The following is a 132,024-nucleotide window of genomic DNA, read 5'->3' as shown; positions in this document are numbered from 1 at the left end:
GAGTCTGGGCGGCCAAGCAACCGCTGGAGGAGCCCTGCACTGGCCCTTCCCTTCCCTCGCACAGAGCTCTTCCTGCTGGAGTCCTTGGCAGTGTGCAAGCCACCGGCCCCTAAGCCCTCCCCAAGGACGCCTGGGGCCTAAGTGCAAAGGCAAGGCAGGAGCGGAGCTGAGGCCAGGAAGGCGCCAGTGGCGTCTCCCAGCCTCGCGCAGCCTGCTCCTTCCTGGGCAGGAAGCCTAGCAGCGAGGCAAGTCTGGGCAAGGCTCGCCCAGGGCAGAGCAGCCTCGCGCCAGCAACTCTGCCAGAACGGGCCTCTGAGCAGAGCTGGAGCTCTGCCGTCCTGGAGGCGCACTCGGCTCCAGCCAAGTAGGGCTTGAGCCAAACGAGGCTGGGCTGCCTCTTCTTCCCTCGAGGAGGCTCGCTTCCCCGCCAGCTGTTCACTCGGCTTCCAGGTGGGGGCGCTCTGCGCCTCCTGCAGGTCTTGGCTCAGGGGCTGCTTGCCCTGAGCTGGGGCTGTGGGCGGGAGCCCAGGCACGCAGGGGCAGGCCCCAACCAGCTGCGCATGTCTCTGCTGGGGAGGAGAGCGCTAGGGAAGCTACGTGTGTGAGGCAGCTGCTGGGCGCCCAGGGAGTCAGCCTCCGGGTGTGCGGGGCTGCAGACCCCAGCCAGGGGCCCTGGGAGCCTGGTGCACTCCGTGCGGCGCTGAGCCTGGGCGGCCAAGCAACCGCTGGAGGAGCCCTGCACTGGCCCTTCCCTTTCCTCGCACAGAGCTCTTCCTGCTGGAGCCCTTGGCAGTGTGCAAGCCACCGGCCCCTAAGCCCTCCCCAAGGACGCCTGGGGCCTAGGTGCAAAGGCAAGGCAGGAGCGGAGCTGAGGCCAGGAAGGCGCCAGTGGCATCTCCCAGCATCGCGCAGCCTGCTCCTTCCTGGGCAGGAAGCCTAGCAGCGAGGCAAGTCTGGGCAAGGCTCGCCCAGGGCAGAGCAGCCTCGCGCCAGCAACTCTGCCAGATCGGGCCTCTGAGCAGAGCTGGAGTTCTGCCGTCCTGGAGGCGCACTCGGCTCCAGCCAAATAGGGCTTGAGCCAAACGAGGCTGGGCTGCCTCTTCTTCCCTCGAGGAGGCTCGCCTCCCCGCCAGCTGTTCACTCGGCTTCCAGGTGGGGGCGCTCTGCGCCTCCTGCTGGTCTTGGCTCAGGGGCTGCTTGCCCTACCTGGGGCTGTGGGTGGGAGCCCAGGCACGCAGGGGCAGGCCCCAACCAGCTGCACACGTCTCTGCTGGGGACGAGAGCGCTAGGGAAGCTACGTGTGTGAGGCAGCTGCTGGGCGCCCAGGGAGTCAGCCTCCGGGTGTGCGGGGCTGCAGACCCCAGCCAGGGGCCCTGGGAGCCTGGTGCACTCCGTGCGGCGCTGAGTCTGGGCGGCCAAGCAACCGCTGGAGGAGCCCTGCACTGGCCCTTCCCTTCCCTCGCACAGAGCTCTTCCTGCTGGAGCCCTTGGCAGTGTGCAAGCCACCGGCCCCTAAGCCCTCCCCAAGGACGCCTGGGGCCTAGGTGCAAAGGCAAGGCAGGAGCGGAGCTGATGCCAGGAAGGCGCCAGTGGCGTCTCCCAGCCTCGCGCAGCCTGCTCCTTCCTGGGCAGGAAGCCTAGCAGCGAGGCAAGTCTGGGCAAGGCTCGCCCAGGGCAGAGCAGCCTCGCGCCAGCAACTCTGCCAGAACGGGCCTCTGAGCAGAGCTGGAGCTCTGCCGTCCTGGAGGCGCACTCGGCTCCAGCCAAGTAGGGCTTGAGCCAAACGAGGCTGGGCTGCCTCTTCTTCCCTCGAGGAGGCTCGCCTCCCCGCCAGCTGTTCACTCGGCTTCCAGGTGGGGGCGCTCTGCGCCTCCTGCAGGTCTTGGCTCAGGGGCTGCTTGCCCTGAGCTGGGGCTGTGGGCGGGAGCCCAGGCACGCAGGGGCAGGCCCCAACCAGCTGCACACATCTCTGCTGGAGACGAGAGCGCTAGGGAAGCTACGTGTGTGAGGCAGCTGCTGGGCGCCCAGGGAGTCAGCCTCCGGGTGTGCGGGGCTGCAGACCCCAGCCAGGGGCCCTGGGAGCCTGGTGCACTCCGTGCGGTGCTGAGTCTGGGCGGCCAAGCAACCGCTGGAGGAGCCCTGCACTGGCCCTTCCCTTCCCTCGCACAGAGCTCTTCCTGCTGGAGCCCTTGGCAGTGTGCAAGCCACCGGCCCCTAAGCCCTCCCCAAGGACGCCTGGGGCCTAGGTGCAAAGGCAAGGCAGGAGCGGAGCTGAGGCCAGGAAGGCGCCAGTGGCGTCTCACAGCCTCGCGCAGCCTGCTCCTTCCTGGGCAGGAAGCCTAGCAGCGAGGCATTCTGGCCAAGGCTCGCCCAGGGCAGAGCAGCCTCGCGCCAGCAACTCTGCCAGATCGGGCCTCTGAGCAGAGCTGGAGCTCTGCCGTCCTGGAGGCGCACTCGGCTCCAGCCAAGTAGGGCTTGAGCCAAACGAGGCTGGGCTGCCTCTTCTTCCCTCGAGGAGGCTCGCCTCCCCGCCAGCTGTTCACTCGGCTTCCAGGTGGGGGCGCTCTGCGCCTCCTGCAGGTCTTGGCTCAGGGGCTGCTTGCCCTGAGCTGGGGCTGTGGGCGGGAGCCCAGGCACACAGGGGCAGGCCCCAACCAGCTGCACACGTCTCTGCTGGGGAGGAGAGCGCTAGGGAAGCTACGTGTGTGAGACAGCAGCTGGGCGCCCAGGGAGTCAGCCTCCGTGTGTGCGGGGCTGCAGACCCCAGCCAGGGGCCCTGGGAGCCTGGTGCACTCCGTGCGGCGCTGAGCCTGGGCTGCCAAGCAACCGCTGGAGGAGCCCTGCACTGGCCCTTCCCTTCCCTCGCACAGAGCTCTTCCTGCTGGAGCCCTTGGCAGTGTGCAAGCCCCTGGCCCCTAAGTCCTCCCCAAGGAGGCCTGGGGCCTAGGTGCAAAGGCAAGGCAGGAGCGGAGCTGAGGCCAGGAAGGCGCCAGTGGCGTCTCCCAGCCTCGCGCAGCCTGCTCCTTCCTGGGCAGGAAGCCTAGCAGCGAGGCAAGTCTGGGCAAGGCTCGCCCAGGGCAGAGCAGCCTCGCGCCAGCAACTCTGCCAGAACGGGCCTCTCAGCAGAGCTGGAGCTCTGCCGTCCTGGAGGCGCACTTGGCTCCAGCCAAGTAGGGCTTGAGCCAAACGAGGCTGGGCTGCCTCTTCTTCCCTCGAGGAGGCTCGCCTCCCCGCCAGCTGTTCACTCGGCTTCCAGGTGGGGGCGCTCTGCGCCTTCTTCAGGTCTTGGCTCAGGGGCTGCTTGCCCTGAGCTGGGGCTGTGCGCGGGAGCCCAGGCACGCAGGGTCAGGCCCCAACCAGCTGCACACGTCTCTGCTGGGGAGGAGAGCGCTAGGGAAGCTACGTGTGTGAGGCAGCTGCTGGGCGCCCAGGGAGTCAGCCTCCGGGTGTGCGGGGCTGCAGACCCCAGCCAGGGGCCCTGGGAGCCTGGTGCACTCCGTGCGGCGCTGAGCCTGGGCGGCCAAGCAACCGCTGGAGGAGCCCTGCACTGGCCCTTCCCTTCCCTCGCACAGAGCTCTTCCTGCTGGAGCCCTTGGCAGTGTGCAAGCCACCGGCCCCTAAGCCCTCCCCAAGGACTCCTGGGGCCTAGGTGCAAAGGCAAGGCAGGAGCGGAGCTGAGGCCAGGAAGGCGCCAGTGGCGTCTCCCAGCCTCGCGCAGCCTGCTTCTTCCTGGGCAGGAAGCCTAGCAGCGAGGCAAGTCTGGGCAAGGCTCGCCCAGGGCAGAGCAGCCTCGCGCCAGCAACTCTGCCAGAAAGGGCCTCTCAGCAGAGCTGGAGCTCTGCCGTCCTGGAGGCGCACTCGGCTCCAGCCAAGTAGGGCTTGAGCCAAACGAGGCTGGGCTGCCTCTTCTTCCCTCGAGGAGGCTCGCCTCCCCGCCAGCTGTTCACTCGGCTTCCAGGTGGGGGCGCTCTGCGCCTCCTGCAGGTCTTGGCTCAGGGGCTGCTTGCCCTGAGCTGGGGCTGTGGGCGGGAGCCCAGGCACGCAGGGGCAGGCCCCAACCAGCTGCACACGTCTCTGCTGGGGAGGAGAGCGCTAGGGAAGCTACGTGTGTGAGGCAGCTGCTGGGCGCCCAGGGAGTCAGCCTCCGGATGTGCGGGGCTGCAGACCCCAGCCAGGGGCCCTGGGAGCCTGGTGCACTCCGTGCGGCGCTGAGCCTGGGCGGCCAAGCAACCGCTGGTGGCCCCCTGCACTGAACCTTCCCTTCCCTCGCCCAGAGCTCTTCCTGCTGGAGCCCTTGGCAGTGTGCAAGCCACCGGCCCCTAAGCCCTCCCCAAGGACGCCTGGGGCCTAGGTGCAAAGGCAAGGCAGGAGCGGAGCTGAGGCCAGGAAGGCGCCAGTGGCGTCTCCCAGCCTCGCGCAGCCTGCTCCTTCCTGGGCAGGAAGCCTAGCAGCGAGGCAAGTCTGGGCAAGGCTCGCCCAGGGCAGAGCAGCCTCGCGCCAGCAACTCTGCCAGAACGGGCCTCTGAGCAGAGCTGGAGCTCTGCCGTCCTGGAGGCGCACTCGGCTCCAGCCAAGTAGGGCTTGAGCCAAACGAGGCTGGGCTGCCTCTTCTTCCCTCGAGGAGGCTCGCCTCCCCGCCAGCTGTTCACTCGGCTTCCAGGTGGGGGCGCTCTGAGCCTCCTGCAGGTCTTGGCTCAGGGGCTGCTTGCCCTGAGCTGGGGCTGTGGGTGGGAGCCCAGGCACGCAGGGGCAGGCCCCAACCAGCTGCACACGTCTCTGCTGGGGACGAGAGCGCTAGGGAAGCTACGTGTGTGAGGCAGCTGCTGGGCGCCCAGGGAGTCAGCCTCCGGATGTGCGGGGCTGCAGACCCCAGCCAGGGGCCCTGGGAGCCTGGTGCACTCCGTGCGGCGCTGAGTCTGGGCGGCCAAGCAACCGCTGGAGGAGCCCTGCACTGGCCCTTCCCTTCCCTCGCACAGAGCTCTTCCTGCTGGAGCCCTTGGCAGTGTGCAAGCCACCGGCCCCTAAGCCCTCCCCAAGGACGCCTGGGGCCTAGGTGCAAAGGCAAGGCAGGAGCGGAGCTGAGGCCAGGAAGGCGCCAGTGGCGTCTCCCAGCCTCGCGCAGCCTGCTCCTTCCTGGGCAGGAAGCCTAGCAGCGAGGCAAGTCTGGGCAAGGCTCGCCCAGGGCAGAGCAGCCTCGCGCCAGCAACTCTGCCAGAACGGGCCTCTGAGCAGAGCTGGAGCTCTGCCGTCCTGGAGGCGCACTCGGCTCCAGCCAAGTAGGGCTTGAGCCAAACGAGGCTGGGCTGCCTCTTCTTCCCTCGAGGAGGCTCGCCTCCCCGCCAATTGTTCACTCGGCTTCCAGGTGGGGGCGCTCTGCGCCTCCTGCAGGTCTTGGCTCAGGGGCTGCTTGCCCTGAGCTGGGGATGTGGGTGGGAGCCCAGGCACGCAGGGGCAGGCCCCAACCAGCTGCACACGTCTCTGCTGGGGACAAGAGCGCTAGGGAAGCTACGTGTGTGAGGCAGCTGCTGGGCGCCCAGGGAGTCAGCCTCCGGGTGTGCGGGGCTGCAGACCCCAGCCAGGGGCCCTGGGAGCCTGGTGCACTCCGTGCGGCGCTGAGTCTGGGCGGCCAAGCAACCGCTGGAGGAGCCCTGCACTGGCCCTTCCCTTCCCTCGCACAGAGCTCTTCCTGCTGGAGCCCTTGGCAGTGTGCAAGCCACCGGCCCCTAAGCCCTCCCCAAGGACGCCTGGGGCCTAGGTGCAAAGGCAAGGCAGGAGCGGAGCTGAGGCCAGGAAGGCGCCAGTGGCGTCTCCCAGCCTCGCGCAGCCTGCTCCTTCCTGGGCAGGAAGCCTAGCAGCGAGGCAAGTCTGGGCAAGGCTCGCCCAGGGCAGAGCAGCCTCGCGTCAGCAACTCTGCCAGAACGGGCCTCTGAGCAGAGCTGGAGCTCTGCCGTCCTGGAGGCGCACTCGGCTCCAGCCAAGTAGGGCTTGAGCCAAACGAGGCTGGGCTGCCTCTTCTTCCCTCGAGGAGGCTCGCCTCCCCGCCAGCTGTTCACTCGGCTTCCAGGTGGGGGCGCTCTGCGCCTCCTGCAGGTCTTGGCTCAGGGGCTGCTTGCCCTGAGCTGGGGCTGTGGGCGGGAGCCCAGGCACGCAGGGGCAGGCCCCAACCAGCTGCACACGTCTCTGCTGGAGACGAGAGCGCTAGGGAAGCTACGTGTGTGAGGCAGCTGCTGGGCGCCCAGGGAGTCAGCCTCCGGGTGTGCGGGGCTGCAGACCCCAGCCAGGGGCCCTGGGAGCCTGGTGCACTCCGTGCGGCGCTGAGTCTGGGCGTCCAAGCAACCGATGGAGGAGCCCTGCACTGGCCCTTCCCTTCCCTCGCACAGAGCTCTTCCTGCTGGAGCCCTTGGCAGTGTGCAAGCCACCGGCCCCTAAACCCTCCCCAAGGACGCCTGGGGCCTAGGTGCAAAGGCAAGGCAGGAGCGGAGCTGAGGCCAGGAAGGCGCCAGTGGCGACTCACAGCCTCGCGCAGCGTGCTCCTTCCTGGGCAGGAAGTCTAGCAGCGAGGCAAGTCTGGGCAAGGCTCGCCCAAGGCAGAGCAGCCTCGCGCCAGCAACTCTGCCAGATCGGGCCTCTGAGCAGAGCTGGAGCTGTGCCGTCCTGGAGGCGCACTCGGCTCCAGCCAAGTAGGGCTTGAGCCAAACGAGGCTGGGCTGCCTCTTCTTCCCTCGAGGAGGCTCGCCTCCCCTCCAGCTGTTCACTCGGCTTCCAGGTGGGGGCGCTCTGCGCCTCCTGCAGGTCTTGGCTCAGGGGCTGCTTGCCCTGAGCTGGGGCTGTGGGCGGGAGCCCAGGCACGCAGGGGCAGGCCCCAACCAGCTGCACACGTCTCTGCTGGGGAGGAGAGCGCTAGGGAAGCTACGTGTGTGAGGCAGCAGCTGGGCGCCCAGGGAGTCAGCCTCCGGGTGTGCGGGGCTGCAGACCCCAGCCAGGGGCCCTGGGAGACTGGTGCACTCCGTGCGGCGCTGAGCCTGGGCTGCCAAGCAACCGCTGGAGGAGCCCTGCACTGGCCCTTCCCTTCCCTCGCACAGAGCTCTTCCTGCTGGAGCCCTTGGCAGTGTGCAAGCCACCGGCCCCTAAGCCCTCCCCAAGGACGCCTGGGGCCTAGGTGCAAAGGCAAGGAAGGAGCGGAGCTGAGGCCAGGAAGGCGCCAGTGGCGTCTCCCAGCCTCGCGAAGCCTGCTCCTTCCTGGGCAGGAAGCCTAGCAGCGAGGAAAGTCTGGGCAAGGCTCGCCCAGGGCAGAGCAGCCTCGCGCCAGCAACTCTGCCAGAACGGGCCTCTCAGCAGAGCTGGAGCTCTGCCGTCCTGGAGGCGCACTCGGCTCCAGCCAAGTAGGGCTTGAGCCAAACGAGGCTGGGCTGCCTCTTCTTCCCTCGAGGAGGCTCGCCTCCCCGCCAGCTGTTCACTCGGCTTCCAGGTGGGGGCGCTCTGCGCCTCCTGCAGGTCTTGGCTCAGGGGCTGCTTGCCCTGAACTGGGGCTGTGGGCGGGAGCCCAGGCACGCAGGGGCAGGCCCCAACCAGCTGCAAACGTCTCTGCTGGGGAGGAGAGCGCTAGGGAAGCTACGTGTGTGAGGCAGCAGCTGGGCGCCCAGGGAGTCAGCCTCCGGGTGTGCGGTTCTGCGGACCCCAGCCAGGGGCCCTGGGAGACTGGTGCACTCCGTGCGGCGCTGAGCCTGGGCTGCCAAGCAACCGCTGGAGGAGCCCTGCACTGGCCCTTCCCTTCCCTCGCACAGAGCTCTTCCTGCTGGTGCCCTTGGCAGTGTGCAAGCCACCGGCCCCTAAGCCCTCCCCAAGGACGCCTGGGGCCTAGGTGCAAAGGCAAGGAAGGAGCGGAGCTGAGGCCAGGAAGGCGCCAGTGGCGTCTCCCAGCCTCGCGCAGCCTGCTCCTTCCTGGGCAGGAAGCCTAGCAGCGAGGCAAGTCTGGGCAAGGCTCGCCCAGGGCAGAGCAGCCTCGCGCCAGCAACTCTGCCAGAACGGGCCTCTGAGCAGAGCTGGAGCTCTGCCGTCCTGGAGGCGCACTCGGCTCCAGCCAAGTAGGGCTTGAGCCAAACGAGGCTGGGCTGCCTCTTCTTCCCTCGAGGAGGCTCGCCTCCCCGCCAGCTGTTCACTCGGCTTCCAGGTGGGGGCGCTCTGAGCCTCCTGCAGGTCTTGGCTCAGGGGCTGCTTGCCCTGAGCTGGGGCTGTGGGTGGGAGCCCAGGCACGCAGGGGCAGGCCCCAACCAGCTGCACACGTCTCTGCTGGGGACGAGAGCGCTAGGGAAGCTACGTGTGTGAGGCAGCTGCTGGGCGCCCAGGGAGTCAGCCTCCGGATGTGCGGGGCTGCAGACCCCAGCCAGGGGCCCTGGGAGCCTGGTGCACTCCGTGCGGCGCTGAGTCTGGGCGGCCAAGCAACCGCTGGAGGAGCCCTGCACTGGCCCTTCCCTTCCCTCGCACAGAGCTCTTCCTGCTGGAGCCCTTGGCAGTGTGCAAGCCACCGGCCCCTAAGCCCTCCCCAAGGACGCCTGGGGCCTAGGTGCAAAGGCAAGGCAGGAGCGGAGCTGAGGCCAGGAAGGCGCCAGTGGCGTCTCCCAGCCTCGCGCAGCCTGCTCCTTCCTGGGCAGGAAGCCTAGCAGCGAGGGAAGTCTGGGCAAGGCTCGCCCAGGGCAGAGCAGCCTCGCGCCAGCAACTCTGCCAGAACGGGCCTCTGAGCAGAGCTGGAGCTCTGCCGTCCTGGAGGCGCACACGGCTCCAGCCAAGTAGGGCTTGAGCCAAACGAGGCTGGGCTGCCTCTTCTTCCCTCGAGGAGGCTCGCCTCCCCCCCAGCTGTTCACTCGGCTTCCAGGTGGGGGCGCTCTGCGCCTCCTGCAGGTCTTGGCTCAGGGGCTGCTTACCCTGAGCTGGGGCTGTGGGCGGGAGCCCAGGAACGCAGGGGCAGGCCCCAACCAGCTGCACACATCTCTGATGGAGACGAGAGCGCTAGGGAAGCTACGTGTGTGAGGCAGCTGCTGGGCGCCCAGGGAGTCAGCCTCCGGGTGTGCGGGGCTGCAGACCCCAGCCAGGGGCCCTGGGAGCCTGGTGCACTCCGTCCGGCGCTGAGCCTGGGCGGCAAAGCAACCGCTGGAGGAGCCCTGCACTGGCCCTTCCCTTCCCTCGCACAGAGCTCTTCCTGCTGGAGCCCTTGGCAGTGTGCAAGCCACCGGCCCCTAAGCCCTCCCCAAGGACGCCTGGGGCCTAGGTGCAAAGGCAAGGCAGGAGCGGAGCTGAGGCCAGGAAGGCGCCAGTGGCGTCTCCCAGCCTCGCACAGCCTGCTCCTTCCTGGGCAGGAAGCCTAGCAGCGAGGCAAGTCTGGGCAAGGCTCGCCCAGGGCAGAGCAGCCTCGCGCCAGCAACTCTGCCAGATCGGGCCTCTGAGCAGAGCTGGAGCTCTGCCGTCCTGGAGGCGCACTCGGCTCCAGCCAAGTAGGGCTTGAGCCAAACGAGGCTGGGCTGCCTCTTCTTCCCTCGAGGAGGCTCGCCTCCCCGCCAGCTGTTCACTCGGCTTCCAGGTGGGGGCGCTCTGCGCCTCCTGCAGGTCTTGGCTCAGGGGCTGCTTGCCCTGAGCTGGGGCTGTGGGCGGGAGCCCAGGCACGCAGGGGCAGGCCCCAACCAGCTGCACACGTCTCTGCTGGGGAGGAGAGCGCTAGGGAAGCTACGTGTGTGAGGCAGCTGCTGGGCGCCCAGGGAGTCAGCCTCCGGGTGTGCGGGGCTGCAGACCCCAGCCAGGGGCCCTGGGAGCCTGGTGCACTCCGTGCGGCGCTGAGCCTGGGCGGCCAAGCAACCGCTGGAGGAGCCCTGCACTGGCCCTTCCCTTCCCTCGCACAGAGCTCTTCCTGCTGGAGCCCTTGGCAGTGTGCAAGCCACCAGCCCCTAAGCCCTCTCCAAGGAGGCCTGGGGCCTAGGTGCAAAGGCAAGGCAGGAGCGGAGCTGAGGCCAGGAAGGCCCCAGTGGCGTCTCCCAGCCTCGCGCAGCCTGCTCCTTCCTGGGCAGGAAGCCTAGCAGCGAGGCAAGTCTGGGCAAGGCTCGCCCAGGGCAGAGCAGCCTCGCGCCAGCAACTCTGCCAGAACGGGCCTCTGAGGAGAGCTGGAGCTCTGCCGTCCTGGAGGCGCACTCGGCTCCAGCCAAGTAGGGCTTGAGCCAAACGAGGCTGGGCTGCCTCTTCTTCCCTCGAGGAGGCTCGCCTCCCCGCCAGCTGTTCACTCGGCTTCCAGGTGGGGGCGCTCTGCGCCTCCTGCAGGTCTTGGCTCAGGGGCTGCTTGCCCTGAGCTGGGGCTGTGGGTGGGAGCCCAGGCACGCAGGGGCAGGCCCCAACCAGCTGCACACGTCTCTGCTGGGGACGAGAGCGCTAGGGAAGCTACGTGTGTGAGGCAGCTGCTGGGCGCCCAGGGAGTCAGCCTCCGGGTGTGCGGGGCTGCAGACCCCAGCCAGGGGCCCTGGGAGCCTGGTGCACTCCGTGCGGGGCTGAGTCTGGGCGGCCAAGCAACCGCTGGAGGAGCCCTGCACTGGCCCTTCCCTTCCCTCGCACAGAGCTCTTCCTGCTGGAGCCCTTGGCAGTGTGCAAGCCACCGGCCCCTAAGCCCTCCCCAAGGACGCCTGGGGCCTAGGTGCAAAGGCAAGGCAGGAGCGGAGCTGAGGCCAGGAAGGCGCCAGTGGCGTCTCCCAGCCTCGCGCAGCCTGCTCCTTCCTGGGCAGGAAGCCTAGCAGCGAGGCAAGTCTGGGCAAGGCTCGCCCAGGGCAGAGCAGCCTCGCGCCAGCAACTCTGCCAGAACGGGCCTCTGAGCAGAGCTGGAGCTCTGCCGTCCTGGAGGCGCACTCGGCTCCAGCCAAGTAGGGCTTGAGCCAAACGAGGCTGGGCTGCCTCTTCTTCCCTCGAGGAGGCTCGCCTCCCCGCCAGCTGTTCACTCGGCTTCCAGGTGGGGGCGCTCTGCGCCTCCTGCAGGTCTTGGCTCAGGGGCTGCTTGCCCTGAGCTGGGGCTGTGGGCGGGAGCCCAGGCACGCAGGGGCAGGCCCCAACCAGCTGCACACATCTCTGATGGAGACGAGAGCGCTAGGGAAGCTACGTGTGTGAGGCAGCTGCTGGGCGCCCAGGGAGTCAGCCTCCGGGTGTGCGGGGCTGCAGACCCCAGCCAGGGGCCCTGGGAGCCTGGTGCACTTCGTGCGGTGCTGAGCCTGGGCGGCCAAGCAACCGCTGGAGGAGCCCTGCACTGGCCCTTCCCTTCCCTCGCACAGAGCTCTTCCTGCTGGAGTCCTTGGCAGTGTGCAAGCCACCGGCCCCTAAGCCCTCCCCAAGGACGCCTGGGGCCTAAGTGCAAAGGCAAGGCAGGAGCGGAGCTGAGGCCAGGAAGGCGCCAGTGGCGTCTCCCAGCCTCGCGCAGCCTGCTCCTTCCTGGGCAGGAAGCCTAGCAGCGAGGCAAGTCTGGGCAAGGCTCGCCCAGGGCAGAGCAGCCTCGCGCCAGCAACTCTGCCAGAACGGGCCTCTGAGCAGAGCTGGAGCTCTGCCGTCCTGGAGGCGCACTCGGCTCCAGCCAAGTAGGGCTTGAGCCAAACGAGGCTGGGCTGCCTCTTCTTCCCTCGAGGAGGCTCGCCTCCCCGCCAGCTGTTCACTCGGCTTCCAGGTGGGGGCGCTCTGCGCCTCCTGCAGGTCTTGGCTCAGGGGCTGCTTGCCCTGAGCTGGGGCTGTGGGTGGGAGCCCAGGCACGCAGGGGCAGGCCCCAACCAGCTGCGCACGTCTGTGCTGGGGAGGAGAGTGCTAGGGAAGCTACGTGTGTGAGGCAGCTGCTGGGCGCCCAGGGAGTCAACCTCCGGGTGTGCGGGGCTGCAGACCCCAGCCAGGGGCCCTGGGAGCCTGGTGCACTCCGTCCGGCGCTGAGCCTGGGCGGCAAAGCAACCGCTGGAGGAGCCCTGCACTGGCCCTTCCCTTCCCTCGCACAGAGCTCTTCCTGCTGGAGCCCTTGGCAGTGTGCAAGCCACCGGCCCCTAAGCCCTCCCCAAGGACGCCTGGGGCCTAGGTGCAAAGGCAAGGCAAGAGCGGAGCTGAGGCCAGGAAGGCGCCAGTGGCATCTCCCAGCCTCGCGCAGCCTGCTCCTTCCTGGGCAGGAAGCCTAGCAGCGAGGCAAGTCTGGGCAAGGCTCGCCCAGGGCAGAGCAGCCTCGCGCCAGCAACTCTGCCAGATCGGGCCTCTGAGCAGAGCTGGAGTTCTGCCGTCCTGGAGGCGCACTCGGCTCCAGCCAAGTAGGGCTTGAGCCAAACGAGGCTGGGCTGCCTCTTCTTCCCTCGAGGAGGCTCGCCTCCCCGCCAGCTGTTCACTCGGCTTCCAGGTGGGGGCGCTCTGCGCCTCCTGCAGGTCTTGGCTCAGGGGCTGCTTGCCCTGACCTGGGGCTGTGGGTGGGAGCCCAGGCACGCAGGGGCAGGCCCCAACCAGCTGCACACGTCTCTGCTGGGGACGAGAGCGCTAGGGAAGCTACGTGTGTGAGGCAGCTGCTGGGCGCCCAGGGAGTCAGCCTCCGGGTGTGCGGGGCTGCAGACCCCAGCCAGGGGCCCTGGGAGCCTGGTGCACTCCGTGAGGCGCTGAGTCTGGGCGGCCAAGCAACCGCTGGAGGAGCCCTGCACTGGCCCTTCCCTTCCCTCGCACAGAGCTCTTCCTGCTGGAGCCCTTGGCAGTGTGCAAGCCACCGGCCCCTAAGCCCTCCCCAAGGACGCCTGGGGCCTAGGTGCAAAGGCAAGGCAGGAGCGGAGCTGAGGCCAGGAAGGCGCCAGTGGCGTCTCCCAGCCTCGCGCAGCCTGCTCCTTCCTGGGCAGGAAGCCTAGCAGCGAGGCAAGTCTGGGCAAGGCTCGCCCAGGGCAGAGCAGCCTCGCGCCAGCAACTCTGCCAGAACGGGCCTCTGAGCAGAGCTGGAGCTCTGCCGTCCTGGAGGCGCACTCGGCTCCAGCCAAGTAGGGCTTGAGCCAAACGAGGCTGGGCTGCCTCTTCTTCCCTCGAGGAGGCTCGCTTCCCCGCCAGCTGTTCACTCGGCTTCCAGGTGGGGGCGCTCTGCGCCTCCTGCAGGTCTTGGCTCAGGGGCTGCTTGCCCTGACCTGGGGCTGTGGGTGGGAGCCCAGGCACGCAGGGGCAGGCCCCAACCAGCTGCACACGTCTCTGCTGGGGACGAGAGCGCTAGGGAAGCTACGTGTGTGAGGCAGCTGCTGGGCGCCCAGGGAGTCAGCCTCCGGGTGTGCGGGGCTGCAGACCCCAGCCAGGGGCCCTGGGAGCCTGGTGCACTCCGTGCGGCGCTGAGTCTGGGCGGCCAAGCAACCGCTGGAGGAGCCCTGCACTGGCCCTTCCCTTCCCTCGCACAGAGCTCTTCCTGCTGGAGCCCTTGGCAGTGTGCAAGCCACCGGCCCCTAAGCCCTCCCCAACGACGCCTGGGGCCTAGGTGCAAAGGCAAGGCAGGAGCGGAGCTGAGGCCAGGAAGGCGCCAGTGGCGTCTCCCAGCCTCGCGCAGCCTGCTCCTTCCTGGGCAGGAAGCCTAGCAGCGAGGCAAGTCTGGGCAAGGCTCGCCCAGGGCAGAGCAGCCTCGCGCCAGCAACTCTGCCAGAACGGGCCTCTGAGCAGAGCTGGAGCTCTGCCGTCCTGGAGGCGCACTCGGCTCCAGCCAAGTAGGGCTTGAGCCAAACGAGGCTGGGACGCCTCTTCTTCCCTCGAGGAGGCTCGCCTCCCCGCCAGCTGTTCACTCGGCTTCCAGGTGGGGGCGCTCTGCGCCTCCTGCAGGTCTTGGCTCAGGGGCTGCTTGCCCTGAGCTGGGGCTGTGGGCGGGAGCCCAGGCACGCAGGGGCAGGCCCCAACCAGCTGCACACGTCTCTGCTGAGGAGGAGAGCGCTAGGGAAGCTACGTGTGTGAGGCAGCTGCTGGGCGCCCAGGGAGTCAGCCTCCGGGTGTGCGAGGCTGCAGACCCCAGCCAGGGGCCCTGGGAGCCTGGTGCACTTCGTGCGGTGCTGAGCCTGGGCGGCCAAGCAACCGCTGGAGGAGCCCTGCACTGGCCCTTCCCTTCCCTCGCACAGAGCTCTTCCTGCTGGAGTCCTTGGCAGTGTGCAAGCCACCGGCCCCTAAGCCCTCCCCAAGGACGCCTGGGGCCTAAGTGCAAAGGCAAGGCAGGAGCGGAGCTGAGGCCAGGAAGGCGCCAGTGGCGTCTCCCAGCCTCGCGCAGCCTGCTCCTTCCTGGGCAGGAAGCCTAGCAGCGAGGCAAGTCTGGGCAAGGCTCGCCCAGGGCAGAGCAGCCTCGCGCCAGCAACTCTGCCAGAACGGGCCTCTGAGCAGAGCTGGAGCTCTGCCGTCCTGGAGGCGCACTCGGCTCCAGCCAAGTAGGGCTTGAGCCAAACGAGGCTGGGCTGCCTCTTCTTCCCTCGAGGAGGCTCGCTTCCCCGCCAGCTGTTCACTCGGCTTCCAGGTGGGGGCGCTCTGCGCCTCCTGCAGGTCTTGGCTCAGGGGCTGCTTGCCCTGAGCTGGGGCTGTGGGCGGGAGCCCAGGCACGCAGGGGCAGGCCCCAACCAGCTGCGCATGTCTCTGCTGGGGAGGAGAGCGCTAGGGAAGCTACGTGTTTGAGGCAGCTGCTGGGCGCCCAGGGAGTCAGCCTCCGGGTGTGCGGGGCTGCAGACCCCAGCCAGGGGCCCTGGGAGCCTGGTGCACTCCGTGCGGCGCTGAGCCTGGGCGGCCAAGCAACCGCTGGAGGAGCCCTGCACTGGCCCTTCCCTTTCCTCGCACAGAGCTCTTCCTGCTGGAGCCCTTGGCAGTGTGCAAGCCACCGGCCCCTAAGCCCTCCCCAAGGACGCCTGGGGCCTAGGTGCAAAGGCAAGGCAGGAGCGGAGCTGAGGCCAGGAAGGCGCCAGTGGCATCTCCCAGCATCGCGCAGCCTGCTCCTTCCTGGGCAGGAAGCCTAGCAGCGAGGCAAGTCTGGGCAAGGCTCGCCCAGGGCAGAGCAGCCTCGCGCCAGCAACTCTGCCAGATCGGGCCTCTGAGCAGAGCTGGAGTTCTGCCGTCCTGGAGGCGCACTCGGCTCCAGCCAAATAGGGCTTGAGCCAAACGAGGCTGGGCTGCCTCTTCTTCCCTCGAGGAGGCTCGCCTCCCCGCCAGCTGTTCACTCGGCTTCCAGGTGGGGGCGCTCTGCGCCTCCTGCTGGTCTTGGCTCAGGGGCTGCTTGCCCTACCTGGGGCTGTGGGTGGGAGCCCAGGCACGCAGGGGCAGGCCCCAACCAGCTGCACACGTCTCTGCTGGGGACGAGAGCGCTAGGGAAGCTACGTGTGTGAGGCAGCTGCTGGGCGCCCAGGGAGTCAGCCTCCGTGTGTGCGGGGCTGCAGACCCCAGCCAGGGGCCCTGGGAGCCTGGTGCACTCCGTGCGGCGCTGAGTCTGGGCGGCCAAGCAACCGCTGGAGGAGCCCTGCACTGGCCCTTCCCTTCCCTCGCACAGAGCTCTTCCTGCTGGAGCCCTTGGCAGTGTGCAAGCCACCGGCCCCTAAGCCCTCCCCAAGGACGCCTGGGGCCTAGGTGCAAAGGCAAGGCAGGAGCGGAGCTGATGCCAGGAAGGCGCCAGTGGCGTCTCCCAGCCTCGCGCAGCCTGCTCCTTCCTGGGCAGGAAGCCTAGCAGCGAGGCAAGTCTGGGCAAGGCTCGCCCAGGGCAGAGCAGCCTCGCGCCAGCAACTCTGCCAGAACGGGCCTCTGAGCAGAGCTGGAGCTCTGCCGTCCTGGAGGCGCACTCGGCTCCAGCCAAGTAGGGCTTGAGGCAAACGAGGCTGGGCTGCCTCTTCTTCCCTCGAGGAGGCTCGCCTCCCCGCCAGCTGTTCACTCGGCTTCCAGGTGGGGGCGCTCTGCGCCTCCTGCAGGTCTTGGCTCAGGGGCTGCTTGCCCTGAGCTGGGGCTGTGGGCGGGAGCCCAGGCACGCAGGGACAGGCCCCAACCAGCTGCACACATCTCTGCTGGAGACGAGAGCGCTAGGGAAGCTACGTGTGTGAGGCAGCTGCTGGGCGCCCAGGGAGTCAGCCTCCGGGTGTGCGGGGCTGCAGACCCCAGCCAGGGGCCCTGGGAGCCTGGTGCACTCCGTGCGGTGCTGAGTCTGGGCGGCCAAGCAACCGCTGGAGGAGCCCTGCACTGGCCCTTCCCTTCCCTCGCACAGAGCTCTTCCTGCTGGAGCCCTTGGCAGTGTGCAAGCCACCGGCCCCTAAGCCCTCCCCAAGGACGCCTGGGGCCTAGGTGCAAAGGCAAGGCAGGAGCGGAGCTGAGGCCAGGAAGGCGCCAGTGGCGTCTCACAGCCTCGCGCAGCCTGCTCCTTCCTGGGCAGGAAGCCTAGCAGCGAGGCATTCTGGCCAAGGCTCGCCCAGGGCAGAGCAGCCTCGCGCCAGCAACTCTGCCAGATCGGGCCTCTGAGCAGAGCTGGAGCTCTGCCGTCCTGGAGGCGCACTCGGCTCCAGCCAAGTAGGGCTTGAGCCAAACGAGGCTGGGCTGCCTCTTCTTCCCTCGAGGAGGCTCGCCTCCCCGCCAGCTGTTCACTCGGCTTCCAGGTGGGGGCGCTCTGCGCCTCCTGCAGGTCTTGGCTCAGGGGCTGCTTGCCCTGAGCTGGGGCTGTGGGCGGGAGCCCAGGCACACAGGGGCAGGCCCCAACCAGCTGCACACGTCTCTGCTGGGGAGGAGAGCGCTAGGGAAGCTACGTGTGTGAGGCAGCAGCTGGGCGCCCAGGGAGTCAGCCTCCGTGTGTGCGGGGCTGCAGACCCCAGCCAGGGGCCCTGGGAGCCTGGTGCACTCCGTGCGGCGCTGAGCCTGGGCTGCCAAGCAACCGCTGGAGGAGCCCTGCACTAGCCCTTCCCTTCCCTCGCACAGAGCTCTTCCTGCTGGAGCCCTTGGCAGTGTGCAAGCCCCTGGCCCCTAAGTCCTCCCCAAGGAGGCCTGGGGCCTAGGTGCAAAGGCAAGGCAGGAGCGGAGCTGAGGCCAGGAAGGCGCCAGTGGCGTCTCCCAGCCTCGCGCAGCCTGCTCCTTCCTGGGCAGGAAGCCTAGCAGCGAGGCAAGTCTGGGCAAGGCTCGCCCAGGGCAGAGCAGCCTCGCGCCAGCAACTCTGCCAGAACGGGCCTCTCAGCAGAGCTGGAGCTCTGCCGTCCTGGAGGCGCACTTGGCTCCAGCCAAGTAGGGCTTGAGCCAAACGAGGCTGGGCTGCCTCTTCTTCCCTCGAGGAGGCTCGCCTCCCCGCCAGCTGTTCACTCGGCTTCCAGGTGGGGGCGCTCTGCGCCTTCTTCAGGTCTTGGCTCAGGGGCTGCTTGCCCTGAGCTGGGGCTGTGCGCGGGAGCCCAGGCACGCAGGTTCAGGCCCCAACCAGCTGCACACGTCTCTGCTGGGGAGGAGAGCGCTAGGGAAGCTACGTGTGTGAGGCAGCTGCTGGGCGCCCAGGGAGTCAGCCTCCGGGTGTGCGGGGCTGCAGACCCCAGCCAGGGGCCCTGGGAGCCTGGTGCACTCCGTGCGGCGCTGAGCCTGGGCGGCCAAGCAACCGCTGGAGGAGCCCTGCACTGGCCCTTCCCTTCCCTCGCACAGAGCTCTTCCTGCTGGAGCCCTTGGCAGTGTGCAAGCCACCGGCCCCTAAGCCCTCCCCAAGGACTCCTGGGGCCTAGGTGCAAAGGCAAGGCAGGAGCGGAGCTGAGGCCAGGAAGGCGCCAGTGGCGTCTCCCAGCCTCGCGCAGCCTGCTCCTTCCTGGGCAGGAAGCCTAGCAGCGAGGCAAGTCTGGGCAAGGCTCGCCCAGGGCAGAGCAGCCTCGCGCCAGCAACTCTGCCAGAACGGGCCTCTCAGCAGAGCTGGAGCTCTGCCGTCCTGGAGGCGCACTCGGCTCCAGCCAAGTAGGGCTTGAGCCAAACGAGGCTGGGCTGCCTCTTCTTCCCTCGAGGAGGCTCGCCTCCCCGCCAGCTGTTCACTCGGCTTCCAGGTGGGGGCGCTCTGCGCCTCCTGCAGGTCTTGGCTCAGGGGCTGCTTGCCCTGAGCTGGGGCTGTGGGCGGGAGCCCAGGCACGCAGGGGCAGGCCCCAACCAGCTGCACACGTCTCTGCTGGGGAGGAGAGCGCTAGGGAAGCTACGTGTGTGAGGCAGCTGCTGGGCGCCCAGGGAGTCAGCCTCCGGATGTGCGGGGCTGCAGACCCCAGCCAGGGGCCCTGGGAGCCTGGTGCACTCCGTGCGGCGCTGAGCCTGGGCGGCCAAGCAACCGCTGGTGGCCCCCTGCACTGAACCTTCCCTTCCCTCGCCCAGAGCTCTTCCTGCTGGAGCCCTTGGCAGTGTGCAAGCCACCGGCCCCTAAGCCCTCCCCAAGGACGCCTGGGGCCTAGGTGCAAAGGCAAGGCAGGAGCGGAGCTGAGGCCAGGAAGGCGCCAGTGGCGTCTCCCAGCCTCGCGCAGCCTGCTCCTTCCTGGGCAGGAAGCCTAGCAGCGAGGCAAGTCTGGGCAAGGCTCGCCCAGGGCAGAGCAGCCTCGCGCCAGCAACTCTGCCAGAACGGGCCTCTGAGCAGAGCTGGAGCTCTGCCGTCCTGGAGGCGCACTCGGCTCCAGCCAAGTAGGGCTTGAGCCAAACGAGGCTGGGCTGCCTCTTCTTCCCTCGAGGAGGCTCGCCTCCCCGCCAGCTGTTCACTCGGCTTCCAGGTGGGGGCGCTCTGAGCCTCCTGCAGGTCTTGGCTCAGGGGCTGCTTGCCCTGAGCTGGGGCTGTGGGTGGGAGCCCAGGCACGCAGGGGCAGGCCCCAACCAGCTGCACACGTCTCTGCTGGGGACGAGAGCGCTAGGGAAGCTACGTGTGTGAGGCAGCTGCTGGGCGCCCAGGGAGTCAGCCTCCGGATGTGCGGGGCTGCAGACCCCAGCCAGGGGCCCTGGGAGCCTGGTGCACTCCGTGCGGCGCTGAGTCTGGGCGGCCAAGCAACCGCTGGAGGAGCCCTGCACTGGCCCTTCCCTTCCCTCGCACAGAGCTCTTCCTGCTGGAGCCCTTGGCAGTGTGCAAGCCACCGGCCCCTAAGCCCTCCCCAAGGACGCCTGGGGCCTAGGTGCAAAGGCAAGGCAGGAGCGGAGCTGAGGCCAGGAAGGCGCCAGTGGCGTCTCCCAGCCTCGCGCAGCCTGCTCCTTCCTGGGCAGGAAGCCTAGCAGCGAGGCAAGTCTGGGCAAGGCTCGCCCAGGGCAGAGCAGCCTCGCGCCAGCAACTCTGCCAGAACGGGCCTCTGAGCAGAGCTGGAGCTCTGCCGTCCTGGAGGCGCACACGGCTCCAGCCAAGTAGGGCTTGAGCCAAACGAGGCTGGGCTGCCTCTTCTTCCCTCGAGGAGGCTCGCCTCCCCGCCAGCTGTTCACTCGGCTTCCAGGTGGGGGCGCTCTGCGCCTCCTGCAGGTCTTGGCCCAGGGGCTGCTTACCCTGAGCTGGGGCTGTGGGCGGGAGCCCAGGAACGCAGGGGCAGGCCCCAACCAGCTGCACACATCTCTGATGGAGACGAGAGCGCTAGGGAAGCTACGTGTGTGAGGCCGCTGCTGGGCGCCCAGGGAGTCAGCCTCCGGGTGTGCGGGGCTGCAGACCCCAGCCAGGGGCCCTGGGAGCCTGGTGCACTCCGTCCGGCGCTGAGCCTGGGCGGCAAAGCAACCGCTGGAGGAGCCCTGCACTGGCCCTTCCCTTCCCTCGCACAGAGCTCTTCCTGCTGGAGCCCTTGGCAGTGTGCAAGCCACCGGCCCCTAAGCCCTCCCCAAGGACGCCTGGGGCCTAGGTGCAAAGGCAAGGCAGGAGCGGAGCTGAGGCCAGGAAGGCGCCAGTGGCGTCTCCCAGCCTCGCACAGCCTGCTCCTTCCTGGGCAGGAAGCCTAGCAGCGAGGCAAGTCTGGGCAAGGCTCGCCCAGGGCAGAGCAGCCTCGCGCCAGCAACTCTGCCAGATCGGGCCTCTGAGCAGAGCTGGAGCTCTGCCGTCCTGGAGGCGCACTCGGCTCCAGCCAAGTAGGGCTTGAGCCAAACGAGGCTGGGCTGCCTCTTCTTCCCTCGAGGAGGCTCGCCTCCCCGCCAGCTGTTCACTCGGCTTCCAGGTGGGGGCGCTCTGCGCCTCCTGCAGGTCTTGGCTCAGGGGCTGCTTGCCCTGAGCTGGGGCTGTGGGCGGGAGCCCAGGCACGCAGGGGCAGGCCCCAACCAGCTGCACACGTCTCTGCTGGGGAGGAGAGCGCTAGGGAAGCTACGTGTGTGAGGCAGCTGCTGGGCGCCCAGGGAGTCAGCCTCCGGGTGTGCGGGGCTGCAGACCCCAGCCAGGGGCCCTGGGAGCCTGGTGCACTCCGTGCGGCGCTGAGCCTGGGCGGCCAAGCAACCGCTGGAGGAGCCCTGCACTGGCCCTTCCCTTCCCTCGCACAGAGCTCTTCCTGCTGGAGCCCTTGGCAGTGTGCAAGCCACCGGCCCCTAAGCCCTCTCCAAGGAGGCCTGGGGCCTAGGTGCAAAGGCAAGGCAGGAGCGGAGCTGAGGCCAGGAAGGCCCCAGTGGCGTCTCCCAGCCTCGCGCAGCCTGCTCCTTCCTGGGCAGGAAGCCTAGCAGCGAGGCAAGTCTGGGCAAGGCTCGCCCAGGGCAGAGCAGCCTCGCGCCAGCAACTCTGCCAGAACGGGCCTCTGAGGAGAGCTGGAGCTCTGCCGTCCTGGAGGCGCACTCGGCTCCAGCCAAGTAGGGCTTGAGCCAAACGAGGCTGGGCTGCCTCTTCTTCCCTCGAGGAGGCTCGCCTCCCCGCCAATTGTTCACTCGGCTTCCAGGTGGGGGCGCTCTGCGCCTCCTGCAGGTCTTGGCTCAGGGGCTGCTTGCCCTGAGCTGGGGCTGTGGGTGGGAGCCCAGGCACGCAGGGGCAGGCCCCAACCAGCTGCACACGTCTCTGCTGGGGACGAGAGCGCTAGGGAAGCTACGTGTGTGAGGCAGCTGCTGGGCGCCCAGGGAGTCAGCCTCCGGGTGTGCGGGGCTGCAGACCCCAGCCAGGGGCCCTGGGAGCCTGGTGCACTCCGTGCGGCGCTGAGTCTGGGCGGCCAAGCAACCGCTGGAGGAGCCCTGCACTGGCCCTTCCCTTCCCTCGCACAGAGCTCTTCCTGCTGGAGCCCTTGGCAGTGTGCAAGCCACCGGCCCCTAAGCCCTCCCCAAGGACGCCTGGGGCCTAGGTGCAAAGGCAAGGCAGGAGCGGAGCTGAGGCCAGGAAGGCGCCAGTGGCGTCTCCCAGCCTCGCGCAGCCTGCTCCTTCCTGGGCAGGAAGCCTAGCAGCGAGGCAAGTCTGGGCAAGGCTCGCCCAGGGCAGAGCAGCCTCGCGCCAGCAACTCTGCCAGAACGGGCCTCTGAGCAGAGCTGGAGCTCTGCCGTCCTGGAGGCGCACTCGGCTCCAGCCAAGTAGGGCTTGAGCCAAACGAGGCTGGGCTGCCTCTTCTTCCCTCGAGGAGGCTCGCCTCCCCGCCAGCTGTTCACTCGGCTTCCAGGTGGGGGCGCTCTGCGCCTCCTGCCGGTCTTGGCTCAGGGGCTGCTTGCCCTGAGCTGGGGCTGTGGGCGGGAGCCCAGGCACGCAGGGGCAGGCCCCAACCAGCTGCACACATCTCTGCTGGAGACGAGAGCGCTAGGGAAGCTACGTGTGTGAGGCAGCTGCTGGGCGCCCAGGGAGTCAGCCTCCGGGTGTGCGGGGCTGCAGACCCCAGCCAGGGGCCCTGGGAGCCTGGTGCACTTCGTGCGGTGCTGAGCCTGGGCGGCCAAGCAACCGCTGGAGGAGCCCTGCACTGGCCCTTCCCTTCCCTCGCACAGAGCTCTTCCTGCTGGAGTCCTTGGCAGTGTGCAAGCCACCGGCCCCTAAGCCCTCCCCAAGGACGCCTGGGGCCTAAGTGCAAAGGCAAGGCAGGAGCGGAGCTGAGGCCAGGAAGGCGCCAGTGGCGTCTCCCAGCCTCACGCAGCCTGCTCCTTCCTGGGCAGGAAGCCTAGCAGCGAGGCAAGTCTGGGCAAGGCTCGCCCAGGGCAGAGCAGCCTCGCGCCAGCAACTCTGCCAGAACGGGCCTCTGAGCAGAGCTGGAGCTCTGCCGTCCTGGAGGCGCACTCGGCTCCAGCCAAGTAGGGCTTGAGCCAAACGAGGCTGGGCTGCCTCTTCTTCCCTCGAGGAGGCTCGCCTCCCCGCCAGCTGTTCACTCGGCTTCCAGGTGGGGGCGCTCTGCGCCTCCTGCAGGTCTTGGCTCAGGGGCTGCTTGCCCTGAGCTGGGGCTGTGGGTGGGAGCCCAGGCACGCAGGGGCAGGCCCCAACCAGCTGCGCACGTCTGTGCTGGGGAGGAGAGTGCTAGGGAAGCTACGTGTGTGAGGCAGCTGCTGGGCGCCCAGGGAGTCAACCTCCGGGTGTGCGGGGCTGCAGACCCCAGCCAGGGGCCCTGGGAGCCTGGTGCACTCCGTCCGGCGCTGAGCCTGGGCGGCAAAGCAACCGCTGGAGGAGCCCTGCACTGGCCCTTCCCTTCCCTCGCACAGAGCTCTTCCTGCTGGAGCCCTTGGCAGTGTGCAAGCCACCGGCCCCTAAGCCCTCCCCAAGGACGCCTGGGGCCTAGGTGCAAAGGCAAGGCAAGAGCGGAGCTGAGTCCAGGAAGGCGCCAGTGGCATCTCCCAGCCTCGCGCAGCCTGCTCCTTCCTGGGCAGGAAGCCTAGCAGCGAGGCAAGTCTGGGCAAGGCTCGCCCAGGGCAGAGCAGCCTCGCGCCAGCAACTCTGCCAGATCGGGCCTCTGAGCAGAGCTGGAGTTCTGCCGTCCTGGAGGCGCACTCGGCTCCAGCCAAGTAGGGCTTGAGCCAAACGAGGCTGGGCTGCCTCTTCTTCCCTCGAGGAGGCTCGCCTCCCCGCCAGCTGTTCACTCGGCTTCCAGGTGGGGGCGCTCTGCGCCTCCTGCAGGTCTTGGCTCAGGGGCTGCTTGCCCTGACCTGGGGCTGTGGGTGGGAGCCCAGGCACGCAGGGGCAGGCCCCAACCAGCTGCACACGTCTCTGCTGGGGACGAGAGCGCTAGGGAAGCTACGTGTGTGAGGCAGCTGCTGGGCGCCCAGGGAGTCAGCCTCCGGGTGTGCGGGGCTGCAGACCCCAGCCAGGGGCCCTGGGAGCCTGGTGCACTCCGTGCGGCGCTGAGTCTGGGCGGCCAAGCAACCGCTGGAGGAGCCCTGCACTGGCCCTTCCCTTCCCTCGCACAGAGCTCTTCCTGCTGGAGCCCTTGGCAGTGTGCAAGCCACCGGCCCCTAAGCCCTCCCCAAGGACGCCTGGGGCCTAGGTGCAAAGGCAAGGCAGGAGCGGAGCTGAGGCCAGGAAGGCGCCAGTGGCGTCTCCCAGCCTCGCGCAGCCTGCTCCTTCCTGGGCAGGAAGCCTAGCAGCGAGGCAAGTCTGGGCAAGGCTCGCCCAGGGCAGAGCAGCCTCGCGCCAGCAACTCTGCCAGAACGGGCCTCTGAGCAGAGCTGGAGCTCTGCCGTCCTGGAGGCGCACTCGGCTCCAGCCAAGTAGGGCTTGAGCCAAACGAGGCTGGGCTGCCTCTTCTTCCCTCGAGGAGGCTCGCTTCCCCGCCAGCTGTTCACTCGGCTTCCAGGTGGGGGCGCTCTGCGCCTCCTGCAGGTCTTGGCTCAGGGGCTGCTTGCCCTGACCTGGGGCTGTGGGTGGGAGCCCAGGCACGCAGGGGCAGGCCCCAACCAGCTGCACACGTCTCTGCTGGGGACGAGAGCGCTAGGGAAGCTACGTGTGTGAGGCAGCTGCTGGGCGCCCAGGGAGTCAGCCTCCGGGTGTGCGGGGCTGCAGACCCCAGCCAGGGGCCCTGGGAGCCTGGTGCACTCCGTGCGGCGCTGAGTCTGGGCGGCCAAGCAACCGCTGGAGGAGCCCTGCACTGGCCCTTCCCTTCCCTCGCACAGAGCTCTTCCTGCTGGAGCCCTTGGCAGTGTGCAAGCCACCGGACCCTAAGCCCTCCCCAAGGACGCCTGGGGCCTAGGTGCAAAGGCAAGGCAGGAGCGGAGCTGAGGCCAGGAAGGCGCCAGTGGCGTCTCACAGCCTCGCGCAGCCTGCTCCTTCCTGGGCAGGAAGCCTAGCAGCGAGGCAAGTCTGGGCAAGGCTCGCCCAGGGCAGAGCAGCCTCGCGCCAGCAACTCTGCCAGAACGGGCCTCTGAGCAGAGCTGGAGCTCTGCCGTCCTGGAGGCGCACTCGGCTCCAGCCAAGTAGGGCTTGAGCCAAACGAGGCTGGGACGCCTCTTCTTCCCTCGAGGAGGCTCGCCTCCCCGCCAGCTGTTCACTCGGCTTCCAGGTGGGGGCGCTCTGCGCCTCCTGCAGGTCTTGGCTCAGGGGCTGCTTGCCCTGAGCTGGGGCTGTGGGCGGGAGCCCAGGCACGCAGGGGCAGGCCCCAACCAGCTGCACACGTCTCTGCTGGGGAGGAGAGCGCTAGGGAAGCTACGTGTGTGAGGCAGCTGCTGGGCGCCCAGGGAGTCAGCCTCCGGGTGTGCGGGGCTGCAGACCCCAGCCAGGGGCCCTGGGAGCCTGGTGCACTTCGTGCGGTGCTGAGCCTGGGCGGCCAAGCAACCGCTGGAGGAGCCCTGCACTGGCCCTTCCCTTCCCTCCCACAGAGCTCTTCCTGCTGGAGTCCTTGGCAGTGTGCAAGCCACCGGCCCCTAAGCCCTCCCCAAGGACGCCTGGGGCCTAAGTGCAAAGGCAAGGCAGGAGCGGAGCTGAGGCCAGGAAGGCGCCAGTGGCGTCTCCCAGCCTCGCGCAGCCTGCTCCTTCCTGGGCAGGAAGCCTAGCAGCGAGGCAAGTCTGGGCAAGGCTCGCCCAGGGCAGAGCAGCCTCGCGCCAGCAACTCTGCCAGAACGGGCCTCTGAGCAGAGCTGGAGCTCTGCCGTCCTGGAGGCGCACTCGGCTCCAGCCAAGTAGGGCTTGAGCCAAACGAGGCTGGGCTGCCTCTTCTTCCCTCGAGGAGGCTCGCTTCCCCGCCAGCTGTTCACTCGGCTTCCAGGTGGGGGCGCTCTGCGCCTCCTGCAGGTCTTGGCTCAGGGGCTGCTTGCCCTGAGCTGGGGCTGTGGGCGGGAGCCCAGGCACGCAGGGGCAGGCCCCAACCAGCTGCGCATGTCTCTGCTGGGGAGGAGAGCGCTAGGGAAGCTACGTGTGTGAGGCAGCTGCTGGGCGCCCAGGGAGTCAGCCTCCGGGTGTGCGGGGCTGCAGACCCCAGCCAGGGGCCCTGGGAGCCTGGTGCACTCCGTGCGGCGCTGAGCCTGGGCGGCCAAGCAACCGCTGGAGGAGCCCTGCACTGGCCCTTCCCTTTCCTCGCACAGAGCTCTTCCTGCTGGAGCCCTTGGCAGTGTGCAAGCCACCGGCCCCTAAGCCCTCCCCAAGGACGCCTGGGGCCTAGGTGCAAAGGCAAGGCAGGAGCGGAGCTGAGGCCAGGAAGGCGCCAGTGGCATCTCCCAGCATCGCGCAGCCTGCTCCTTCCTGGGCAGGAAGCCTAGCAGCGAGGCAAGTCTGGGCAAGGCTCTCCCAGGGCAGAGCAGCCTCGCGCCAGCAACTCTGCCAGATCGGGCCTCTGAGCAGAGCTGGAGTTCTGCCGTCCTGGAGGCGCACTCGGCTCCAGCCAAATAGGGCTTGAGCCAAACGAGGCTGGGCTGCCTCTTCTTCCCTCGAGGAGGCTCGCCTCCCCGCCAGCTGTTCACTCGGCTTCCAGGTGGGGGCGCTCTGCGCCTCCTGCTGGTCTTGGCTCAGGGGCTGCTTGCCCTACCTGGGGCTGTGGGTGGGAGCCCAGGCACGCAGGGGCAGGCCCCAACCAGCTGCACACGTCTCTGCTGGGGACGAGAGCGCTAGGGAAGCTACGTGTGTGAGGCAGCTGCTGGGCGCCCAGGGAGTCAGCCTCCGGGTGTGCGGGGCTGCAGACCCCAGCCAGGGGCCCTGGGAGCCTGGTGCACTCCGTGCGGCGCTGAGTCTGGGCGGCCAAGCAACCGCTGGAGGAGCCCTGCACTGGCCCTTCCCTTCCCTCGCACAGAGCTCTTCCTGCTGGAGCCCTTGGCAGTGTGCAAGCCACCGGCCCCTAAGCCCTCCCCAAGGACGCCTGGGGCCCTGGTGCAAAGGCAAGGCAGGAGCGGAGCTGATGCCAGGAAGGCGCCAGTGGCGTCTCCCAGCCTCGCGCAGCCTGCTCCTTCCTGGGCAGGAAGCCTAGCAGCGAGGCAAGTCTGGGCAAGGCTCGCCCAGGGCAGAGCAGCCTCGCGCCAGCAACTCTGCCAGAACGGGCCTCTGAGCAGAGCTGGAGCTCTGCCGTCCTGGAGGCGCACTCGGCTCCAGCCAAGTAGGGCTTGAGCCAAACGAGGCTGGGCTGCCTCTTCTTCCCTCGAGGAGGCTCGCCTCCCCGCCAGCTGTTCACTCGGCTTCCAGGTGGGGGCGCTCTGCGCCTCCTGCAGGTCTTGGCTCAGGGGCTGCTTGCCCTGAGCTGGGGCTGTGGGCGGGAGCCCAGGCACGCAGGGGCAGGCCCCAACCAGCTGCACACATCTCTGCTGGAGACGAGAGCGCTAGGGAAGCTACGTGTGTGAGGCAGCTGCTGGGCGCCCAGGGAGTCAGCCTCCGGGTGTGCGGGGCTGCAGACCCCAGCCAGGGGCCCTGGGAGCCTGGTGCACTCCGTGCGGTGCTGAGTCTGGGCGGCCAAGCAACCGCTGGAGGAGCCCTGCACTGGCCCTTCCCTTCCCTCGCACAGAGCTCTTCCTGCTGGAGCCCTTGGCAGTGTGCAAGCCACCGGCCCCTAAGCCCTCCCCAAGGACGCCTGGGGCCTAGGTGCAAAGGCAAGGCAGGAGCGGAGCTGAGGCCAGGAAGGCGCCAGTGGCGTCTCACAGCCTCGCGCAGCCTGCTCCTTCCTGGGCAGGAAGCCTAGCAGCGAGGCATTCTGGCCAAGGCTCGCCCAGGGCAGAGCAGCCTCGCGCCAGCAACTCTGCCAGATCGGGCCTCTGAGCAGAGCTGGAGCTCTGCCGTCCTGGAGGCGCACTCGGCTCCAGCCAAGTAGGGCTTGAGCCAAACGAGGCTGGGCTGCCTCTTCTTCCCTCGAGGAGGCTCGCCTCCCCGCCAGCTGTTCACTCGGCTTCCAGGTGGGGGCGCTCTGCGCCTCCTGCAGGTCTTGGCTCAGGGGCTGCTTGCCCTGAGCTGGGGCTGTGGGCGGGAGCCCAGGCACACAGGGGCAGGCCCCAACCAGCTGCACACGTCTCTGCTGGGGAGGAGAGCGCTAGGGAAGCTACGTGTGTGAGGCAGCAGCTGGGCGCCCAGGGAGTCAGCCTCCGTGTGTGCGGGGCTGCAGACCCCAGCCAGGGGCCCTGGGAGCCTGGTGCACTCCGTGCGGCGCTGAGCCTGGGCTGCCAAGCAACCGCTGGAGGAGCCCTGCACTGGCCCTTCCCTTCCCTCGCACAGAGCTCTTCCTGCTGGAGCCCTTGGCAGTGTGCAAGCCCCTGGCCCCTAAGTCCTCCCCAAGGAGGCCTGGGGCCTAGGTGCAAAGGCAAGGCAGGAGCGGAGCTGAGGCCAGGAAGGCGCCAGTGGCGTCTCCCAGCCTCGCGCAGCCTGCTCCTTCCTGGGCAGGAAGCCTAGCAGCGAGGCAAGTCTGGGCAAGGCTCGCCCAGGGCAGAGCAGCCTCGCGCCAGCAACTCTGCCAGAACGGGCCTCTCAGCAGAGCTGGAGCTCTGCCGTCCTGGAGGCGCACTTGGCTCCAGCCAAGTAGGGCTTGAGCCAAACGAGGCTGGGCTGCCTCTTCTTCCCTCGAGGAGGCTCGCCTCCCCGCCAGCTGTTCACTCGGCTTCCAGGTGGGGGCGCTCTGCGCCTCCTGCAGGTCTTGGCTCAGGGGCTGCTTGCCCTGAGCTGGGGCTGTGGGCGGGAGCCCAGGCACGCAGGGGCAGGCCCCAACCAGCTGCACACGTCTCTGCTGGGGAGGAGAGCGCTAGGGAAGCTACGTGTGTGCGGCAGCTGCTGGGCGCCCAGGGAGTCAGCCTCCGGATGTGCGGGGCTGCAGACCCCAGCCAGGGGCCCTGGGAGCCTGGTGCACTCCGTGCGGCGCTGAGCCTGGGCGGCCAAGCAACCGCTGGTGGCCCCCTGCACTGAACCTTCCCTTCCCTCGCCCAGAGCTCTTCCTGCTGGAGCCCTTGGCAGTGTGCAAGCCACCGGCCCCTAAGCCCTCCCCAAGGACGCCTGGGGCCTAGGTGCAAAGGCAAGGCAGGAGCGGAGCTGAGGCCAGGAAGGCGCCAGTGGCGTCTCCCAGCCTCGTGCAGCCTGCTCCTTCCTGGGCAGGAAGCCTAGCAGCGAGGCAAGTCTGGCCAAGGCTCGCCCAGGGCAGAGCAGCCTCGCGCCAGCAACTCTGCCAGAACGGGCCTCTGAGCAGAGCTGGAGCTCTGCCGTCCTGGAGGCGCACTCGGCTCCAGCCAAGTAGGGCTTGAGCCAAACGAGGCTGGGCTGCCTCTTCTTCCCTCGAGGAGGCTCGCCTCCCCGCCAGCTGTTCACTTGGCTTCCAGGTGGGGGCGCTCTGCGCCTTCTGCAGGTCTTGGCTCAGGGGCTGCTTGCCCTGAGCTGGGGCTGTGGGTGGGAGCCCAGGCACGCAGGGCCAGGCCCCAACCAGCTGCACACGTCTCTGCTGGGGAGGAGAGCGCTAGGGAAGCTACGTGTGTGAGGCAGCTGCTGGGCGCCCAGGGAGTCAGCCTCCGGGTGTGCGGGGCTGCAGACCCCAGCCAGGGGCCATGGAAGCCTGGTGCACTCCGTGCGGCGCTGAGCCTGGGCGGCCAAGCAACCGCTGGAGGAGCCCTGCACTGGCCCTTCCCTTCCCTCGCACAGAGCTCTTCCTGCTGGAGCCCTTGGCAGTGTGCAAGCCACCGGCCCCTAAGCCCTCCCCAAGGACGCCTGGGGCCTAGGTGCAAAGGCAAGGCAGGAGCGGAGCTGAGGCCAGGAAGGCGCCAGTGGCGTCTCCCAGCCTCGCGCAGCCTGCTCCTTCCTGGGCAGGAAGCCTAGCAGCGAGGGAAGTCTGGGCAAGGCTCGCCCAGGGCAGAGCAGCCTCGCGCCAGCAACTCTGCCAGAACGGGCCTCTGAGCAGAGCTGGAGCTCTGCCGTCCTGGAGGCGCACTCGGCTCCAGCCAAGTAGGGCTTGAGCCAAACGAGGCTGGGCTGCCTCTTCTTCCCTCGAGGAGGCTCGCCTCCCCGCCAGCTGTTCACTCGGCTTCCAGGTGGGGGCGCTCTGCGCCTCCTGCAGGTCTTGGCTCAGGGGCTGCTTGCCCTGAGCTGGGGCTGTGGGCGGGAGCCCAGGCACGCAGGGGCAGGCCCCAACCAGCTGCACACATCTCTGCTGGAGACGAGAGCGCTAGGGAAGCTACATGTGTGAGGCAGCTGCTGGGCGCCCAGGGAGTCAGCCTCCGGGTGTGCGGGGCTGCAGACCCCAGCCCGGGGCCCTGGGAGCCTGGTGCACTCCGTGCGGTGCTGAGTCTGGGCGGCCAAGCAACCGCTGGAGGAGCCCTGCACTGGCCCTTCCCTTCCCTCGCACAGAGCTCTTCCTGCTGGAGCCCTTGGCAGTGTGCAAGCCACCGGCCCCTAAGCCCTCCCCAAGGACGCCTGGGGCCTAAGTGCAAAGGCAAGGCAGGAGCAGAGCTGAGGCCAGGAAGGCGCCAGTGGCATCTCCCAGCCTCGCGCAGCCTGCTCCTTCCTGGGCAGGAAGCCTAGCAGCGAGGCAAGTCTGGGCAAGGCTCGCCCAGGGCAGAGCAGCCTCGCGCCAGCAACTCTGCCAGATCGGGCCTCTGAGCAGAGCTGGAGTTCTGCCGTCCTGGAGGCGCACTCGGCTCCAGCCAAATAGGGCTTGAGCCAAACGAGGCTGGGCTGCCTCTTCTTCCCTCGAGGAGGCTCGCCTCCCCGCCAGCTGTTCACTCGGCTTCCAGGTGGGGGCGCTCTGCGCCTCCTGCAGGTCTTGGCTCAGGGGCTGCTTGCCCTGACCTGGGGCTGTGGGTGGGAGCCCAGGCACGCAGGGGCAGGCCCCAACCAGCTGCACACGTCTCTGCTGGGGACGAGAGCGCTAGGGAAGCTACGTGTGTGAGGCAGCTGCTGGGCGCCCAGGGAGTCAGCCTCCGGGTGTGCGGGGCTGCAGACCCCAGCCAGGGGCCCTGGGAGCCTGGTGCACTCCGTGCGGCGCTGAGTCTGGGCGGCCAAGCAACCGCTGGAGGAGCCCTGCACTGGCCCTTCCCTTCCCTCGCACAGAGCTCTTCCTGCTGGAGCCCTTGGCACTCTGCAAGCCACCGGCCCCTAAGCCCTCCCCAAGGACGCCTGGGGCCTAGGTGCAAAGGCAAGGCAGGAGCGGAGCTGAGGCCAGGAAGGCGCCAGTGGCGTCTCCCAGCCTCGCGCAGCCTGCTCCTTCCTGGGCAGGAAGCCTAGCAGCGAGGCAAGTCTGGGCAAGGCTCGCCCAGGGCAGAGCAGCCTCGCGCCAGCAACTCTGCCAGAACGGGCCTCTGAGCAGAGCTGGAGCTCTGCCGTCCTGGAGGCGCACTCGGCTCCAGCCAAGTAGGGCTTGAGCCAAACGAGGCTGGGCTGCCTCTTCTTCCCTCGAGGAGGCTCGCCTCCCCGCCAGCTGTTCACTCGGCTTCCAGGTGGGGGCGCTCTGCGCCTCCTGCAGGTCTTGGCTCAGGGGCTGCTTGCCCTGAGCTGGGGCTGTGGGCGGGAGCCCAGGCACGCAGGGGCAGGCCCCAACCAGCTGCACACATCTCTGCTGGCGACGAGAGCGCTAGGGAAGCTACGTGTGTGAGGCAGCTGCTGGGCGCCCAGGGAGTCAGCCTCCGGGTGTGCGGGACTGCAGACCCCAGCCAGGGGCCCTGGGAGCCTGGTGCACTCCGTGCGGTGCTGAGTCTGGGCGGCCAAGCAACCGCTGGAGGAGCCCTGCACTGGCCCTTCCCTTCCCTCGCACAGAGCTCTTCCTGCTGGAGCCCTTGGCAGTGTGCAAGCCACCGGCCCCTAAGCCCTCCCCAAGGACGCCTGGGGCCTAGGTGCAAAGGCAAGGCAGGAGCGGAGCTGAGGCCAGGAAGGCGCCAGTGGCGTCTCCCAGCCTCGCGCAGCCTGCTCCTTCCTGGGCAGGAAGCCTAGCAGCGAGGCAAGTCTGGGCAAGGCTCGCCCAGGGCAGAGCAGCCTCGCGCCAGCAACTCTGCCAGAACGGGCCTCTCAGCAGAGCTGGAGCTCTGCCGTCCTGGAGGCGCACTCGGCTCCAGCCAAGTAGGGCTTGAGCCAAACGAGGCTGGGCTGCCTCTTCTTCTCTCGAGGAGGCTCGCCTCCCCGCCAGCTGTTCACTCGGCTTCCAGGTGGGGGCGCTCTGCGCCTCCTGCAGGTCTTGGCTCAGGGGCTGCTTGCCCTGAGCTGGGGCTGTGGGCGGGAGCCCAGGCACGCAGGGGCAGGCCCCAACCAGCTGCACACATCTCTGCTGGAGACGAGAGCGCTAGGGAAGCTACGTGTGTGAGGCAGCTGCTGGGCGCCCAGGGAGTCAGCCTCCGGGTGTGCGGGGCTGCAGACCCCAGCCAGGGGCCCTGGGAGCCTGGTGCACTTCGTGCGGTGCTGAGCCTGGGCGGCCAAGCAACCGCTGGAGGAGCCCTGCACTGGCCCTTCCCTTCCCTCGCACAGAGCTCTTCCTGCTGGAGTCCTTGGCAGTGTGCAAGCCACCGGCCCCTAAGCCCTCCCCAAGGACGCCTGGGGCCTAAGTGCAAAGGCAAGGCAGGAGCGGAGCTGAGGCCAGGAAGGCGCCAGTGGCGTCTCCCAGCCTCGCGCAGCCTGCTCCTTCCTGGGCAGGAAGCCTAGCAGCGAGGCAAGTCTGGGCAAGGCTCGCCCAGGGCAGAGCAGCCTCGCGCCAGCAACTCTGCCAGAACGGGCCTCTGAGCAGAGCTGGAGCTCTGCCGTCCTGGAGGCGCACTCGGCTCCAGCCAAGTAGGGCTTGAGCCAAACGAGGCTGGGCTGCCTCTTCTTCCCTCGAGGAGGCTCGCCTCCCCGCCAGCTGTTCACTCGGCTTCCAGGTGGGGGCGCTCTGCGCCTCCTGCAGGTCTTGGCTCAGGGGCTGCTTGCCCTGAGCTGGGGCTGTGGGTGGGAGCCCAGGCACGCAGGGGCAGGCCCCAACCAGCTGCGCACGTCTCTGCTGGGGAGGAGAGTGCTAGGGAAGCTACGGGTGTGAGGCAGCTGCTGGGCGCCCAGGGAGTCAACCTCCGGGTGTGCGGGGCTGCAGACCCCAGCCAGGGGCCCTGGGAGCCTGGTGCACTCCGTCCGGCGCTGAGCCTGGGCGGCAAAGCAACCGCTGGAGGAGCCCTGCACTGGCCCTTCCCTTCCCTCGCACAGAGCTCTTCCTGCTGGAGCCCTTGGCAGTGTGCAAGCCACCGGCCCCTAAGCCCTCCCCAAGGACGCCTGGGGCCTAGGTGCAAAGGCAAGGCAGGAGCGGAGCTGAGGCCAGGAAGGCGCCAGTGGCGTCTCCCAGCCTCGCGCAGCCTGCTCCTTCCTGGGCAGGAAGCCTAGCAGCGAGGCAAGTCTGGGCAAGGCTCGCCCAGGGCAGAGCAGCCTCGCGCCAGCAACTCTGCCAGAACGGGCCTCTGAGCAGAGCTGGAGCTCTGCCGTCCTGGAGGCGCACTCGGCTCCAGCCAAGTAGGGCTTGAGCCAAACGAGGCTGGGCTGCCTCTTCTTCCCTCGAGGAGGCTCGCCTCCCCGCCAGCTGTTCACTCGGCTTCCAGGTGGGGGCGCTCTGCGCCTCCTGCAGGTCTTGGCTCAGGGGCTGCTTGCCCTGAGCTGGGGCTGTGGGCGGGAGCCCAGGCACGCAGGGGCAGGCCCCAACCAGCTGCACACATCTCTGCTGGAGACGAGAGCGCTAGGGAAGCTACGTGTGTGAGGCAGCTGCTGGGCGCCCAGGGAGTCAGCCTCCGGGTGTGCGGGGCTGCAGACCCCAGCCAGGGGCCCTGGGAGCCTGGTGCACTTCGTGCGGTGCTGAGCCTGGGCGGCCAAGCAACCGCTGGAGGAGCCCTGCACTGGCCCTTCCCTTCCCTCGCACAGAGCTCTTCCTGCTGGAGTCCTTGGCAGTGTGCAAGCCACCGGCCCCTAAGCCCTCCCCAAGGACGCCTGGGGCCTAAGTGCAAAGGCAAGGCAGGAGCGGAGCTGAGGCCAGGAAGGCGCCAGTGGCGTCTCCCAGCCTCGCGCAGCCTGCTCCTTCCTGGGCAGGAAGCCTAGCAGCGAGGCAAGTCTGGGCAAGGCTCGCCCAGGGCAGAGCAGCCTCGCGCCAGCAACTCTGCCAGAACGGGCCTCTGAGCAGAGCTGGAGCTCTGCCGTCCTGGAGGCGCACTCGGCTCCAGCCAAGTAGGGCTTGAGCCAAACGAGGCTGGGCTGCCTCTTCTTCCCTCGAGGAGGCTCGCCTCCCCGCCAGCTGTTCACTCGGCTTCCAGGTGGGGGCGCTCTGCACCTCCTGCAGGTCTTGGCTCAGGGGCTGCTTGCCCTGAGCTGGGGCTGTGGGCGGGAGCCCAGGCACGCAGGGGCAGGCCCCAACCAGCTGCACACGTCTCTGCTGGGGAGGAGAGCGCTAGGGAAGCTACGTGTGTGAGGCAGCTGCTGGGCGCCCAGGGAGTCAGCCTCCGGGTGTGCGGGGCTGCAGACCCCAGCCAGGGGCCCTGGGAGCCTGGTGCACTCCGTGCGGCGCTGAGCCTGGGCGGCCAAGCAACCGCTGGAGGAGCCCTGCACTGGCCCTTCCCTTCCCTCGCACAGAGCTCTTCCTGCTGGAGCCCTTGGCAGTGTGCAAGCCACCGGCCCCTAAGCCCTCCCCAAGGACGCCTGGGGCCTAGGTGCAAAGGCAAGGCAGGAGCGGAGCTGAGGCCAGGAAGGCGCCAGTGGCGTCTCCCAGCCTCGCGCAGCCTGCTCCTTCCTGGGCAGGAAGCCTAGCAGCGAGGCAAGTCTGGGCAAGGCTCGCCCAGGGCAGAGCAGCCTCGCGCCAGCAACTCTGCCAGAACGGGCCTCTCAGCAGAGCTGGAGCTCTGCCGTCCTGGAGGCGCACTCGGCTCCAGCCAAGTAGGGCTTGAGCCAAACGAGGCTGGGCTGCCTCTTCTTCCCTCGAGGAGGCTCGCCTCCCCGCCAGCTGTTCACTCGGCTTCCAGGTGGGGGCGCTCTGCGCCTCCTGCAGGTCTTGGCTCAGGGGCTGCTTGCCCTGAGCTGGGGCTGTGGGCGGGAGCCCAGGCACGCAGGGGCAGGCCCCAACCAGCTGCACACGTCTCTGCTGGGGAGGAGAGCGCTAGGGAAGCTACGTGTGTGAGGCAGCTGCTGGGCGCCCAGGGAGTCAGCCTCCGGGTGTGCGGGGCTGCAGACCCCAGCCAGGGGCCCTGGGAGCCTGGTGCACTCCGTGCGGCGCTGAGCCTGGGCGGCCAAGCAACCGCTGGAGGAAACCTGCACTGGCCCTTCCCTTCCCTCGCACAGAGCTCTTCCTGCTGGAGCCCTTGGCAGTGTGCAAGCCACCGGCCCCTAAGCCCTCCCCAAGGACGCCTGGGGCCTAGGTGCAAAGGCAAGGCAGGAGCGGAGCTGAGGCCAGGAAGGCGCCAGTGGCGTCTCCCAGCCTCGCGCAGCCTGCTCCTTCCTGGGCAGGAAGCCTAGCAGCGAGGCAAGTCTGGGCAAGGCTCGCCCAGGGCAGAGCAGCCTCGCGCCAGGAACTCTGCCAGAACGGGCCTCTGAGCAGAGCTGGAGCTCTGCCGTCCTGGAGGCGCACTCGGCTCCAGCCAAGTAGGGCTTGAGCCAAACGAGGCTGGGCTGCCTCTTCTTCCCTCGAGGAGGCTCGCCTCCCCGCCAGCTGTTCACTCGGCTTCCAGGTGGGGGCGCTCTGCGCCTCCTGCAGGTCTTGGCTCAGGGGCTGCTTGCCCTGAGCTGGGGCTGTGGGCGGGAGCCCAGGCACGCAGGGGCAGGCCCCAACCAGCTGCACACGTCTCTGCTGGGGAGGAGAGCGCTAGGGAAGCTACGTGTGTGAGGCAGCTGCTGGGCGCCCAGGGAGTCAGCCTCCGGGTGTGCGGGGCTGCAGACCCCAGCCAGGGGCCCTGGGAGCCTGGTGCACTCCGTGCGGCGCTGAGCCTGGGCGGCCAAGCAACCGCTGGAGGAGCCCTGCACTGGCCCTTCCCTTCCCTCGCACAGAGCTCTTCCTGCTGGAGCCCTTGGCAGTGTGCAAGCCACCGGCCCCTAAGCCCTCCCCAAGGACGCCTGGGGCCTAGGTGCAAAGGCAAGGCAGGAGCGGAGCTGAGGCCAGGAAGGCGCCAGTGGCGTCTCCCAGCCTCGCGCAGCCTGCTCCTTCCTGGGCAGGAAGCCTAGCAGCGAGGCAAGTCTGGGCAAGGCTCGCCCAGGGCAGAGCAGCCTCGCGCCAGCAACTCTGCCAGAACGGGCCTCTGAGCAGAGCTGGAGCTCTGCCGCCTGGAGGCGCACTCGGCTCCAGCCAAGTAGGGCTTGAGCCAAACGAGGCTGGGCTGCCTCTTCTTCCCTCGAGGAGGCTCGCCTCCCCGCCAGCTGTTCACTCGGCTTCCAGGTGGGGGCGCTCTGCGCCTCCTGCAGGTCTTGGCTCAGGGGCTGCTTGCCCTGAGCTGGGGCTGTGGGCGGGAGCCCAGGCACGCAGGGGCAGGCCCCAACCAGCTGCACACGTCTCTGCTGGGGAGGAGAGCGCTAGGGAAGCTACGTGTGTGAGGCAGCAGCTGGGCGCCCAGGGAGTCAGCCTCCGTGTGTGCGGGGCTGCAGACCCCAGCCAGGGGCCCTGGGAGCCTGGTGCACTCCGTGCGGCGCTGAGCCTGGGCTGCCAAGCAACCGCTGGAGGAGCCCTGCACTGGCCCTTCCCTTCCCTCGCACAGAGCTCTTCCTGCTGGAGCCCTTGGCAGTGTGCAAGCCACTGGCCCCTAAGCCCTCCCCAAGGACGCCTGGGGCCTAGGTGCAAAGGCAAGGCAGGAGCGGAGCTGAGGCCAGGAAGGCGCCAGTGGCGTCTCCCAGCCTCGCGCAGCCTGCTCCTTCCTGGGCAGGAAGCCTAGCAGCGAGGAAAGTCTGGGCAAGGCTCGCCCAGGGCAGAGCAGCCTCGCGCCAGCAACTCTGCCAGAACGGGCCTCTGAGCAGAGCTGGAGCTCTGCCGTCCTGGAGGCGCACTCGGCTCCAGCCAAGTAGGGCTTGAGCCAAACGAGGCTGGGCTGCCTCTTCTTCCCTCGAGGAGGCTCGCCTCCCCGCCAGCTGTTCACTCGGCTTCCAGGTGGGGGCGCTCTGCGCCTCCTGCAGGTCTTGGCTCAGGGGCTGCTTACCCTGAGCTGGGGCTGTGGGCGGGAGCCCAGGCACGCAGGGGCAGGCCCCAACCAGCTGCACACGTCTCTGCTGGGGAGGAGAGCGCTAGGGAAGCTACGTGTGTGAGGCAGCTGCTGGGCGCCCAGGGAGTCAGCCTCCGGGTGTGCGGGGCTGCAGACCCCAGCCAGGGGCCCTGGGAGCCTGGTGCACTCCGTCCGGCGCTGAGCCTGGGCGGCCAAGCAACCGCTGGAGGAGCCCTGCACTGGCCCTTCCCTTCCCTCGCACAGAGCTCTTCCTGCTGGAGCCCTTGGCAGTGTGCAAGCCACCGGCCCCTAAGCCCTCCCCAAGGACGCCTGGGGCCTAGGTGCAAAGGCAAGGCAGGAGCGGAGCTGAGGCCAGGAAGGCGCCAGTGGCATCTCCCAGCCTCGCGCAGCCTGCTCCTTCCTGGGCAGGAAGCCTAGCAGCGAGGCAAGTCTGGGCAACGGTCGCCCAGGGCAGAGCAGCCTCGCGCCAGCAACTCTGCCAGATCGGGCCTCTGAGCATAGCTGGAGCTCTGCCGTCCTGGAGGCGCACTCGGCTCCAGCCAAGTAGGGCTTGAGCCAAACGAGGCTGGGCTGCCTCTTCTTCCCTCGAGGAGGCTCGCCTCCCCGCCAGCTGTTCACTCGGCTTCCAGGTGGGGGCGCTCTGAGCCTTCTTCAGGTCTTGGCTCAGGGGCTGCTTGCCCTGAGCTGGGGCTGTGGGCGGGAGCCCAGGCACGCAGGGGCAGGCCCCAACCAGCTGCACACGTCTCTGCTGGGGAGGAGAGCGCAAGGGAAGCTACGTGTGTGAGGCAGCTGCTGGGCGCCCAGGGAGTCAGCCTCCGGGTGTGCGGGGCTGCAGACCCCAGCCAGGGGCCCTGGGAGCCTGGTGCACTCCGTGCGGCGCTGAATCTGGGCCGCCAAGCAACCGCTGGAGGAGCCCTGCACTGGCCCTTCCCTTCCCTCGCACAGAGCTCTTCCTGCTGGAGCCCTTGGCAGTGTGCAAGCCACCGGCCCCTAAGCCCTCCCCAAGGACGCCTGGGGCCTAGGTGCAAAGGCAAGGCAGGAGCGGAGCTGAGGCCAGGAAGGCGCCAGTGGCGTCTCCCAGCCTCGCGCAGCCTGCTCCTTCCTGGGCAGGAAGCCTAGCAGCGAGGCAAGTCTGGGCAAGGCTCGCCCAGGGCAGAGCAGCCTCGCGCCAGCAACTCTGCCAGATCGGGCCTCTGAGCAGAGCTGGAGCTCTGCCGTCCTGGAGGCGCACTCAGCTCCAGCCAAGTAGGGCTTGAGCCAAACGAGGCTGGGCTGCCTCTTCTTCCCTCGAGGAGGCTCGCCTCCCCGCCAGCTGTTTACTCGGCTTCCAGGTGGGGGCGCTCTGCACCTCCTGCAGGTCTTGGCTCAGGGGCTGCTTGCCCTGAGCTGGGGCTGTGGGCGGGAGCCCAGGCACGCAGGGGCAGGCCCCAACCAGCTGCACACGTCTCTGCTGGGGAGGAGAGCGCTAGGGAAGCTACGTGTGTGAGGCAGCTGCTGGGCGCCCAGGGAGTCAGCCTCCGGGTGTGCGGGGCTGCAGACCCCAGCCAGGGGCCCTGGGAGCCTGGTGCACTCCGTGCGGCGCTGAGCCTGGGCGGCCAAGCAACCGCTGGAGGAGCCCTGCACTGGCCCTTCCCTTCCCTCGCACAGAGCTCTTCCTGCTGGAGCCCTTGGCAGTGTGCAAGCCACCGGCCCCTAAGCCCTCCCCAAGGACGCCTGGGGCCTAGGTGCAAAGGCAAGGCAGGAGCGGAGCTGAGGCCAGGAAGGCGCCAGTGGCGTCTCCCAGCCTCGCGCAGCCTGCTCCTTCCTGGGCAGGAAGCCTAGCAGCGAGGCAAGTCTGGGCAAGGCTCGCCCAGGGCAGAGCAGCCTCGCGCCAGCAACTCTGCCAGAACGGGCCTCTGAGCAGAGCTGGAGCTCTGCCGTCCTGGAGGCGCACTCGGCTCCAGCCAAGTAGGGCTTGAGCCAAACGAGGCTGGGCTGCCTCTTCTTCCCTCGAGGAGGCTCGCCTCCCCGCCAGCTGTTCACTCGGCTTCCAGGTGGGGGCGCTCTGCGCCTCCTGCAGGTCTTGGCTCAGGGGCTGCTTGCCCTGAGCTGGGGCTGTGGGCGGGAGCCCAGGCACGCAGGGGCAGGCCCCAACCAGCTGCACACGTCTCTGCTGGGGAGGAGAGCGCTAGGGAAGCTACGTGTGTGAGGCAGCTGCTGGGCGCCCAGGGAGTCAGCCTCCGGGTGTGCGGGGCTGCAGACCCCAGCCAGGGGCCCTGGGAGCCTGGTGCACTCCGTGCGGCGCTGAGCCTGGGCGGCCAAGCAACCGCTGGGGGAGCCCTGCACTGGCCCTTCCCTTCCCTCGCACAGAGCTCTTCCTGCTGGAGCCCTTGGCAGTGTGCAAGCCACCGGCCCCTAAGCCCTCCCCAAGGACGCCTGGGGCCTAGGTGCAAAGGCAAGGCAGGAGCGGAGCTGAGGCCAGGAAGGCGCCAGTGGCGTCTCCCAGCCTCGCGCAGCCTGCTCCTTCCTGGGCAGGAAGCCTAGCAGCGAGGCAAGTCTGGGCAAGGCTCGCCCAGGGCAGAGCAGCCTCGCGCCAGCAACTCTGCCAGAACGGGCCTCTCAGCAGAGCTGGAGCTCTGCCGTCCTGGAGGCGCACTCGGCTCCAGCCAAGTAGGGCTTGAGCCAAACGAGGCTGGGCTGCCTCTTCTTCCCTCGAGGAGGCTCGCCTCCCCGCCAGCTGTTCACTCGGCTTCCAGGTGGGGGCGCTCTGCGCCTCCTGCAGGTCTTGGCTCTGGGGCTGCTTGCCCTGAGCTGGGGCTGTGGGCGGGAGCCCAGGCACGCAGGGGCAGGCCCCAACCAGCTGCACACGTCTCTGCTGGGGAGGAGAGCGCTAGGGAAGCTACGTGTGTGAGGCAGCTGCTGGGCGCCCAGGGAGTCAGCCTCCAGGTGTGCGGGGCTGCAGACCCCAGCCAGGGACCCTGGGAGCCTGGTGCACTCCGTGCGGCGCTGAGCCTGGGCGGCCAAGCAACCGCTGGAGGAGCCCTGCACTGGCCCTTCCCTTCCCTCGCACAGAGCTCTTCCTGCTGGAGCCCTTGGCAGTGTGCAAGCCACCGGCCCCTAAGCCCTCCCCAAGGACGCCTGGGGCCTAGGTGCAAAGGCAAAGCAGGAGCGGAGCTGAGGCCAGGAAGGCGCCAGTGGCGTCTCCCAGCCTCGCGCAGCCTGCTCCTTCCTGGGCAGGAAGCCTAGCAGCGAGGCAAGTCTGGGCAAGGCTCGCCCAGGGCAGAGCAGCCTCGCGCCAGCAACTCTGCCAGAACGGGCCTCTGAGCAGAGCTGGAGCTCTGCCGTCCTGGAGGCGCACTCGGCTCCAGCCAAGTAGGGCTTGAGCCAAACGAGGCTGGGCTGCCTCTTCTTCCCTCGAGGAGGCTCGCCTCCCCGCCAGCTGTTCACTCGGCTTCCAGGTGGGGGCGCTCTGCGCCTCCTGCAGGTCTTGGCTCAGGGGCTGCTTGCCCTGAGCTGGGGCTGTGGGCGGGAGCCCAGGCACGCAGGGGCAGGCCCCAACCAGCTGCACACGTCTCTGCTGGGGAGGAGAGCGCTAGGGAAGCTACGTGTGTGAGGCAGCTGCTGGGCGCCCAGGGAGTCAGCCTCCGGGTGTGCGGGGCTGCAGACCCCAGCCAGGGGCCCTGGGAGCCTGGTGCACTCCGTGCGGCGCTGAGTCTGGGCGGCCAAGCAACCGCTGGAGGAGCCCTGCACTGGCCCTTCCCTTCCCTCGCACAGAGCTCTTCCTGCTGGAGCCCTTGGCAGTGTGCAAGCCACCGGCCCCTAAGCCCTCCCCAAGGACGCCTGGGGCCTAGGTGCAAAGGCAAGGCAGGAGCGGAGCTGAGGCCAGGAAGGCGCCAGTGGCGTCTCCCAGCCTCGCGCAGCCTGCTCCTTCCTGGGCAGGAAGCCTAGCAGCGAGGCAAGTCTGGGCAAGGCTCGCCCAGGGCAGAGCAGCCTCGCGCCAGCAACTCTGCCAGAACGGGCCTCTGAGCAGAGCTGGAGCTGTGCCGTCCTGGAGGCGCCTTCGGCTCCAGCCAAGTAGGGCTTGAGCCAAACGAGGCTGGGCTGCCTCTTCTTCCCTCGAGGAGGCTCGCCTCCCCGCCAGCTGTTCACTCGGCTTCCAGGTGGGGGCGCTCTGCGCCTCCTGCAGGTCTTGGCTCAGGGGCTGCTTGCCCTGAGCTGGGGCTGTGGGCGGGAGCCCAGGCACGCAGGGGCAGGCCCCAACCAGCTGCACACGTCTCTGCTGGGGAGGAGAGCGCTAGGGAAGCTACGTGTGTGAGGCAGCTGCTGGGCGCCCAGGGAGTCAGCCTCCGGGTGTGCGGGGCTGCAGACCCCAGCCAGGGGCCCTGGGAGCCTGGTGCACTCCGTGCGGCGCTGTGTCTGGGCGGCCAAGCAACCGCTGGAGGAGCCCTGCACTGGCCCTTCCCTTCCCTCGCACAGAGCTCTTCCTGCTGGAGCCCTTGGCAGTGTGCAAGCCACCGGCCCCTAAGCCCTCCCCAAGGACGCCTGGGGCCTAGGTGCAAAGGCAAGGCAGTAGCGGAGCTGAGGCCAGGAAGGCGCCAGTGGCGTCTCCCAGCCTCGCGCAGCCTGCTCCTTCCTGGGCAGGAAGCCTAGCAGCGAGGCAAGTCTGGGCAAGGCTCGCCCAGGGCAGAGCAGCCTCGCGCCAGCAACTCTGCCAGAACGGGCCTCTGAGCAGAGCTGGAGCTCTGCCGTCCTGGAGGCGCACACGGCTCCAGCCAAGTAGGGCTTGAGCCAAACGAGGCTGGGCTGCCTCTTCTTCCCTCGAGGAGGCTCGCCTCCCCGCCAGCTGTTCACTCGGCTTCCAGGTGGGGGCGCTCTGCGCCTCCTGCAGGTCTTGGCTCAGGGGCTGCTTGCCCTGAGCTGGGGCTGTGGGCGGGAGCCCAGGCACGCAGGGGCAGGCCCCAACCAGCTGCACACGTCTCTGCTGGGGAGGAGAGCGCTAGGGAAGCTACGTGTGTGAGGCAGCTGCTGGGCGCCCAGGGAGTCAGCCTCCGGGTGTGCGGGGCTGCAGACCCCAGCCAGGGGCCCTGGGAGACTGGTGCACTCCGTGCGGCGCTGAGCCTGGGCTGCCAAGCAACCGCTGGAGGAGCCCTGCACTGGCCCTTCCCTTCCCTCGCACAGAGCTCTTCCTGCTGGAGCCCTTGGCAGTGTGCAAGCCACCGGCCCCAAAGCCCTCCCCAAGGACGCCTGGGGCCTAGGTGCAAAGGCAAGGCAGGAGCGGAGCTGAGGCCAGGAAGGCGCCAGTGGCGTCTCCCAGCCTCGCGCAGCCTGCTCCTTCCTGGGCAGGAAGCCTAGCAGCGAGGCAAGTCTGGGCAAGGCTCGCCCAGGGCAGAGCAGCCTCGCGCCAGCAACTCTGCCAGAACGGGCCTCTCAGCAGAGCTGGAGCTCTGCCGTCCTGGAGGCGCACTCGGCTCCAGCCAAGTAGGGCTTGAGCCAAACGAGGCTGGGCTGCCTCTTCTTCCCTCGAGGAGGCTCGCCTCCCCGCCAGCTGTTCACTCGGCTTCCAGGTGGGGGCGCTCTGCGCCTCCTGCAGGTCTTGGCTCAGGGGCTGCTTGCCCTGAGCTGGGGCTGTGGGTGGGAGCCCAGGCACGCAGGGGCAGGCCCCAACCAGCTGCACACGTCTCTGCTGGGGACGAGAGCGCTAGGGAATCTACGTGTGTGAGGCAGCTGCTGGGCGCCCAGGGAGTCAGCCTCCGGGTGTGCGGGGCTGCAGACCCCAGCCAGGGGCCCTGGGAGCCTGGTGCACTCCGTGCGGCGCTGAGTCTGGGCGGCCAAGCAACCGCTGGAGGAGCCCTGCACTGGCCCTTCCCTTCCCTCGCACAGAGCTCTTCCTGCTGGAGCCCTTGGCAGTGTGCAAGCCACCGGCCCCTAAGCCCTCCCCAAGGACGCCTGGGGCCTAGGTGCAAAGGCAAGGCAGGAGCGGAGCTGAGGCCAGGAAGGCGCCAGTGGCGTCTCCCAGCCTCGCGCAGCCTGCTCCTTCCTGGGCAGGAAGCCTAGCAGCGAGGCAAGTCTGGGCAAGGTTCGCCCAGGGCAGAGCAGCCTCGCGCCAGCAACTCTGCCAGAACGGGCCTCTGAGCAGAGCTGGAGCTCTGCCGTCCTGGAGGCGCACACGGCTCCAGCCAAGTAGGGCTTGAGCCAAACGAGGCTGGGCTGCCTCATCTTCCCTCGAGGAGGCTCGCCTCCCCGCCAGCTGTTCACTCGGCTTCCAGGTGGGGGCGCTCTGCTTCTCCTGCAGGTCTTGGCTCAGGGGCTGCTTGCCCTGAGCTGGGGCTGTGGGCGGGAGCCCAGGCACGCAGGGGCAGGCCCCAACCAGCTGCACACATCTCTGCTGGAGACGAGAGCGCTAGGGAAGCTACGTGTGTGAGGCAGATGCTGGGCGCCCAGGGAGTCAGCCTCCGTGTGTGCGGGGCTGCAGACCCCAGCCAGGGGCCCTGGGAGCCTGGTGCACTCCGTGCGGCGCTGAGCCTGGGCTGCCAAGCAACCGCTGGAGGTACCCTGCACTGGCCCTTCCCTTCCCTCGCACAGAGCTCTTCCTGCTGGAGCCCTTGGCAGTGTGCAAGCCACTGGCCCCTAAACCCTCCCCAAGGACGCCTGGGGCCTAGGTGCAAAGGCAAGGCAGGAGCGGAGCTGAGGCCAGGAAGGCGCCAGTGGAGTCTCCCAGCCTCGCGCAGACTGCTCCTTCCTGGGCAGGAAGCCTAGCAGCGAGGCAAGTCTGGGCAAGGCTCGCCCAGGGCAGAGCAGCCTCGCGCCAGCAACTCTGCCAGAACGGGCCTCTCAGCAGAGCAGGAGCTCTGCCGTCCTGGAGGCGCACTCGGCTCCAGCCAAGTAGGGCTTGAGCCAAACGAGGCTGGGCTGCCTCTTCTTCCCTCGAGGAGGCTCGCCTCCCCGCCAGCTGTTCACTCGGCTTCCAGGTGGGGGCGCTCTGCGCCTCCTGCAGGTCTTGGCTCAGGGGCTGCTTGCCCTGAGCTGGGGCTGTGGGCGGGAGCCCAGGCACGCAGGGGCAGGCCCCAACCAGCTGCACACGTCTCTGCTGGGGAGGAGAGCGCTAGGGAAGCTACGTGTGTGAGGCAGCTGCTGGGTGCCCAGGGAGTCAGCCTCCGGGTGTGCGGGGCTGCAGACCCCAGCCAGGGGCCCTGGGAGCCTGGTGCACTCCGTCCGGCGCTGAGCCTGGGCGGCCAAGCAACCGCTGGAGGAGCCCTGCACTGGCCCTTCCCTTCCCTCGCACAGAGCTCTTCCTGCTGGAGCCCTTGGCAGTGTGCAAGCCACCGGCCCCTAAGCCCTCCCCAAGGACGCCTGGGGCCTAGGTGCAAAGGCAAGGCAGGAGCGGAGCTGAGGCCAGGAAGGCGCCAGTGGCGTCTCCCAGCCTCGCGCAGCCTGCTCCTTCCTGGGCAGGAAGCCTAGCAGCGAGGCAAGTCTGGGCAAGGCTCGCCCAGGGCAGAGCAGCCTCGCGCCAGCAACTCTGCCAGAACGGGCCTCTGAGCAGAGCTGGAGCTCTGCCGTCCTGGAGGCGCACACGGCTCCAGCCAAGTAGGGCTTGAGCCAAACGAGGCTGGGCTGCCTCTTCTTCCCTCGAGGAGGCTCGCCTCCCCGCCAGCTGTTCACTCGGCTTCCAGGTGGGGGCGCTCTGCGCCTCCTGCAGGTCTTGGCTCAGGGGCTGCTTACCCTGAGCTGGGGCTGTGGGCGGGAGCCCAGGAACGCAGGGGCAGGCCCAAACCAGCTGCACACATCTCTGCTGGAGACGAGAGCGCTAGGGAAGCTACGTGTGTGAGGCAGCTGCTGGGCGCCCAGGGAGTCAGCCTCCGGGTGTGCGGGGCTGCAGACCCCAGCCAGGGGCCCTGGGAGCCTGGTGCACTCCGTGCGGCGCTGAGCCTGGGCGGCCAAGCAACCGCTGGAGGAGCCCTGCACTGGCCCTTCCCTTCCCTCGCACAGAGCTCTTCCTGCTGGAGCCCTTAGCAGTGTGCAAGCCACCGGCCCCTAAGCCCTCCCCAAGGACGCCTGGGGCCTAGGTGCAAAGGCAAGGCAGGAGCGGAGCTGAGGCCAGGAAGGCGCCAGTGGCGTCTCCCAGCCTCGCGCAGCCTGCTCCTTCCTGGGCAGGAAGCCTAGCAGCGAGGCAAGTCTGGGCAAGGCTCGCCCAGGGCAGAGCAGCCTCGCGCCAGCAACTCTGCCAGATCGGGCCTCTGAGCAGAGCTGGAGCTCTGCCGTCCTGGAGGCGCACTCGGCTCCAGCCAAGTAGGGCTTGAGCCAAACGAGGCTGGGCTGCCTCTTCTTCCCTCGAGGAGGCTCGCCTCCCCGCCAGCTGTTCACTCGGCTTCCAGGTGGGGGCGCTCTGCGCCTCCTGCAGGTCTTGGCTCAGGGGCTGCTTGCCCTGAGCTGGGGCTGTGGGCGGGAGCCCAGGCACGCAGGGGCAGGCCCCAACCAGCTGCACACGTCTCTGCTGGGGAGGAGAGCGCTAGGGAAGCTACGTGTGTGAGGCAGCTGCTGGGCGCCCAGGGAGTCAGCCTCCGGGTGTGCGGGGCTGCAGACCCCAGCCAGGGGCCCTGGGAGCCTGGTGCACTCCGTGCGGCGCTGAGCCTGGGCGGCCAAGCAACCGCTGGAGGAGCCCTGCACTGGCCCTTCCCTTCCCTCGCACAGAGCTCTTCCTGCTGGAGCCCTTGGCAGTGTGCAAGCCACCGGCCCCTAAGCCCTCCCCAAGGACGCCTGGGGCCTAGGTGCAAAGGCAAGGAAGGAGCGGAGCTGAGGCCAGGAAGGCGCCAGTGGCGTCTCCCAGCCTCGCGCAGCCTGCTCCTTCCTGGGCAGGAAGCCTAGCAGCGAGGCAAGTCTGGGCAAGGCTCGCCCAGGGCAGAGCAGCCTCGCGCCAGCAACTCTGCCAGAACGGGCCTCTGAGCAGAGATGGAGCTCTGCCGTCCTGGAGGCGCACTCGGCTCCAGCCAAGTAGGGCTTGAGCCAAACGAGGCTGGGCTGCCTCTTCTTCCCTCGAGGAGGATCGCCTCCCCACCAGCTGTTCACTCGGCTTCCAGGTGGGGGCGCTCTGCGCCTCCTGCAGGTCTTGGCTCAGGGGCTGCTTGCCCTGAGCTGGGGCTGTGGGCGGGAGCCCAGGCACGCAGGGGCAGGCCCCAACCAGCTGCACACATCTCTGCTGGAGACGAGAGCGCTAGGGAAGCTACGTGTGTGAGGCAGCTGCTGGGCGCCCAGGGAGTCAGCCTCCGGGTGTGCGGTGCAGCAGACCCCAGCCAGGGGCCCTGGGAGCCTGGTGCACTCCGTGCAGTGCTGAGCCTGGGCGGCCAAGCAACCGCTGGAGGAGCCCTGCACTGGCCCTTCCCTTCCCTCGCACAGAGCTCTTCCTGCTGGAGCCCTTGGCAGTGTGCAAGCCACCGGCCCCTAAGCCCTCCCCAAGGACGCCTGGGGCCTAAGTGCAAAGGCAAGGCAGGAGCGGAGCTGAGGCCAGGAAGGCGCCAGTGGCGTCTCCCAGCCTCGCGCAGCCTGCTCCTTCCTGGGCAGGAAGCCTAGCAGCGAGGCAAGTCTGGGCAAGGCTCGCCCAGGGCAGAGCAGCCTCGCGCCAGCAACTCTGCCAGAACGGGCCTCTGAGCAGAGCTGGAGCTGTGCCGTCCTGGAGGCGCACTCGGCTCCAGCCAAGTAGGGCTTGAGCCAAACGAGGCTGGGCTGCCTCTTCTTCCCTCGAGGAGGCTCGCTTCCCCGCCAGCTATTCACTCGGCTTCCAGGTGGGGGCGCTCTGCGCCTCCTGCAGGTCTTGGCTCAGGGGCTGCTTGCCCTGAGCTGTGGCTGTGGGCGGGAGCCCAGGCACGCAGGGGCAGGCCCCAAGCAGCTGCACACGTCTCTGCTGGGGAGGAGAGCGCTAGGGAAGCTACATGTGTGAGGCAGCTGCTGGGCGCCCAGGGAGTCAGCCTCCAGGTGTGCGGGGCTGCAGACCCCAGCCAGGGGCCCTGGGAGACTGGTGCACTCCGTGCGGCGCTGAGCCTGGGCTGCCAAGCAACCGCTGGAGGAGCCCTGCACTGGCCCTTCCCTTCCCTCGCACAGAGCTCTTCCTGCTGGAGCCCTTGGCAGTGTGCAAGCCACCGGCCCCTAAGCCCTCTCCAAGGACGCCTGGGGCCTAGGTGCAAAGGCAAGGCAGGAGCGGAGCTGAGGCCAGGAAGGCGCCAGTGGCGTCTCCCAGCCTCGCGCAGCCTGCTCCTTCCTGGGCAGGAAGCCTAGCAGCGAGGCAAGTCTGGGCAAGGCTCGCCCAGGGCAGAGCAGCCTCGCGCCAGCAACTCTGCCAGAACGGGCCTCTGAGCAGAGCTGGATCTCTGCAGTCCTGGAGGCGCACTCGGCTCCAGCCAAGTAGGGCTTGAGCCAAACGAGGCTGGGCTGCCTCTTCTTCCCTCGAGGAGGCTCGCCTCCCCGCCAGCTGTTCACTCGGCTTCCAGGTGGGGGCGCTCTGCGCCTCCTGCAGGTCTTGGCTCAGGGGCTGCTTGCCCTGAGCTGGGGCTGTGGGCGGGAGCCCAGGCACGCAGGGGCAGGCCCCAACCAGCTGCACACGTCTCTGCTGGAGACGAGAGCGCTAGGGAAGCTACGTGTGTGAGGCAGCTGCTGGGCGCCCAGGGAGTCAGCCTCCGGGTGTGCGGGGCTGCAGACCCCAGCCAGGGGCCCTGGGAGACTGGTGCACTCCGTGCGGCGCTGAGCCTGGGCTGCCAAGCAACCGCTGGAGGAGCCCTGCACTGGCCCTTCCCTTCCCTCGCACAGAGCTCTTCCTGCTGGAGCCCTTGGCAGTGTGCAAGCCACCGGCCCCTAAGCCCTCTCCAAGGACGCCTGGGGCCTAGGTGCAAAGGCAAGGCAGGAGCGGAGCTGAGGCCAGGAAGGCGCCAGTGGCGTCTCCCAGCCTCGCGCAGCCTGCTCCTTCCTGGGCAGGAAGCCTAGCAGCGAGGCAAGTCTGGGCAAGGCTCGCCCAGGGCAGAGCAGCCTCGCGCCAGCAACTCTGCCAGAACGGGCCTCTGAGCAGAGCTGGAGCTCTGCCGTCCTGGAGGCGCACTCGGCTCCAGCCAAGTAGGGCTTGAGCCAAACGAGGCTGGGCTGCCTCTTCTTCCCTCGAGGAGGCTCGCCTCCCCGCCAGCTGTTCACTCGGCTTCCAGGTGGGGGCGCTCTGCGCCTCCTGCAGGTCTTGGCTCAGGGGCTGCTTGCCCTGAGCTGGGGCTGTGGGCGGGAGCCCAGGCACGCAGGGGCAGGCCCCAACCAGCTGCACACGTCTCTGCTGGAGACGAGAGCGCTAGGGAAGCTACGTGTGTGAGGCAGCTGCTGGGCGCCCAGGGAGTCAGCCTCCGGGTGTGCGGGGCTGCAGACCCCAGCCAGGGGCCCTGGGAGCCTGGTGCACTCCGTGCGGCGCTGAGTCTGGGCGTCCAAGCAACCGATGGAGGAGCCCTGCACTGGCCCTTCCCTTCCCTCGCACAGAGCTCTTCCTGCTGGAGCCCTTGGCAGTGTGCAAGACACCGGCCCCTAAGCCCTCCCCAAGGACGCCTGGGGCCTAGGTGCAAAGGCAAGGCAGGAGCGGAGCTGAGGCCAGGAAGGCGCCAGTGGCGACTCACAGCCTCGCGCAGCGTGCTCCTTCCTGGGCAGGAAGCCTAGCAGCGAGGCAAGTCTGGGCAAGGCTCGCCCAAGGCAGAGCAGCCTCGCGCCAGCAACTCTGCCAGATCGGGCCTCTGAGCAGAGCTGGAGCTGTGCCGTCCTGGAGGCGCACTCGGCTCCAGCCAAGTAGGGCTTGAGCCAAACGAGGCTGGGCTGCCTCTTCTTCCCTCGAGGAGGCTCGCCTCCCCTCCAGCTGTTCACTCGGCTTCCAGGTGGGGGCGCTCTGCGCCTCCTGCAGGTCTTGGCTCAGGGGCTGCTTGCCCTGAGCTGGGGCTGTGGGCGGGAGCCCAGGCACGCAGGGGCAGGCCCCAACCAGCTGCACACGTCTCTGCTGGGGAGGAGAGCGCTAGGGAAGCTACGTGTGTGAGGCAGCAGCTGGGCGCCCAGGGAGTCAGCCTCCGGGTGTGCGGGGCTGCAGACCCCAGCCAGGGGCCCTGGGAGACTGGTGCACTCCGTGCGGCGCTGAGCCTGGGCTGCCAAGCAACCGCTGGAGGAGCCCTGCAGTGGCCCTTCCCTTCCCTCGCACAGAGCTCTTCCTGCTGGAGCCCTTGGCAGTGTGCAAGCCACCGGCCCCTAAGCCCTCCCCAAGGACGCCTGGGGCCTAGGTGCAAAGGCAAGGCAGGAGCGGAGCTGAGGCCAGGAAGGCGCCAGTGGCGTCTCCCAGCCTCGCGCAGCCTGCTCCTTCCTGGGCAGGAAGCCTAGCAGCGAGGAAAGTCTGGGCAAGGCTCGCCCAGGGCAGAGCAGCCTCGCGCCAGCAACTCTGCCAGAACGGGCCTCTCAGCAGAGCTGGAGCTCTGCCGTCCTGGAGGCGCACTCGGCTCCAGCCAAGTAGGGCTTGAGCCAAACGAGGCTGGGCTGCCTCTTCTTCCCTCGAGGAGGCTCGCCTCCCCGCCAGCTGTTCACTCGGCTTCCAGGTGGGGGCGCTCTGCGCCTCCTGCAGGTCTTGGCTCAGGGGCTGCTTGCCCTGAGCTGTGGCTGTGGGCGGGAGCCCAGGCACGCAGGGGCAGGCCCCAACCAGCTGCACACGTCTCTGCTGCGGAGGAGAGCGCTAGGGAAGCTACGTGTGTGAGGCAGCAGCTGGGCGCCCAGGGAGTCAGCCTCCGGGTGTGCGGTTCTGCAGACCCCAGCCAGGGGCCCTGGGAGACTGGTGCACTCCGTGCGGCGCTGAGCCTGGGCTGCCAAGCAAACGCTGGAGGAGCCCTGCACTGGCCCTTCCCTTCCCTCGCACAGAGCTCTTCCTGCTGGAGCCCTTGGCAGTGTGCAAGCCACCGGCCCCTAAGCCCTCCCCAAGGAAGCCTGGGGCCTAGGTGCAAAGGCAAGGCAGGAGCGGAGCTGAGGCCAGGAAGGCGCCAGTGGCGTCTCCCAGCCTCGCGCAGCCTGCTCCTTCCTGGGCAGGAAGCCTAGCAGCGAGGCAAGTCTGGGCAAGGCTCGCCCAGGGCAGAGCAGCCTCGCGCCAGCAACTCTGCCAGAACGGGCCTCTGAGCAGAGCTGGAGCTCTGCCGTCCTGGAGGCGCACACGGCTCCAGCCAAGTAGGGCTTGAGCCAAACGAGGCTGGGCTGCCTCTTCTTCCCTCGAGGAGGCTCGCCTCCCCGCCAGCTGTTCACTCGGCTTCCAGGTGGGGGCGCTCTGCGCCTCCTGCAGGTCTTGGCTCAGGGGCTGCTTACCCTGAGCTGGGGCTGTGGGCGGGAGCCCAGGAACGCAGGGGCAGGCCCCAACCAGCTGCACACATCTCTGCTGGAGACGAGAGCGCTAGGGAAGCTACGTGTGTGAGGCAGCTGCTGGGCGCCCAGGGAGTCAGCCTCCGGGTGTGCGGGGCTGCAGACCCCAGCCAGGGGCCCTGGGAGCCTGGTGCACTCCGTGCGGCGCTGAGCCTGGGCGGCCAAGCAACCGCTGGAGGAGCCCTGCACTGGCCCTTCCCTTCCCTCGCACAGAGCTCTTCCTGCTGGAGCCCTTGGCAGTGTGCAAGCCACCGGCCCCTAAGCCCTCCCCAAGGACGCCTGGGGCCTAGGTGCAAAGGCAAGGAAGGAGCGGAGCTGAGGCCAGGAAGGCGCCAGTGGCGTCTCCCAGCCTCGCGCAGCCTGCTCCTTCCTGGGCAGGAAGCCTAGCAGCGAGGCAAGTCTGGGCAAGGCTCGCCCAGGGCAGAGCAGCCTCGCGCCAGCAACTCTGCCAGAACGGGCCTCTGAGCAGAGCTGGAGCTCTGCCGTCCTGGAGGCGCACTCGGCTCCAGCCAAGTAGGGCTTGAGCCAAACGAGGCTGGGCTGCCTCTTCTTCCCTCGAGGAGGCTCGCCTCCCCACCAGCTGTTCACTCGGCTTCCAGGTGGGGGCGCTCTGCGCCTCCTGCAGGTCTTGGCTCAGGGGCTGCTTGCCCTGAGCTGGGGCTGTGGGCGGGAGCCCAGGCACGCAGGGGCAGGCCCCAACCAGCTGCACACATCTCTGCTGGAGACGAGAGCGCTAGGGAAGCTACGTGTGTGAGGCAGCTGCTGGGCGCCCAGGGAGTCAGCCTCCGGGTGTGCGGTGCAGCAGACCCCAGCCAGGGGCCCTGGGAGCCTGGTGCACTCCGTGCAGTGCTGAGCCTGGGCGGCCAAGCAACCGCTGGAGGAGCCCTGCACTGGCCCTTCCCTTCCCTCGCACAGAGCTCTTCCTGCTGGAGCCCTTGGCAGTGTGCAAGCCACCGGCCCCTAAGCCCTCCCCAAGGACGCCTGGGGCCTAAGTGCAAAGGCAAGGCAGGAGCGGAGCTGAGGCCAGGAACGCGCCAGTGGCGTCTCCCAGCCTCGCGCAGCCTGCTCCTTCCTGGGCAGGAAGCCTAGCAGCGAGGCAAGTCTGGGCAAGGCTCGCCCAGGGCAGAGCAGCCTCGCGCCAGCAACTCTGCCAGAACGGGCCTCTGAGCAGAGCTGGAGCTCTGCCGTCCTGGAGGCGCACTCGGCTCCAGCCAAGTAGGGCTTGAGCCAAACGAGGCTGGGCTGCCTCTTCTTCCCTCGAGGAGGCTCGCCTCCCCGCCAGCTGTTCACTCGGCTTCCAGGTGGGGGCGCTCTGCGCCTCCTGCAGGTCTTGGCTCAGGGGCTGCTTGCCCTGAGCTGGGGCTGTGGGCGGGAGCCCAGGCACGCAGGGGCAGGCCCCAACCAGCTGCACACGTCTCTGCTGGAGACGAGAGCGCTAGGGAAGCTACGTGTGTGAGGCAGCTGCTGGGCGCCCAGGGAGTCAGCCTCCGGGTGTGCGGGGCTGCAGACCCCAGCCAGGGGCCCTGGGAGCCTGGTGCACTCCGTGCGGCGCTGAGTCTGGGCGTCCAAGCAACCGATGGAGGAGCCCTGCACTGGCCCTTCCCTTCCCTCGCACAGAGCTCTTCCTGCTGGAGCCCTTGGCAGTGTGCAAGCCACCGGCCCCTAAGCCCTCCCCAAGGACGCCTGGGGCCTAGGTGCAAAGGCAAGGCAGGAGCGGAGCTGAGGCCAGGAAGGCGCCAGTGGCGACTCACAGCCTCGCGCAGCGTGCTCCTTCCTGGGCAGGAAGCCTAGCAGCGAGGCAAGTCTGGGCAAGGCTCGCCCAAGGCAGAGCAGCCTCGCGCCAGCAACTCTGCCAGATCGGGCCTCTGAGCAGAGCTGGAGCTGTGCCGTCCTGGAGGCGCACTCGGCTCCAGCCAAGTAGGGCTTGAGCCAAACGAGGCTGGGCTGCCTCTTCTTCCCTCGAGGAGGCTCGCCTCCCCTCAAGCTGTTCACTCGGCTTCCAGGTGGGGGCGCTCTGCGCCTCCTGCAGGTCTTGGCTCAGGGGCTGCTTGCCCTGAGCTGGGGCTGTGGGCGGGAGCCCAGGCACGCAGGGGCAGGCCCCAACCAGCTGCACACGTCTCTGCTGGGGAGGAGAGCGCTAGGGAAGCTACGTGTGTGAGGCAGCAGCTGGGCGCCCAGGGAGTCAGCCTCCGGGTGTGCGGGGCTGCAGACCCCAGCCAGGGGCCCTGGGAGACTGGTGCACTCCGTGCGGCGCTGAGCCTGGGCTGCCAAGCAACCGCTGGAGGAGCCCTGCACTGGCCCTTCCCTTCCCTCGCACAGAGCTCTTCCTGCTGGAGCCCTTGGCAGTGTGCAAGCCACCGGCCCCTAAGCCCTCCCCAAGGACGCCTGGGGCCTAGGTGCAAAGGCAAGGCAGGAGCGGAGCTGAGGCCAGGAAGGCGCCAGTGGCGTCTCCCAGCCTCGCGCAGCCTGCTCCTTCCTGGGCAGGAAGCCTAGCAGCGAGGAAAGTCTGGGCAAGGCTCGCCCAGGGCAGAGCAGCCTCGCGCCAGCAACTCTGCCAGAACGGGCCTCTCAGCAGAGCTGGAGCTCTGCCGTCCTGGAGGCGCACTCGGCTCCAGCCAAGTAGGGCTTGAGCCAAACGAGGCTGGGCTGCCTCTTCTTCCCTCGAGGAGGCTCGCCTCCCCGCCAGCTGTTCACTCGGCTTCCAGGTGGGGGCGCTCTGCGCCTCCTGCAGGTCTTGGCTCAGGGGCTGCTTGCCCTGAGCTGTGGCTGTGGGCGGGAGCCCAGGCACGCAGGGGCAGGCCCCAACCAGCTGCACACGTCTCTGCTGGGGAGGAGAGCGCTAGGGAAGCTACGTGTGTGAGGCAGCAGCTGGGCGCCCAGGGAGTCAGCCTCCGGGTGTGCGGTTCTGCAGACCCCAGCCAGGGGCCCTGGGAGACTGGTGCACTCCGTGCGGCGCTGAGCCTGGGCTGCCAAGCAAACGCTGGAGGAGCCCTGCACTGGCCCTTCCCTTCCCTCGCACAGAGCTCTTCCTGCTGGAGCCCTTGGCAGTGTGCAAGCCACCGGCCCCTAAGCCCTCCCCAAGGACGCCTGGGGCCTAGGTGCAAAGGCAAGGCAGGAGCGGAGCTGAGGCCAGGAAGGCGCCAGTGGCGTCTCCCAGCCTCGCGCAGCCTGCTCCTTCCTGGGCAGGAAGCCTAGCAGCGAGGCAAGTCTGGGCAAGGCTCGCCCAGGGCAGAGCAGCCTCGCGCCAGCAACTCTGCCAGAACGGGCCTCTGAGCAGAGCTGGAGCTCTGCCGTCCTGGAGGCGCACTCGGCTCCAGCCAAGTAGGGCTTGAGCCAAACGAGGCTGGGCTGCCTCTTCTTCCCTCGAGGAGGCTCGCCTCCCCGCCAGCTGTTCACTCGGCTTCCAGGTGGGGGCGCTCTGCGCCTCCTGCAGGTCTTGGCTCAGGGGCTGCTTGCCCTGAGCTGGGGCTGTGGGCGGGAGCCCAGGCACGCAGGGGCAGGCCCCAACCAGCTGCACACGTCTCTGCTGGAGACGAGAGCGCTGGGGAAGCTACGTGTGTGAGGCAGCTGCTGGGCGCCCAGGGAGTCAGCCTCCGGGTGTGCGGGGCTGCAGACCCCAGCCAGGGGCCCTGGGAGCCTGGTGCACTCCGTGCGGCGCTGAGTCTGGGCGTCCAAGCAACCGATGGAGGAGCCCTGCACTGGCCCTTCCCTTCCCTCGCACAGAGCTCTTCCTGCTGGAGCCCTTGGCAGTGTGCAAGCCACCGGCCCCTAAGCCCTCCCCAAGGACGCCTGGGGCCTAGGTGCAAAGGCAAGGCAGGAGCGGAGCTGAGGCCAGGAAGGCGCAAGTGGCGACTCACAGCCTCGCGCAGCGTGCTCCTTCCTGGGCAGGAAGCCTAGCAGCGAGGCAAGTCTGGGCAAGGCTCGCCCAAGGCAGAGCAGCCTCGCGCCAGCAACTCTGCCAGATCGGGCCTCTGAGCAGAGCTGGAGCTGTGCCGTCCTGGAGGCGCACTCGGCTCCAGCCAAGTAGGGCTTGAGCCAAACGAGGCTGGGCTGCCTCTTCTTCCCTCGAGGAGGCTCGCCTCCCCTCCAGCTGTTCACTCGGCTTCCAGGTGGGGGCGCTCTGCGCCTCCTGCAGGTCTTGGCTCAGGGGCTGCTTGCCCTGAGCTGGGGCTGTGGGCGGGAGCCCAGGCACGCAGGGGCAGGCCCCAACCAGCTGCACACGTCTCTGCTGGGGAGGAGAGCGCTAGGGAAGCTACGTGTGTGAGGCAGCTGCTGGGCGCCCAGGGAGTCAGCCTCCGGGTGTGCGGGGCTGCAGACCCCAGCCAGGGGCCCTGGGAGACTGGTGCACTCCGTGCGGCGCTGAGCCTGGGCTGCCAAGCAACCGCTGGAGGAGCCCTGCACTGGCCCTTCCCTTCCCTCGCACAGAGCTCTTCCTGCTGGAGCCCTTGGCAGTGTGCAAGCCACCGGCCCCTAAGCCCTCCCCAAGGACGCCTGGGGCCTAGGTGCAAAGGCAAGGCAGGAGCGGAGCTGAGGCCAGGAAGGCGCCAGTGGCGTCTCCCAGCCTCGCGCAGCCTGCTCCTTCCTGGGCAGGAAGCCTAGCAGCGAGGAAAGTCTGGGCAAGGCTCGCCCAGGGCAGAGCAGCCTCGCGCCAGCAACTCTGCCAGATCGGGCCTCTGAGCAGAGCTGGAGCTCTGCCGTCCTGGAGGCGCACTCAGCTCCAGCCAAGTAGGGCTTGAGCCAAACGAGGCTGGGCTGCCTCTTCTTCCCTCGAGGAGGCTCGCCTCCCCGCCAGCTGTTCACTCGGCTTCCAGGTGGGGGCGCTCTGCGCCTCCTGCAGGTCTTGGCTCAGGGGCTGCTTGCCCTGAGCTGTGGCTGTGGGCGGGAGCCCAGGCACGCAGGGGCAGGCCCCAACCAGCTGCACACGTCTCTGCTGGGGAGGAGAGCGCTAGGGAAGCTACGTGTGTGAGGCAGCAGCTGGGCGCCCAGGGAGTCAGCCTCCGGGTGTGCGGTTCTGCAGACCCCAGCCAGGGGCCCTGGGAGACTGGTGCACTCCGTGCGGCGCTGAGCCTGGGCTGCCAAGCAAACGCTGGAGGAGCCCTGCACTGGCCCTTCCCTTCCCTCGCACAGAGCTCTTCCTGCTGGAGCCGTTGGCAGTGTGCAAGCCACCGGCCCCTAAGCCCTCCCCAAGGACGCCTGGGGCCTAGGTGCAAAGGCAAGGAAGGAGCGGAGCTGAGGCCAGGAAGGGGCCAGTGGCGTCTCCCAGCCTCGCGCAGCCTGCTCCTTCCTGGGCAGGAAGCCTAGCAGCGAGGCAAGTCTGGGCAAGGCTCGCCCAGGGCAGAGCAGCCTCGCGCCAGCAACTCTGCCAGAACGGGCCTCTGAGCAGAGCTGGAGCTCTGCCGTCCTGGAGGCGCACTCGGCTCCAGCCAAGTAGGGCTTGAGCCAAACGAGGCTGGGCTGCCTCTTCTTCCCTCGAGGAGGCTCGCCTCCCCGCCAGCTGTTCACTCGGCTTCCAGGTGGGGGCGCTCTGAGCCTCCTGCAGGTCTTGTCTCAGGGGCTGCTTGCCCTGAGCTGGGGCTGTGGGTGGGAGCCCAGGCACGCAGGGGCAGGCCCCAACCAGCTGCACACGTCTCTGCTGGGGACGAGAGCGCTAGGGAAGCTACGTGTGTGAGGCAGCTGCTGGGCGCCCAGGGAGTCAGCCTCCGGATGTGCGGGGCTGCAGACCCCAGCCAGGGGCCCTGGGAGCCTGGTGCACTCCGTGCGGCGCTGAGTCTGGGCGGCCAAGCAACCGCTGGAGGAGCCCTGCACTGGCCCTTCCCTTCCCTCGCACAGAGCTCTTCCTGCTGGAGCCCTTGGCAGTGTGCAAGCCACCGGCCCCTAAGCCCTCCCCAAGGACGCCTGGGGCCTAGGTGCAAAGGCAAGGCAGGAGTGGAGCTGAGGCCAGGAAGGCGCCAGTGGCGTCTCCCAGCCTCGCGCAGCCTGCTCCTTCCTGGGCAGGAAGCCTAGCAGCGAGGCAAGTCTGGGCAAGGCTCGCCCAGGGCAGAGCAGCCTCGCGCCAGCAACTCTGCCAGAACGGGCCTCTGAGCAGGGCTGGAGCTCTGCCGTCCTGGAGGCGCACACGGCTCCAGCCAAGTAGGGCTTGAGCCAAACGAGGCTGGGCTGCCTCTTCTTCCCTCGAGGAGGCTCGCCTCCCCGCCAGCTGTTCACTCGGCTTCCAGGTGGGGGCGCTCTGCGCCTCCTGCAGGTCTTGGCTCAGGGGCTGCTTGCCCTGAGCTGGGGCTGTGGGCGGGAGCCCAGGCACGCAGGGGCAGGCCCCAACCAGCTGCACACGTCTCTGCTGGGGAGGAGAGCGCTAGGGAAGCTACGTGTGTGAGGCAGCTGCTGGGCGCCCAGGGAGTCAGCCTCCGGGTGTGCGGGGCTGCAGACCCCAGCCAGGGGCCCTGGCAGCCTGGTGCACTCCGTGCGGCGCTGAGCCTGGGCGGCCAAGCAACCGCTGGAGGAGCCCTGCACTAGCCCTTCCCTTCCCTCGCACAGAGCTCTTCCTGCTGGAGCCCTTGGCAGTGTGCAAGCCACCGGCCCCTAAGCCCTCTCCAAGGAGGCCTGGGGCCTAGGTGCAAAGGCAAGGCAGGAGCGGAGCTGAGGCCAGGAAGGCCCCAGTGGCGTCTCCCAGCCTCGCGCAGCCTGCTCCTTCCTGGGCAGGAAGCCTAGCAGCGAGGCAAGTCTGGGCAAGGCTCGCCCAGGGCAGAGCAGCCTCGCGCCAGCAACTCTGCCAGAACGGGCCTCTGAGCAGAGCTGGAGCTCTGCCGTCCTGGAGGCGCACTCGGCTCCAGCCAAGTAGGGCTTGAGCCAAACGAGGCTGGGCTGCCTCTTCTTCCCTCGAGGAGGCTCGCCTCCCCGCCAGCTGTTCACTCGGCTTCCAGGTGGGGGCGCTCTGCGCCTCCTGCAGGTCTTGGCTCAGGGGCTGCTTGCCCTGAGCTGGGGCTGTGGGTGGGAGCCCAGGCACGCAGGGGCAGGCCCCAACCAGCTGCGCACGTCTCTGCTGGGGAGGAGAGTGCTAGGGAAGCTACGTGTGTGAGGCAGCTGCTGGGCGCCCAGGGAGTCAGCCTCCGGGTGTGCGGGGCTGCAGACCCCAGCCAGGGGCCCTGGGAGCCTGGTGCACTCCGTCCGGCGCTGAGCCTGGGCGGCCAAGCAACCGCTGGAGGAGCCCTGCACTGGCCCTTCCCTTCCCTCGCACAGAGCTCTTCCTGCTGGAGCCCTTGGCAGTGTGCAAGCCACCGGCCCCTAAGCCCTCCCCAAGGACGCCTGGGGCCTAGGTGCAAAGGCAAGGCAGGAGCGGAGCTGAGGCCAGGAAGGCGCCAGTGGCATCTCCCAGCCTCGCGCAGCCTGCTCCTTCCTGGGCAGGAAGCCTAGCAGCGAGGCAAGTCTGGGCAAGGCTCGCCCAGGGCAGAGCAGCCTCGCGCCAGCAACTCTGCCAGATCGGGCCTCTGAGCAGAGCTGGAGTTCTGCCGTCCTGGAGGCGCACTCGGCTCCAGCCAAGTAGGGCTTGAGCCAAACGAGGCTGGGCTGCCTCTTCTTCCCTCGAGGAGGCTCGCCTCCCCGCCAGCTGTTCACTCGGCTTCCAGGTGGGGGCGCTCTGCGCCTCCTGCAGGTCTTGGCTCAGGGGCTGCTTGCCCTGACCTGGGGCTGTGGGTTTGAGCCCAGGCACGCAGGGGCAGGCCCCAACCAGCTGCACACGTCTCTGCTGGGGACGAGAGCGCTAGGGAAGCTACGTGTGTGACGCAGCTGCTGGGCGCCCAGGGAGTCAGCCTCCGGGTGTGCGGGGCTGCAGACCCCAGCCAGGGGCCCTGGGAGCCTGGTGCACTCCGTGCGGCGCTGAGTCTGGGCGGCCAAGCAACCGCTGGAGGAGCCCTGCACTGGCCCTTCCCTTCCCTCGCACAGAGCTCTTCCTGCTGGAGCCCTTGGCAGTGTGCAAGCCACCGGCCCCTAAGCCCTCCCCAAGGACGCCTGGGGCCTAGGTGCAAAGGCAAGGCAGGAGTGGAGCTGAGGCCAGGAAGGCGCCAGTGGCGTCTCCCAGCCTCGCGCAGCCTGCTCCTTCCTGGGCAGGAAGCCTAGCAGCGAGGCAAGTCTGGGCAAGTCTCGCCCAGGGCAGAGCAGCCTCGCGCCAGCAACTCTGCCAGAACGGGCCTCTGAGCAGAGCTGGAGCTCTGCCGTCCTGGAGGCGCACTCGGCTCCAGCCAAGTAGGGCTTGAGCCAAACGAGGCTGGGCTGCCTCTTCTTCCCTCGAGGAGGCTCGCTTCCCCGCCAGCTGTTCACTCGGCTTCCAGGTGGGGGCGCTCTGCGCCTCCTGCATGTCTTGGCTCAGGGGCTGCTTGCCCTGAGCTGGGGCTGTGGGCGGGAGCCCAGGCACGCAGGGGCAGGCCCCAACCTGCTGCGCACGTCTCTGCTGGGGAGGCGAGCGCTAGGGAAGCTACGTGTGTGAGGCAGCTGCTGGGCGCCAAGGGAGTCAGCCTCCGGGTGTGCGGGGCTGCAGACCCCAGCCAGGGGCCCTGGGAGCCTGGTGCACTCCGTGCGGCGCTGAGCCTGGGCGGCCAAGCAACCGCTGGAGGAGCCCTGCACTGGCCCTTCCCTTTCCTCGCACAGAGCTCTTCCTGCTGGAGCCCTTGGCAGTGTGCAAGCCACCGGCCCCTAAGCCCTCCCCAAGGACGCCTGGGGCCTAGGTGCAAAGGCAAGGCAGGAGCGGAGCTGAGGCCAGGAAGGCGCCAGTGGCATCTCCCAGCATCGCGCAGCCTGCTCCTTCCTGGGCAGGAAGCCTAGCAGCGAGGCAAGTCTGGGCAAGGCTCGCCCAGAGCAGAGCAGCCTCGCGCCAGCAACTCTGCCAGATCGGGCCTCTGAGCAGAGCTGGAGTTCTGCCGTCCTGGAGGCGCACTCGGCTCCAGCCAAATAGGGCTTGAGCCAAACGAGGCTGGGCTGCCTCTTCTTCCCTCGAGGAGGCTCGCCTCCCCGCCAGCTGTTCACTCGGCTTCCAGGTGGGGGCGCTCTGCGCCTCCTGCTGGTCTTGGCTCAGGGGCTGCTTGCCCTGACATGGGGCTGTGGGTGGGAGCCCAGGCACGCAGGGGCAGGCCCCAACCAGCTGCACACGTCTCTGCTGGGGACGAGAGCGCTAGGGAAGCTACGTGTGTGAGGCAGCTGCTGGGCGCCCAGGGAGTCAGCCTCCGGGTGTGCGGGGCTGCAGACCCCAGCCAGGGGCCCTGGGAGCCTGGTGCACTCCGTGCGGCGCTGAGTCTGGGCGGCCAAGCAACCGCTGGAGGAGCCCTGCACTGGCCCTTCCCTTCCCTCGCACAGAGCTCTTCCTGCTGGAGCCCTTGGCAGTGTGCAAGCCACCGGCCCCTAAGCCCTCCCCAAGGACGCCTGGGGCCTAGGTGCAAAGGCAAGGCAGGAGCGGAGCTGATGCCAGGAAGGCGCCAGTGGCGTCTCCCAGCCTCGCGCAGCCTGCTCCTTCCTGAGCAGGAAGCCTAGCAGCGAGGCAAGTCTGGGCAAGGCTCGCCCAGGGCAGAGCAGCCTCGCGCCAGCAACTCTGCCAGAACGGGCCTCTGAGCAGAGCTGGAGCTCTGCCGTCCTGGAGGCGCACTCGGCTCCAGCCAAGTAGGGCTTGAGCCAAACGAGGCTGGGCTGCCTCTTCTTCCCTCGAGGAGGCTCGCCTCCCCGCCAGCTGTTCACTCGGCTTCCAGGTGGGGGCGCTCTGCGCCTCCTGCAGGTCTTGGCTCAGGGGCTGCTTGCCCTGAGCTGGGGCTGTGGGCGGGAGCCCAGGCACGCAGGGGCAGGCCCCAACCAGCTGCACACATCTCTGCTGGAGACGAGAGCGCTAGGGAAGCTACGTGTGTGAGGCAGCTGCTGGGCGCCCAGGGAGTCAGCCTCCGGGTGTGCGGGGCTGCAGACCCCAGCCAGGGGCCCTGGGAGCCTGGTGCACTCCGTGCGGTGCTGAGTCTGGGCGGCCAAGCAACCGCTGGAGGAGCCCTGCACTGGCCCTTCCCTTCCCTCGCACAGAGCTCTTCCTGCTGGAGCCCTTGGCAGTGTGCAAGCCACCGGCCCCTAAGCCCTCCCCAAGGACGCCTGGGGCCTAGGTGCAAAGGCAAGGCAGGAGCGGAGCTGAGGCCAGGAAGGCGCCAGTGGCGTCTCCCTGCCTCGCGCAGCCTGCTCCTTCCTGGGCAGGAAGCCTAGCAGCGAGGCATTCTGGCCAAGGCTCGCCCAGGGCAGAGCAGCCTCGCGCCAGCAACTCTGCCAGATCGGGCCTCTGAGCAGAGCTGGAGCTCTGCCGTCCTGGAGGCGCACTCGGCTCCAGCCAAGTAGGGCTTGAGCCAAACGAGGCTGGGCTGCCTCTTCTTCCCTCGAGGAGGCTCGCCTCCCCGCCAGCTGTTCACTCGGCTTCCAGGTGGGGGCGCTCTGCGCCTCCTGCAGGTCTTGGCTCAGGGGCTGCTTGCCCTGAGCTGGGGCTGTGCGCGGGAGCCCAGGCACACAGGGGCAGGCCCCAACCAGCTGCACACGTCTCTGCTGGGGAGGAGAGCGCTAGGGAAGCTACGTGTGTGAGGCAGCAGCTGGGCGCCCAGGGAGTCAGCCTCCGTGTGTGCGGGGCTGCAGACCCCAGCCAGGGGCCCTGGGAGCCTGGTGCACTCCGTGCGGCGCTGAGCCTGGGCTGCCAAGCAACCGCTGGAGGAGCCCTGCACTGGCCCTTCCCTTCCCTCGCACAGAGCTCTTCCTGCTGGAGCCCTTGGCAGTGTGCAAGCCACCGGCCCCTAAGCCCTCCCCAAGGACGCCTGGGGCCTAGGTGCAAAGGCAAGGCAGGAGCGGAGCTGAGGCCAGGAAGGCCCCAGTGGCATCTCCCAGCCTCGCGCAGCCTGCTCCTTCCTGGGCAGGAAGCCTAGCAGCGAGGCAAGTCTGGGCAAGGCTCGCCCAGGGCAGAGCAGCCTCGCGCCAGCAACTCTGCCAGATCGGGCCTCTGAGCAGAGCTGGAGTTCTGCCGTCCTGGAGGCGCACTCGGCTCCAGCCAAATAGGGCTTGAGCCAAACGAGGCTGGGCTGCCTCTTCTTCCCTCGAGGAGGCTCGCCTCCCCGCCAGCTGTTCACTCGGCTTCCAGGTGGGGGCGCTCTGCGCCTCCTGCAGGTCTTGGCTCAGGGGCTGCTTGCCCTGACCTGGGGCTGTGGGTGGGAGCCCAGGCACGCAGGGGCAGGCCCCAACCAGCTGCACACGTCTCTGCTGGGGACGAGAGCGCTAGGGAAGCTACGTGTGTGAGGCAGCTGCTGGGCGCCCAGGGAGTCAGCCTCCGGATGTGCGGGGCTGCAGACCCCAGCCAGGGGCCCTGGGAGCCTGGTGCACTCCGTGCGGCGCTGAGTCTGGGCGGCCAAGCAACCGCTGGAGGAGCCCTGCACTGGCCCTTCCCTTCCCTCGCACAGAGCTCTTCCTGCTGGAGCCCTTGGCAGTGTGCAAGCCACCGGCCCCTAAGCCCTCCCCAAGGACGCCTGGGGCCTAGGTGCAAAGGCAAGGCAGGAGTGGAGCTGAGGCCAGGAAGGCGCCAGTGGCGTCTCCCAGCCTCGCGCAGCCTGCTCCTTCCTGGGCAGGAAGCCTAGCAGCGAGGCAAGTCTGGGCAAGGCTCGCCCAGGGCAGAGCAGCCTCACGCCAGCAACTCTGCCAGAACGGGCCTCTGAGCAGAGCTGGAGCTCTGCCGTCCTGGAGGCGCACACGGCTCCAGCCAAGTAGGGCTTGAGCCAAACGAGGCTGGGCTGCCTCTTCTTCCCTCGAGGAGGCTCGCCTCCCCGCCAGCTGTTCACTCGGCTTCCAGGTGGGGGCGCTCTGCGCCTCCTGCAGGTCTTGGCTCAGGGGCTGCTTACCCTGAGCTGGGGCTGTGGGCGGGAGCCCAGGAACGCAGGGGCAGGCCCCAACCAGCTGCACACATCTCTGATGGAGACGAGAGCGCTAGGGAAGCTACGTGTGTGAGGCAGCTGCTGGGCGCCCAGGGAGTCAGCCTCCGGGTGTGCGGGGCTGCAGACCCCAGCCAGGGGCCCTGGGAGCCTGGTGCACTCCGTGTGGCGCTGAATCTGGGCGGCCAAGCAACCGCTGGAGGAGCCCTGCACTGGCCCTTCCCTTCCCTCGCACAGAGCTCTTCCTGCTGGAGCCCTTGGCAGTGTGCAAGCCACCGGCCCCTAAGCCCTCCCCAAGGACGCCTGGGGCCTAGGTGCAAAGGCAAGGCAGGAGCGGAGCTGAGGCCAGGAAGGCGCCAGTGGCGTCTCCCAGCCTCGCGCAGCCTGCTCCTTCCTGGGCAGGAAGCCTAGTAGCGAGGCAAGTCTGGGCAAGGCTCGCCCAGGGCAGAGCAGCCTCGCGCCAGCAACTCTGTCAGATCGGGCCTCTGAGCAGAGCTGGAGCTCTGCCGTCCTGGAGGCGTACTCGGCTCCAGCCAAGTAGGGCTTGAGCCAAACGAGGCTGGGCTGCCTCTTCTTCCCTCGAGGAGGCTCGCCTCCCCGCCAGCTGTTCACTCGGCTTCCAGGTGGGGGCGCTCTGCGCCTCCTGCAGGTCTTGGCTCAGGGGCTGCTTGCCCTGAGCTGGGGCTGTGGGCGGGAGCCCAGGCACGCAGGGGCAGGCCCCAACCAGCTGCACACGTCTCTGCTGGGGAGGAGAGCGCTAGGGAAGCTACGTGTGTGAGGCAGCTGCTGGGCGCCCAGGGAGTCAGCCTCCGGGTGTGCGGGGCTGCAGACCCCAGCCAGGGCCCTGGCAGCCTGGTGCACTCCGTGCGGCGCTGAGCCTGGGCGGCCAAGCAACCGCTGGAGGAGCCCTGCACTAGCCCTTCCCTTCCCTCGCACAGAGCTCTTCCTGCTGGAGCCCTTGGCAGTGTGCAAGCCACCGGCCCCTAAGCCCTCTCCAAGGAGGCCTGGGGCCTAGGTGCAAAGGCAAGGCAGGAGCGGAGCTGAGGCCAGGAAGGCCCCAGTGGCGTCTCCCAGCCTCGCGCAGCCTGCTCCTTCCTGGGCAGGAAGCCTAGCAGCGAGGCAAGTCTGGGCAAGGCTCGCCCAGGGCAGAGCAGCCTCGCGCCAGCAACTCTGCCAGATCGGGCCTCTGAGCAGAGCTGGAGTTCTGCCGTCCTGGAGGCGCACTCGGCTCCAGCCAAGTAGGGCTTGAGCCAAACGAGGCTGGGCTGCCTCTTCTTCCCTCGAGGAGGCTCGCCTCCCCGCCAGCTGTTCACTCGGCTTCCAGGTGGGGGCGCTCTGCGCCTCCTGCAGGTCTTGGCTCAGGGGCTGCTTGCCCTGACCTGGGGCTGTGGGTTTGAGCCCAGGCACGCAGGGGCAGGCCCCAACCAGCTGCACACGTCTCTGCTGGGGACGAGAGCGCTAGGGAAGCTACGTGTGTGAGGCAGCTGCTGGGCGCCCAGGGAGTTAGCCTCCGGGTGTGCGGGGCTGCAGACCCCAGCCAGGGGCCCTGGGAGCCTGGTGCACTCCGTGCGGCGCTGAGTCTGGGCGGCCAAGCAACCGCTGGAGGAGCCCTGCACTGGCCCTTCCCTTCCCTCGCACAGAGCTCTTCCTGCTGGAGCCCTTGGCAGTGTGCAAGCCACCGGCCCCTAAGCCCTCCCCAAGGACGCCTGGGGCCTAGGTGCAAAGGCAAGGCAGGAGCGGAGCTGAGGCCAGGAAGGCGCCAGTGGCGTCTCCCAGCCTCGCGCAGCCTGCTCCTTCCTGGGCAGGAAGCCTAGCAGCGAGGCAAGTCTGGGCAAGGCTCGCCCAGGGCAGAGCAGCCTCGCGCCAGCAACTCTGCCAGAACGGGCCTCTGAGCAGAGCTGGAGCTCTGCCGTCCTGGAGGCGCACTCGGCTCCAGCCAAGTAGGGCTTGAGCCAAACGAGGCTGGGCTGCCTCTTCTTCCCTCGAGGAGGCTCGCTTCCCCGCCAGCTGTTCACTCGGCTTCCAGGTGGGGGCGCTCTGCGCCTCCTGCAGGTCTTGGCTCAGGGGCTGCTTGCCCTGAGCTGGGGCTGTGGGCGGGAGCCCAGGCACGCAGGGGCAGGCCCCAACCTGCTGCGCACGTCTCTGCTGGGGAGGCGAGCGCTAGGGAAGCTACGTGTGTGAGGCAGCTGCTGGGCGCCAAGGGAGTCAGCCTCCGGGTGTGCGGGGCTGCAGACCCCAGCCAGGGGCCCTGGGAGCCTGGTGCACTCCGTGCGGCGCTGAGTCTGGGCGGCCAAGCAACCGCTGGAGGAGCCCTGCACTGGCCCTTCCCTTCCCTCGCACAGAGCTCTTCCTGCTGGAGCCCTTGGCAGTGTGCAAGCCACCGGCCCCTAAGCCCTCCCCAAGGACGCCTGGGGCCTAGGTGCAAAGGCAAGGCAGGAGCGGAGCTGATGCCAGGAAGGCGCCAGTGGCGTCTCCCAGCCTCGCGCAGCCTGCTCCTTCCTGAGCAGGAAGCCTAGCAGCGAGGCAAGTCTGGGCAAGGCTCGCCCAGGGCAGAGCAGCCTCGCGCCAGCAACTCTGCCAGAACGGGCCTCTGAGCAGAGCTGGAGCTCTGGCGTCCTGGAGGCGCACTCGGCTCCAGCCAAGTAGGGCTTGAGCCAAACGAGGCTGGGCTGCCTCTTCTTCCCTCGAGGAGGCTCGCCTCCCCGCCAGCTGTTCACTCGGCTTCCAGGTGGGGGCGCTCTGCGCCTCCTGCAGGTCTTGGCTCAGGGGCTGCTTGCCCTGAGCTGGGGCTGTGGGCGGGAGCCCAGGCACGCAGGGGCAGGCCCCAACCAGCTGCACACATCTCTGCTGGAGACGAGAGCGCTAGGGAAGCTACGTGTGTGAGGCAGCTGCTGGGCGCCCAGGGAGTCAGCCTCCGGGTGTGCGGGGCTGCAGACCCCAGCCAGGGGCCCTGGGAGCCTGGTGCACTCCGTGCGGTGCTGAGTCTGGGCGGCCAAGCAACCGCTGGAGGAGCCCTGCACTGGCCCTTCCCTTCCCTCGCACAGAGCTCTTCCTGCTGGAGCCCTTGGCAGTGTGCAAGCCACCGGCCCCTAAGCCCTCCCCAAGGACGCCTGGGGCCTAGGTGCAAAGGCAAGGCAGGAGCGGAGCTGAGGCCAGGAAGGCGCCAGTGGCGTCTCCCTGCCTCGCGCAGCCTGCTCCTTCCTGGGCAGGAAGCCTAGCAGCGAGGCATTCTGGCCAAGGCTCGCCCAGGGCAGAGCAGCCTCGCGCCAGCAACTCTGCCAGATCGGGCCTCTGAGCAGAGCTGGAGCTCTGCCGTCCTGGAGGCGCACTCGGCTCCAGCCAAGTAGGGCTTGAGCCAAACGAGGCTGGGCTGCCTCTTCTTCCCTCGAGGAGGCTCGCCTCCCCGCCAGCTGTTCACTCGGCTTCCAGGTGGGGGCGCTCTGCGCCTCCTGCAGGTCTTGGCTCAGGGGCTGCTTGCCCTGAGCTGGGGCTGTGGGCGGGAGCCCAGGCACACAGGGGCAGGCCCCAACCAGCTGCACACGTCTCTGCTGGGGAGGAGAGCGCTAGGGAAGCTACGTGTGTGAGGCAGCAGCTGGGCGCCCAGGGAGTCAGCCTCCGTGTGTGCGGGGCTGCAGACCCCAGCCAGGGGCCCTGGGAGCCTGGTGCACTCCGTGCGGCGCTGAGCCTGGGCTGCCAAGCAACCGCTGGAGGAGCCCTGCACTGGCCCTTCCCTTCCCTCGCACAGAGCTCTTCCTGCTGGAGCCCTTGGCAGTGTGCAAGCCACCGGCCCCTAAGCCCTCCCCAAGGACGCCTGGGGCCTAGGTGCAAAGGCAAGGCAGGAGCGGAGCTGAGGCCAGGAAGGCCCCAGTGGCATCTCCCAGCCTCGCGCAGCCTGCTCCTTCCTGGGCAGGAAGCCTAGCAGCGAGGCAAGTCTGGGCAAGGCTCGCCCAGGGCAGAGCAGCCTCGCGCCAGCAACTCTGCCAGATCGGGCCTCTGAGCAGAGCTGGAGTTCTGCCGTCCTGGAGGCGCACTCGGCTCCAGCCAAATAGGGCTTGAGCCAAACGAGGCTGGGCTGCCTCTTCTTCCCTCGAGGAGGCTCGCCTCCCCGCCAGCTGTTCACTCGGCTTCCAGGTGGGGGCGCTCTGCGCCTCCTGCAGGTCTTGGCTCAGGGGCTGCTTGCCCTGAGCTGGGGCTGTGGGCGGGAGCCCAGGCACGCAGGGGCAGGCCCCAACCAGCTGCACACGTCTCTGCTGGGGAGGAGAGCGCTAGGGAAGCTACGTGTGTGAGGCAGCTGCTGGGCGCCCAGGGAGTCAGCCTCCGGGTGTGCGGGGCTGCAGACCCCAGCCAGGGGCCCTGGGAGCCTGGTGCACTCCGTGCCGCGCTGAGCCTGGGCGGCCAAGCAACCGCTGGAGGAGCCCTGCACTGGCCCTTCCCTTCCCTCGCACAGAGCTCTTCCTGCTGGAGCCCTTGGCAGTGTGCAAGCCACCGGCCCCTAAGCCCTCTCCAAGGAGGCCTGGGGCCTAGTTGCAAAGGCAAGGCAGGTGCGGAGCTGAGGCCAGGAAGGCGCCAGTGGCGTCTCCCAGCCTCGCGCAGCCTGCTCCTTCCTGGGCAGGAAGCCTAGCAGCGAGGCAAGTCTGGGCAAGGCTCGCCCAGGGCAGAGCAGCCTCGCGCCAGCAACTCTGCCAGAACGGGCCTCTGAGCAGAGCTGGAGCTGTGCCGTCCTGGAGGCGCACTCGGCTCCAGCCAAGTAGGGCTTGAGCCAAACGAGGCTGGGCTGCCTCTTCTTCCCTCGAGGAGGCTCGCCTCCCCGCCAGCTGTTCACTCGGCTTCCAGGTGGGGGCGCTCTGCGCCTCCTGCAGGTCTTGGCTCAGGGGCTGCTTGCCCTGAGCTGGGGCTGTGGGCGGGAGCCCAGGCACGCAGGGGCAGGCCCCAACCAGCTGCAAACGTCTCTGCTGGGGAGGAGAGCGCTAGGGAAGCTACGTGTGTGAGGCAGCAGCTGGGCGCCCAGGGAGTCAGCCTCCGGGTGTGCGGTTCTGCAGACCCCAGCCAGGGGCCCTGGGAGACTGGTGCACTCCGTGCGGCGCTGAGCCTGGGCTGCCAAGCAACCGCTGGAGGAGCCCTGCACTGGCCCTTCCCTTCCCTCGCACAGAGCTCTTCCTGCTGGAGCCCTTGGCAGTGTGCAAGCCACCGGCCCCTAAGCCCTCCCCAAGGACGCCTGGGGCCTAGGTGCAAAGGCAAGGAAGGAGCGGAGCTGAGGCCAGGAAGGCGCCAGTGGCGTCTCCCAGCCTCGCGCAGCCTGCTCCTTCCTGGGCAGGAAGCCTAGCAGCGAGGCAAGTCTGGGCAAGGCTCGCCCAGGGCAGAGCAGCCTCGCGCCAGCAACTCTGCCAGAACGGGCCTCTGAGCAGAGCTGGAGCTCTGCCGTCCTGGAGGCGCACTCGGCTCCAGCCAAGTAGGGCTTGAGCCAAACGAGGCTGGGCTGCCTCTTCTTCCCTCGAGGAGGCTCGCCTCCCCGCCAGCTGTTCACTCGGCTTCCAGGTGGGGGCGCTCTGAGCCTCCTGCAGGTCTTGGCTCAGGGGCTGCTTGCCCTGAGCTGGGGCTGTGGGTGGGAGCCCAGGCACGCAGGGGCAGGCCCCAACCAGCTGCACACGTCTCTGCTGGGGACGAGAGTGCTAGGGAAGCTACGTGTGTGAGGCAGCTGCTGGGCGCCCAGGGAGTCAGCCTCCGGATGTGCGGGGCTGCAGACCCCAGCCAGGGGCCCTGGGAGCCTGGTGCACTCCGTGCGGCGCTGAGTCTGGGCGGCCAAGCAACCGCTGGAGGAGCCCTGCACTGGCCCTTCCCTTCCCTCGCACAGAGCTCTTCCTGCTGGAGCCCTTGGCAGTGTGCAAGCCACCGGCCCCTAAGCCCTCCCCAAGGACGCCTGGGGCCTAGGTGCAAAGGCAAGGCAGGAGCGGAGCTGAGGCCAGGAAGGCCCCAGTGGCGTCTCCCAGCCTCGCGCAGCCTGCTCCTTCCTGGGCAGGAAGCCTAGCAGCGAGGCAAGTCTGGGCAAGGCTCGCCCAGGGCAGAGCAGCCTCGCGCCAGCAACTCTGCCAGAACGGGCCTCTGAGCAGAGCTGGAGCTCTGCCGTCCTGGAGGCGCACACGGCTCCAGCCAAGTAGGGCTTGAGCCAAACGAGGCTGGGCTGCCTATTCTTCCCTCGAGGAGGCTCGCCTCCCCGCCAGCTGTTCACTCGGCTTCCAGGTGGGGGCGCTCTGCGCCTCCTGCAGGTCTTGGCTCAGGGGCTGCTTACCCTGAGCTGGGGCTGTGGGCGGGAGCCCAGGAACGCAGGGGCAGGCCCCAACCAGCTGCACACATCTCTGCTCGAGACGAGAGCGCTAGGGAAGCTACGTGTGTGAGGCAGCTGCTGGGCGCCCAGGGAGTCAGCCTCCGGGTGTGCGGGGCTGCAGACCCCAGCCAGGGGCCCTGGGAGCCTGGTGCACTCCGTCCGGCGCTGAGCCTTGGCGGCAAAGCAACCGCTGGAGGAGCCCTGCACTGGCCCTTCCCTTCCCTCGCACAGAGCTCTTCCTGCTGGAGCCCTTGGCAGTGTGCAAGCCACCGGCCCCTAAGCCCTCCCCAAGGACGCCTGGGGCCTAGGTGCAAAGGCAAGGCAGGAGCGGAGCTGAGGCCAGGAAGGCGCCAGTGGCATCTCCCAGCCTCGCGCAGCCTGCTCCTTCCTGGGCAGGAAGCCTAGCAGCGAGGCAAGTCTGGGCAACGGTCGCCCAGGGCAGAGCAGCCTCGCGCCAGCAACTCTGCCAGAACGGGCCTCTGAGCAGAGCTGGAGCTCTGCCGTCCTGGAGGCGCACTCGGCTCCAGCCAAGTAGGGCTTGAGCCAAACGAGGCTGGGCTGCCTCTTCTTCCCTCGAGGAGGCTCGCCTCCCCGCCAGCTGTTCACTCGGCTTCCAGGTGGGGGCGCTCTGCGCCTCCTGTAGGTCTTGGCTCAGGGGCTGCTTGCCCTGAGCTGGGGCTGTGGGCGGGAGCCCAGGCACGCAGGGGCAGGCCCCAACCAGCTGCACACATCTGTGCTGGAGACGAGAGCGCTAGGGAAGCTACGTGTGTGAGGCAGCTGCTGGGCGCCCAGGGAGTCAGCCTCCGGGTGTGCGGGGCTGCAGACCCCAGCCAGGGGCCCTGGGAGCCTGGTGCACTCCGTGCGGTGCTGAGTCTGGGCGGCCAAGCAACCGCTGGAGGAGCCCTGCACTGGCCCTTCCCTTCCCTCGCACAGAGCTCTTCCTGCTGGAGCCCTTGGCAGTGTGCAAGCCACCGGCCCCTAAGCCCTCCCCAAGGACGCCTGGGGCCTAGGTGCAAAGGCAAGGCAGGAGCGGAGCTGAGGCCAGGAAGGCGCCAGTGGCGTCTCCCAGCCTCGCGCAGCCTGCTCCTTCCTGGGCAGGAAGCCTAGCAGCGAGGCAAGTCTGGCCAAGGCTCGCCCAGGGCAGAGCAGCCTCGCGCCAACAACTCTGCCAGATCGGGCCTCTGAGCAGAGCTGGAGCTCTGCCGTCCTGGAGGCGCACTCGGCTCCAGCCAAGTAGGGCTTGAGCCAAACGAGGCTGGGCTGCCTCTTCTTCCCTCGAGGAGGCTCGCCTCCCCGCCAGCTGTTCACTCGGCTTCCAGGTGGGGGCGCTCTGCGCCTCCTGCAGGTCTTGGCTCAGGGGCTGCTTGCCCTGAGCTGGGGCTGTGGGCGGGAGCCCAGGCACGCAGGGGCAGGCCCCAACCAGCTGCACACGTCTCTGCTGGGGAGGAGAGCGCTAGGGAAGCTACGTGTGTGAGGCAGCAGCTGGGCGCCCAGGGAGTCAGCCTCCGTGTGTGCGGGGCTGCAGACCCCAGCCAGGGGCCCTGGGAGCCTTGTGCACTCCGTGCGGCGCTGAGCCTGGGCTGCCAAGCAACCGCTGGAGGAGCCCTGCACTGGCCCTTCCTTTCCCTCGCACAGAGCTCTTCCTGCTGGAGCCCTTGGCAGTGTGCAAGCCACTGGCCCCTAAGTCCTCCCCAAGGAGGCCTGGGGCCTAGGTGCAAAGGCAAGGCAGGAGCGGAGCTGAGGCCAGGAAGGCGCCAGTGGCGTCTCCCAGCCTCGCGCAGCCTGCTCCTTCCTGGGCAGGAAGCCTAGCAGCGAGGCAAGTCTGGGCAAGGCTCGCACAGGGCAGAGCAGCCTCGCGCCAGCAACTCTGCCAGATCGGGCCTCTGAGCAGAGCTGGAGCTCTGCCGTCCTGGAGGCGCACTCGGCTCCAGCCAAGTAGGGCTTGAGCCAAACGAGGCTGGGCTGCCTCTTCTTCCCTCGAGGAGGCTCGCCTCCCCGCCAGCTGTTCACTCGGCTTCCAGGTGGGGGCGCTCTGCGCCTCCTGCAGGTCTTGGCTCAGGGGCTGCTTGCCCTGAGCTGGGGCTGTGGGCGGGAGCCCAGGAACGCAGGGGCAGGCCCCAACCAGCTGCACACGTCTCTGCTGGGGAGGAGAGCGCTAGGGAAGCTACGTGTGTGAGGCAGCTGCTGGGCGCCCAGGGAGTCAGCCTCCGGGTGTGCGGGGCTGCAGACCCCAGCCAGGGGCCCTGGGAGCCTGGTGCACTCCGTGCCGCGCTGAGCCTGGGCGGCCAAGCAACCGCTGGAGGAGCCCTGCACTGGCCCTTCCCTTCCCTCGCACAGAGCTCTTCCTGCTGGAGCCCTTGGCAGTGTGCAAGCCACCGGCCCCTAAGCCCTCTCCAAGGAGGCCTGGGGCCTAGGTGCAAAGGCAAGGCAGGAGCGGAGCTGAGGCCAGGAAGGCGCCAGTGGCGTCTCCCAGCCTCGCGCAGCCTGCTCCTTCCTGGGCAGGAAGCCTAGCAGCGAGGCAAGTCTGGGCAAGGCTCGCCCAGGGCAGAGCAGCCTCGCGCCAGCAACTCTGCCAGAACGGGCCTCTGAGCAGAGCTGGAGCTGTGCCGTCCTGGAGGCGCACTCGGCTCCAGCCAAGTAGGGCTTGAGCCAAACGAGGCTGGGCTGCCTCTTCTTCCCTCGAGGAGGCTCGCCTCCCCGCCAGCTGTTCACTCGGCTTCCAGGTGGGGGCGCTCTGCGCCTCCTGCAGGTCTTGGCTCAGGGGCTGCTTGCCCTGAGCTGAGGCTGTGGGCGGGAGCCCAGGCACGCAGGGGCAGGCCCCAACCAGCTGCACACGTCTCTGCTGGAGACGAGAGCGCTAGGGAAGCTACGTGTGTGAGGCAGCTGCTGGGCGCCCAGGGAGTCAGCCTCCGGGTGTGCGGGGCTGCAGACCCCAGCCAGGGGCCCTGGGAGCCTGGTGCACTCCGTGCGGTGCTGAGTCTGGGCGTCCAAGCAACCGATGGAGGAGCCCTGCACTGGCCCTTCCCTTCCCTCGCACAGAGCTCTTCCTGCTGGAGCCCTTGGCAGTGTGCAAGCCACCGGCCCCTAAGCCCTCCCCAAGGACGCCTGGGGCCTAGGTGCAAAGGCAAGGCAGGAGCGGAGCTGAGGCCAGGAAGGCGCCAGTGGCGTCTCCCAGCCTCGCGAAGCCTGCTCCTTCCTGGGCAGGAAGCCTAGCAGCGAGGAAAGTCTGGGCAAGGCTCGCCCAGGGCAGAGCAGCCTCGCGCCAGCAACTCTGCTAGAACGGGCCTCTCAGCAGAGCTGGAGCTCTGCCGTCCTGGAGGCGCACTCGGCTCCAGCCAAGTAGGGCTTGAGCCAAACGAGGCTGGGCTGCCTCTTCTTCCCTCGAGGAGGCTCGCCTCCCCGCCAGCTGTTCACTCGGCTTCCAGGTGGGGGCGCTCTGCGCCTCCTGCAGGTCTTGGCTCAGGGGCTGCTTGCCCTGAGCTGGGGCTGTGGGCGGGAGCCCAGGCACGCAGGGGCAGGCCCCAACCAGCTGCACACGTCTCTGCTGGGGAGGAGAGCGCTAGGGAAGCTACGTGTGTGAGGCAGCAGCTGGGCGCCCAGGGAGTCAGCCTCCGGGTGTGCGGTTCTGCAGACCCCAGCCAGGGGCCCTGGGAGACTGGTGCACTCCGTGCGGCGCTGAGCCTGGGCTGCCAAGCAACCGCTGGAGGAGCCCTGCACTGGCCCTTCCCTTCCCTCGCACAGAGCTCTTCCTGCTGGAGCCCTTGGCAGTGTGCAAGCCACCGGCCCCTAAGCCCTCCCCAAGGACGCCTGGGGCCTAGGTGCAAAGGCAAGGCAGGAGCGGAGCTGAGGCCAGGAAGGCGCCAGTGGCGTCTCCCAGCCTCGCGCAGCCTGCTCCTTCCTGGGCAGGAAGCCTAGCAGCGAGGCAAGTCTGGGCAAGGCTCGCCCAGGGCAGAGCAGCCTCGCGCCAGCAACTCTGCCAGATCGGGCCTCTGAGCAGAGCTGGAGCTCTGCCGTCCTGGAGGCGCACTCGGCTCCAGCCAAGTAGGGCTTGAGCCAAACGAGGCTGGGCTGCCTCTTCTTCCCTCGAGGAGGCTCGCCTCCCCGCCAGCTGTTCACTCGGCTTCCAGGTGGGGGCGCTCTGCGCCTCCTGCAGGTCTTGGCTCAGGGGCTGCTTGCCCTGAGCTGGGGCTGTGGGCGGGAGCCCAGGCACGCAGGGGCAGGCCCCAACCAGCTGCACACGTCTCTGCTGGGGAGGAGAGCGCTAGGGAAGCTACGTGTGTGAGGCAGCTGCTGGGCGCCCAGGGAGTCAGCCTCCGGGTGTGCGGGGCTGCAGACCCCAGCCAGCGGCCCTGGGAGCCTGGTGCACTCCGTGCGGCGCTGAGCCTGGGCGGCCAAGCAACTGCTGGAGGAGCCCTGCACTGGCCCTTCCCTTCCCTCGCACAGAGCTCTTCCTGCTGGAGCCCTTGGCAGTGTGCAAGCCACCGGCCCCTAAGCCCTCTCCAAGGAGGCCTGGGGCCTAGGTGCAAAGGCAAGGCAGGAGCGGAGCTGAGGCCAGGAAGGCGCCAGTGGCGTCTCCCAGCCTCGCGCAGCCTGCTCCTTCCTGGGCAGGAAGCCTAGCAGCGAGGCAAGTCTGGGCAAGGCTCGCCCAGGGCAGAGCAGCCTCGCGCCAGCAACTCTGCCAGAACGGGCCTCTGAGCAGAGCTGGAGCTGTGCCGTCCTGGAGGCGCACTCGGCTCCAGCCAAGTAGGGCTTGAGCCAAACGAGGCTGGGCTGCCTCTTCTTCCCTCGAGGAGGCTCGCCTCCCCGCCAGCTGTTCACTCGGCTTCCAGGTGGGGGCGCTCTGCGCCTCCTGCAGGTCTTGGCTCAGGGGCTGCTTGCCCTGAGCTGGGGCTGTGGGCGGGAGCCCAGGCACGCAGGGGCAGGCCCCAACCAGCTGCACACGTCTCTGCTGGGGAGGAGAGCGCTAGGGAAGCTACGTGTGTGAGGCAGCAGCTGGGCGCCCAGGGAGTCAGCCTCCGGGTGTGCGGGGCTGCAGACCCCAGCCAGGGGCCCTGGGAGACTGGTGCACTCCGTGCGGCGCTGAGCCTGGGCTGCCAAGCAACCGCTGGAGGAGCCCTGCACTGGCCCTTCCCTTCCCTCGCACAGAGCTCTTCCTGCTGGAGCCCTTGGCAGTGTGCAAGCCACCGGCCCCTAAGCCCTCCCCAAGGACGCCTGGGGCCTAGGTGCAAAGGCAAGGAAGGAGCGGAGCTGAGGCCAGGAAGGCGCCAGTGGCGTCTCCCAGTCTCGCGAAGCCTGCTCCTTCCTGGGCAGGAAGCCTAGCAGCGAGGAAAGTCTGGGCAAGGCTCGCCCAGGGCAGAGCAGCCTCGCGCCAGCAACTCTGCCAGAACGGGCCTCTCAGCAGAGCTGGAGCTCTGCCGTCCTGGAGGCGCACTCGGCTCCAGCCAAGTAGGGCTTGAGCCAAACGAGGCTGGGCTGCCTCTTCTTCCCTCGAGGAGGCTCGCCTCCCCGCCAGCTGTTCACTCGGCTTCCAGGTGGGGGCGCTCTGCGCCTCCTGCAGGTCTTGGCTCAGGGGCTGCTTGCCCTGAGCTGGGGCTGTGGGCGGGAGCCCAGGCACGCAGGGGCAGGCCCCAACCAGCTGCAAACGTCTCTGCTGGGGAGGAGAGCGCTAGGGAAGCTACGTGTGTGAGGCAGCAGCTGGGCGCCCAGGGAGTCAGCCTCCGGGTGTGCGGTTCTGCGGACCCCAGCCAGGGGCCCTGGGAGACTGGTGCACTCCGTGCGGCGCTGAGCCTGGGCTGCCAAGCAACCGCTGGAGGAGCCCTGCACTGGCCCTTCCCTTCCCTCGCACAGAGCTCTTCCTGCTGGAGCCCTTGGCAGTGTGCAAGCCACCGGCACCTAAGCCCTCCCCAAGGACGCCTGGGGCCTAGGTGCAAAGGCAAGGAAGGAGCGGAGCTGAGGCCAGGAAGGCGCCAGTGGCGTCTCCCAGCCTCGCGCAGCCTGCTCCTTCCTGGGCAGGAAGCCTAGCAGCGAGGCAAGTCTGGGCAAGGCTCGCCCAGGGCAGAGCAGCCTCGCGCCAGCAACTCTGCCAGAACGGGCCTCTGAGCAGAGCTGGAGCTCTGCCGTCCTGGAGGCGCACTCGGCTCCAGCCAAGTAGGGCTTGAGCCAAACGAGGCTGGGCTGCCTCTTCTTCCCTCGAGGAGGCTCGCCTCCCCGCCAGCTGTTCACTCGGCTTCCAGGTGGGGGCGCTCTGAGCCTCCTGCAGGTCTTGGCTCAGGGGCTGCTTGCCCTGAGCTGGGGCTGTGGGTGGGAGCCCAGGCACGCAGGGGCAGGCCCCAACCAGCTGCACACGTCTCTGCTGGGGACGAGAGCGCTAGGGAAGCTACGTGTGTGAGGCAGCTGCTGGGCGCCCAGGGAGTCAGCCTCCGGATGTGCGGGGCTGCAGACCCCAGCCAGGGGCCCTGGGAGCCTGGTGCACTCCGTGCGGCGCTGAGTCTGGGCGGCCAAGCAACCGCTGGAGGAGCCCTGCACTGGCCCTTCCCTTCCCTCGCACAGAGCTCTTCCTGCTGGAGCCCTTGGCAGTGTGCAAGCCACCGGCCCCTAAGCCCTCCCCAAGGACGCCTGGGGCCTAGGTGCAAAGGCAAGGCAGGAGCGGAGCTGAGGCCAGGAAGGCGCCAGTGGCGTCTCCCAGCCTCGCGCAGCCTGCTCCTTCCTGGGCAGGAAGCCTAGCAGCGAGGCAAGTCTGGGCAAGGCTCGCCCAGGGCAGAGCAGCCTCGCGCCAGCAACTCTGCCAGAACGGGCCTCTGAGCAGAGCTGGAGCTCTGCCGTCCTGGAGGCGCACACGGCTCCAGCCAAGTAGGGCTTGAGCCAAACGAGGCTGGGCTGCCTCTTCTTCCCTCGAGGAGGCTCGCCTCCCCGCCAGCTGTTCACTCGGCTTCCAGGTGGGGGCGCTCTGCGCCTCCTGCAGGTCTTGGCTCAGGGGCTGCTTACCCTGAGCTGGGGCTGTGGGCGGGAGCCCAGGAACGCAGGGGCAGGCCCCAACCAGCTGCACACATCTCTGATGGAGACGAGAGCGCTAGGGAAGCTACGTGTGTGAGGCAGCTGCTGGGCGCCCAGGGAGTCAGCCTCCGGGTGTGCGGGGCTGCAGACCCCAGCCAGGGGCCCTGGGAGCCTGGTGCACTCCATCCGGCGCTGAGCCTGGGCGGCAAAGCAACCGCTGGAGGAGCCCTGCACTGGCCCTTCCCTTCCCTCGCACAGAGCTCTTCCTGCTGGAGCCCTTGGCAGTGTGCAAGCCACCGGCCCCTAAGCCCTCCCCAAGGACGCCTGGGGCCTAGGTGCAAAGGCAAGGCAGGAGCGGAGCTGAGGCCAGGAAGGCGCCAGTGGCGTCTCCCAGCCTCGCACAGCCTGCTCCTTCCTGGGCAGGAAGCCTAGCAGCGAGGCAAGTCTGGGCAAGGCTCGCCCAGGGCAGAGCAGCCTCGCGCCAGCAACTCTGCCAGATCGGGCCTCTGAGCAGAGCTGGAGCTCTGCCGTCCTGGAGGCGCACTCGGCTCCAGCCAAGTAGGGCTTGAGCCAAACGAGGCTGGGCTGCCTCTTCTTCCCTCGAGGAGGCTCGCCTCCCCGCCAGCTGTTCACTCGGCTTCCAGGTGGGGGCGCTCTGCGCCTCCTGCAGGTCTTGGCTCAGGGGCTGCTTGCCCTGAGCTGGGGCTGTGGGCGGGAGCCCAGGCACGCAGGGGCAGGCCCCAACCAGCTGCACACGTCTCTGCTGGGGAGGAGAGCGCTAGGGAAGCTACGTGTGTGAGGCAGCTGCTGGGCGCCCAGGGAGTCAGCCTCCGGGTGTGCGGGGTTGCAGACCCCAGCCAGGGGCCCTGGGAGCCTGGTGCACTCCGTGCGGCGCTGAGCCTGGGCGGCCAAGCAACCGCTGGAGGAGCCCTGCACTGGCCCTTCCCTTCCCTCGCACAGAGCTCTTCCTGCTGGAGCCCTTGGCAGTGTGCAAGCCACCGGCCCCTAAGCCCTCTCCAAGGAGGCCTGGGGCCTAGGTGCAAAGGCAAGGCAGGAGCGGAGCTGAGGCCAGGAAGGCCCCAGTGGCGTCTCCCAGCCTCGCGCAGCCTGCTCCTTCCTGGGCAGGAAGCCTAGCAGCGAGGCAAGTCTGGGCAAGGCTCGCCCAGGGCAGAGCAGCCTCGCGCCAGCAACTCTGCCAGAACGGGCCTCTGAGGAGAGCTGGAGCTCTGCCGTCCTGGAGGCGCACTCGGCTCCAGCCAAGTAGGGCTTGAGCCAAACGAGGCTGGGCTGCCTCTTCTTCCCTCGAGGAGGCTCGCCTCCCCGCCAGCTGTTCACTCGGCTTCCAGGTGGGGGCGTCTGCGCCTCCTGCAGGTCTTGGCTCAGGGGCTGCTTGCCCTGAGCTGGGGCTGTGGGTGGGAGCCCAGGCACGCAGGGGCAGGCCCCAACCAGCTGCACACGTCTCTGCTGGGGAGGAGAGCGCTAGGGAAGCTACGTGTGTGAGGCAGCAGCTGGGCGCCCAGGGAGTCAGCCTCCGGGTGTGCGGGGCTGCAGACCCCAGCCAGGGGCCCTGGGAGCCTGGTGCACTCCGTGCGGCGCTGAGTCTGGGCGGCCAAGCAACCGCTGGAGGAGCCCTGCACTGGCCCTTCCCTTCCCTCGCACAGAGCTCTTCCTGCTGGAGCCCTTGGCAGTGTGCAAGCCACCGGCCCCTAAGCCCTCCCCAAGGACGCCTGGGGCCTAGGTGCAAAGGCAAGGCAGGAGCGGAGCTGAGGCCAGGAAGGCGCCAGTGGCGTCTCCCAGCCTCGCGCAGCCTGCTCCTTCCTGGGCAGGAAGCCTAGCAGCGAGGCAAGTCTGGGCAAGGCTCGCCCAGGGCAGAGCAGCCTCGCGCCAGCAACTCTGCCAGAACGGGCCTCTGAGCAGAGCTGGAGCTCTGCCGTCCTGGAGGCGCACTCGGCTCCAGCCAAGTAGGGCTTGAGCCAAACGAGGCTGGGCTGCCTCTTCTTCCCTCGAGGAGGCTCGCCTCCCCGCCAGCTGTTCACTCGGCTTCCAGGTGGGGGCGCTCTGCGCCTCCGGCAGGTCTTGGCTCAGGGGCTGCTTGCCCTGAGCTGGGGCTGTGGGCGGGAGCCCAGGCACGCAGGGGCAGGCCCCAACCAGCTGCACACATCTCTGCTGGAGACGAGAGCGCTAGGGAAGCTACGTGTGTGAGGCAGCTGCTGGGCGCCCAGGGAGTCAGCCTCCGGGTGTGCGGGGCTGCAGACCCCAGCCAGGGGCCCTGGGAGCCTGGTGCACTTCGTGAGGTGCTGAGCCTGGGCGGCCAAGCAACCGCTGGAGGAGCCCTGCACTGGCCCTTCCCTTCCCTCGCACAGAGCTCTTCCTGCTGGAGTCCTTGGCAGTGTGCAAGCCACCGGCCCCTAAGCCCTCCCCAAGGACGCCTGGGGCCTAAGTGCAAAGGCAAGGCAGGAGCGGAGCTGAGGCCAGGAAGGCGCCAGTGGCGTCTCCCAGCCTCGCGCAGCCTGCTCCTTCCTGGGCAGGAAGCCTAGCAGCGAGGCAAGTCTGGGCAAGGCTCGCCCAGGGCAGAGCAGCCTCGCGCCAGCAACTCTGCCAGAACGGGCCTCTGAGCAGAGCTGGAGCTCTGCCGTCCTGGAGGCGCACTCGGCTCCAGCCAAGTAGGGCTTGAGCCAAACGAGGCTGGGCTGCCTCTTCTTCCCTCGAGGAGGCTCGCCTCCCCGCCAGCTGTTCACTCGGCTTCCAGGTGGGGGCGCTCTGCGCCTCCTGCAGGTCTTGGCTCAGGGGCTGCTTGCCCTGAGCTGGGGCTGTGGGTGGGAGCCCAGGCACGCAGGGGCAGGCCCCAACCAGCTGCGCACGTCTGTGCTGGGGAGGAGAGTGCTAGGGAAGCTACGTGTGTGAGGCAGCTGCTGGGCGCCCAGGGAGTCAACCTCCGGGTGTGCGGGGCTGCAGACCCCAGCCAGGGGCCCTGGGAGCCTGGTGCACTCCGTCCGGCGCTGAGCCTGGGCGGCAAAGCAACCGCTGGAGGAGCCCTGCACTGGCCCTTCCCTTCCCTCGCACAGAGCTCTTCCTGCTGGAGCCCTTGGCAGTGTGCAAGCCACCGGCCCCTAAGCCCTCCCCAAGGACGCCTGGGGCCTAGGTGCAAAGGCAAGGCAAGAGCGGAGCTGAGGCCAGGAAGGCGCCAGTGGCATCTCCCAGCCTCGCGCAGCCTGCTCCTTCCTGGGCAGGAAGCCTAGCAGCGAGGCAAGTCTGGGCAAGGCTCGCCCAGGGCAGAGCAGCCTCGCGCCAGCAACTCTGCCAGATCGGGCCTCTGAGCAGAGCTGGAGTTCTGCCGTCCTGGAGGCGCACTCGGCTCCAGCCAAGTAGGGCTTGAGCCAAACGAGGCTGGGCTGCCTCTTCTTCCCTCGAGGAGGCTCGCCTCCCCGCCAGCTGTTCACTCGGCTTCCAGGTGGGGGCGCTCTGCGCCTCCTGCAGGTCTTGGCTCAGGGGCTGCTTGCCCTGACCTGGGGCTGTGGGTGGGAGCCCAGGCACGCAGGGGCAGGCCCCAACCAGCTGCACACGTCTCTGCTGGGGACGAGAGCGCTAGGGAAGCTACGTGTGTGAGGCAGCTGCTGGGCGCCCAGGGAGTCAGCCTCCGGGTGTGCGGGGCTGCAGACCCCAGCCAGGGGCCCTGGGAGCCTGGTGCACTCCGTGCGGCGCTGAGTCTGGGCGGCCAAGCAACCGCTGGAGGAGCCCTGCACTGGCCCTTCCCTTCCCTCGCACAGAGCTCTTCCTGCTGGAGCCCTTGGCAGTGTGCAAGCCACCGGCCCCTAAGCCCTCCCCAAGGACGCCTGGGGCCTAGGTGCAAAGGCAAGGCAGGAGCGGAGCTGAGGCCAGGAAGGCGCCAGTGGCGTCTCCCAGCCTCGCGCAGCCTGCTCCTTCCTGGGCAGGAAGCCTAGCAGCGAGGCAAGTCTGGGCAAGGCTCGCCCAGGGCAGAGCAGCCTCGCGCCAGCAACTCTGCCAGATCGGGCCTCTGAGCAGAGCTGGAGCTCTGCCGTCCTGGAGGCGCACTCGGCTCCAGCCAAGTAGGGCTTGAGCCAAACGAGGCTGGGCTGCCTCTTCTTCCCTCGAGGAGGCTCGCTTCCCCGCCAGCTGTTCACTCGGCTTCCAGGTGGGGGCGCTCTGCGCCTCCTGCAGGTCTTGGCTCAGGGGCTGCTTGCCCTGACCTGGGGCTGTGGGTGGGAGCCCAGGCACGCAGGGGCAGGCCCCAACCAGCTGCACACGTCTCTGCTGGGGAGGAGAGCGCTAGGGAAGCTACGTGTGTGAGGCAGCTGCTGGGCGCCCAGGGAGTCAGCCTCCGGGTGTGCGGGGCTGCAGACCCCAGCCAGGGGCCCTGGGAGCCTGGTGCACTCCGTGCGGCGCTGAGTCTGGGCGGCCAAGCAACCGCTGGAGGAGCCCTGCACTGGCCCTTCCCTTCCCTCGCACAGAGCTCTTCCTGCTGGAGCCCTTGGCAGTGTGCAAGCCACCGGCCCCTAAGCCCTCCCCAAGGACGCCTGGGGCCTAGGTGCAAAGGCAAGGCAGGAGCGGAGCTGAGGCCAGGAAGGCGCCAGTGGCGTCTCCCAGCCTCGCGCAGCCTGCTCCTTCCTGGGCAGGAAGCCTAGCAGCGAGGCAAGTCTGGGCAAGGCTCGCCCAGGGCAGAGCAGCCTCGCGCCAGCAACTCTGCCAGAACGGGCCTCTGAGCAGAGCTGGAGCTCTGCCGTCCTGGAGGCGCACTCGGCTCCAGCCAAGTAGGGCTTGAGCCAAACGAGGCTGGGACGCCTCTTCTTCCCTCGAGGAGGCTCGCCTCCCCGCCAGCTGTTCACTCGGCTTCCAGGTGGGGGCGCTCTGCGCCTCCTGCAGGTCTTGGCTCAGGGGCTGCTTGCCCTGAGCTGGGGCTGTGGGCGGGAGCCCAGGCACGCAGGGGCAGGCCCCAACCAGCTGCACACGTCTCTGCTGGGGAGGAGAGCGCTAGGGAAGCTACGTGTGTGAGGCAGCTGCTGGGCGCCCAGGGAGTCAGCCTCCGGGTGTGCGGGGCTGCAGACCCCAGCCAGGGGCCCTGGGAGCCTGGTGCACTCCGTGCGGTGCTGAGTCTGGGCGTCCAAGCAACCGATGGAGGAGCCCTGCACTGGCCCTTCCCTTCCCTCGCACAGAGCTCTTCCTGCTGGAGCCCTTGGCAGTGTGCAAGCCACCGGCCCCTAAGCCCTCCCCAAGGACGCCTGGGGCCTAGGTGCAAAGGCAAGGCAGGAGCGGAGCTGAGGCCAGGAAGGCGCCAGTGGCGTCTCCCAGCCTCGCGAAGCCTGCTCCTTCCTGGGCAGGAAGCCTAGCAGCGAGGAAAGTCTGGGCAAGGCTCGCCCAGGGCAGAGCAGCCTCGCGCCAGCAACTCTGCCAGAACGGGCCTCTCAGCAGAGCTGGAGCTCTGCCGTCCTGGAGGCGCACTCGGCTCCAGCCAAGTAGGGCTTGAGCCAAACGAGGCTGGGCTGCCTCTTCTTCCCTCGAGGAGGCTCGCCTCCCCGCCAGCTGTTCACTCGGCTTCCAGGTGGGGGCGCTCTGCGCCTCCTGCAGGTCTTGGCTCAGGGGCTGCTTGCCCTGAGCTGGGGCTGTGGGCGGGAGCCCAGGCACGCAGGGGCAGGCCCCAACCAGCTGCACACGTCTCTGCTGGGGAGGAGAGCGCTAGGGAAGCTACGTGTGTGAGGCAGCAGCTGGGCGCCCAGGGAGTCAGCCTCCGGGTGTGCGGTTCTGCAGACCCCAGCCAGGGGCCCTGGGAGACTGGTGCACTCCGTGCGGCGCTGAGCCTGGGCTGCCAAGCAACCGCTGGAGGAGCCCTGCACTGGCCCTTCCCTTCCCTCGCACAGAGCTCTTCCTGCTGGAGCCCTTGGCAGTGTGCAAGCCACCGTCCCCTAAGCCCTCCCCAAGGACGCCTGGGGCCTAGGTGCAAAGGCAAGGCAGGAGCGGAGCTGAGGCCAGGAAGGCGCCAGTGGCGTCTCCCAGCCTCGCGCAGCCTGCTCCTTCCTGGGCAGGAAGCCTAGCAGCGAGGCAAGTCTGGGCAAGGCTCGCCCAGGGCAGAGCAGCCTCGCGCCAGCAACTCTGCCAGATCGGGCCTCTGAGCAGAGCTGGAGCTCTGCCGTCCTGGAGGCGCACTCGGCTCCAGCCAAGTAGGGCTTGAGCCAAACGAGGCTGGGCTGCCTCTTCTTCCCTCGAGGAGGCTCGCCTCCCCGCCAGCTGTTCACTCGGCTTCCAGGTGGGGGCGCTCTGCGCCTCCTGCAGGTCTTGGCTCAGGGGCTGCTTGCCCTGAGCTGGGGCTGTGGGCGGGAGCCCAGGCACGCAGGGGCAGGCCCCAACCAGCTGCACACGTCTCTGCTGGGGAGGAGAGCGCTAGGGAAGCTACGTGTGTGAGGCAGCTGCTGGGCGCCCAGGGAGTCAGCCTCCGGGTGTGCGGGGCTGCAGACCCCAGCCAGCGGCCCTGGGAGCCTGGTGCACTCCGTGCGGCGCTGAGCCTGGGCGGCCAAGCAACTGCTGGAGGAGCCCTGCACTGGCCCTTCCCTTCCCTCGCACAGAGCTCTTCCTGCTGGAGCCCTTGGCAGTGTGCAAGCCACCGGCCCCTAAGCCCTCTCCAAGGAGGCCTGGGGCCTAGGTGCAAAGGCAAGGCAGGAGCGGAGCTGAGGCCAGGAAGGCGCCAGTGGCGTCTCCCAGCCTCGCGCAGCCTGCTCCTTCCTGGGCAGGAAGCCTAGCAGCGAGGCAAGTCTGGGCAAGGCTCGCCCAGGGCAGAGCAGCCTCGCGCCAGCAACTCTGCCAGAACGGGCCTCTGAGCAGAGCTGGAGCTGTGCCGTCCTGGAGGCGCACTCGGCTCCAGCCAAGTAGGGCTTGAGCCAAACGAGGCTGGGCTGCCTCTTCTTCCCTCGAGGAGGCTCGCCTCCCCGCCAGCTGTTCACTCGGCTTCCAGGTGGGGGCGCTCTGCGCCTCCTGCAGGTCTTGGCTCAGGGGCTGCTTGCCCTGAGCTGGGGCTGTGGGCGGGAGCCCAGGCACGCAGGGGCAGGCCCCAACCAGCTGCACACGTCTCTGCTGGAGACGAGAGCGCTAGGGAAGCTACGTGTGTGAGGCAGCTGCTGGGCGCCCAGGGAGTCAGCCTCCGGGTGTGCGGGGCTGCAGACCCCAGCCAGGGGCCCTGGGAGCCTGGTGCACTCCGTGCGGCGCTGAGTCTGGGCGTCCAAGCAACCGATGGAGGAGCCCTGCACTGGCCCTTCCCTTCCCTCGCACAGAGCTCTTCCTGCTGGAGCCCTTGGCAGTGTGCAAGCCACCGGCCCCTAAGCCCTCCCCAAGGACGCCTGGGGCCTAGGTGCAAAGGCAAGGCAGGAGCGGAGCTGAGGCCAGGAAGGCGCCAGTGGCGACTCACAGCCTCGCGCAGCGTGCTCCTTCCTGGGCAGGAAGTCTAGCAGCGAGGCAAGTCTGGGCAAGGCTCGCCCAAGGCAGAGCAGCCTCGCGCCAGCAACTCTGCCAGATCGGGCCTCTGAGCAGAGCTGGAGCTGTGCCGTCCTGGAGGCGCACTCGGCTCCAGCCAAGTAGGGCTTGAGCCAAACGAGGCTGGGCTGCCTCTTCTTCCCTCGAGGAGGCTCGCCTCCCCTCCAGCTGTTCACTCGGCTTCCAGGTGGGGGCGCTCTGCGCCTCCTGCAGGTCTTGGCTCAGGGGCTGCTTGCCCTGAGCTGGGGCTGTGGGCGGGAGCCCAGGCACGCAGGGGCAGGCCCCAACCAGCTGCACACGTCTCTGCTGGGGAGGAGAGCGCTAGGGAAGCTACGTGTGTGAGGCAGCTGCTGGGCGCCCAGGGAGTCAGCCTCCGGGTGTGCGGGGCTGCAGACCCCAGCCAGGGGCCCTGGGAGACTGGTGCACTCCGTGCGGCGCTGAGCCTGGGCTGCCAAGCAACCGCTGGAGGAGCCCTGCACTGGCCCTTCCCTTCCCTCGCACAGAGCTCTTCCTGCTGGAGCCCTTGGCAGTGTGCAAGCCACCGGCCCCTAAGCCCTCCCCAAGGACGCCTGGGGCCTAGGTGCAAAGGCAAGGAAGGAGCGGAGCTGAGGCCAGGAAGGCGCCAGTGGCGTCTCCCAGCCTCGCGAAGCCTGCTCCTTCCTGGGCAGGAAGCCTAGCAGCGAGGAAAGTCTGGGCAAGGCTCGCCCAGGGCAGAGCAGCCTCGCGCCAGCAACTCTGCCAGAACGGGCCTCTCAGCAGAGCTGGAGCTCTGCCGTCCTGGAGGCGCACTCGGCTCCAGCCAAGTAGGGCTTGAGCCAAACGAGGCTGGGCTGCCTCTTCTTCCCTCGAGGAGGCTCGCCTCCCCGCCAGCTGTTCACTCGGCTTCCAGGTGGGGGCGCTCTGCGCCTCCTGCAGGTCTTGGCTCAGGGGCTGCTTGCCCTGAGCTGGGGCTGTGGGCGGGAGCCCAGGCACGCAGGGGCAGGCCCCAACCAGCTGCAAACGTCTCTGCTGGGGAGGAGAGCGCTAGGGAAGCTACGTGTGTGAGGCAGCAGCTGGGCGCCCAGGGAGTCAGCCTCCGGGTGTGCGGTTCTGCGGACCCCAGCCAGGGGCCCTGGGAGACTGGTGCACTCCGTGCGGCGCTGAGCCTGGGCTGCCAAGCAACCGCTGGAGGAGCCCTGCACTGGCCCTTCCCTTCCCTCGCACAGAGCTCTTCCTGCTGGAGCCCTTGGCAGTGTGCAAGCCACCGGCACCTAAGCCCTCCCCAAGGACGCCTGGGGCCTAGGTGCAAAGGCAAGGAAGGAGCGGAGCTGAGGCCAGGAAGGCGCCAGTGGCGTCTCCCAGCCTCGCGCAGCCTGCTCCTTCCTGGGCAGGAAGCCTAGCAGCGAGGCAAGTCTGGGCAAGGCTCGCCCAGGGCAGAGCAGCCTCGCGCCAGCAACTCTGCCAGAACGGGCCTCTGAGCAGAGCTGGAGCTCTGCCGTCCTGGAGGCGCACTCGGCTCCAGCCAAGTAGGGCTTGAGCCAAACGAGGCTGGGCTGCCTCTTCTTCCCTCGAGGAGGCTCGCCTCCCCGCCAGCTGTTCACTCGGCTTCCAGGTGGGGGCGCTCTGAGCCTCCTGCAGGTCTTGGCTCAGGGGCTGCTTGCCCTGAGCTGGGGCTGTGGGTGGGAGCCCAGGCACGCAGGGGCAGGCCCCAACCAGCTGCACACGTCTCTGCTGGGGACGAGAGCGCTAGGGAAGCTACGTGTGTGAGGCAGCTGCTGGGCGCCCAGGGAGTCAGCCTCCGGATGTGCGGGGCTGCAGACCCCAGCCAGGGGCCCTGGGAGCCTGGTGCACTCCGTGCGGCGCTGAGTCTGGGCGGCCAAGCAACCGCTGGAGGAGCCCTGCACTGGCCCTTCCCTTCCCTCGCACAGAGCTCTTCCTGCTGGAGCCCTTGGCAGTGTGCAAGCCACCGGCCCCTAAGCCCTCCCCAAGGACGCCTGGGGCCTAGGTGCAAAGGCAAGGCAGGAGCGGAGCTGAGGCCAGGAAGGCGCCAGTGGCGTCTCCCAGCCTCGCGCAGCCTGCTCCTTCCTGGGCAGGAAGCCTAGCAGCGAGGCAAGTCTGGGCAAGGCTCGCCCAGGGCAGAGCAGCCTCGCGCCAGCAACTCTGCCAGAACGGGCCTCTGAGCAGAGCTGGAGCTCTGCCGTCCTGGAGGCGCACACGGCTCCAGCCAAGTAGGGCTTGAGCCAAACGAGGCTGGGCTGCCTCTTCTTCCCTCGAGGAGGCTCGCCTCCCCGCCAGCTGTTCACTCGGCTTCCAGGTGGGGGCGCTCTGCGCCTCCTGCAGGTCTTGGCTCAGGGGCTGCTTACCCTGAGCTGGGGCTGTGGGCGGGAGCCCAGGAACGCAGGGGCAGGCCCCAACCAGCTGCACACATCTCTGATGGAGACGAGAGCGCTAGGGAAGCTACGTGTGTGAGGCAGCTGCTGGGCGCCCAGGGAGTCAGCCTCCGGGTGTGCGGGGCTGCAGACCCCAGCCAGGGGCCCTGGGAGCCTGGTGCACTCCATCCGGCGCTGAGCCTGGGCGGCAAAGCAACCGCTGGAGGAGCCCTGCACTGGCCCTTCCCTTCCCTCGCACAGAGCTCTTCCTGCTGGAGCCCTTGGCAGTGTGCAAGCCACCGGCCCCTAAGCCCTCCCCAAGGACGCCTGGGGCCTAGGTGCAAAGGCAAGGCAGGAGCGGAGCTGAGGCCAGGAAGGCGCCAGTGGCGTCTCCCAGCCTCGCACAGCCTGCTCCTTCCTGGGCAGGAAGCCTAGCAGCGAGGCAAGTCTGGGCAAGGCTCGCCCAGGGCAGAGCAGCCTCGCGCCAGCAACTCTGCCAGATCGGGCCTCTGAGCAGAGCTGGAGCTCTGCCGTCCTGGAGGCGCACTCGGCTCCAGCCAAGTAGGGCTTGAGCCAAACGAGGCTGGGCTGCCTCTTCTTCCCTCGAGGAGGCTCGCCTCCCCGCCAGCTGTTCACTCGGCTTCCAGGTGGGGGCGCTCTGCGCCTCCTGCAGGTCTTGGCTCAGGGGCTGCTTGCCCTGAGGTGGGGCTGTGGGCGGGAGCCCAGGCACGCAGGGGCAGGCCCCAACCAGCTGCACACGTCTCTGCTGGGGAGGAGAGCGCTAGGGAAGCTACGTGTGTGAGGCAGCTGCTGGGCGCCCAGGGAGTCAGCCTCCGGGTGTGCGGGGTTGCAGACCCCAGCCAGGGGCCCTGGGAGCCTGGTGCACTCCGTGCGGCGCTGAGCCTGGGCGGCCAAGCAACCGCTGGAGGAGCCCTGCACTGGCCCTTCCCTTCCCTCGCACAGAGCTCTTCCTGCTGGAGCCCTTGGCAGTGTGCAAGCCACCGGCCCCTAAGCCCTCTCCAAGGAGGCCTGGGGCCTAGGTGCAAAGGCAAGGCAGGAGCGGAGCTGAGGCCAGGAAGGCCCCAGTGGCGTCTCCCAGCCTCGCGCAGCCTGCTCCTTCCTGGGCAGGAAGCCTAGCAGCGAGGCAAGTCTGGGCAAGGCTCGCCCAGGGCAGAGCAGCCTCGCGCCAGCAACTCTGCCAGAACGGGCCTCTGAGGAGAGCTGGAGCTCTGCCGTCCTGGAGGCGCACTCGGCTCCAGCCAAGTAGGGCTTGAGCCAAACGAGGCTGGGCTGCCTCTTCTTCCCTCGAGGAGGCTCGCCTCCCCGCCAGCTGTTCACTCGGCTTCCAGGTGGGGGCGTCTGCGCCTCCTGCAGGTCTTGGCTCAGGGGCTGCTTGCCCTGAGCTGGGGCTGTGGGTGGGAGCCCAGGCACGCAGGGGCAGGCCCCAACCAGCTGCACACGTCTCTGCTGGGGAGGAGAGCGCTAGGGAAGCTACGTGTGTGAGGCAGCAGCTGGGCGCCCAGGGAGTCAGCCTCCGGGTGTGCGGGGCTGCAGACCCCAGCCAGGGGCCCTGGGAGCCTGGTGCACTCCGTGCGGCGCTGAGTCTGGGCGGCCAAGCAACCGCTGGAGGAGCCCTGCACTGGCCCTTCCCTTCCCTCGCACAGAGCTCTTCCTGCTGGAGCCCTTGGCAGTGTGCAAGCCACCGGCCCCTAAGCCCTCCCCAAGGACGCCTGGGGCCTAGGTGCAAAGGCAAGGCAGGAGCGGAGCTGAGGCCAGGAAGGCGCCAGTGGCGTCTCCCAGCCTCGCGCAGCCTGCTCCTTCCTGGGCAGGAAGCCTAGCAGCGAGGCAAGTCTGGGCAAGGCTCGCCCAGGGCAGAGCAGCCTCGCGCCAGCAACTCTGCCAGAACGGGCCTCTGAGCAGAGCTGGAGCTCTGCCGTCCTGGAGGCGCACTCGGCTCCAGCCAAGTAGGGCTTGAGCCAAACGAGGCTGGGCTGCCTCTTCTTCCCTCGAGGAGGCTCGCCTCCCCGCCAGCTGTTCACTCGGCTTCCAGGTGGGGGCGCTCTGCGCCTCCGGCAGGTCTTGGCTCAGGGGCTGCTTGCCCTGAGCTGGGGCTGTGGGCGGGAGCCCAGGCACGCAGGGGCAGGCCCCAACCAGCTGCACACATCTCTGCTGGAGACGAGAGCGCTAGGGAAGCTACGTGTGTGAGGCAGCTGCTGGGCGCCCAGGGAGTCAGCCTCCGGGTGTGCGGGGCTGCAGACCCCAGCCAGGGGCCCTGGGAGCCTGGTGCACTTCGTGAGGTGCTGAGCCTGGGCGGCCAAGCAACCGCTGGAGGAGCCCTGCACTGGCCCTTCCCTTCCCTCGCACAGAGCTCTTCCTGCTGGAGTCCTTGGCAGTGTGCAAGCCACCGGCCCCTAAGCCCTCCCCAAGGACGCCTGGGGCCTAAGTGCAAAGGCAAGGCAGGAGCGGAGCTGAGGCCAGGAAGGCGCCAGTGGCGTCTCCCAGCCTCGCGCAGCCTGCTCCTTCCTGGGCAGGAAGCCTAGCAGCGAGGCAAGTCTGGGCAAGGCTCGCCCAGGGCAGAGCAGCCTCGCGCCAGCAACTCTGCCAGAACGGGCCTCTGAGCAGAGCTGGAGCTCTGCCGTCCTGGAGGCGCACTCGGCTCCAGCCAAGTAGGGCTTGAGCCAAACGAGGCTGGGCTGCCTCTTCTTCCCTCGAGGAGGCTCGCCTCCCCGCCAGCTGTTCACTCGGCTTCCAGGTGGGGGCGCTCTGCGCCTCCTGCAGGTCTTGGCTCAGGGGCTGCTTGCCCTGAGCTGGGGCTGTGGGTGGGAGCCCAGGCACGCAGGGGCAGGCCCCAACCAGCTGCGCACGTCTGTGCTGGGGAGGAGAGTGCTAGGGAAGCTACGTGTGTGAGGCAGCTGCTGGGCGCCCAGGGAGTCAACCTCCGGGTGTGCGGGGCTGCAGACCCCAGCCAGGGGCCCTGGGAGCCTGGTGCACTCCGTCCGGCGCTGAGCCTGGGCGGCAAAGCAACCGCTGGAGGAGCCCTGCACTGGCCCTTCCCTTCCCTCGCACAGAGCTCTTCCTGCTGGAGCCCTTGGCAGTGTGCAAGCCACCGGCCCCTAAGCCCTCCCCAAGGACGCCTGGGGCCTAGGTGCAAAGGCAAGGCAAGAGCGGAGCTGAGGCCAGGAAGGCGCCAGTGGCATCTCCCAGCCTCGCGCAGCCTGCTCCTTCCTGGGCAGGAAGCCTAGCAGCAAGGCAAGTCTGGGCAAGGCTCGCCCAGGGCAGAGCAGCCTCGCGCCAGCAACTCTGCCAGATCGGGCCTCTGAGCAGAGCTGGAGTTCTGCCGTCCTGGAGGCGCACTCGGCTCCAGCCAAGTAGGGCTTGAGCCAAACGAGGCTGGGCTGCCTCTTCTTCCCTCGAGGAGGCTCGCCTCCCCGCCAGCTGTTCACTCGGCTTCCAGGTGGGGGCGCTCTGCGCCTCCTGCAGGTCTTGGCTCAGGGGCTGCTTGCCCTGACCTGGGGCTGTGGGTGGGAGCCCAGGCACGCAGGGGCAGGCCCCAACCAGCTGCACACGTCTCTGCTGGGGACGAGAGCGCTAGGGAAGCTACGTGTGTGAGGCAGCTGCTGGGCGCCCAGGGAGTCAGCCTCCGGGTGTGCGGGGCTGCAGACCCCAGCCAGGGGCCCTGGGAGCCTGGTGCACTCCGTGCGGCGCTGAGTCTGGGCGGCCAAGCAACCGCTGGAGGAGCCCTGCACTGGCCCTTCCCTTCCCTCGCACAGAGCTCTTCCTGCTGGAGCCCTTGGCAGTGTGCAAGCCACCGGCCCCTAAGCCCTCCCCAAGGACGCCTGGGGCCTAGGTGCAAAGGCAAGGCAGGAGCGGAGCTGAGGCCAGGAAGGCGCCAGTGGCGTCTCCCAGCCTCGCGCAGCCTGCTCCTTCCTGGGCAGGAAGCCTAGCAGCGAGGCAAGTCTGGGCAAGGCTCGCCCAGGGCAGAGCAGCCTCGCGCCAGCAACTCTGCCAGATCGGGCCTCTGAGCAGAGCTGGAGCTCTGCCGTCCTGGAGGCGCACTCGGCTCCAGCCAAGTAGGGCTTGAGCCAAACGAGGCTGGGCTGCCTCTTCTTCCCTCGAGGAGGCTCGCTTCCCCGCCAGCTGTTCACTCGGCTTCCAGGTGGGGGCGCTCTGCGCCTCCTGCAGGTCTTGGCTCAGGGGCTGCTTGCCCTGACCTGGGGCTGTGGGTGGGAGCCCAGGCACGCAGGGGCAGGCCCCAACCAGCTGCACACGTCTCTGCTGGGGAGGAGAGCGCTAGGGAAGCTACGTGTGTGAGGCAGCTGCTGGGCGCCCAGGGAGTCAGCCTCCGGGTGTGCGGGGCTGCAGACCCCAGCCAGGGGCCCTGGGAGCCTGGTGCACTCCGTGCGGCGCTGAGTCTGGGCGGCCAAGCAACCGCTGGAGGAGCCCTGCACTGGCCCTTCCCTTCCCTCGCACAGAGCTCTTCCTGCTGGAGCCCTTGGCAGTGTGCAAGCCACCGGCCCCTAAGCCCTCCCCAAGGACGCCTGGGGCCTAGGTGCAAAGGCAAGGCAGGAGCGGAGCTGAGGCCAGGAAGGCGCCAGTGGCGTCTCCCAGCCTCGCGCAGCCTGCTCCTTCCTGGGCAGGAAGCCTAGCAGCGAGGCAAGTCTGGGCAAGGCTCGCCCAGGGCAGAGCAGCCTCGCGCCAGCAACTCTGCCAGAACGGGCCTCTGAGCAGAGCTGGAGCTCTGCCGTCCTGGAGGCGCACTCGGCTCCAGCCAAGTAGGGCTTGAGCCAAACGAGGCTGGGACGCCTCTTCTTCCCTCGAGGAGGCTCGCCTCCCCGCCAGCTGTTCACTCGGCTTCCAGGTGGGGGCGCTCTGCGCCTCCTGCAGGTCTTGGCTCAGGGGCTGCTTGCCCTGAGCTGGGGCTGTGGGCGGGAGCCCAGGCACGCAGGGGCAGGCCCCAACCAGCTGCACACGTCTCTGCTGGGGAGGAGAGCGCTAGGGAAGCTACGTGTGTGAGGCAGCTGCTGGGCGCCCAGGGAGTCAGCCTCCGGGTGTGCGGGGCTGCAGACCCCAGCCAGGGGCCCTGGGAGCCTGGTGCACTCCGTGCGGCGCTGAGCCTGGGCGGCCAAGCAACCGCTGGAGGAGCCCTGCACTGGCCCTTCCCTTCCCTCGCACAGAGCTCTTCCTGCTGGAGCCCTTGGCAGTGTGCAAGCCACCGGCCCCTAAGCCCTCTCCAAGGAGGCCTGGGGCCTAGGTGCAAAGGCAAGGCAGGAGCGGAGCTGAGGCCAGGAAGGCCCCAGTGGCGTCTCCCAGCCTCGCGCAGCCTGCTCCTTCCTGGGCAGGAAGCCTAGCAGCGAGGCAAGTCTGGGCAAGGCTCGCCCAGGGCAGAGCAGCCTCGCGCCAGCAACTCTGCCAGAACGGGCCTCTGAGGAGAGCTGGAGCTCTGCCGTCCTGGAGGCGCACTCGGCTCCAGCCAAGTAGGGCTTGAGCCAAACGAGGCTGGGCTGCCTCTTCTTCCCTCGAGGAGGCTCGCCTCCCCGCCAGCTGTTCACTCGGCTTCCAGGTGGGGGCGCTCTGCGCCTCCTGCAGGTCTTGGCTCAGGGGCTGCTTGCCCTGAGCTGGGGCTGTGGGTGGGAGCCCAGGCACGCAGGGGCAGGCCCCAACCAGCTGCACACGTCTCTGCTGGGGACGAGAGCGCTAGGGAAGCTACGTGTGTGAGGCAGCTGCTGGGCGCCCAGGGAGTCAGCCTCCGGGTGTGCGGGGCTGCAGACCCCAGCCAGGGGCCCTGGGAGCCTGGTGCACTCCGTGCGGCGCTGAGTCTGGGCGGCCAAGCAACCGCTGGAGGAGCCCTGCACTGGCCCTTCCCTTCCCTCGCACAGAGCTCTTCCTGCTGGAGCCCTTGGCAGTGTGCAAGCCACCGGCCCCTAAGCCCTCCCCAAGGACGCCTGGGGCCTAGGTGCAAAGGCAAGGCAGGAGCGGAGCTGAGGCCAGGAAGGCGCCAGTGGCGTCTCCCAGCCTCGCGCAGCCTGCTCCTTCCTGGGCAGGAAGCCTAGCAGCGAGGCAAGTCTGGGCAAGGCTCGCCCAGGGCAGAGCAGCCTCGCGCCAGCAACTCTGCCAGAACGGGCCTCTGAGCAGAGCTGGAGCTCTGCGGTCCTGGAGGCGCACTCGGCTCCAGCCAAGTAGGGCTTGAGCCAAACGAGGCTGGGCTGCCTCTTCTTCCCTCGAGGAGGCTCGCCTCCCCGCCAGCTGTTCACTCGGCTTCCAGGTGGGGGCGCTCTGCGCCTCCTGCAGGTCTTGGCTCAGGGGCTGCTTGCCCTGAGCTGGGGCTGTGGGCGGGAGCCCAGGCACGCAGGGGCAGGCCCCAACCAGCTGCACACATCTCTGATGGAGACGAGAGCGCTAGGGAAGCTACGTGTGTGAGGCAGCTGCTGGGCGCCCAGGGAGTCAGCCTCCGGGTGTGCGGGGCTGCAGACCCCAGCCAGGGGCCCTGGGAGCCTGGTGCACTTCGTGCGGTGCTGAGCCTGGGCGGCCAAGCAACCGCTGGAGGAGCCCTGCACTGGCCCTTCCCTTCCCTCGCACAGAGCTCTTCCTGCTGGAGTCCTTGGCAGTGTGCAAGCCACCGGCCCCTAAGCCCTCCCCAAGGACGCCTGGGGCCTAAGTGCAAAGGCAAGGCAGGAGCGGAGCTGAGGCCAGGAAGGCGCCAGTGGCGTCTCCCAGCCTCGCGCAGCCTGCTCCTTCCTGGGCAGGAAGCCTAGCAGCGAGGCAAGTCTGGGCAAGGCTCGCCCAGGGCAGAGCAGCCTCGCGCCAGCAACTCTGCCAGAACGGGCCTCTGAGCAGAGCTGGAGCTCTGCCGTCCTGGAGGCGCACTCGGCTCCAGCCAAGTAGGGCTTGAGCCAAACGAGGCTGGGCTGCCTCTTCTTCCCTCGAGGAGGCTCGCCTCCCCGCCAGCTGTTCACTCGGCTTCCAGGTGGGGGCGCTCTGCGCCTCCTGCAGGTCTTGGCTCAGGGGCTGCTTGCCCTGAGCTGGGGCTGTGGGTGGGAGCCCAGGCACGCAGGGGCAGGCCCCAACCAGCTGCGCACGTCTGTGCTGGGGAGGAGAGTGCTAGGGAAGCTACGTGTGTGAGGCAGCTGCTGGGCGCCCAGGGAGTCAACCTCCGGGTGTGCGGGGCTGCAGACCCCAGCCAGGGGCCCTGGGAGCCTGGTGCACTCCGTCCGGCGCTGAGCCTGGGCGGCAAAGCAACCGCTGGAGGAGCCCTGCACTGGCCCTTCCCTTCCCTCGCACAGAGCTCTTCCTGCTGGAGCCCTTGGCAGTGTGCAAGCCACCGGCCCCTAAGCCTTCCCCAAGGACGCCTGGGGCCTAGGTGCAAAGGCAAGGCAAGAGCGGAGCTGAGGCCAGGAAGGCGCCAGTGGCATCTCCCAGCCTCGCGCAGCCTGCTCCTTCCTGGGCAGGAAGCCTAGCAGCGAGGCAAGTCTGGGCAAGGCTCGCCCAGGGCAGAGCAGCCTCGCTCCAGCAACTCTGCCAGATCGGGCCTCTGAGCAGAGCTGGAGTTCTGCCGTCCTGGAGGCGCACTCGGCTCCAGCCAAGTAGGGCTTGAGCCAAACGAGGCTGGGCTGCCTCTTCTTCCCTCGAGGAGGCTCGCCTCCCCGCCAGCTGTTCACTCGGCTTCCAGGTGGGGGCGCTCTGCGCCTCCTGCAGGTCTTGGCTCAGGGGCTGCTTGCCCTGACCTGGGGCTGTGGGTGGGAGCCCAGGCACGCAGGGGCAGGCCCCAACCAGCTGCACACGTCTCTGCTGGGGACGAGAGCGCTAGGGAAGCTACGTGTGTGAGGCAGCTGCTGGGCGCCCAGGGAGTCAGCCTCCGGGTGTGCGGGGCTGCAGACCCCAGCCAGGGGCCCTGGGAGCCTGGTGCACTCCGTGCGGCGCTGAGTCTGGGCGGCCAAGCAACCGCTGGAGGAGCCCTGCACTGGCCCTTCCCTTCCCTCGCACAGAGCTCTTCCTGCTGGAGCCCTTGGCAGTGTGCAAGCCACCGGCCCCTAAGCCCTCCCCAAGGACGCCTGGGGCCTAGGTGCAAAGGCAAGGCAGGAGCGGAGCTGAGGCCAGGAAGGCGCCAGTGGCGTCTCCCAGCCTCGCGCAGCCTGCTCCTTCCTGGGCAGGAAGCCTAGCAGCGAGGCAAGTCTGGGCAAGGCTCGCCCAGGGCAGAGCAGCCTCGCGCCAGCAACTCTGCCAGAACGGGCCTCTGAGCAGAGCTGGAGCTGTGCCGTCCTGGAGGCGCACTCGGCTCCAGCCAAGTAGGGCTTGAGCCAAACGAGGCTGGGCTGCCTCTTCTTCCCTCGAGGAGGCTCGCCTCCCCGCCAGCTGTTCACTCGGCTTCCAGGTGGGGGCGCTCTGCGCCTCCTGCAGGTCTTGGCTCAGGGGCTGCTTGCCCTGAGCTGGGGCTGTGGGCGGGAGCCCAGGCACGCAGGGGCAGGCCCCAACCAGCTGCACACGTCTCTGCTGGAGACGAGAGCGCTAGGGAAGCTACGTGTGTGAGGCAGCTGCTGGGCGCCCAGGGAGTCAGCCTCCGGGTGTGCGGGGCTGCAGACCCCAGCCAGGGGCCCTGGGAGCCTGGTGCACTCCGTGCGGCGCTGAGTCTGGGCGTCCAAGCAACCGATGGAGGAGCCCTGCACTGGCCCTTCCCTTCCCTCGCACAGAGCTCTTCCTGCTGGAGCCCTTGGCAGTGTGCAAGCCACCGGCCCCTAAGCCCTCCCCAAGGACGCCTGGGGCCTAGGTGCAAAGGCAAGGCAGGAGCGGAGCTGAGGCCAGGAAGGCGCCAGTGGCGACTCACAGCCTCGCGCAGCGTGCTCCTTCCTGGGCAGGAAGTCTAGCAGCGAGGCAAGTCTGGGCAAGGCTCGCCCAAGGCAGAGCAGCCTCGCGCCAGCAACTCTGCCAGATCGGGCCTCTGAGCAGAGCTGGAGCTGTGCCGTCCTGGAGGCGCACTCGGCTCCAGCCAAGTAGGGCTTGAGCCAAACGAGGCTGGGCTGTCTCTTCTTCCCTCGAGGAGGCTCGCCTCCCCTCCAGCTGTTCACTCGGCTTCCAGGTGGGGGCGCTCTGCGCCTCCTGCAGGTCTTGGCTCAGGGGCTGCTTGCCCTGAGCTGGGGCTGTGGGCGGGAGCCCAGGCACGCAGGGGCAGGCCCCAACCAGCTGCACACGTCTCTGCTGGGGAGGAGAGCGCTAGGGAAGCTACGTGTGTGAGGCAGCAGCTGGGCGCCCAGGGAGTCAGCCTCCGGGTGTGCGGGGCTGCAGACCCCAGCCAGGGGCCCTGGGAGACTGGTGCACTCCGTGCGGCGCTGAGCCTGGGCTGCCAAGCAACCGCTGGAGGAGCCCTGCACTGGCCCTTCCCTTCCCTCGCACAGAGCTCTTCCTGCTGGAGCCCTTGGCAGTGTGCAAGCCACCGGCCCCTAAGCCCTCCCCAAGGACGCCTGGGGCCTAGGTGCAAAGGCAAGGAAGGAGCGGAGCTGAGGCCAGGAAGGCGCCAGTGGCGTCTCCCAGCCTCGCGAAGCCTGCTCCTTCCTGGGCAGGAAGCCTAGCAGCGAGGAAAGTCTGGGCAAGGCTCGCCCAGGGCAGAGCAGCCTCGCGCCAGCAACTCTGCCAGAACGGGCCTCTCAGCAGAGCTGGAGCTCTGCCGTCCTGGAGGCGCACTCGGCTCCAGCCAAGTAGGGCTTGAGCCAAACGAGGCTGGGCTGCCTCTTCTTCCCTCGAGGAGGCTCGCCTCCCCGCCAGCTGTTCACTCGGCTTCCAGGTGGGGGCGCTCTGCGCCTCCTGCAGGTCTTGGCTCAGGGGCTGCTTGCCCTGAGCTGGGGCTGTGGGCGGGAGCCCAGGCACGCAGGGGCAGGCCCCAACCAGCTGCAAACGTCTCTGCTGGGGAGGAGAGCGCTAGGGAAGCTACGTGTGTGAGGCAGCAGCTGGGCGCCCAGGGAGTCAGCCTCCGGGTGTGCGGTTCTGCGGACCCCAGCCAGGGGCCCTGGGAGACTGGTGCACTCCGTGCGGCGCTGAGCCTGGGCTGCCAAGCAACCGCTGGAGGAGCCCTGCACTGGCCCTTCCCTTCCCTCGCACAGAGCTCTTCCTGCTGGAGCCCTTGGCAGTGTGCAACCCACCGGCCCCTAAGCCCTCCCCAAGGACGCCTGGGGCCTAGGTGCAAAGGCAAGGAAGGAGCGGAGCTGAGGCCAGGAAGGCGCCAGTGGCGTCTCCCAGCCTCGCGCAGCCTGCTCCTTCCTGGGCAGGTAGCCTAGCAGCGAGGCAAGTCTGGGCAAGGCTCGCCCAGGGCAGAGCAGCCTCGCGCCAGCAACTCTGCCAGAACGGGCCTCTGAGCAGAGCTGGAGCTCTGCCGTCCTGGAGGCGCACTCGGCTCCAGCCAAGTAGGGCTTGAGCCAAACGAGGCTGGGCTGCCTCTTCTTCCCTCGAGGAGGCTCGCCTCCCCGCCAGCTGTTCACTCGGCTTCCAGGTGGGGGCGCTCTGAGCCTCCTGCAGGTCTTGGCTCAGGGGCTGCTTGCCCTGAGCTGGGGCTGTGGGTGGGAGCCCAGGCACGCAGGGGCAGGCCCCAACCAGCTGCACACGTCTCTGCTGGGGACGAGAGCACTAGGGAAGCTACGTGTGTGAGGCAGCTGCTGGGCGCCCAGGGAGTCAGCCTCCGGATGTGCGGGGCTGCAGACCCCAGCCAGGGGCCCTGGGAGCCTGGTGCACTCCGTGCGGCGCTGAGTCTGGGCGGCCAAGCAACCGCTGGAGGAGCCCTGCACTGGCCCTTCCCTTCCCTCGCACAGAGCTCTTCCTGCTGGAGCCCTTGGCAGTGTGCAAGCCACCGGCCCCTAAGCCCTCCCCAAGGACGCCTGGGGCCTAGGTGCAAAGGCAAGGCAGGAGCGGAGCTGAGGCCAGGAAGGCGCCAGTGGCGTCTCCCAGCCTCGCGCAGCCTGCTCCTTCCTGGGCAGGAAGCCTAGCAGCGAGGCAAGTCTGGGCAAGGCTCGCCCAGGGCAGAGCAGCCTCGCGCCAGCAACTCTGCCAGAACGGGCCTCTGAGCAGAGCTGGAGCTCTGCCGTCCTGGAGGCGCACACGGCTCCAGCCAAGTAGGGCTTGAGCCAAACGAGGCTGGGCTGCCTCTTCTTCCCTCGAGGAGGCTCGCCTCCCCACCAGCTGTTCACTCGGCTTCCAGGTGGGGGCGCTCTGCGCCTCCTGCAGGTCTTGGCTCAGGGGCTGCTTACCCTGAGCTGGGGCTGTGGTTGGGAGCCCAGGAACGCAGGGGCAGGCCCCAACCAGCTGCCCACATCTCTGATGGAGACGAGAGCGCTAGGGAAGCTACGTGTGTGAGGCAGCTGCTGGGCGCCCAGGGAGTCAGCCTCCGGGTGTGCGGGGCTGCAGACCCCAGCCAGGGGCCCTGGGAGCCTGGTGCACTCCGTCCGGCGCTGAGCCTGGGCGGCAAAGCAACCGCTGGAGGAGCCCTGCACTGGCCCTTCCCTTCCCTCGCACAGAGCTCTTCCTGCTGGAGCCCTTGGCAGTGTGCAAGCCACCGGCCCCTAAGCCCTCCCCAAGGACGCCTGGGGCCTAGGTGCAAAGGCAAGGCAGGAGCGGAGCTGAGGCCAGGAAGGCGCCAGTGGCGTCTCCCAGCCTCGCACAGCCTGCTCCTTCCTGGGCAGGAAGCCTAGCAGCGAGGCAAGTCTGGGCAAGGCTCGCCCAGGGCAGAGCAGCCTCGCGCCAGCAACTCTGCCAGATCGGGCCTCTGAGCAGAGCTGGAGCTCTGCCGTCCTGGAGGCGCACTCGGCTCCAGCCAAGTAGGGCTTGAGCCAAACGAGGCTGGGCTGCCTCTTCTTCCGTCGAGGAGGCTCGCCTCCCCGCCAGCTGTTCACTCGGCTTCCAGGTGGGGGCGCTCTGCGCCTCCTGCAGGTCTTGGCTCAGGGGCTGCTTGCCCTGAGCTGGGGCTGTGGGCGGGAGCCCAGGCACGCAGGGGCAGGCCCCAACCAGCTGCACACGTCTCTGCTGGGGAGGAGAGCGCTAGGGAAGCTACGTGTGTGAGGCAGCTGCTGGGCGCCCAGGGAGTCAGCCTCCGGGTGTGCGGGGCTGCAGACCCCAGCCAGGGGCCCTGGGAGCCTGGTGCACTCCGTGCGGCGCTGAGCCTGGGCGGCCAAGCAACCGCTGGAGGAGCCCTGCACTGGCCCTTCCCTTCCCTCGCACAGAGCTCTTCCTGCTGGAGCCCTTGGCAGTGTGCAAGCCACCGGCCCCTAAGCCCTCTCCAAGGAGGCCTGGGGCCTAGGTGCAAAGGCAAGGCAGGAGCGGAGCTGAGGCCAGGAAGGCCCCAGTGGCGTCTCCCAGCCTCGCGCAGCCTGCTCCTTCCTGGGCAGGAAGCCTAGCAGCGAGGCAAGTCTGGGCAAGGCTCGCCCAGGGCAGAGCAGCCTCGCGCCAGCAACTCTGCCAGAACGGGCCTCTGAGCAGAGCTGGAGCTCTGCCGTCCTGGAGGCGCACTCGGCTCCAGCCAAGTAGGGCTTGAGCCAAACGAGGCTGGGCTGCCTCTTCTTCCCTCGAGGAGGCTCGCCTCCCCGCCAGCTGTTCACTCGGCTTCCAGGTGGGGGCGCTCTGCGCCTCCTGCAGGTCTTGGCTCAGGGGCTGCTTGCCCTGAGCTGGGGCTGTGGGTGGGAGCCCAGGCACGCAGGGGCAGGCCCCAACCAGCTGCGCACGTCTGTGCTGGGGAGGAGAGTGCTAGGGAAGCTACGTGTGTGAGGCAGCTGCTGGGCGCCCAGGGAGTCAACCTCCGGGTGTGCGGGGCTGCAGACCCCAGCCAGGGGCCCTGGGAGCCTGGTGCACTCCGTCCGGCGCTGAGCCTGGGCGGCAAAGCAACCGCTGGAGGAGCCCTGCACTGGCCCTTCCCTTCCCTCGCACAGAGCTCTTCCTGCTGGAGCCCTTGGCAGTGTGCAAGCCACCGGCCCCTAAGCCTTCCCCAAGGACGCCTGGGGCCTAGGTGCAAAGGCAAGGCAAGAGCGGAGCTGAGGCCAGGAAGGCGCCAGTGGCATCTCCCAGCCTCGCGCAGCCTGCTCCTTCCTGGGCAGGAAGCCTAGCAGCGAGGCAAGTCTGGGCAAGGCTCGCCCAGGGCAGAGCAGCCTCGCGCCAGCAACTCTGCCAGATCGGGCCTCTGAGCAGAGCTGGAGTTCTGCCGTCCTGGAGGCGCACTCGGCTCCAGCCAAGTAGGGCTTGAGCCAAACGAGGCTGGGCTGCCTCTTCTTCCCTCGAGGAGGCTCGCCTCCCCGCCAGCTGTTCACTCGGCTTCCAGGTGGGGGCGCTCTGCGCCTCCTGCAGGTCTTGGCTCAGGGGCTGCTTGCCCTGACCTGGGGCTGTGGGTGGGAGCCCAGGCACGCAGGGGCAGGCCCCAACCAGCTGCACACGTCTCTGCTGGGGACGAGAGCGCTAGGGAAGCTACGTGTGTGAGGCAGCTGCTGGGCGCCCAGGGAGTCAGCCTCCGGGTGTGCGGGGCTGCAGACCCCAGCCAGGGGCCCTGGGAGCCTGGTGCACTCCGTGCGGCGCTGAGTCTGGGCGGCCAAGCAACCGCTGGAGGAGCCCTGCACTGGCCCTTCCCTTCCCTCGCACAGAGCTCTTCCTGCTGGAGCCCTTGGCAGTGTGCAAGCCACCGGCCCCTAAGCCCTCCCCAAGGACGCCTGGGGCCTAGGTGCAAAGGCAAGGCAGGAGCGGAGCTGAGGCCAGGAAGGCGCCAGTGGCGTCTCCCAGCCTCGCACAGCCTGCTCCTTCCTGGGCAGGAAGCCTAGCAGCGAGGCAAGTCTGGGCAAGGCTCGCCCAGGGCAGAGCAGCCTCGCGCCAGCAACTCTGCCAGATCGGGCCTCTGAGCAGAGCTGGAGCTCTGCCGTCCTGGAGGCGCACTCGGCTCCAGCCAAGTAGGGCTTGAGCCAAACGAGGCTGGGCTGCCTCTTCTTCCGTCGAGGAGGCTCGCCTCCCCGCCAGCTGTTCACTCGGCTTCCAGGTGGGGGCGCTCTGCGCCTCCTGCAGGTCTTGGCTCAGGGGCTGCTTGCCCTGAGCTGGGGCTGTGGGCGGGAGCCCAGGCACGCAGGGGCAGGCCCCAACCAGCTGCACACGTCTCTGCTGGGGAGGAGAGCGCTAGGGAAGCTACGTGTGTGAGGCAGCTGCTGGGCGCCCAGGGAGTCAGCCTCCGGGTGTGCGGGGCTGCAGACCCCAGCCAGGGGCCCTGGGAGCCTGGTGCACTCCGTGCGGCGCTGAGCCTGGGCGGCCAAGCAACCGCTGGAGGAGCCCTGCACTGGCCCTTCCCTTCCCTCGCACAGAGCTCTTCCTGCTGGAGCCCTTGGCAGTGTGCAAGCCACCGGCCCCTAAGCCCTCTCCAAGGAGGCCTGGGGCCTAGGTGCAAAGGCAAGGCAGGAGCGGAGCTGAGGCCAGGAAGGCCCCAGTGGCGTCTCCCAGCCTCGCGCAGCCTGCTCCTTCCTGGGCAGGAAGCCTAGCAGCGAGGCAAGTCTGGGCAAGGCTCGCCCAGGGCAGAGCAGCCTCGCGCCAGCAACTCTGCCAGAACGGGCCTCTGAGCAGAGCTGGAGCTCTGCCGTCCTGGAGGCGCACTCGGCTCCAGCCAAGTAGGGCTTGAGCCAAACGAGGCTGGGCTGCCTCTTCTTCCCTCGAGGAGGCTCGCCTCCCCGCCAGCTGTTCACTCGGCTTCCAGGTGGGGGCGCTCTGCGCCTCCTGCAGGTCTTGGCTCAGGGGCTGCTTGCCCTGAGCTGGGGCTGTGGGTGGGAGCCCAGGCACGCAGGGGCAGGCCCCAACCAGCTGCGCACGTCTGTGCTGGGGAGGAGAGTGCTAGGGAAGCTACGTGTGTGAGGCAGCTGCTGGGCGCCCAGGGAGTCAACCTCCGGGTGTGCGGGGCTGCAGACCCCAGCCAGGGGCCCTGGGAGCCTGGTGCACTCCGTCCGGCGCTGAGCCTGGGCGGCAAAGCAACCGCTGGAGGAGCCCTGCACTGGCCCTTCCCTTCCCTCGCACAGAGCTCTTCCTGCTGGAGCCCTTGGCAGTGTGCAAGCCACCGGCCCCTAAGCCTTCCCCAAGGACGCCTGGGGCCTAGGTGCAAAGGCAAGGCAAGAGCGGAGCTGAGGCCAGGAAGGCGCCAGTGGCATCTCCCAGCCTCGCGCAGCCTGCTCCTTCCTGGGCAGGAAGCCTAGCAGCGAGGCAAGTCTGGGCAAGGCTCGCCCAGGGCAGAGCAGCCTCGCGCCAGCAACTCTGCCAGATCGGGCCTCTGAGCAGAGCTGGAGTTCTGCCGTCCTGGAGGCGCACTCGGCTCCAGCCAAGTAGGGCTTGAGCCAAACGAGGCTGGGCTGCCTCTTCTTCCCTCGAGGAGGCTCGCCTCCCCGCCAGCTGTTCACTCGGCTTCCAGGTGGGGGCGCTCTGCGCCTCCTGCAGGTCTTGGCTCAGGGGCTGCTTGCCCTGACCTGGGGCTGTGGGTGGGAGCCCAGGCACGCAGGGGCAGGCCCCAACCAGCTGCACACGTCTCTGCTGGGGACGAGAGCGCTAGGGAAGCTACGTGTGTGAGGCAGCTGCTGGGCGCCCAGGGAGTCAGCCTCCGGGTGTGCGGGGCTGCAGACCCCAGCCAGGGGCCCTGGGAGCCTGGTGCACTCCGTGCGGCGCTGAGTCTGGGCGGCCAAGCAACCGCTGGAGGAGCCCTGCACTGGCCCTTCCCTTCCCTCGCACAGAGCTCTTCCTGCTGGAGCCCTTGGCAGTGTGCAAGCCACCGGCCCCTAAGCCCTCCCCAAGGACGCCTGGGGCCTAGGTGCAAAGGCAAGGCAGGAGCGGAGCTGAGGCCAGGAAGGCGCCAGTGGCGTCTCCCAGCCTCGCGCAGCCTGCTCCTTCCTGGGCAGGAAGCCTAGCAGCGAGGCAAGTCTGGGCAAGGCTCGCCCAGGGCAGAGCAGCCTCGCGCCAGCAACTCTGCCAGAACGGGCCTCTGAGCAGAGCTGGAGCTCTGCCGTCCTGGAGGCGCACTCGGCTCCAGCCAAGTAGGGCTTGAGCCAAACGAGGCTGGGCTGCCTCTTCTTCCCTCGAGGAGGCTCGCTTCCCCGCCAGCTGTTCACTCGGCTTCCAGGTGGGGGCGCTCTGCGCCTCCTGCAGGTCTTGGCTCAGGGGCTGCTTGCCCTGACCTGGGGCTGTGGGTGGGAGCCCAGGCACGCAGGGGCAGGCCCCAACCAGCTGCACACGTCTCTGCTGGGGACGAGAGCGCTAGGGAAGCTACGTGTGTGAGGCAGCTGCTGGGCGCCCAGGGAGTCAGCCTCCGGGTGTGCGGGGCTGCAGACCCCAGCCAGGGGCCCTGGGAGCCTGGTGCACTCCGTGCGGCGCTGAGTCTGGGCGGCCAAGCAACCGCTGGAGGAGCCCTGCACTGGCCCTTCCCTTCCCTCGCACAGAGCTCTTCCTGCTGGAGCCCTTGGCAGTGTGCAAGCCACCGGCCCCTAAGCCCTCCCCAAGGACGCCTGGGGCCTAGGTGCAAAGGCAAGGCAGGAGCGGAGCTGAGGCCAGGAAGGCGCCAGTGGCGTCTCCCAGCCTCGCGCAGCCTGCTCCTTCCTGGGCAGGAAGCCTAGCAGCGAGGCAAGTCTGGGCAAGGCTCGCCCAGGGCAGAGCAGCCTCGCGCCAGCAACTCTGCCAGAACGGGCCTCTGAGCAGAGCTGGAGCTCTGCCGTCCTGGAGGCGCACTCGGCTCCAGCCAAGTAGGGCTTGAGCCAAACGAGGCTGGGACGCCTCTTCTTCCCTCGAGGAGGCTCGCCTCCCCGCCAGCTGTTCACTCGGCTTCCAGGTGGGGGCGCTCTGCGCCTCCTGCAGGTCTTGGCTCAGGGGCTGCTTGCCCTGAGCTGGGGCTGTGGGCGGGAGCCCAGGCACGCAGGGGCAGGCCCCAACCAGCTGCACACGTCTCTGCTGAGGAGGAGAGCGCTAGGGAAGCTACGTGTGTGAGGCAGCTGCTGGGCGCCCAGGGAGTCAGCCTCCGGGTGTGCGGGGCTGCAGACCCCAGCCAGGGGCCCTGGGAGCCTGGTGCACTTCGTGCGGTGCTGAGCCTGGGCGGCCAAGCAACCGCTGGAGGAGCCCTGCACTGGCCCTTCCCTTCCCTCGCACAGAGCTCTTCCTGCTGGAGTCCTTGGCAGTGTGCAAGCCACCGGCCCCTAAGCCCTCCCCAAGGACGCCTGGGGCCTAAGTGCAAAGGCAAGGCAGGAGCGGAGCTGAGGCCAGGAAGGCGCCAGTGGCGTCTCCCAGCCTCGCGCAGCCTGCTCCTTCCTGGGCAGGAAGCCTAGCAGCGAGGCAAGTCTGGGCAAGGCTCGCCCAGGGCAGAGCAGCCTCGCGCCAGCAACTCTGCCAGAACGGGCCTCTGAGCAGAGCTGGAGCTCTGCCGTCCTGGAGGCGCACTCGGCTCCAGCCAAGTAGGGCTTGAGCCAAACGAGGCTGGGCTGCCTCTTCTTCCCTCGAGGAGGCTCGCTTCCCCGCCAGCTGTTCACTCGGCTTCCAGGTGGGGGCGCTCTGCGCCTCCTGCAGGTCTTGGCTCAGGGGCTGCTTGCCCTGAGCTGGGGCTGTGGGCGGGAGCCCAGGCACGCAGGGGCAGGCCCCAACCAGCTGCGCATGTCTCTGCTGGGGAGGAGAGCGCTAGGGAAGCTACGTGTGTGAGGCAGCTGCTGGGCGCCCAGGGAGTCAGCCTCCGGGTGTGCGGGGCTGCAGACCCCAGCCAGGGGCCCTGGGAGCCTGGTGCACTCCGTGCGGCGCTGAGCCTGGGCGGCCAAGCAACCGCTGGAGGAGCCCTGCACTGGCCCTTCCCTTTCCTCGCACAGAGCTCTTCCTGCTGGAGCCCTTGGCAGTGTGCAAGCCACCGGCCCCTAAGCCCTCCCCAAGGACGCCTGGGGCCTAGGTGCAAAGGCAAGGCAGGAGCGGAGCTGAGGCCAGGAAGGCGCCAGTGGCATCTCCCAGCATCGCGCAGCCTGCTCCTTCCTGGGCAGGAAGCCTAGCAGCGAGGCAAGTCTGGGCAAGGCTCGCCCAGGGCAGAGCAGCCTCGCGCCAGCAACTCTGCCAGATCGGGCCTCTGAGCAGAGCTGGAGTTCTGCCGTCCTGGAGGCGCACTCGGCTCCAGCCAAATAGGGCTTGAGCCAAACGAGGCTGGGCTGCCTCTTCTTCCCTCGAGGAGGCTCGCCTCCCCGCCAGCTGTTCACTCGGCTTCCAGGTGGGGGCGCTCTGCGCCTCCTGCTGGTCTTGGCTCAGGGGCTGCTTGCCCTACCTGGGGCTGTGGGTGGGAGCCCAGGCACGCAGGGGCAGGCCCCAACCAGCTGCACACGTCTCTGCTGGGGACGAGAGCGCTAGGGAAGCTACGTGTGTGAGGCAGCTGCTGGGCGCCCAGGGAGTCAGCCTCCGGGTGTGCGGGGCTGCAGACCCCAGCCAGGGGCCCTGGGAGCCTGGTGCACTCCGTGCGGCGCTGAGTCTGGGCGGCCAAGCAACCGCTGGAGGAGCCCTGCACTGGCCCTTCCCTTCCCTCGCACAGAGCTCTTCCTGCTGGAGCCCTTGGCAGTGTGCAAGCCACCGGCCCCTAAGCCCTCCCCAAGGACGCCTGGGGCCTAGGTGCAAAGGCAAGGCAGGAGCGGAGCTGATGCCAGGAAGGCGCCAGTGGCGTCTCCCAGCCTCGCGCAGCCTGCTCCTTCCTGGGCAGGAAGCCTAGCAGCGAGGCAAGTCTGGGCAAGGCTCGCCCAGGGCAGAGCAGCCTCGCGCCAGCAACTCTGCCAGAACGGGCCTCTGAGCAGAGCTGGAGCTCTGCCGTCCTGGAGGCGCACTCGGCTCCAGCCAAGTAGGGCTTGAGCCAAACGAGGCTGGGCTGCCTCTTCTTCCCTCGAGGAGGCTCGCCTCCCCGCCAGCTGTTCACTCGGCTTCCAGGTGGGGGCGCTCTGCGCCTCCTGCAGGTCTTGGCTCAGGGGCTGCTTGCCCTGAGCTGGGGCTGTGGGCGGGAGCCCAGGCACGCAGGGGCAGGCCCCAACCAGCTGCACACATCTCTGCTGGAGACGAGAGCGCTAGGGAAGCTACGTGTGTGAGGCAGCTGCTGGGCGCCCAGGGAGTCAGCCTCCGGGTGTGCGGGGCTGCAGACCCCAGCCAGGGGCCCTGGGAGCCTGGTGCACTCCGTGCGGTGCTGAGTCTGGGCGGCCAAGCAACCGCTGGAGGAGCCCTGCACTGGCCCTTCCCTTCCCTCGCACAGAGCTCTTCCTGCTGGAGCCCTTGGCAGTGTGCAAGCCACCGGCCCCTAAGCCCTCCCCAAGGACGCCTGGGGCCTAGGTGCAAAGGCAAGGCAGGAGCGGAGCTGAGGCCAGGAAGGCGCCAGTGGCGTCTCACAGCCTCGCGCAGCCTGCTCCTTCCTGGGCAGGAAGCCTAGCAGCGAGGCATTCTGGCCAAGGCTCGCCCAGGGCAGAGCAGCCTCGCGCCAGCAACTCTGCCAGATCGGGCCTCTGAGCAGAGCTGGAGCTCTGCCGTCCTGGAGGCGCACTCGGCTCCAGCCAAGTAGGGCTTGAGCCAAACGAGGCTGGGCTGCCTCTTCTTCCCTCGAGGAGGCTCGCCTCCCCGCCAGCTGTTCACTCGGCTTCCAGGTGGGGGCGCTCTGAGCCTCCTGCAGGTCTTGGCTCAGGGGCTGCTTGCCCTGAGCTGGGGCTGTGGGTGGGAGCCCAGGCACGCAGGGGCAGGCCCCAACCAGCTGCACACGTCTCTGCTGGGGACGAGAGCACTAGGGAAGCTACGTGTGTGAGGCAGCTGCTGGGCGCCCAGGGAGTCAGCCTCCGGATGTGCGGGGCTGCAGACCCCAGCCAGGGGCCCTGGGAGCCTGGTGCACTCCGTGCGGCGCTGAGTCTGGGCGGCCAAGCAACCGCTGGAGGAGCCCTGCACTGGCCCTTCCCTTCCCTCGCACAGAGCTCTTCCTGCTGGAGCCCTTGGCAGTGTGCAAGCCACCGGCCCCTAAGCCCTCCCCAAGGACGCCTGGGGCCTAGGTGCAAAGGCAAGGCAGGAGCGGAGCTGAGGCCAGGAAGGCGCCAGTGGCGTCTCCCAGCCTCGCGCAGCCTGCTCCTTCCTGGGCAGGAAGCCTAGCAGCGAGGCAAGTCTGGGCAAGGCTCGCCCAGGGCAGAGCAGCCTCGCGCCAGCAACTCTGCCAGAACGGGCCTCTGAGCAGAGCTGGAGCTCTGCCGTCCTGGAGGCGCACACGGCTCCAGCCAAGTAGGGCTTGAGCCAAACGAGGCTGGGCTGCCTCTTCTTCCCTCGAGGAGGCTCGCCTCCCCGCCAGCTGTTCACTCGGCTTCCAGGTGGGGGCGCTCTGCGCCTCCTGCAGGTCTTGGCTCAGGGGCTGCTTACCCTGAGCTGGGGCTGTGGGCGGGAGCCCAGGAACGCAGGGGCAGGCCCCAACCAGCTGCACACATCTCTGATGGAGACGAGAGCGCTAGGGAAGCTACGTGTGTGAGGCAGCTGCTGGGCGCCCAGGGAGTCAGCCTCCGGGTGTGCGGGGCTGCAGACCCCAGCCAGGGGCCCTGGGAGCCTGGTGCACTCCGTCCGGCGCTGAGCCTGGGCGGCAAAGCAACCGCTGGAGGAGCCCTGCACTGGCCCTTCCCTTCCCTCGCACAGAGCTCTTCCTGCTGGAGCCCTTGGCAGTGTGCAAGCCACCGGCCCCTAAGCCCTCCCCAAGGACGCCTGGGGCCTAGGTGCAAAGGCAAGGCAGGAGCGGAGCTGAGGCCAGGAAGGCGCCAGTGGCGTCTCCCAGCCTCGCACAGCCTGCTCCTTCCTGGGCAGGAAGCCTAGCAGCGAGGCAAGTCTGGGCAAGGCTCGCCCAGGGCAGAGCAGCCTCGCGCCAGCAACTCTGCCAGATCGGGCCTCTGAGCAGAGCTGGAGCTCTGCCGTCCTGGAGGCGCACTCGGCTCCAGCCAAGTAGGGCTTGAGCCAAACGAGGCTGGGCTGCCTCTTCTTCCCTCGAGGAGGCTCGCCTCCCCGCCAGCTGTTCACTCGGCTTCCAGGTGGGGGCGCTCTGCGCCTCCTGCAGGTCTTGGCTCAGGGGCTGCTTGCCCTGAGCTGGGGCTGTGGGCGGGAGCCCAGGCACGCAGGGGCAGGCCCCAACCAGCTGCACACGTCTCTGCTGGGGAGGAGAGCGCTAGGGAAGCTACGTGTGTGAGGCAGCTGCTGGGCGCCCAGGGAGTCAGCCTCCGGGTGTGCGGGGCTGCAGACCCCAGCCAGGGGCCCTGGGAGCCTGGTGCACTCCGTGCGGCACTGAGCCTGGGCGGCCAAGCAACCGCTGGAGGAGCCCTGCACTGGCCCGTCCCTTCCCTCGCACAGAGCTCTTCCTGCTGGAGCCCTTGGCAGTGTGCAAGCCACCGGCCCCTAAGCCCTCTCCAAGGAGGCCTGGGGCCTAGGTGCAAAGGCAAGGCAGGAGCGGAGCTGAGGCCAGGAAGGCCCCAGTGGCGTCTCCCAGCCTCGCGCAGCCTGCTCCTTCCTGGGCAGGAAGCCTAGCAGCGAGGCAAGTCTGGGCAAGGCTCGCCCAGGGCAGAGCAGCCTCGCGCCAGCAACTCTGCCAGAACGGGCCTCTGAGGAGAGCTGGAGCTCTGCCGTCCTGGAGGCGCATTCGGCTCCAGCCAAGTAGGGCTTGAGCCAAACGAGGCTGGGCTGCCTCTTCTTCCCTCGAGGAGGCTCGCCTCCCCGCCAGCTGTTCACTCGGCTTCCAGGTTGGGGCGCTCTGCGCCTCCTGCAGGTCTTGGCTCAGGGGCTGCTTGCCCTGAGCTGGGGCTGTGGGTGGGAGCCCAGGCACGCAGGGGCAGGCCCCAACCAGCTGCACATGTCTCTGCTGGGGACGAGAGCGCTAGGGAAGCTACGTGTGTGAGGCAGCTGCTGGGCGCCCAGGGAGTCAGCCTCCGGGTGTGCGGGGCTGCAGACCCCAGCCAGGGGCCCTGGGAGCCTGGTGCACTCCGTGCGGCGCTGAGTCTGGGCGGCCAAGCAACCGCTGGAGGAGCCCTGCACTGGCCCTTCCCTTCCCTCGCACAGAGCTCTTCCTGCTGGAGCCCTTGGCAGTGTGCAAGCCACCGGCCCCTAAGCCCTCCCCAAGGACGCCTGGGGCCTAGGTGCAAAGGCAAGGCAGGAGCGGAGCTGAGGCCAGGAAGGCGCCAGTGGCGTCTCCCAGCCTCGCGCAGCCTGCTCCTTCCTGGGCAGGAAGCCTAGCAGCGAGGCAAGTCTGGGCAAGGCTCGCCCAGGGCAGAGCAGCCTCGCGCCAGCAACTCTGCCAGAACGGGCCTCTGAGCAGAGCTGGAGCTCTGCCGTCCTGGAGGCGCACTCGGCTCCAGCCAAGTAGGGCTTGAGCCAAACGAGGCTGGGCTGCCTCTTCTTCCCTCGAGGAGGCTCGCCTCCCCGCCAGCTGTTCACTCGGCTTCCAGGTGGGGGCGCTCTGCGCCTCCTGCAGGTCTTGGCTCAGGGGCTGCTTGCCCTGAGCTGGGGCTGTGGGCGGGAGCCCAGGCACGCAGGGGCAGGCCCCAACCAGCTGCACACATCTCTGATGGAGACGAGAGCGCTAGGGAAGCTACGTGTGTGAGGCAGCTGCTGGGCGCCCAGGGAGTCAGCCTCCGGGTGTGCGGGGCTGCAGACCCCAGCCAGGGGCCCTGGGAGCCTGGTGCACTTCGTGCGGTGCTGAGCCTGGGCGGCCAAGCAACCGCTGGAGGAGCCCTGCACTGGCCCTTCCCTTCCCTCGCACAGAGCTCTTCCTGCTGGAGTCCTTGGCAGTGTGCAAGCCACCGGCCCCTAAGCCCTCCCCAAGGACGCCTGGGGCCTAAGTGCAAAGGCAAGGCAGGAGCGGAGCTGAGGCCAGGAAGGCGCCAGTGGCGTCTCCCAGCCTCGCGCAGCCTGCTCCTTCCTGGGCAGGAAGCCTAGCAGCGAGGCAAGTCTGGGCAAGGCTCGCCCAGGGCAGAGCAGCCTCGCGCCAGCAACTCTGCCAGAACGGGCCTCTGAGCAGAGCTGGAGCTCTGCCGTCCTGGAGGCGCACTCGGCTCCAGCCAAGTAGGGCTTGAGCCAAACGAGGCTGGGCTGCCTCTTCTTCCCTCGAGGAGGCTCGCCTCCCCGCCAGCTGTTCACTCGGCTTCCAGGTGGGGGCGCTCTGCGCCTCCTGCAGGTCTTGGCTCAGGGGCTGCTTGCCCTGAGCTGGGGCTGTGGGTGGGAGCCCAGGCACGCAGGGGCAGGCCCCAACCAGCTGCGCACGTCTGTGCTGGGGAGGAGAGTGCTAGGGAAGCTACGTGTGTGAGGCAGCTGCTGGGCGCCCAGGGAGTCAACCTCCGGGTGTGCGGGGCTGCAGACCCCAGCCAGGGGCCCTGGGAGCCTGGTGCACTCTGTCCGGCGCTGAGCCTGGGCGGCAAAGCAACCGCTGGAGGAGCCCTGCACTGGCCCTTCCCTTCCCTCGCACAGAGCTCTTCCTGCTGGAGCCCTTGGCAGTGTGCAAGCCACCGGCCCCTAAGCCTTCCCCAAGGACGCCTGGGGCCTAGGTGCAAAGGCAAGGCAAGAGCGGAGCTGAGGCCAGGAAGGCGCCAGTGGCATCTCCCAGCCTCGCGCAGCCTGCTCCTTCCTGGGCAGGAAGCCTAGCAGCGAGGCAAGTCTGGGCAAGGCTCGCCCAGGGCAGAGCAGCCTCGCGCCAGCAACTCTGCCAGATCGGGCCTCTGAGCAGAGCTGGAGTTCTGCCGTCCTGGAGGCGCACTCGGCTCCAGCCAAGTAGGGCTTGAGCCAAACGAGGCTGGGCTGCCTCTTCTTCCCTCGAGGAGGCTCGCCTCCCCGCCAGCTGTTCACTCGGCTTCCAGGTGGGGGCGCTCTGCGCCTCCTGCAGGTCTTGGCTCAGGGGCTGCTTGCCCTGACCTGGGGCTGTGGGTGGGAGCCCAGGCACGCAGGGGCAGGCCCCAACCAGCTGCACACGTCTCTGCTGGGGACGAGAGCGCTAGGGAAGCTACGTGTGTGAGGCAGCTGCTGGGCGCCCAGGGAGTCAGCCTCCGGGTGTGCGGGGCTGCAGACCCCAGCCAGGGGCCCTGGGAGCCTGGTGCACTCCGTGCGGCGCTGAGTCTGGGCGGCCAAGCAACCGCTGGAGGAGCCCTGCACTGGCCCTTCCCTTCCCTCGCACAGAGCTCTTCCTGCTGGAGCCCTTGGCAGTGTGCAAGCCACCGGCCCCTAAGCCCTCCCCAAGGACGCCTGGGGCCTAGGTGCAAAGGCAAGGCAGGAGCGGAGCTGAGGCCAGGAAGGCGCCAGTGGCGTCTCCCAGCCTCGCGCAGCCTGCTCCTTCCTGGGCAGGAAGCCTAGCAGCGAGGCAAGTCTGGGCAAGGCTCGCCCAGGGCAGAGCAGCCTCGCGCCAGCAACTCTGCCAGAACGGGCCTCTGAGCAGAGCTGGAGCTCTGCCGTCCTGGAGGCGCACTCGGCTCCAGCCAAGTAGGGCTTGAGCCAAACGAGGCTGGGCTGCCTCTTCTTCCCTCGAGGAGGCTCGCTTCCCCGCCAGCTGTTCACTCGGCTTCCAGGTGGGGGCGCTCTGCGCCTCCTGCAGGTCTTGGCTCAGGGGCTGCTTGCCCTGACCTGGGGCTGTGGGTGGGAGCCCAGGCACGCAGGGGCAGGCCCCAACCAGCTGCACACGTCTCTGCTGGGGACGAGAGCGCTAGGGAAGCTACGTGTGTGAGGCAGCTGCTGGGCGCCCAGGGAGTCAGCCTCCGGGTGTGCGGGGCTGCAGACCCCAGCCAGGGGCCCTGGGAGCCTGGTGCACTCCGTGCGGCGCTGAGTCTGGGCGGCCAAGCAACCGCTGGAGGAGCCCTGCACTGGCCCTTCCCTTCCCTCGCACAGAGCTCTTCCTGCTGGAGCCCTTGGCAGTGTGCAAGCCACCGGCCCCTAAGCCCTCCCCAAGGACGCCTGGGGCCTAGGTGCAAAGGCAAGGCAGGAGCGGAGCTGAGGCCAGGAAGGCGCCAGTGGCGTCTCCCAGCCTCGCGCAGCCTGCTCCTTCCTGGGCAGGAAGCCTAGCAGCGAGGCAAGTCTGGGCAAGGCTCGCCCAGGGCAGAGCAGCCTCGCGCCAGCAACTCTGCCAGAACGGGCCTCTGAGCAGAGCTGGAGCTCTGCCGTCCTGGAGGCGCACTCGGCTCCAGCCAAGTAGGGCTTGAGCCAAACGAGGCTGGGACGCCTCTTCTTCCCTCGAGGAGGCTCGCCTCCCCGCCAGCTGTTCACTCGGCTTCCAGGTGGGGGCGCTCTGCGCCTCCTGCAGGTCTTGGCTCAGGGGCTGCTTGCCCTGAGCTGGGGCTGTGGGCGGGAGCCCAGGCACGCAGGGGCAGGCCCCAACCAGCTGCACACGTCTCTGCTGAGGAGGAGAGCGCTAGGGAAGCTACGTGTGTGAGGCAGCTGCTGGGCGCCCAGGGAGTCAGCCTCCGGGTGTGCGGGGCTGCAGACCCCAGCCAGGGGCCCTGGGAGCCTGGTGCACTTCGTGCGGTGCTGAGCCTGGGCGGCCAAGCAACCGCTGGAGGAGCCCTGCACTGGCCCTTCCCTTCCCTCGCACAGAGCTCTTCCTGCTGGAGTCCTTGGCAGTGTGCAAGCCACCGGCCCCTAAGCCCTCCCCAAGGACGCCTGGGGCCTAAGTGCAAAGGCAAGGCAGGAGCGGAGCTGAGGCCAGGAAGGCGCCAGTGGCGTCTCCCAGCCTCGCGCAGCCTGCTCCTTCCTGGGCAGGAAGCCTAGCAGCGAGGCAAGTCTGGGCAAGGCTCGCCCAGGGCAGAGCAGCCTCGCGCCAGCAACTCTGCCAGAACGGGCCTCTGAGCAGAGCTGGAGCTCTGCCGTCCTGGAGGCGCACTCGGCTCCAGCCAAGTAGGGCTTGAGCCAAACGAGGCTGGGCTGCCTCTTCTTCCCTCGAGGAGGCTCGCTTCCCCGCCAGCTGTTCACTCGGCTTCCAGGTGGGGGCGCTCTGCGCCTCCTGCAGGTCTTGGCTCAGGGGCTGCTTGCCCTGAGCTGGGGCTGTGGGCGGGAGCCCAGGCACGCAGGGGCAGGCCCCAACCAGCTGCGCATGTCTCTGCTGGGGAGGAGAGCGCTAGGGAAGCTACGTGTGTGAGGCAGCTGCTGGGCGCCCAGGGAGTCAGCCTCCGGGTGTGCGGGGCTGCAGACCCCAGCCAGGGGCCCTGGGAGCCTGGTGCACTCCGTGCGGCGCTGAGCCTGGGCGGCCAAGCAACCGCTGGAGGAGCCCTGCACTGGCCCTTCCCTTTCCTCGCACAGAGCTCTTCCTGCTGGAGCCCTTGGCAGTGTGCAAGCCACCGGCCCCTAAGCCCTCCCCAAGGACGCCTGGGGCCTAGGTGCAAAGGCAAGGCAGGAGCGGAGCTGAGGCCAGGAAGGCGCCAGTGGCATCTCCCAGCATCGCGCAGCCTGCTCCTTCCTGGGCAGGAAGCCTAGCAGCGAGGCAAGTCTGGGCAAGGCTCGCCCAGGGCAGAGCAGCCTCGCGCCAGCAACTCTGCCAGATCGGGCCTCTGAGCAGAGCTGGAGTTCTGCCGTCCTGGAGGCGCACTCGGCTCCAGCCAAATAGGGCTTGAGCCAAACGAGGCTGGGCTGCCTCTTCTTCCCTCGAGGAGGCTCGCCTCCCCGCCAGCTGTTCACTCGGCTTCCAGGTGGGGGCGCTCTGCGCCTCCTGCTGGTCTTGGCTCAGGGGCTGCTTGCCCTACCTGGGGCTGTGGGTGGGAGCCCAGGCACGCAGGGGCAGGCCCCAACCAGCTGCACACGTCTCTGCTGGGGACGAGAGCGCTAGGGAAGCTACGTGTGTGAGGCAGCTGCTGGGCGCCCAGGGAGTCAGCCTCCGGGTGTGCGGGGCTGCAGACCCCAGCCAGGGGCCCTGGGAGCCTGGTGCACTCCGTGCGGCGCTGAGTCTGGGCGGCCAAGCAACCGCTGGAGGAGCCCTGCACTGGCCCTTCCCTTCCCTCGCACAGAGCTCTTCCTGCTGGAGCCCTTGGCAGTGTGCAAGCCACCGGCCCCTAAGCCCTCCCCAAGGACGCCTGGGGCCTAGGTGCAAAGGCAAGGCAGGAGCGGAGCTGATGCCAGGAAGGCGCCAGTGGCGTCTCCCAGCCTCGCGCAGCCTGCTCCTTCCTGGGCAGGAAGCCTAGCAGCGAGGCAAGTCTGGGCAAGGCTCGCCCAGGGCAGAGCAGCCTCGCGCCAGCAACTCTGCCAGAACGGGCCTCTGAGCAGAGCTGGAGCTCTGCCGTCCTGGAGGCGCACTCGGCTCCAGCCAAGTAGGGCTTGAGCCAAACGAGGCTGGGCTGCCTCTTCTTCCCTCGAGGAGGCTCGCCTCCCCGCCAGCTGTTCACTCGGCTTCCAGGTGGGGGCGCTCTGCGCCTCCTGCAGGTCTTGGCTCAGGGGCTGCTTGCCCTGAGCTGGGGCTGTGGGCGGGAGCCCAGGCACGCAGGGGCAGGCCCCAACCAGCTGCACACATCTCTGCTGGAGACGAGAGCGCTAGGGAAGCTACGTGTGTGAGGCAGCTGCTGGGCGCCCAGGGAGTCAGCCTCCGGGTGTGCGGGGCTGCAGACCCCAGCCAGGGGCCCTGGGAGCCTGGTGCACTCCGTGCGGTGCTGAGTCTGGGCGGCCAAGCAACCGCTGGAGGAGCCCTGCACTGGCCCTTCCCTTCCCTCGCACAGAGCTCTTCCTGCTGGAGCCCTTGGCAGTGTGCAAGCCACCGGCCCCTAAGCCCTCCCCAAGGACGCCTGGGGCCTAGGTGCAAAGGCAAGGCAGGAGCGGAGCTGAGGCCAGGAAGGCGCCAGTGGCGTCTCACAGCCTCGCGCAGCCTGCTCCTTCCTGGGCAGGAAGCCTAGCAGCGAGGCATTCTGGCCAAGGCTCGCCCAGGGCAGAGCAGCCTCGCGCCAGCAACTCTGCCAGATCGGGCCTCTGAGCAGAGCTGGAGCTCTGCCGTCCTGGAGGCGCACTCGGCTCCAGCCAAGTAGGGCTTGAGCCAAACGAGGCTGGGCTGCCTCTTCTTCCCTCGAGGAGGCTCGCCTCCCCGCCAGCTGTTCACTCGGCTTCCAGGTGGGGGCGCTCTGCGCCTCCTGCAGGTCTTGGCTCAGGGGCTGCTTGCCCTGAGCTGGGGCTGTGGGCGGGAGCCCAGGCACACAGGGGCAGGCCCCAACCAGCTGCACACGTCTCTGCTGGGGAGGAGAGCGCTAGGGAAGCTACGTGTGTGAGACAGCAGCTGGGCGCCCAGGGAGTCAGCCTCCGTGTGTGCGGGGCTGCAGACCCCAGCCAGGGGCCCTGGGAGCCTGGTGCACTCCGTGCGGCGCTGAGCCTGGGCTGCCAAGCAACCGCTGGAGGAGCCCTGCACTGGCCCTTCCCTTCCCTCGCACAGAGCTCTTCCTGCTGGAGCCCTTGGCAGTGTGCAAGCCCCTGGCCCCTAAGTCCTCCCCAAGGAGGCCTGGGGCCTAGGTGCAAAGGCAAGGCAGGAGCGGAGCTGAGGCCAGGAAGGCGCCAGTGGCGTCTCCCAGCCTCGCGCAGCCTGCTCCTTCCTGGGCAGGAAGCCTAGCAGCGAGGCAAGTCTGGGCAAGGCTCGCCCAGGGCAGAGCAGCCTCGCGCCAGCAACTCTGCCAGAACGGGCCTCTCAGCAGAGCTGGAGCTCTGCCGTCCTGGAGGCGCACTCGGCTCCAGCCAAGTAGGGCTTGAGCCAAACGAGGCTGGGCTGCCTCTTCTTCCCTCGAGGAGGCTCGCCTCCCCGCCAGCTGTTCACTCGGCTTCCAGGTGGGGGCGCTCTGCGCCTTCTTCAGGTCTTGGCTCAGGGGCTGCTTGCCCTGAGCTGGGGCTGTGCGCGGGAGCCCAGGCACGCAGGGTCAGGCCCCAACCAGCTGCACACGTCTCTGCTGGGGAGGAGAGCGCTAGGGAAGCTACGTGTGTGAGGCAGCTGCTGGGCGCCCAGGGAGTCAGCCTCCGGGTGTGCGGGGCTGCAGACCCCAGCCAGGGGCCCTGGGAGCCTGGTGCACTCCGTGCGGCGCTGAGCCTGGGCGGCCAAGCAACCGCTGGAGGAGCCCTGCACTGGCCCTTCCCTTCCCTCGCACAGAGCTCTTCCTGCTGGAGCCCTTGGCAGTGTGCAAGCCACCGGCCCCTAAGCCCTCCCCAAGGACTCCTGGGGCCTAGGTGCAAAGGCAAGGCAGGAGCGGAGCTGAGGCCAGGAAGGCGCCAGTGGCGTCTCCCAGCCTCGCGCAGCCTGCTTCTTCCTGGGCAGGAAGCCTAGCAGCGAGGCAAGTCTGGGCAAGGCTCGCCCAGGGCAGAGCAGCCTCGCGCCAGCAACTCTGCCAGAAAGGGCCTCTCAGCAGAGCTGGAGCTCTGCCGTCCTGGAGGCGCACTCGGCTCCAGCCAAGTAGGGCTTGAGCCAAACGAGGCTGGGCTGCCTCTTCTTCCCTCGAGGAGGCTCGCCTCCCCGCCAGCTGTTCACTCGGCTTCCAGGTGGGGGCGCTCTGCGCCTCCTGCAGGTCTTGGCTCAGGGGCTGCTTGCCCTGAGCTGGGGCTGTGGGCGGGAGCCCAGGCACGCAGGGGCAGGCCCCAACCAGCTGCACACGTCTCTGCTGGGGAGGAGAGCGCTAGGGAAGCTACGTGTGTGAGGCAGCTGCTGGGCGCCCAGGGAGTCAGCCTCCGGATGTGCGGGGCTGCAGACCCCAGCCAGGGGCCCTGGGAGCCTGGTGCACTCCGTGCGGCGCTGAGCCTGGGCGGCCAAGCAACCGCTGGTGGCCCCCTGCACTGAACCTTCCCTTCCCTCGCCCAGAGCTCTTCCTGCTGGAGCCCTTGGCAGTGTGCAAGCCACCGGCCCCTAAGCCCTCCCCAAGGACGCCTGGGGCCTAGGTGCAAAGGCAAGGCAGGAGCGGAGCTGAGGCCAGGAAGGCGCCAGTGGCGTCTCCCAGCCTCGCGCAGCCTGCTCCTTCCTGGGCAGGAAGCCTAGCAGCGAGGCAAGTCTGGGCAAGGCTCGCCCAGGGCAGAGCAGCCTCGCGCCAGCAACTCTGCCAGAACGGGCCTCTGAGCAGAGCTGGAGCTCTGCCGTCCTGGAGGCGCACTCGGCTCCAGCCAAGTAGGGCTTGAGCCAAACGAGGCTGGGCTGCCTCTTCTTCCCTCGAGGAGGCTCGCCTCCCCGCCAGCTGTTCACTCGGCTTCCAGGTGGGGGCGCTCTGAGCCTCCTGCAGGTCTTGGCTCAGGGGCTGCTTGCCCTGAGCTGGGGCTGTGGGTGGGAGCCCAGGCACGCAGGGGCAGGCCCCAACCAGCTGCACACGTCTCTGCTGGGGACGAGAGCGCTAGGGAAGCTACGTGTGTGAGGCAGCTGCTGGGCGCCCAGGGAGTCAGCCTCCGGATGTGCGGGGCTGCAGACCCCAGCCAGGGGCCCTGGGAGCCTGGTGCACTCCGTGCGGCGCTGAGTCTGGGCGGCCAAGCAACCGCTGGAGGAGCCCTGCACTGGCCCTTCCCTTCCCTCGCACAGAGCTCTTCCTGCTGGAGCCCTTGGCAGTGTGCAAGCCACCGGCCCCTAAGCCCTCCCCAAGGACGCCTGGGGCCTAGGTGCAAAGGCAAGGCAGGAGCGGAGCTGAGGCCAGGAAGGCGCCAGTGGCGTCTCCCAGCCTCGCGCAGCCTGCTCCTTCCTGGGCAGGAAGCCTAGCAGCGAGGCAAGTCTGGGCAAGGCTCGCCCAGGGCAGAGCAGCCTCGCGCCAGCAACTCTGCCAGAACGGGCCTCTGAGCAGAGCTGGAGCTCTGCCGTCCTGGAGGCGCACACGGCTCCAGCCAAGTAGGGCTTGAGCCAAACGAGGCTGGGCTGCCTCTTCTTCCCTCGAGGAGGCTCGCCTCCCCGCCAGCTGTTCACTCGGCTTCCAGGTGGGGGCGCTCTGCGCCTCCTGCAGGTCTTGGCCCAGGGGCTGCTTACCCTGAACTGGGGCTGTGGGCGGGAGCCCAGGAACGCAGGGGCAGGCCCCAACCAGCTGCACACATCTCTGATGGAGACGAGAGCGCTAGGGAAGCTACGTGTGTGAGGCAGCTGCTGGGCGCCCAGGGAGTCAGCCTCCGGGTGTGCGGGGCTGCAGACCCCAGCCAGGGGCCCTGGGAGCCTGGTGCACTCCGTCCGGCGCTGAGCCTGGGCGGCAAAGCAACCGCTGGAGGAGCCCTGCACTGGCCCTTCCCTTCCCTCGCACAGAGCTCTTCCTGCTGGAGCCCTTGGCAGTGTGCAAGCCACCGGCCCCTAAGCCCTCCCCAAGGACGCCTGGGGCCTAGGTGCAAAGGCAAGGCAGGAGCGGAGCTGAGGCCAGGAAGGCGCCAGTGGCGTCTCCCAGCCTCGCACAGCCTGCTCCTTCCTGGGCAGGAAGCCTAGCAGCGAGGCAAGTCTGGGCAAGGCTCGCCCAGGGCAGAGCAGCCTCGCGCCAGCAACTCTGCCAGATCGGGCCTCTGAGCAGAGCTGGAGCTCTGCCGTCCTGGAGGCGCACTCGGCTCCAGCCAAGTAGGGCTTGAGCCAAACGAGGCTGGGCTGCCTCTTCTTCCCTCGAGGAGGCTCGCCTCCCCGCCAGCTGTTCACTCGGCTTCCAGGTGGGGGCGCTCTGCGCCTCCTGCAGGTCTTGGCTCAGGGGCTGCTTGCCCTGAGCTGGGGCTGTGGGCGGGAGCCCAGGCACGCAGGGGCAGGCCCCAACCAGCTGCACACGTCTCTGCTGGGGAGGAGAGCGCTAGGGAAGCTACGTGTGTGAGGCAGCTGCTGGGCGCCCAGGGAGTCAGCCTCCGGGTGTGCGGGGCTGCAGACCCCAGCCAGGGGCCCTGGGAGCCTGGTGCACTCCGTGCGGCGCTGAGCCTGGGCGGCCAAGCAACCGCTGGAGGAGCCCTGCACTGGCCCGTCCCTTCCCTCGCACAGAGCTCTTCCTGCTGGAGCCCTTGGCAGTGTGCAAGCCACCGGCCCCTAAGCCCTCTCCAAGGAGGCCTGGGGCCTAGGTGCAAAGGCAAGGCAGGAGCGGAGCTGAGGCCAGGAAGGCCCCAGTGGCGTCTCCCAGCCTCGCGCAGCCTGCTCCTTCCTGGGCAGGAAGCCTAGCAGCGAGGCAAGTCTGGGCAAGGCTCGCCCAGGGCAGAGCAGCCTCGCGCCAGCAACTCTGCCAGAACGGGCCTCTGAGGAGAGCTGGAGCTCTGCCGTCCTGGAGGCGCACTCGGCTCCAGCCAAGTAGGGCTTGAGCCAAACGAGGCTGGGCTGCCTCTTCTTCCCTCGAGGAGGCTCGCCTCCCCGCCAATTGTTCACTCGGCTTCCAGGTGGGGGCGCTCTGCGCCTCCTGCAGGTCTTGGCTCAGGGGCTGCTTGCCCTGAGCTGGGGATGTGGGTGGGAGCCCAGGCACGCAGGGGCAGGCCCCAACCAGCTGCACACGTCTCTGCTGGGGACGAGAGCGCTAGGGAAGCTACGTGTGTGAGGCAGCTGCTGGGCGCCCAGGGAGTCAGCCTCCGGGTGTGCGGGGCTGCAGACCCCAGCCAGGGGCCCTGGGAGCCTGGTGCACTCCGTGCGGCGCTGAGTCTGGGCGGCCAAGCAACCGCTGGAGGAGCCCTGCACTGGCCCTTCCCTTCCCTCGCACAGAGCTCTTCCTGCTGGAGCCCTTGGCAGTGTGCAAGCCACCGGCCCCTAAGCCCTCCCCAAGGACGCCTGGGGCCTAGGTGCAAAGGCAAGGCAGGAGCGGAGCTGAGGCCAGGAAGGCGCCAGTGGCGTCTCCCAGCCTCGCGCAGCCTGCTCCTTCCTGGGCAGGAAGCCTAGCAGCGAGGCAAGTCTGGGCAAGGCTCGCCCAGGGCAGAGCAGCCTCGCGTCAGCAACTCTGCCAGAACGGGCCTCTGAGCAGAGCTGGAGCTCTGCCGTCCTGGAGGCGCACTCGGCTCCAGCCAAGTAGGGCTTGAGCCAAACGAGGCTGGGCTGCCTCTTCTTCCCTCGAGGAGGCTCGCCTCCCCGCCAGCTGTTCACTCGGCTTCCAGGTGGGGGCGCTCTGCGCCTCCTGCAGGTCTTGGCTCAGGGGCTGCTTGCCCTGAGCTGGGGCTGTGGGCGGGAGCCCAGGCACGCAGGGGCAGGCCCCAACCAGCTGCACACGTCTCTGCTGGAGACGAGAGCGCTAGGGAAGCTACGTGTGTGAGGCAGCTGCTGGGCGCCCAGGGAGTCAGCCTCCGGGTGTGCGGGGCTGCAGACCCCAGCCAGGGGCCCTGGGAGCCTGGTGCACTCCGTGCGGCGCTGAGTCTGGGCGTCCAAGCAACCGATGGAGGAGCCCTGCACTGGCCCTTCCCTTCCCTCGCACAGAGCTCTTCCTGCTGGAGCCCTTGGCAGTGTGCAAGCCACCGGCCCCTAAACCCTCCCCAAGGACGCCTGGGGCCTAGGTGCAAAGGCAAGGCAGGAGCGGAGCTGAGGCCAGGAAGGCGCCAGTGGCGACTCACAGCCTCGCGCAGCGTGCTCCTTCCTGGGCAGGAAGTCTAGCAGCGAGGCAAGTCTGGGCAAGGCTCGCCCAAGGCAGAGCAGCCTCGCGCCAGCAACTCTGCCAGATCGGGCCTCTGAGCAGAGCTGGAGCTGTGCCGTCCTGGAGGCGCACTCGGCTCCAGCCAAGTAGGGCTTGAGCCAAACGAGGCTGGGCTGCCTCTTCTTCCCTCGAGGAGGCTCGCCTCCCCTCCAGCTGTTCACTCGGCTTCCAGGTGGGGGCGCTCTGCGCCTCCTGCAGGTCTTGGCTCAGGGGCTGCTTGCCCTGAGCTGGGGCTGTGGGCGGGAGCCCAGGCACGCAGGGGCAGGCCCCAACCAGCTGCACACGTCTCTGCTGGGGAGGAGAGCGCTAGGGAAGCTACGTGTGTGAGGCAGCAGCTGGGCGCCCAGGGAGTCAGCCTCCGGGTGTGCGGGGCTGCAGACCCCAGCCAGGGGCCCTGGGAGACTGGTGCACTCCGTGCGGCGCTGAGCCTGGGCTGCCAAGCAACCGCTGGAGGAGCCCTGCACTGGCCCTTCCCTTCCCTCGCACAGAGCTCTTCCTGCTGGAGCCCTTGGCAGTGTGCAAGCCACAGGCCCCTAAGCCCTCCCCAAGGACGCCTGGGGCCTAGGTGCAAAGGCAAGGAAGGAGCGGAGCTGAGGCCAGGAAGGCGCCAGTGGCGTCTCCCAGCCTCGCGAAGCCTGCTCCTTCCTGGGCAGGAAGCCTAGCAGCGAGGAAAGTCTGGGCAAGGCTCGCCCAGGGCAGAGCAGCCTCGCGCCAGCAACTCTGCCAGAACGGGCCTCTCAGCAGAGCTGGAGCTCTGCCGTCCTGGAGGCGCACTCGGCTCCAGCCAAGTAGGGCTTGAGCCAAACGAGGCTGGGCTGCCTCTTCTTCCCTCGAGGAGGCTCGCCTCCCCGCCAGCTGTTCACTCGGCTTCCAGGTGGGGGCGCTCTGCGCCTCCTGCAGGTCTTGGCTCAGGGGCTGCTTGCCCTGAGCTGGGGCTGTGGGCGGGAGCCCAGGCACGCAGGGGCAGGCCCCAACCAGCTGCAAACGTCTCTGCTGGGGAGGAGAGCGCTAGGGAAGCTACGTGTGTGAGGCAGCAGCTGGGCGCCCAGGGAGTCAGCCTCCGGGTGTGCGGTTCTGCGGACCCCAGCCAGGGGCCCTGGGAGACTGGTGCACTCCGTGCGGCGCTGAGCCTGGGCTGCCAAGCAACCGCTGGAGGAGCCCTGCACTGGCCCTTCCCTTCCCTCGCACAGAGCTCTTCCTGCTGGTGCCCTTGGCAGTGTGCAAGCCACCGGCCCCTAAGCCCTCCCCAAGGACGCCTGGGGCCTAGGTGCAAAGGCAAGGAAGGAGCGGAGCTGAGGCCAGGAAGGCGCCAGTGGCGTCTCCCAGCCTCGCGCAGCCTGCTCCTTCCTGGGCAGGAAGCCTAGCAGCGAGGCAAGTCTGGGCAAGGCTCGCCCAGGGCAGAGCAGCCTCGCGCCAGCAACTCTGCCAGAACGGGCCTCTGAGCAGAGCTGGAGCTCTGCCGTCCTGGAGGCGCACTCGGCTCCAGCCAAGTAGGGCTTGAGCCAAACGAGGCTGGGCTGCCTCTTCTTCCCTCGAGGAGGCTCGCCTCCCCGCCAGCTGTTCACTCGGCTTCCAGGTGGGGGCGCTCTGAGCCTCCTGCAGGTCTTGGCTCAGGGGCTGCTTGCCCTGAGCTGGGGCTGTGGGTGGGAGCCCAGGCACGCAGGGGCAGGCCCCAACCAGCTGCACACGTCTCTGCTGGGGACGAGAGCGCTAGGGAAGCTACGTGTGTGAGGCAGCTGCTGGGCGCCCAGGGAGTCAGCCTCCGGATGTGCGGGGCTGCAGACCCCAGCCAGGGGCCCTGGGAGCCTGGTGCACTCCGTGCGGCGCTGAGTCTGGGCGGCCAAGCAACCGCTGGAGGAGCCCTGCACTGGCCCTTCCCTTCCCTCGCACAGAGCTCTTCCTGCTGGAGCCCTTGGCAGTGTGCAAGCCACCGGCCCCTAAGCCCTCCCCAAGGACGCCTGGGGCCTAGGTGCAAAGGCAAGGCAGGAGCGGAGCTGAGGCCAGGAAGGCGCCAGTGGCGTCTCCCAGCCTCGCGCAGCCTGCTCCTTCCTGGGCAGGAAGCCTAGCAGCGAGGCAAGTCTGGGCAAGGCTCGCCCAGGGCAGAGCAGCCTCGCGCCAGCAACTCTGCCAGAACGGGCCTCTGAGCAGAGCTGGAGCTCTGCCGTCCTGGAGGCGCACACGGCTCCAGCCAAGTAGGGCTTGAGCCAAACGAGGCTGGGCTGCCTCTTCTTCCCTCGAGGAGGCTCGCCTCCCCGCCAGCTGTTCACTCGGCTTCCAGGTGGGGGCGCTCTGCGCCTCCTGCAGGTCTTGGCTCAGGGGCTGCTTACCCTGAGCTGGGGCTGTGGGCGGGAGCCCAGGAACGCAGGGGCAGGCCCCAACCAGCTGCACACATCTCTGATGGAGACGAGAGCGCTAGGGAAGCTACGTGTGTGAGGCAGCTGCTGGGCGCCCAGGGAGTCAGCCTCCGGGTGTGCGGGGCTGCAGACCCCAGCCAGGGGCCCTGGGAGCCTGGTGCACTCCGTCCGGCGCTGAGCCTGGGCGGCAAAGCAACCGCTGGAGGAGCCCTGCACTGGCCCTTCCCTTCCCTCGCACAGAGCTCTTCCTGCTGGAGCCCTTGGCAGTGTGCAAGCCACCGGCCCCTAAGCCCTCCCCAAGGACGCCTGGGGCCTAGGTGCAAAGGCAAGGCAGGAGCGGAGCTGAGGCCAGGAAGGCGCCAGTGGCGTCTCCCAGCCTCGCACAGCCTGCTCCTTCCTGGGCAGGAAGCCTAGCAGCGAGGCAAGTCTGGGCAAGGCTCGCCCAGGGCAGAGCAGCCTCGCGCCAGCAACTCTGCCAGATCGGGCCTCTGAGCAGAGCTGGAGCTCTGCCGTCCTGGAGGCGCACTCGGCTCCAGCCAAGTAGGGCTTGAGCCAAACGAGGCTGGGCTGCCTCTTCTTCCCTCGAGGAGGCTCGCCTCCCCGCCAGCTGTTCACTCGGCTTCCAGGTGGGGGCGCTCTGCGCCTCCTGCAGGTCTTGGCTCAGGGGCTGCTTGCCCTGAGCTGGGGCTGTGGGCGGGAGCCCAGGCACGCAGGGGCAGGCCCCAACCAGCTGCACACGTCTCTGCTGGGGAGGAGAGCGCTAGGGAAGCTACGTGTGTGAGGCAGCTGCTGGGCGCCCAGGGAGTCAGCCTCCGGGTGTGCGGGGCTGCAGACCCCAGCCAGGGGCCCTGGGAGCCTGGTGCACTCCGTGCGGCGCTGAGCCTGGGCGGCCAAGCAACCGCTGGAGGAGCCCTGCACTGGCCCTTCCCTTCCCTCGCACAGAGCTCTTCCTGCTGGAGCCCTTGGCAGTGTGCAAGCCACCGGCCCCTAAGCCCTCTCCAAGGAGGCCTGGGGCCTAGGTGCAAAGGCAAGGCAGGAGCGGAGCTGAGGCCAGGAAGGCCCCAGTGGCGTCTCCCAGCCTCGCGCAGCCTGCTCCTTCCTGGGCAGGAAGCCTAGCAGCGAGGCAAGTCTGGGCAAGGCTCGCCCAGGGCAGAGCAGCCTCGCGCCAGCAACTCTGCCAGAACGGGCCTCTGAGGAGAGCTGGAGCTCTGCCGTCCTGGAGGCGCACTCGGCTCCAGCCAAGTAGGGCTTGAGCCAAACGAGGCTGGGCTGCCTCTTCTTCCCTCGAGGAGGCTCGCCTCCCCGCCAGCTGTTCACTCGGCTTCCAGGTGGGGGCGCTCTGCGCCTCCTGCAGGTCTTGGCTCAGGGGCTGCTTGCCCTGAGCTGGGGCTGTGGGTGGGAGCCCAGGCACGCAGGGGCAGGCCCCAACCAGCTGCACACGTCTCTGCTGGGGACGAGAGCGCTAGGGAAGCTACGTGTGTGAGGCAGCTGCTGGGCGCCCAGGGAGTCAGCCTCCGGGTGTGCGGGGCTGCAGACCCCAGCCAGGGGCCCTGGGAGCCTGGTGCACTCCGTGCGGCGCTGAGTCTGGGCGGCCAAGCAACCGCTGGAGGAGCCCTGCACTGGCCCTTCCCTTCCCTCGCACAGAGCTCTTCCTGCTGGAGCCCTTGGCAGTGTGCAAGCCACCGGCCCCTAAGCCCTCCCCAAGGACGCCTGGGGCCTAGGTGCAAAGGCAAGGCAGGAGCGGAGCTGAGGCCAGGAAGGCGCCAGTGGCGTCTCCCAGCCTCGCGCAGCCTGCTCCTTCCTGGGCAGGAAGCCTAGCAGCGAGGCAAGTCTGGGCAAGGCTCGCCCAGGGCAGAGCAGCCTCGCGCCAGCAACTCTGCCAGAACGGGCCTCTGAGCAGAGCTGGAGCTCTGCCGTCCTGGAGGCGCACTCGGCTCCAGCCAAGTAGGGCTTGAGCCAAACGAGGCTGGGCTGCCTCTTCTTCCCTCGAGGAGGCTCGCCTCCCCGCCAGCTGTTCACTCGGCTTCCAGGTGGGGGCGCTCTGCGCCTCCTGCAGGTCTTGGCTCAGGGGCTGCTTGCCCTGAGCTGGGGCTGTGGGCGGGAGCCCAGGCACGCAGGGGCAGGCCCCAACCAGCTGCACACATCTCTGATGGAGACGAGAGCGCTAGGGAAGCTACGTGTGTGAGGCAGCTGCTGGGCGCCCAGGGAGTCAGCCTCCGGGTGTGCGGGGCTGCAGACCCCAGCCAGGGGCCCTGGGAGCCTGGTGCACTTCGTGCGGTGCTGAGCCTGGGCGGCCAAGCAACCGCTGGAGGAGCCCTGCACTGGCCCTTCCCTTCCCTCGCACAGAGCTCTTCCTGCTGGAGTCCTTGGCAGTGTGCAAGCCACCGGCCCCTAAGCCCTCCCCAAGGACGCCTGGGGCCTAAGTGCAAAGGCAAGGCAGGAGCGGAGCTGAGGCCAGGAAGGCGCCAGTGGCGTCTCCCAGCCTCGCGCAGCCTGCTCCTTCCTGGGCAGGAAGCCTAGCAGCGAGGCAAGTCTGGGCAAGGCTCGCCCAGGGCAGAGCAGCCTCGCGCCAGCAACTCTGCCAGAACGGGCCTCTGAGCAGAGCTGGAGCTCTGCCGTCCTGGAGGCGCACTCGGCTCCAGCCAAGTAGGGCTTGAGCCAAACGAGGCTGGGCTGCCTCTTCTTCCCTCGAGGAGGCTCGCCTCCCCGCCAGCTGTTCACTCGGCTTCCAGGTGGGGGCGCTCTGCGCCTCCTGCAGGTCTTGGCTCAGGGGCTGCTTGCCCTGAGCTGGGGCTGTGGGTGGGAGCCCAGGCACGCAGGGGCAGGCCCCAACCAGCTGCGCACGTCTGTGCTGGGGAGGAGAGTGCTAGGGAAGCTACGTGTGTGAGGCAGCTGCTGGGCGCCCAGGGAGTCAACCTCCGGGTGTGCGGGGCTGCAGACCCCAGCCAGGGGCCCTGGGAGCCTGGTGCACTCCGTCCGGCGCTGAGCCTGGGCGGCAAAGCAACCGCTGGAGGAGCCCTGCACTGGCCCTTCCCTTCCCTCGCACAGAGCTCTTCCTGCTGGAGCCCTTGGCAGTGTGCAAGCCACCGGCCCCTAAGCCCTCCCCAAGGACGCCTGGGGCCTAGGTGCAAAGGCAAGGCAAGAGCGGAGCTGAGGCCAGGAAGGCGCCAGTGGCATCTCCCAGCCTCGCGCAGCCTGCTCCTTCCTGGGCAGGAAGCCTAGCAGCGAGGCAAGTCTGGGCAAGGCTCGCCCAGGGCAGAGCAGCCTCGCGCCAGCAACTCTGCCAGATCGGGCCTCTGAGCAGAGCTGGAGTTCTGCCGTCCTGGAGGCGCACTCGGCTCCAGCCAAGTAGGGCTTGAGCCAAACGAGGCTGGGCTGCCTCTTCTTCCCTCGAGGAGGCTCGCCTCCCCGCCAGCTGTTCACTCGGCTTCCAGGTGGGGGCGCTCTGCGCCTCCTGCAGGTCTTGGCTCAGGGGCTGCTTGCCCTGACCTGGGGCTGTGGGTGGGAGCCCAGGCACGCAGGGGCAGGCCCCAACCAGCTGCACACGTCTCTGCTGGGGACGAGAGCGCTAGGGAAGCTACGTGTGTGAGGCAGCTGCTGGGCGCCCAGGGAGTCAGCCTCCGGGTGTGCGGGGCTGCAGACCCCAGCCAGGGGCCCTGGGAGCCTGGTGCACTCCGTGCGGCGCTGAGTCTGGGCGGCCAAGCAACCGCTGGAGGAGCCCTGCACTGGCCCTTCCCTTCCCTCGCACAGAGCTCTTCCTGCTGGAGCCCTTGGCAGTGTGCAAGCCACCGGCCCCTAAGCCCTCCCCAAGGACGCCTGGGGCCTAGGTGCAAAGGCAAGGCAGGAGCGGAGCTGAGGCCAGGAAGGCGCCAGTGGCGTCTCCCAGCCTCGCGCAGCCTGCTCCTTCCTGGGCAGGAAGCCTAGCAGCGAGGCAAGTCTGGGCAAGGCTCGCCCAGGGCAGAGCAGCCTCGCGCCAGCAACTCTGCCAGAACGGGCCTCTGAGCAGAGCTGGAGCTCTGCCGTCCTGGAGGCGCACTCGGCTCCAGCCAAGTAGGGCTTGAGCCAAACGAGGCTGGGCTGCCTCTTCTTCCCTCGAGGAGGCTCGCTTCCCCGCCAGCTGTTCACTCGGCTTCCAGGTGGGGGCGCTCTGCGCCTCCTGCAGGTCTTGGCTCAGGGGCTGCTTGCCCTGACCTGGGGCTGTGGGTGGGAGCCCAGGCACGCAGGGGCAGGCCCCAACCAGCTGCACACGTCTCTGCTGGGGACGAGAGCGCTAGGGAAGCTACGTGTGTGAGGCAGCTGCTGGGCGCCCAGGGAGTCAGCCTCCGGGTGTGCGGGGCTGCAGACCCCAGCCAGGGGCCCTGGGAGCCTGGTGCACTCCGTGCGGCGCTGAGTCTGGGCGGCCAAGCAACCGCTGGAGGAGCCCTGCACTGGCCCTTCCCTTCCCTCGCACAGAGCTCTTCCTGCTGGAGCCCTTGGCAGTGTGCAAGCCACCGGCCCCTAAGCCCTCCCCAACGACGCCTGGGGCCTAGGTGCAAAGGCAAGGCAGGAGCGGAGCTGAGGCCAGGAAGGCGCCAGTGGCGTCTCCCAGCCTCGCGCAGCCTGCTCCTTCCTGGGCAGGAAGCCTAGCAGCGAGGCAAGTCTGGGCAAGGCTCGCCCAGGGCAGAGCAGCCTCGCGCCAGCAACTCTGCCAGAACGGGCCTCTGAGCAGAGCTGGAGCTCTGCCGTCCTGGAGGCGCACTCGGCTCCAGCCAAGTAGGGCTTGAGCCAAACGAGGCTGGGACGCCTCTTCTTCCCTCGAGGAGGCTCGCCTCCCCGCCAGCTGTTCACTCGGCTTCCAGGTGGGGGCGCTCTGCGCCTCCTGCAGGTCTTGGCTCAGGGGCTGCTTGCCCTGAGCTGGGGCTGTGGGCGGGAGCCCAGGCACGCAGGGGCAGGCCCCAACCAGCTGCACACGTCTCTGCTGAGGAGGAGAGCGCTAGGGAAGCTACGTGTGTGAGGCAGCTGCTGGGCGCCCAGGGAGTCAGCCTCCGGGTGTGCGAGGCTGCAGACCCCAGCCAGGGGCCCTGGGAGCCTGGTGCACTCCGTGCGGTGCTGAGCCTGGGCGGCCAAGCAACCGCTGGAGGAGCCCTGCACTGGCCCTTCCCTTCCCTCGCACAGAGCTCTTCCTGCTGGAGTCCTTGGCAGTGTGCAAGCCACCGGCCCCTAAGCCCTCCCCAAGGACGCCTGGGGCCTAAGTGCAAAGGCAAGGCAGGAGCGGAGCTGAGGCCAGGAAGGCGCCAGTGGCGTCTCCCAGCCTCGCGCAGCCTGCTCCTTCCTGGGCAGGAAGCCTAGCAGCGAGGCAAGTCTGGGCAAGGCTCGCCCAGGGCAGAGCAGCCTCGCGCCAGCAACTCTGCCAGAACGGGCCTCTGAGCAGAGCTGGAGCTCTGCCGTCCTGGAGGCGCACTCGGCTCCAGCCAAGTAGGGCTTGAGCCAAACGAGGCTGGGCTGCCTCTTCTTCCCTCGAGGAGGCTCGCTTCCCCGCCAGCTGTTCACTCGGCTTCCAGGTGGGGGCGCTCTGCGCCTCCTGCAGGTCTTGGCTCAGGGGCTGCTTGCCCTGAGCTGGGGCTGTGGGCGGGAGCCCAGGCACGCAGGGGCAGGCCCCAACCAGCTGCGCATGTCTCTGCTGGGGAGGAGAGCGCTAGGGAAGCTACGTGTTTGAGGCAGCTGCTGGGCGCCCAGGGAGTCAGCCTCCGGGTGTGCGGGGCTGCAGACCCCAGCCAGGGGCCCTGGGAGCCTGGTGCACTCCGTGCGGCGCTGAGCCTGGGCGGCCAAGCAACCGCTGGAGGAGCCCTGCACTGGCCCTTCCCTTTCCTCGCACAGAGCTCTTCCTGCTGGAGCCCTTGGCAGTGTGCAAGCCACCGGCCCCTAAGCCCTCCCCAAGGACGCCTGGGGCCTAGGTGCAAAGGCAAGGCAGGAGCGGAGCTGAGGCCAGGAAGGCGCCAGTGGCATCTCCCAGCATCGCGCAGCCTGCTCCTTCCTGGGCAGGAAGCCTAGCAGCGAGGCAAGTCTGGGCAAGGCTCGCCCAGGGCAGAGCAGCCTCGCGCCAGCAACTCTGCCAGATCGGGCCTCTGAGCAGAGCTGGAGTTCTGCCGTCCTGGAGGCGCACTCGGCTCCAGCCAAATAGGGCTTGAGCCAAACGAGGCTGGGCTGCCTCTTCTTCCCTCGAGGAGGCTCGCCTCCCCGCCAGCTGTTCACTCGGCTTCCAGGTGGGGGCGCTCTGCGCCTCCTGCTGGTCTTGGCTCAGGGGCTGCTTGCCCTACCTGGGGCTGTGGGTGGGAGCCCAGGCACGCAGGGGCAGGCCCCAACCAGCTGCACACGTCTCTGCTGGGGACGAGAGCGCTAGGGAAGCTACGTGTGTGAGGCAGCTGCTGGGCGCCCAGGGAGTCAGCCTCCGGGTGTGCGGGGCTGCAGACCCCAGCCAGGGGCCCTGGGAGCCTGGTGCACTCCGTGCGGCGCTGAGTCTGGGCGGCCAAGCAACCGCTGGAGGAGCCCTGCACTGGCCCTTCCCTTCCCTCGCACAGAGCTCTTCCTGCTGGAGCCCTTGGCAGTGTGCAAGCCACCGGCCCCTAAGCCCTCCCCAAGGACGCCTGGGGCCTAGGTGCAAAGGCAAGGCAGGAGCGGAGCTGATGCCAGGAAGGCGCCAGTGGCGTCTCCCAGCCTCGCGCAGCCTGCTCCTTCCTGGGCAGGAAGCCTAGCAGCGAGGCAAGTCTGGGCAAGGCTCGCCCAGGGCAGAGCAGCCTCGCGCCAGCAACTCTGCCAGAACGGGCCTCTGAGCAGAGCTGGAGCTCTGCCGTCCTGGAGGCGCACTCGGCTCCAGCCAAGTAGGGCTTGAGGCAAACGAGGCTGGGCTGCCTCTTCTTCCCTCGAGGAGGCTCGCCTCCCCGCCAGCTGTTCACTCGGCTTCCAGGTGGGGGCGCTCTGCGCCTCCTGCAGGTCTTGGCTCAGGGGCTGCTTGCCCTGAGCTGGGGCTGTGGGCGGGAGCCCAGGCACGCAGGGGCAGGCCCCAACCAGCTGCACACATCTCTGCTGGAGACGAGAGCGCTAGGGAAGCTACGTGTGTGAGGCAGCTGCTGGGCGCCCAGGGAGTCAGCCTCCGGGTGTGCGGGGCTGCAGACCCCAGCCAGGGGCCCTGGGAGCCTGGTGCACTCCGTGCGGTGCTGAGTCTGGGCGGCCAAGCAACCGCTGGAGGAGCCCTGCACTGGCCCTTCCCTTCCCTCGCACAGAGCTCTTCCTGCTGGAGCCCTTGGCAGTGTGCAAGCCACCGGCCCCTAAGCCCTCCCCAAGGACGCCTGGGGCCTAGGTGCAAAGGCAAGGCAGGAGCGGAGCTGAGGCCAGGAAGGCGCCAGTGGCGTCTCACAGCCTCGCGCAGCCTGCTCCTTCCTGGGCAGGAAGCCTAGCAGCGAGGCATTCTGGCCAAGGCTCGCCCAGGGCAGAGCAGCCTCGCGCCAGCAACTCTGCCAGATCGGGCCTCTGAGCAGAGCTGGAGCTCTGCCGTCTTGGAGGCGCACTCGGCTCCAGCCAAGTAGGGCTTGAGCCAAACGAGGCTGGGCTGCCTCTTCTTCCCTCGAGGAGGCTCGCCTCCCCGCCAGCTGTTCACTCGGCTTCCAGGTGGGGGCGCTCTGCGCCTCCTGCAGGTCTTGGCTCAGGGGCTGCTTGCCCTGAGCTGGGGCTGTGGGCGGGAGCCCAGGCACACAGGGGCAGGCCCCAACCAGCTGCACACGTCTCTGCTGGGGAGGAGAGCGCTAGGGAAGCTACGTGTGTGAGGCAGCAGCTGGGCGCCCAGGGAGTCAGCCTCCGTGTGTGCGGGGCTGCAGACCCCAGCCAGGGGCCCTGGGAGCCTGGTGCACTCCGTGCGGCGCTGAGCCTGGGCTGCCAAGCAACCGCTGGAGGAGCCCTGCACTAGCCCTTCCCTTCCCTCGCACAGAGCTCTTCCTGCTGGAGCCCTTGGCAGTGTGCAAGCCCCTGGCCCCTAAGTCCTCCCCAAGGAGGCCTGGGGCCTAGGTGCAAAGGCAAGGCAGGAGCGGAGCTGAGGCCAGGAAGGCGCCAGTGGCGTCTCCCAGCCTCGCGCAGCCTGCTCCTTCCTGGGCAGGAAGCCTAGCAGCGAGGCAAGTCTGGGCAAGGCTCGCCCAGGGCAGAGCAGCCTCGCGCCAGCAACTCTGCCAGAACGGGCCTCTCAGCAGAGCTGGAGCTCTGCCGTCCTGGAGGCGCACTTGGCTCCAGCCAAGTAGGGCTTGAGCCAAACGAGGCTGGGCTGCCTCTTCTTCCCTCGAGGAGGCTCGCCTCCCCGCCAGCTGTTCACTCGGCTTCCAGGTGGGGGCGCTCTGCGCCTTCTTCAGGTCTTGGCTCAGGGGCTGCTTGCCCTGAGCTGGGGCTGTGCGCGGGAGCCCAGGCACGCAGGGTCAGGCCCCAACCAGCTGCACACGTCTCTGCTGGGGAGGAGAGCGCTAGGGAAGCTACGGGTGTGAGGCAGCTGCTGGGCGCCCAGGGAGTCAGCCTCCGGGTGTGCGGGGCTGCAGACCCCAGCCAGGGGCCCTGGGAGCCTGGTGCACTCCGTGCGGCGCTGAGCCTGGGCGGCCAAGCAACCGCTGGAGGAGCCCTGCACTGGCCCTTCCCTTCCCTCGCACAGAGCTCTTCCTGCTGGAGCCCTTGGCAGTGTGCAAGCCACCGGCCCCTAAGCCCTCCCCAAGGACTCCTGGGGCCTAGGTGCAAAGGCAAGGCAGGAGCGGAGCTGAGGCCAGGAAGGCGCCAGTGGCGTCTCCCAGCCTCGCGCAGCCTGCTCCTTCCTGGGCAGGAAGCCTAGCAGCGAGGCAAGTCTGGGCAAGGCTCGCCCAGGGCAGAGCAGCCTCGCGCCAGCAACTCTGCCAGAAAGGGCCTCTCAGCAGAGCTGGAGCTCTGCCGTCCTGGAGGCGCACTCGGCTCCAGCCAAGTAGGGCTTGAGCCAAACGAGGCTGGGCTGCCTCTTCTTCCCTCGAGGAGGCTCGCCTCCCCGCCAGCTGTTCACTCGGCTTCCAGGTGGGGGCGCTCTGCGCCTCCTGCAGGTCTTGGCTCAGGGGCTGCTTGCCCTGAGCTGGGGCTGTGGGCGGGAGCCCAGGCACGCAGGGGCAGGCCCCAACCAGCTGCACACGTCTCTGCTGGGGAGGAGAGCGCTAGGGAAGCTACGTGTGTGAGGCAGCTGCTGGGCGCCCAGGGAGTCAGCCTCCGGATGTGCGGGGCTGCAGACCCCAGCCAGGGGCCCTGGGAGCCTGGTGCACTCCGTGCGGCGCTGAGCCTGGGCGGCCAAGCAACCGCTGGTGGCCCCCTGCACTGAACCTTCCCTTCCCTCGCCCAGAGCTCTTCCTGCTGGAGCCCTTGGCAGTGTGCAAGCCACCGGCCCCTAAGCCCTCCCCAAGGACGCCTGGGGCCTAGGTGCAAAGGCAAGGCAGGAGCGGAGCTGAGGCCAGGAAGGCGCCAGTGGCGTCTCCCAGCCTCGCGCAGCCGGCTCCTTCCTGGGCAGGAAGCCTAGCAGCGAGGCAAGTCTAGGCAAGGCTCGCCCAGGGCAGAGCAGCCTCGCGCCAGCAACTCTGCCAGAACGGGCCTCTGAGCAGAGCTGGAGCTCTGCCGTCCTGGAGGCGCACTCGGCTCCAGCCAAGTAGGGCTTGAGCCAAACGAGGCTGGGCTGCCTCTTCTTCCCTCGAGGAGGCTCGCCTCCCCGCCAGCTGTTCACTCGGCTTCCAGGTGGGGGCGCTCTGAGCCTCCTGCAGGTCTTGGCTCAGGGGCTGCTTGCCCTGAGCTGGGGCTGTGGGTGGGAGCCCAGGCACGCAGGGGCAGGCCCCAACCAGCTGCACACGTCTCTGCTGGGGACGAGAGCGCTAGGGAAGCTACGTGTGTGAGGCAGCTGCTGGGCGCCCAGGGAGTCAGCCTCCGGATGTGCGGGGCTGCAGACCCCAGCCAGGGGCCCTGGGAGCCTGGTGCACTCCGTGCGGCGCTGAGTCTGGGCGGCCAAGCAACCGCTGGAGGAGCCCTGCACTGGCCCTTCCCTTCCCTCGCACAGAGCTCTTCCTGCTGGAGCCCTTGGCAGTGTGCAAGCCACCGGCCCCTAAGCCCTCCCCAAGGACGCCTGGGGCCTAGGTGCAAAGGCAAGGCAGGAGCGGAGCTGAGGCCAGGAAGGCGCCAGTGGCGTCTCCCAGCCTCGCGCAGCCTGCTCCTTCCTGGGCAGGAAGCCTAGCAGCGAGGCAAGTCTGGGCAAGGCTCGCCCAGGGCAGAGCAGCCTCGCGCCAGCAACTCTGCCAGAACGGGCCTCTGAGCAGAGCTGGAGCTCTGCCGTCCTGGAGGCGCACACGGCTCCAGCCAAGTAGGGCTTGAGCCAAACGAGGCTGGGCTGCCTCTTCTGCCCTCGAGGAGGCTCGCCTCCCCGCCAGCTGTTCACTCGGCTTCCAGGTGGGGGCGCTCTGCGCCTCCTGCAGGTCTTGGCCCAGGGGCTGCTTACCCTGAGCTGGGGCTGTGGGCGGGAGCCCAGGAACGCAGGGGCAGGCCCCAACCAGCTGCACACATCTCTGATGGAGACGAGAGCGCTAGGGAAGCTACGTGTGTGAGGCAGCTGCTGGGCGCCCAGGGAGTCAGCCTCCGGGTGTGCGGGGCTGCAGACCCCAGCCAGGGGCCCTGGGAGCCTGGTGCACTCCGTCCGGCGCTGAGCCTGGGCGGCAAAGCAACCGCTGGAGGAGCCCTGCACTGGCCCTTCCCTTCCCTCGCACAGAGCTCTTCCTGCTGGAGCCCTTGGCAGTGTGCAAGCCACCGGCCCCTAAGCCCTCCCCAAGGACGCCTGGGGCCTAGGTGCAAAGGCAAGGCAGGAGCGGAGCTGAGGCCAGGAAGGCGCCAGTGGCGTCTCCCAGCCTCGCACAGCCTGCTCCTTCCTGGGCAGGAAGCCTAGCAGCGAGGCAAGTCTGGGCAAGGCTCGCCCAGGGCAGAGCAGCCTCGCGCCAGCAACTCTGCCAGATCGGGCCTCTGAGCAGAGCTGGAGCTCTGCCGTCCTGGAGGCGCACTCGGCTCCAGCCAAGTAGGGCTTGAGCCAAACGAGGCTGGGCTGCCTCTTCTTCCCTCGAGGAGGCTCGCCTCCCCGCCAGCTGTTCACTCGGCTTCCAGGTGGGGGCGCTCTGCGCCTCCTGCAGGTCTTGGCTCAGGGGCTGCTTGCCCTGAGCTGGGGCTGTGGGCGGGAGCCCAGGCACGCAGGGGCAGGCCCCAACCAGCTGCACACGTCTCTGCTGGGGAGGAGAGCGCTAGGGAAGCTACGTGTGTGAGGCAGCTGCTGGGCGCCCAGGGAGTCAGCCTCCGGGTGTGCGGGGCTGCAGACCCCAGCCAGGGGCCCTGGGAGCCTGGTGCACTCCGTGCGGCGCTGAGCCTGGGCGGCCAAGCAACCGCTGGAGGAGCCCTGCACTGGCCCTTCCCTTCCCTCGCACAGAG

This window comes from Ovis canadensis, chromosome 8, assembly GCF_042477335.2.
Source record: "Ovis canadensis isolate MfBH-ARS-UI-01 breed Bighorn chromosome 8, ARS-UI_OviCan_v2, whole genome shotgun sequence".
Taxonomy (NCBI): domain Eukaryota; kingdom Metazoa; phylum Chordata; class Mammalia; order Artiodactyla; family Bovidae; genus Ovis; species Ovis canadensis.
Note: the sequence above shows the minus strand (reverse complement) of the source record.